This window comes from Rana temporaria, chromosome 1 (genome assembly GCF_905171775.1).
Source record: "Rana temporaria chromosome 1, aRanTem1.1, whole genome shotgun sequence".
Classification (NCBI taxonomy): Eukaryota; Metazoa; Chordata; class Amphibia; order Anura; family Ranidae; genus Rana; species Rana temporaria.
In genome coordinates, this window is record NC_053489.1 from 519314645 (window position 1) to 519458823 (window position 144179).

General features: G+C 42.9%; 1 protein-coding gene across 1 annotated transcript; it reads left to right on the forward strand.

The window, feature by feature from the left end:
• Positions 1-6935: 6935 nt before the first annotated feature.
• Positions 6936-84549, forward strand: REELD1 (reeler domain containing 1). Its single transcript, XM_040331722.1, has 7 exons — positions 6936-7034; positions 35099-35318; positions 47604-47826; positions 48740-48867; positions 55785-56064; positions 80474-80537; positions 83728-84549. Exons 1-7 carry the CDS (start codon positions 7023-7025, stop codon positions 84319-84321), a joined length of 1521 nt encoding a protein of 506 aa, XP_040187656.1. The 5' UTR covers positions 6936-7022; the 3' UTR covers positions 84322-84549.
• Positions 84550-144179: the final 59630 nt, after the last annotated feature.

The following is a 144179-nucleotide window of genomic DNA, read 5'->3' on the forward strand; positions in this document are numbered from 1 at the left end:
ATATTAATTTATCCTCATGTTTATGCTCTTACACGCGCACGTGTCTAAAAATGTTTATGCCTGTAAATGCTGTTCTTGACATACAGATCTAAACACCTAGGGCCAGATTCACAGTGAGAGTACGCCGGCATATATACTGATACGCCGGCGTACTTTCAAATTTGCCGCGTCGTATCTTTATTTTGAATTCTCAAACAAAGATACGACGGCATTTGGCTAAGATCCGACAGGCGTACGGCTTCGTACGCCTTCGGATCTTAGGATGCAATACTTCGGCGCCCGCTGGGTGGAGTTTGCGTCGTTTTCCGCGTCGGGTATGCTAATTAGCTGTTTACGGCAATCCACGAAGCTACGCGCGCTCGTCGCATTCTCTTACGTCGGCTTTTCCCGTTGTAAAGTTACGCATGCTATTTCAATGGCTTATATTTAGACTAGCCATGTTAAAGTATGGCCGTCGTTCCCGCGTCGAATTTAGAATTTTTTTTCTGCGTAAGTCGTACAGGAATAGGAAAGGACGTAACGCACGTCGCCGTTCAAAAAATTACGTCGGTGCGACGTCATTTCGCGCAAAGCACGGCAGGAAATTACAAAACGGAGCATGCGCAGTACGTTCGGCGCGGGAACGCGCCTAATTTAAATGATACACGCCCCATTTGAATTAGGCGGGCTTGCGCCGGACGGATTTACGTTACACCGCCGCAAGTTTACAGGCAAGTGCTTTGTGAATCAAGCACTTGCGCTGAAAACTTGCGGCGGTGTAACGTAAATGGGATACGTTACGCCGCCGGAATTCTACGTGAATCTGGCCCCTAATGCGCATTGCCACGTAGACTAATATAGAGCTGCGTTTACTGGCAAAAAAAAAAAAACCCACTGAAAAAACACTTGTAAAAGCAGTGTCTTTTAAGCCTGTGTGCCTGAGCCCTAACAATTGCTGTCATGTAATTAATATATAAAATAAAAATTATTATACAAAACCAAAACTATGTGAAAAAATATTACCAAAAATGTTAACCTGGTTTAGACTGTAGATTAACCAAATTTGCTATAAATAAATACATGTTTATTAAACTTTGTAATCTTTGTAAGCCTATATATTGTTTCTAGAAGGGAACAAGAATTATATCATTATATTTGGATTAAAAACTAAACAAAAGATATCAGGACTAATTTAACATCATTAAGGTATTTATAGTGGATTTTTCAGTAGCTTTACAAGTCTTCATGAAGAGATGCCTAACTCTTCACCGTATTTTTCTGAAAAGCTCTACCTTATCATTAAAAAGCAGTATTTGGTTTGCACTTAATTGACTTTGCCTGCTCGGATGATGATGTCACCAGTCTGCTGCAGGCAGGAGGAAGCCATGGCCCATTCTCCTCTCCCTCAGTGATTAAACAGCAACAATATAACTTTGTAGCAAGTCTATGGAAACTATGGAAAATTGGCTATTTGGTGGGTTGGTTTCTTGGCCTATGATGTCACCTTGGTATCCCTTCATTTCCACACACAATTCAAAAAGCATTACAATAATACTAATTAAAAAGTTAAGTAAGGAAAATATGGGGAAAGGCTGTAAACCAGTGTCAGACATATGTGAACACAGCTAAGAACTGTACAGGCACCAGGATTTACATTATGCCATCTCTCGGCCAAGAAGTAGATGCTGGATCCGGATGATGCCTGAAAAAAGATGGCTGTGTTCATCTATAGAAAAAACAGATACAAGTGTAAGAACTGTTACAGTGATAGCTGTGTTAGCTGTTAAATTTTTTTTAACTAATAAAAACTTCTATTTGTCATGAATCAGTATTTATCTCCACATTTTTATTTTATCTCCACAGTGGCTGCTTTAGCTTGGGGCAATGGAATTGCCGTACATTTTCAGAGTAACAAGTGGTAAATATATTTTTTCAAGGTAATCTGAAGCCAAAACTTCTGGTAATGTTAATCTCCTGGGTACCCGCAGCACTTATTGGTTCCTCCTGCTGACCTCTGCTTCTTGCAGGATACAATAGTGACATGGAGGTCAGCACGAGGAACCAATGAGCACTGTAGGGAACCCAGGAGATCATCACTTCTGGAAGTGTAAGAAAAATTTCAGATGGGGATTACTTGCATTGGATTGGTGTTCAACAAATCGGGCAGAAGGAGAAGTAAGTATTCCTTTGCTTCCCTGCGGTTATTGCATTTTTACACATGCTTTTAGTAAGCAACAGAGTCACTTTAACCACTTAAGGACCGAGCCTCTTTCTGAGATTTGTTGTTTACAAGTTAAAAACATTTTTTTTGCTAGAAAATTACTTAGAACCCCCAAACATTATACATTATTTTCTAACACCCTAGAGCAGGGGTCTCAAACTGGCGGTGCTCCAGCTGGTGCGAAACTACAAGTCCCATCATGCCTATGCCTGTGGGAGTCATGCTTGTAAGGCCTCGTACACACGGACGGACTGTCCGATGAAAACGGTCCGCCGGACCGTTTTCATCGGACATGTCCGCTGCCGGATTTTGGTCTGATGGTTGTACACACCATCAAACCAAAATCCCCGCGTACAGGATACGCGGTGACGTGGCCGCGCCGTCGCGGCGACGTGCGCGACCCTGGAAGGTCAATGCTTCCACGCATGCGTCGAATCACTTTGACGCATGCGAGGGCTTTCGGCCGAGCGGACATGTCCGGTAAGTCGTACAGAAGACCGAACATGTCCGACGGACAGGCTTCCAGCGGACATGTTTCTTAGCATGCTAAGAAACATTTGTCCGCTGGAAACCTATCCGATCCGCCGGAAAATTGTCTGGTCGGACGTACAGACGACCGAACATGTCCGCTGAAACTGGTCTGCGGACCAGTTTCAGCAGACATGTTCGGTCATGTGTACGAGGCATAACTGTCAGCCTTGCAATGCATCATGGGACTTGTAGTTTCGCAACAGCTGGAGGGCAGCCAGTTTGAGACCCCAGCGCCAGGAGAATAAAATGTCTGTCATTTCAATACTTTCTGTCACACCATATTTGCGCAGCGGTCTTACAAGCGCACTTTTTGTGGAAAAAATACACTTCTTCGAATATAAAAATAAGAAAATTTAGCCTAATTAATTTTTTTATATTGCGAAAGATAATGTTACACCAAGTAAATTTATACCCAACATATCACGCTTCAAAATCGTGCCCGCTCGTGGAATAACGACAAACTTTTACCCTTAAAAATCTCCATTGGCAACATTTAAAAATTTCTACAGGTTACATGTTTTGAGTTACAGAGCAGGTCTAGGGCTAGAATTATTGCTCTTGCTCTACCGATCGCAGTGATACCTCACATGTGTGGTTTGAACACCATTTTCAAATGCGGGTGCTGCTCACATATGCGTTCACTTCTGCATGTACTGTACTAAATCTCCAGTACATTTTAGTAGACTAAAATGTACTGGAGATTTAGGGCCAGATCCACAGAGCAAGTACGCCGGCGTATCTACTGATACGCCAGCGTACTTTCAAATTTCCCGCGTCGTATCTTTAGTTTGAATCCTCAAACCAAGATACGACGGCATTTGGGTAAGATCCGACAGGTGTACGTCTTCGTACACCTTCGGATCTTAGATGCAATACTTCGGTGCCCGCTGGGTGGATTTCGCGTAGTTTTCCGCTTCGGGTATGCAAATTAGCGATTTACGACGATCCACGAACGTACGCGCGGCCGTCGCATTTTCTAACGTCGTCTGTAGTCGGCTTTTTCCGGCGTATAGTTAAAGCTGGTATTTTGCGGCGTATAGATAGACTTGCCATGTTAAGTATGGCCGTCGTTCCTGCGTCGAAATTTGAAATTTTTTATTTTTTTGCGTAAGTCGTCCATGAATAGGGATAGACGTAACTCACGTCTAAGTTCAAAAAATGACGTTGTTGCGACGTCATTTCACGCAAAGCACGGCGGGAAATTTCTGGACGACGCATGCGCAGTTCATTCGGCGCGGGGACGCGCTTCATTTAAATGAAACCCGCCCCCTGATCGCCGATTTGAATTCCGCCGCCAGAAATACACTACGCCGCCGTAACTTACGGCGCAAAATCGTTGAGGATTCGAAATTCCGCCAGGTAAGGTACGGCGGCGTAGCGTATCTCTGATACGCTGCGCGGATCCAATTCTCTCTGGATCTGGCCCTTAGTCGACTAAATATGACTAAAACTAAAACAATCGCAGAAGACTATAATGGGACTAAAACTAAAATGCAATTTTAGTCCTAAGACTAAAACTAAATCGAAATTTGATGCCAAAATGAACACTGCACTGCATATAGATTTAGCATATAGCTCTCACTTCTCTTGGTGTGTTGTCTTTAGTCATGTCCAATAAATGATATATACATCTATAGTAGTTGCATGTGTTCATTAAGGACAATGCAGTTGACAAATTTGAAAGTTTGCCTTCAGCGTTCAAAGAGATGTACTAAAGCATTAATGTGCTCACCCAAAACCTGGAATTCAACATAGCTTTTAAAGGATAAGTTCATATTTTCAGAAAAATTATAATGCACATTTTTTTGTAGGTAAAAAAATATTTTTTGTTACAGGAGCCTGTAAAGGATTGCATCAGTGATTAGCAGATCGCCGATGCAATGCAGGTCTCCTGAAGATCTGTCAGTGTATCGGCTTGCTTGTACCTCGTACGAGCAAGCCGATACATTCTGACAGAAAGAATGAATGAACTAGCACAATTATCACAGCGCTGTGGTAGTTCATTGAAAACAGACCGACAGCCGCAAAGGCTGCGGGACCTTGGAGTTTTATATTCACAGGGCTCTGTAAATAAGTGAGGTGACCAGGTGGGCAGAGGTACTTGTGACAATGTTTAAAAAAAAAAGTTGGAAAATCACATTCATTCAAAAGTTGGAACCCCCTCTAGCTGGCACAGCAGGCATTGGGGAGGTGCAGGGAGGTGAGGGGGCCGGTGCATTCATAACATGTCACATGTTACACCCGAAAATGTAACATGTTATGAAAGGTGAACTTATCCTTTAAAGCTCCCCTGTTGTATTTTCTAATTAAAATAACGCAGCTCCGTTAAGAAGAGGGTAAATCTTATCTGTTCAGAGAACACAGTGTTGTCACCCCATAACAGGAAATACCTAAACAAGGACGTTCATGGCAGGATTACAAATGGCCATTGTAATAAAAATTTCAAGATTAAGGAGTAAACCTGAGCAAAAATGTAATATATAGCAGCTTATCAATTCTAATGCCGCATACACACCATCACTTTATGTGATGAAAAAAAACGTCATTTTCTGTGAAGTAAAAAATGACGTTTTTGAAACTTCAATTTTCAAAGACGAAGTTGCCTACACACCATCGTTTTCTCACAATGTTCTAGCAAAGCGAGGTAACGTTCTCAACACTTTTTGCATTGAAGCTTGCTTCATAATTAGCTTCTGGACATGCGCGGGTGAAAAACGTCGTTTTAAACGACGTTTTTTACTACACACGGTCAATTTCTGTGAAGTAAAAGTTGACGTTTTGAAAAACGACATATAAAATTGAAGCATGCTTCAATTTTTTTTGGTTGTTTTTTAGAAGACATAAAACTACGTTTTCCCCCACACACGGTCAATTAAAGTGACGTTTTTAAAAACGTCATTTTTTTTCATCACATAAAGTGATGGTGTGTACGCGGCATTAGATTTGGTGACTGCACTGGTTTTAATTTAAAAAAAATGTCCCCTTTATTTTTAGCTGGTTATCCAGCAAGTAAGTCTGCTTTTTTTTAACTTCCTATGAACAGCAAGGGTAGCAGTAGAGGGTTAAGACAAACCATTTACCATTGATAGCTTACTATACCATAACTGATTAACAAGTGTTAGCTGGGGGTTAGAGTTTAATTTGTATGTTGCTTATGTAAAGTCTATCTAAATCTACTAATTCATCTAACACTACCCTCTCCCCAGAGCGCTGCTGTCCAAGGGTGTCTCCATTGCTCCTCAGTAGATAGAGGAGGCACCCAAAGACAGGAAGTGAGCTATTGGTTAGATCGCCAGGTGAAAATAAAGCCTAAAAACAAAAAACAAATGTAGCAATCAAAATTGAGGCTGGGTTCACATATGCTGCGGCCGCGACTCACAGTCGGGGATCCGGTGCATCTCTGTCCACCTTTTTGCCTGAATTCATACCTGAATTGGAACCAAAGATGCACAGGACCCTTTCCAAATGCGCACCGTGGCCACCCTGAAGCTGTGTTAACTGGTTCCATTGAGAGCAGGCACACTCTCCTGTCATGCAAATTGGATGTGGAGAAACCCTCATCCAATTTGCATATGTGTGAACCAAGCCTCAAGGTTGGTAAACTGCAATAAATTACATTTTTGTTTCTGGCTTTAGCTATGTTTTAAGATTGTTAAATATTGTAAGATATGTTAGTGAATGGGGTTACATTTAGTTATAGAGACATATATGTTTCCCAGCAAAAAAATGTCAGCATTATGCAATAGATATATGATGTACAGTATCTCTACCATATACCATATCACTGTTAGTAACTTTGGAAAATGTTCTCTGCAATGTGGAGCAGAAGTCATTTAACCGAAAAGAGTTGTGATACCCTTCACTGGTGTAAGGAGGATGTTTGTATGTCCCTTCTGGGATGCCAAGCATTGTGGTGTCTTGAGTCCTTTTGTTCCAACTAAATCCTATCCCACTGGGCTGGAAGGATGCACAATAAGGTCTCCTTCTGGGAGTTAAAGGATGTGCAGGCTGACCTCTGCAACACAGATATTAGTTTTTGTCTTCCTTGTTGTGTTTCTGTCACTCTGAAAGAGACTTCCAAGCCAAGAATAAGGGAAGAAAGTAATCAAATTAGGGCTGGTTAGCAACACCAGAGGGGCAAGGACTTCCCAGGCAGAGCATTAGCAGTGACAGCTGTTGCGCACACTATTAGAGATTCCCTAGTCTCTAGCATTCTCTAAAGGATGTCTCTCAGTGGGTCCAAGGCACATATTACTGTGTGTGTGATTTGGGAACAGCGTCCTGATTAAACATGCTTCTCGTGGTAAGTGGAGTGACTGCGCCATTACTAGCATTTTACACTTAATTGGATGGGATGTCTTGAGAGCTTTCAGTTGACTTTGAGACACTAAATTGATCTTAATAGTAGTTATTGATCAGCGTCAAGGACCTGTATTTGCCTAGTGCTAAAGCTTGTCATTACCATTGACATTGAGATGTCATTTAAATGCCTTGTTGTTCTTGTAATTTAGTTTCAATGAGCATTGATTGTGACTGATGATGATGATTAGGTAACTGTGATCTGTAGAACAGAAAATATTAATTACTTAAATATTCACATTCCAGCACTTCACATATGTTTCCCCCTCTGTCCTTCATATCATGTTATGATGTACTTTAAGGTTATGATCCATTACAAGCTATTATATTGCTCTTAGGGAATCTGTTGTTAAGAAAAAAAAGCAGATAGACCTACAGCATGTCAGGAATTAAAATAACCTGTTTTCTTAGAACAATCCAATGTCTTAATGGTAAAATGAAACATACTCAATGGCATTGGTTTATTAAAGACAATTAAGCTGTTCATTCTGCAAGTGAGGTTGCATTTTGCAAGTGAATTTTTCCCAGAGCTTAGTAAATGTGGTGAATGTCACTTTGCAAAGAATACCAAATCGTGTGCAAGAAAAAAGTTTTTTTTGCACATGATTAGATGATGGAAGTCAGTAAAGTCGCACCTCATTCACTAAGCTCTGGTGATAATTCCCTTGCAAAGTGAACAGTCTATTTGCCTTTGGTAAATCAACCACATTGCATAAGTGATCACTTTGAAAAATGATTTGCAGTGTTAAGGCACATATCGGTGTTGATAGGTCCTAAATTCTGCACAACTCCCACCTTTATATGTATTGTCTTTGTCTGCCTTGCGCCTCTGAGACAGTTATTGTATTATGATTTTTTTGTGTAGGTTGTCCAGTAAGATGATAAAAAACATCTAACATTTATTTTCAAAGCAAAAGTGTTTATATTCTGATATATGTAAAGATACTCCCTCAAATAGCTCTATTTTCAATCCAAAGGGCAAACAATAACCGTAGGTGTATTTTCCTGGTGCACATGCTTTAAATTACAGTGACCGGTTCTTTCTGCCTTAAATGACTGGTGAATGTCACATTTATTGTTCTATTTTGCGATTCCTCATTTATTGATGGGGAACCTTTGTATATTTCCTGACATGTCAGACTGCCTTTCCATGGGCATGTGTTGTCTATGCTCATGACAGGTAAAGGGAGAATTGTATGAGGCCCTAAGTGTTAACTTGTAAATGTACAGTATGTATGGTAAGTTACTCTTAGGAGCTCAAGACCTGGACATTTAGGTGTGGATCCTCCAGGGTTGAGAACAAACAGTTTCAAAAATTGCAGCCAGGCCCTAAAATTATCTATAACACTTGAGCACTTCATCTATTTCTCCTTCTAAACTTAACACCCAACCTACTGCTTACAATTGAACTTGCACCTACAAAAAAGTGGCTTGATTAGGACATATCACCAAGACAGATGGTGAAAGCTCACCTGCTGTGCCAACCTGTTCTGTTTACTTGCTTCATTCTGAGGCTCATCTTTCCCCAGGTCCCTGATGCTATGGACTGAATATGGGCACCATTGGACAGTTTACCTCTGCCTATTTAAGACTCCTAGGACCCAACTCCTCTACTCTGCAGCAGTGTCAGGGTCCCAAAACGTGATTATAGAGGAAGTACTTTATCACCAAGCATACAATTTGGTCCTCCTTTTGCACCACCTTGGTCCTCTTGGTGATCTTTGAGTTTTCCATCCTTCTGGTTCTCCCAGTGCCCACTTCATAGTATCCATCTTAGTTTATCATCTAATGCAGTGGTTCTGAACCTTCTAGTGCCGTGACCCCTTGATAAAACTTCCCAAGTTGTGGGGACCCCTAACAGTAAAATTATTTTCATAGCGTGGGTTGTCAGCACCCAAGGCAAGACAAGTAATTTGCTCCCCTAACCCACAGATATTTAGCGCTCCCTGAGTCCTTTTAATGGCAACTATAATAACAGGTAGTGTCACTCACTGTGCCTCCGGCATCACTGTGTTTCTGACTTTGTGGTGTCTCGTAGCATTAACACCTATGCTGAAATCAGGAGATAGAGTCTCCTCCAGCCCCTCCCACTTCACATTCCTCACCAGTCAGCTGACCTCTAGTCTTTGCCCCCCAGCCATGCCGTGAACTGAATGGGCGCCTGCAAAGAGGCTGAGTGGGTGGCTGCGGGTTCCAGGAACAGCCCAGCTAAGTAGCCACAGGCTCCAGGGATAGCAAAAAGGCTGGGAGAGTGATGCAGGCTTTCAGGAACAGACCAGGATTCGGTGACCCCTGGCAAATCCTCATTCGACCCCCTAAGGGGGGTTAAGAACCACTGATATAATGCAATCTAGTAAGAGTTTTCCAGCACCTGTTTCTCTGGATGATTTGGGTTGGTGATATAACCTGAACAATTCGCTTTATTGTACGTCTAGTTTGAACCTTTTTTTGTTGTTGTTTATAAGTTGTTTTATCTGCACTTTCCAGTGCACCAGTGTTTCTACTTCTATTTTTGCATGTATATGTAGTCTTTAGATATACACAGAGCTTGCGGGGATATTCAGAGCTGCCTTGGTACCAGTGAAGTGCAGTACATTTGAAGATACGACTTTTAGGGCCTGTGCCAATGCGCTTTGGGCATGTGTTGATGGCATCAATTTGAGACGTTTCTGAGATCTTTAAAACTTTATAATAGGTGCAACTGACCTCCTTCTACATGTAGGTGGGCAGCTACAAGTTGGTATTGCATTCCCAAAGACTTGTATTGGAATGCAAAACCTGTCTGACACAAAACTCGCTGACACATGCCTTAACCTCCCTAGCAGTATGATTATTTCAGATTTTAGGTGCTGAAAGCGGTACCATTATTTGCAAGGAAATTTGGCGTTTTATACTGTAGGCCTGTAATTTTTAGGAATAACTCACTTAAATCTGACCAAACAAGAGTCTAGTAGGCATCCCGGGTATGAATTTTTTTTAAAAACAAAATTATAAATTATAATATAATAAATAATTATAAATAATTATAACAAATAATAATATAATTATAATAAAAATTATTCAATAATGTAATCAACTCAAAATCACTGAAATTTGCTCAAATGCAGAATTGTCGCTGTCATTACTTTTTTTTTTATGACGGATTTCCCCACAAATCGCTATCGCTCAATTCTGCAAGTGATTATAATTTATTATCGCTGTTTTCTAGCTGCTCTAAAACCATTTTTGACATAAAGGGACACTTTTGGTTGCTATGGACAATCTACAGTTTCCAGGCAGAAATAACAGTTTTTATTATATAAAAGTACATGTAGGGCACTGGGCAGACCACTAGGGACAAGGGGGGTATGTTTTTTTACATACAGTACTGTAATCTATAAGATTACAGTATACTGTATGTAATGTGTTTGTTTACCTTTTTGAATTTGGTGCTGTTCTCCACCCCGTGCGTCGTAACGTCGCAAGGAACGGAGATCGGCGGCACACAGAGGCACTGTGTGAAACGAGCGTGCCCCCGCTCGCTCACACAGCGCGGTGGCATCGCTGGATCCAGGGACAAGGTAAGTAAACCATGCCTGTGGATTCAGCGAGGCGAGCCCGACTCTGATTTGGGGTTACCGATCGCAGCACGAAAATGTAACCCCGAGTCAGACTCGGGAATACTGCCAGGGGGGTTAAAGGGGTTGTAAAGGTAAACGTTTTTACACCTTAATGCATCCTATGCATTAAGGTAAAAAAACATCTGACGGTAACGGCCCCCCCCCCGAACCCCCGTTTTACTTACCTCACCCCTCGAAAGTCCCGCGAGCATCCCTGTGATCCTCTTCGGTTCCCAGCCTGGCCGTTGATTGGCTAGGCTGGACGGATTGATAGCAGCGCAGCCATTGGCTGGCGCTGCTGTCAGTCACATCCGATGACGCGGCGCGCCGGGGAGCGGGGCCAAGTCATACAGTCAGCGGCCATGCCCGCCACTGTATCACGGGAGTGCGCCCGCAAAAGCTTTCCACCATGCGGGCTCGCATGAAGTTGGAAAGCTCTTGTGAGGAGGAGCCGAGACAGCCACAGAGGGACCCCAGAAGACAGGGTTCGGGGAAACTCTGTGCAAAACGAGCTGCACAGTGGAGGTAAGTATAACATGTTTGTTATTTTACAAAAAATGTTTTAGTGTTCCTTTAATTCCTTCTTCCATTTATAATGTACTTCAAACTCTTATAAAACATGTCAATGATTAAGAAATAAGGGGTATTGTTTGTTATTTTTCACTACTGTTTTTGTCTAGATCAGTGGTTCTCAACTCATGTCCTTAGGACCCACTAACAGGCCAGGTTTGCAAGATAACTGAAATACATCACATGTGATATGATTTGTTGCTCAGTGATTGCAGTATTCTAGTCTGCATCTCCCCAAGGTAATACTTAAAATCTGGCTTGTTAGTGGGTCCTGAGGACAGGAGTTGAGAACCAATGGTCTAGATGCTCTGGCCATTTTTGGGGAAAATGACAACCCACAGCATGGCTGGATTACTATGCTGCTCTTATTGATGCAATATTTGAAGATATAATTCTTGTGCATTCTTTGTATCTTTTATAATTTTTCAAAATAAAATATTTATAGTTTAAAAAAAAAGAAATTGAAAAAAAAATACAAATTACGTTTGTTGCAATTTCTCCAAGAAAATGGGTAAACTCTGATCAAATGTCTAATGCCGCGTACACACGACAGTTTTTCGGGTTGTAAAAAATTATGTTTTTAATGGTCTAGAAAAAACAATGTTTTTTTCAACCCGATCATTAAAACGGCCTTGCCTACACACCATCGTGAAAAAAAAATGCTCTAGCAAAGCGCGGTGACGTACAACACGTATGACAGCACTATAAAGGGGAAGTTCCATGCGGATGGCGCCACCCTTGCGGCTGCTTTTGATGATTTTGTGTTAGTAAAAGTTTGGTGAGAGACGATTCACGCTTTTCAGTCTGTTACAGAGTGATGAATGTGCTATTTCCATTACGAACGCTAGTTTTACCAGAACGAGCGCTCCCGTCTCATAACTTGCTTCTGAGCATACGCATTTTTTTTTACGTCGTTAAAGCCCACACACAACCATTTTTTACGACGTTAAAAACGTAGTGAAAAATTAGAGCATGTTCGAATTATATAATGGCCATGTTTTACATTGTTAAAAATGCTCTGGAGCCCACACACGATCATTTTTATTGACATAAAAAAAAACTTAATTTTTTACAACCCGAAAAACAGTCGTGTGTATGCGGCATAAGCATTTAAGAAGCGATTTCATTTCTCCTCATACAAGGTTTGTATAAGGTATAATTTAGTATTCTAGGTAGCTCCGCAGTTCTTTGGTCCTAGTTCCACTAACCAGATGAGACGCCGCATGCAGTGACTGAACACAATGGTACACCTGTGCATCTCAGAGGTTAGCATCCTGCAGAGCCAAGGGGGACATCCTTTACTGCTTTCTTGCTGCCCTCTCATACTGACTTAGTAAAGGAGATCAGAGATGTGGAATCTTTGGAAGGTAGACAGTGAAAACTTTATACTTCAACAAGTGCCAAGGTTTTTATAGAGAGAGGTTGGAGAGCAGGCTTAGAATTGTAGAAAATTCATGCTGGCGAGAGAAAAAAAAACTAACCTTGAGAACTACTTGGCACTCCATGAGTTCAATCAGGTATCTTACTGATGTATTCTGGGGAACAAATCACCTCTTTGATTTGTGCCTGAACCCAGGAAGAAAAAGCATACGTAATAGACTCTAGTGCAGCATATAGTTATGTGTTGACTTCCAGTCAATATGATATGAATGTGAACTACGTTACAGATAGAGATGAGTTTGTGATAAACGTGGACAGTCAGCAGTTCATCAGAAAGTCATCAGAATATTTTATTTAAGCATTCCTTTATTTGATTTGTAGCATAAATTACATTTTAATTCAACTCCAAATGTTTCCAAATAAACCTAAGGGAAACATAAAACAATTACTTTTTTTTTTTAGGAAAAAGTTTGTTGATGAATGTCAAATGTCTTAATTGAGAAATAAAATGTCTGATGTTTTGTGCATGCAAATCCACTGAAAGGATGATCGTGCTCAGAGACATACACTATATTACCAAAGATATTGGGATGCCTGCTTTTACACGCACATACATTTTAATGGCATCCCAGTCTTAGTCTGTAGGGTTCAATATTGAGTTGGCCCACCCTTTGCAGCTAACAGCTTCACAGAAGAGTTTAGGAGTGTGTCTATGGGAATGTTTGACCATTCTTCCAGAAGCATATTTGTGAGGTCAGGCACTGACGTGGATGAGAAGGCCTCGCTGGCAGTCTCCGCTCGAATTCATCCCATAGGTGTCCATGTCTTTATGGACTTTTCTTTGTGCACTGGTCTAAATCATTTAATGGTTGGGGGATTATGGTGTGGGGTTGTTTTACACGGGTTGGGCTTGACCCCTCAGTTCCAGTGAAGGAAACTCTTAAGGCGTCAGCATACAAAGACATTTTGAAAATGTCATGCTCCCAACTTTGTGGGAACAGTTTGGGGATGACCTCTTCCTGTTCCAATATGACTGCACACCAGTGCACATAGCAAGGTCCATAAAGACATGGATGAGCAAGTTTGGGGTGGAGGAACTTGACTGGCCTGCACAAAGTCCTGACCTCAATCCGATTGAACACTTTGTGCCAGAAGGTTTGAGGCTTATCTCTGTGCTGTTTGGCATATTGTAAGCGTGATACTTTGTGGCATTTGCATAGTAATGGCTTTCTTCTGGTGACTCGACCAAGCAGCCTATCTTTCTTCAAGTGCCTCCTTATTGTGCATCTTGAAAAAGCCACACTACATGTTTTCAGGGAGTCCTGTATTTCACCTGAAGTTATTTGTGGGTTTTTCTTTGCATCTCAAACAATTTTCCTGGCAGTTGTGGCTGAAACTTTAGTTGGTCTACCTGACTGTGGTTTGGTTCATTTTCCACTTCTTGATTAGAGTTTGAAGACTGCTAATTGGCATTCTCAAATCCTTGGATATATTTGTATATCCCTTTCCTGTTTTATACAGTTCAACTACCTTCTCCTGAAGATCCTTTGACACTTATTTTGATTTCCCCATGACTCAGAATCCAGAAATGTCAGAGCAGCACTGGATGAAAGATGTAAGGGTTTGTCAGGAGTCCAGAAACGCATTGATCTTTTATACACACTCACTAATTACAAGCAAAAAGATCACAGGTGAGAATGGTTACCTTTAATAGTCATTCAAACCCCTTTGTGTCAACTTGTGTGCATGTTATCAAGCCAAAATCACCAAGGTATATAATCTTTTGATCAGGGTCATTTGGGTAGTTTCTGCTGTTATTATGATTTAAAAAGAGTAAACACAGTTGATTGATAATAAATGGCTTCAGCCAAACACTATAAGTTTTTGTGTTATCATTCATATTCTCTGAAAAATGGCCAAGACAGTATAAATTCAGCCAGGGTATGTAAATTTATGAGGACAATTGTATATACATATATGACAATTGATCAGTCCTGATGAACTGACAGCCTATCTAATTTCTTGAGGCCCAAAAATTAGAAGCATAGAGATCCAGTGATGACTTCACTGCATCTAAAGTTATTGGTTGAACTAGATGGACTTGTGTCTTTCTTTAACCAGACTAACTATGTAACTATGTAAAATAAAGTATATAATGAAAAAATAAAGTTTTATTACAGTAGAAATATTATTAACATCTTGAAAATGAAGGGAGCGATGTACCAAAGAAAGTAAAATATAAGCAGATGAAATAGAAACTACCTGAATTGTCCATAGCACTGGAACATGACTATCCATTTGCTATGGCGTGGTCCATTATACATGAAGCACTCTTTAATGCTCAGTGACAGGTCTTCCTTAAATGATAAAATACATCTTCAGTATGGTTTTGCTTAAAAGCATTTTTAATGTATAAAATAAAATAAAACATTTTGAGAAGAAAGGTTTCTGAGACATTGCATTCTAAAACAACCTGCCTGATAATACATGTGCTGTGTAATTTAACATTATTATCTGTGCCTTCTATGGCCTTTGCAATGCAAACAAACAAATTCAAAGTGCCTGTAATGATTTCTTTCACAGAGCCCCTTGGTCAGTGTGACCTGGTGTATGGGCGAATTGCATTTTGACATAGCCACATCCTGTGCGTATGAAACATTCTTTCTTATTAGAAAAATATGGGGGGGGGGGTTAAGTTTTGAATGGCTGTATGAGTAGATGCTGTTAAAAAAAGACCCTGCTTTTGACCATTATTTGAGGCTAATATTTTTGTTCATCCTCTGGAATGTACACTTTGCCTGACAGCCTTAAAGGGGTTGTAAAGGTAAAAAAAATGTTTCCGTAATAGCTTCCCTTACCTTAGTGCAGTCCTCCTTCACTTACCTCATCCTTTGATTTTGCTTTTAAATGTCCTTATTTCTTCTGAGAAATCCTCACTTCCTGTTCTTCTGTCTGTAACTCCACGCAGTAATGCAGGGCTTTCTCCCTGGTGTGGAGTGTCATGCTCAACCCCTCTCCTGGAATACAGGAGAGTCAGGACGCTCACTAACACACAGCTCTTTTCTCTATCTGTAACATAGAGAGCGTTCTGACTCTCCTGTATTACAGGGGAGGGGTCGAGCACGACACTCCACACCAGGGAGAAAGCCTTGTATTACTGTGTGGAGTTACAGACAGAAGAACAGGAAGTGAGGATTTCTCAGAAGAAATAAGGACGTTTAAAAGCAAAATCAAAGGATGAGGTAAGTGAAGGAGGACTGCACTAAGGTAAAGGAAGCTATTTAGGATTTTTTTTTACCTTTACAACCCCTTTAAAGCCCAGTACACACTAATTAAAACCAGCTGACATTCGGCCCCTTGTGTATGCCAGCTGGTCCAACATTCGTTTTGGTTAAACGATTAAAAACTCATAGTGTGTACCAGGCTTAAGTTTAGTTAAAACATTTATAAAATCAGCACAAGGGACAGGAATTATATTCAATGCAAAGTATGCCTTGTGCTGGTGGCTGCTATCCTAATTGAACTCTTCTATCCTCTGGGCAGAAAAGGTGGGCATAGTTAGCAGTAGCACTCTTGACAAGTGCTTTTTACAGGTCCAAGGGCCGTATTAAGCCCAACAGCACTGGAAGATTTCTGCTGCAAGAAAATGAGGGGAAGGAAGAGGATGGAAGATCTTAAGATAGCAGCCAGCAGCACAAGAGACACAAAGGATTTAATCAGTTAACAGTTAAATATGACAAAACAAAAAATAACAAAAGACTGCAGGAGAGCTAGAGAAATGTACTACCTTGACCTTCATGGAAGTACTGGCAAGACACAACTTGTGTAAAGCACAGAAAATTATGCCTGTAACTATTATACTCTTAACACCCCCCTGCTCAGCTTGCTATACAACAATCTAAGCATCATCAGGCTAAGAGTGATCATCACTAATACTAATTCACATAGAACCATTCTAAACTGGTGGATTATGACTATTTCTGATGTGCTTCTGTCGACAGAATAAACCACGGTAAAAGTTTATTTCTGTTTTTAACCCATTTTATTCCCCACCATCAGAACACACTGATTAGCACTGCTGATTCATCCAACAGGGTGGTTGTACAGAAGCAGGTTGGTAGATTGACTTCCGTACGACCACAGTGCCCATACATGGATCGAAATTCAGCTGATTCCTACTGAACAGACTGAAACACGTATGGCTTTAGTAGCTTCTTCACAGAGTCCAAGTTCTTTCATTTATAGTTAGGCATTCAGGGATTGGATTTTGTGATATTTATCTATTGTTTTAATAAATAAAAAAACGGTGCAAAGAATATTTACAGAAAATATATTTCAAAATAGACATAAGCAACAGTACAATACTGTAAATGGGATTTTAAAGTAAAATATGCCTAATTGGAGTCTGCCTGGTCTTTGGTACAGTGCCGAGTTTGGATCACTTGAAAAGTTCAGTCTGATGTTTGCAAGCGTCACTCGTCCTTAGATTCTCATTATCCTGAGTTTAATTCGTGAAACAAGAGTCCACAGCTTGTGATGAAGCCATTGTTTCTTGTCTCTGTAGAGGATGTCTCAGATCTGAGGTGTGTGTTGTAGGTGTGCTATGTCTTTTATTATGCTCACTGGACCCCTAATGCCAACTATTCTGGGAAGTTTTTACAACCCAACAACCAGCATATTTTTTAGCAAAATCAAAAGATGATGTTTTAGGTGTTTGCTATTTAACTGTGTGGTATACATTAGTGTTGCCACTTTTTTGGAAGGTAACACCATTACTGTAGGAGTTAATGAATGTAAAATAATGTTAAGGGTTTGATACATACACAAGTTCAGTTCTAGTTCAACATACCAAGACTCAAAGATGTGTATTTTGTTCTCTAAACTGTGTATGACTTAACCATTACTAAAGGGCCAAAAGCCCATCGAAGAGCCTGCCTAAGTAAGGTTGCATTCCTTCAAAGTTGGATTCTCATTTTTCAAATGTGTCATCTTCCCTACCATAGTCCTGAGATTTCAATCTGACCATATTTTTTACTGATTTGTGTTTTTAGGGGGAAATGAGGGTGTCACATTGTTTAGGACTACTTAGCTTATCCATTGTCTTTACACAGTCTGGGTTTTATCAGACTTCGCTATCATCACATTACCTCTCTTTAGAAGTTAGCGTGGAAAGCATTTCAAGTTCCTTTTCCAACACAACTGGCTTCTGTTGGCTCTACTTTCTAGGACAGTCCATATATATTGCCATGGCTACCTCCTTTTTTGCGTTGGATGGTGAAATTACATTGAAGGAGAATCTCCCTGGTGGATTATGATTAGTGATTGCTAGCTGCAGCCTCACAGGTAGTGTTGCAGTTTCTGCAGCGCCCACATGATTATAAAGTACTCCTCAATGGTGTAATACCTTCCTCAGGAGTAGCTTCAATAGGTGGCCACTAAATGTGTCAGGTACAGTGAGCTACCTTTTAATAATTTCTGCCTCACTGCCTTCAATGGGCTGCTTAACCACTTGCCGACCATATAAGACAGATATATGGCGGCAAGGCTCTTCATTGTTGCATTGCATACTAGGTATGTGCCGCCGGCGACCTGGCTCTACTGCAACACCCGCCAGTCATCTGGAAGACAAACAGGGCAGAGTTCTGTGCTGTCAGTGGGGAAACAACGGATTTTGTTTCTCTGCAAAGCAGGGAAAAAAATCCATTGTTTCCCTTAGTAAAAGCGGCAAACTGTTTACACCAAAACATTAGTTTTCATATTGCACACTGCCCTCACTGTGTACACGACACTAATAATGTTTTCATTACATGTTTGCATTCTTTCGAGACCTGATTAGAATTAGTTTGCATATGTTACGCCCCTTGTTACTATAAACGTACAATTGTAATATTAATGTGATACCTATGTAATCATGTGTATAAAAACCTTTAATTGCGTCCTAATAAAGCAGAACAGTTATTTGGAAAGATGCAGAGTGTATCTTTTGTGTCTCTTCCCTACTGCAGTAGTTATTATTAATTTGGAACCACTAATCAATATGAGGCTAGTAGTTGCCTATCTATAAATTTCCATGTCAATAGCAAAAAGTAAAAAATATTGTTTTTATTTTTAAATTGTCAGTCTTTCTTTGTTTATAGCGCAAAATCCAAAAAAAGCAGTGGTGATCAAATGCCACCAAAAGAAAGCTCTATTTTTGGGAAAAAATTACACATGTTTTAATTTGAAACAGTGTTGCATGACCACGCAATTGTCAGTTAAAGTAAGGAAGTGTTGTATCACAAAAAATGGCCTAGTCATGAAGGGGAGTAAATCTTACGGAGGTCAAGTGGTTAAGCAGCTTTCCCCTGTACGAGTAAATCTTTTGTTTGACTCCCTCTGAAGCTATGCTTTTGAGCTGCTCCAGACTGGTCAGTCTGCAGTGCTTGCTTAAAGGTGGAACTTTAAGTCCCAGTCAACTGTCTCATGGCGAATGAGTCCCTTGGGTCAGAGCAAAGAAAAGGTTTATGGGTACGATCAATGTGGAAATCTCATCTAAAACATGTTTCTTTAACTCCCCGCCCCCACCAATACATGAAAATCTATTGTTCACATGAGTTACATATAGTTACATACAGTTGTGCTCATAAGTTTACATACCCTGGCAGAATATATGATTTCTTGGCCATATGAATTATAACACAAAAACTTTTATTTCATTCATGGTTAGTGTTTGGCTGAAGCAGATTATTATCAATCAACTGTGTTTATTTTTTTCAAATAATAATGACAACAGAAACTTTCCAAATGACCCTGATCAAAAGTTTACATACCTTGGTGATTTTGGCCCGATAACATGCACACAAGTTGACGCAAAGGGGTTTGAATTATTTAATGGCTGAGGTACATTGATGGTCTGAGGGGGGGGGGGGGGCACTAATAAACAACTGTCCACGTTTATGGAAGAACTTAAAGGGGTTGTAAAGAATTTTTAATTAATTTTTTAAATAACAAACATGTTATCCACTGTGCAGCTCGTTTTGCACAGAGTGGCCCCGATCCACGTTTTCTGGGGTCCCTCGGTGGATGTCTCTGGTCCTCCCCGCAAGAACTCCACACATTCATGCGAGCTTGCATTGTGTGGAGTCCTTGCGGGCGCGCTCCTGTGATACAGCGAGTGCCTAAACCTGCTCACTGTATCACTCGGCCGCGCCCTCCGTGCGCCGCTTCATTGGATGTGATTGACAGCAGCGCCAGCCAATGGCTGCGCTGCTTTCAATCCATTAGCTCTAGCAAATCAACGGCCAGGCTGAGCGGCAAAAGAGTATGTCGGGCCGAGCGCGGGACTTTCGAGGGGTCAGGTAAGCATAACGGGGGGGGCGGTATTGTCTGATGCATTAAGGTGGAAAAACTTTTACCTTTACAACCCCTTTAACTCCAACGATAGGAACATTAGATTGACCCACTCCTTTCACCACCAACAGTTACCCTTCCTGGACTTGACAATAGAGGCAGTTGGAGGTAGAATCTCTACCAAAACCTACCACAAAGACACCGCAGCTAACATCTTGCTGCAGGCTACTAGCCATTATTCTCAATCCCTAATTTGTGGAATACCTGTGGGATACCACATGTAATTTGTGGAATACCAGTTCCTTAGAATTTAGCGAAACTGCTCAGCAGAAAAAGATTTTCAAGTTGAAGTAGAGGACATGTATCATATATTCAGAGAAAGGGGTTATACTCGTAGTTGCATTAGGAGGGCTAAAAAAAAAAGATGTGGATATATTGTTTAGATACTTTATATCCAAAAGGGTTAAATACTGAGTGTAATCTATCAGCATTCCTAGAATAATTATAATAATAATAATAATAATAATAATAATAATAATGATCTAGTGTTTATAATTTCAGGATTTTTTCTGTTATCTATATCTCAAAAACTCTGTTTGTATTTTGATACATTTAAATAATGAGATATAATGTAGAGAACTCTCTGTAAATTTCTTATGACATTCTGACCGTGATGTCCTTTCCCTGTTTTGCTTCACCTTCTCCTATTATATTTCTTTCTCCCTCTTTTATTTTTGTATTTTCCTAGATATTTAGATTTGACATTTTGTTTTTCTTTTTACTATGCAGCATTCAAAGTTTTTTATTAAGTGATTAAAGTCTGTTGAGACTTTTGTCATGTACCTGGGTGTCTTTGTACCAAGATGTTCTTGGTTTCACAGCTGCAGTCTTACTTGTTGTGCCACGGAGGAGCTCTGGAGTTATTGCAATGTTTTTCCAGCTTGATGCATTGCCTTGGACTCACTAGCCCCACCTGCTGCCAGCTGCGGACAATGTACAATTAAGCAGTCCATAAATAGCAACACTTCCTGTTACTCGGTGCCTGTTTGTTTGGACTTGCTCCCTGGGTGTATTGATAGCTCTGTGATTTTGACTGCCGTGTATTGAACCTCTGCCTGAATTCTTGACCATTCTCCAGCCTGCTGATTGGTACTTCACCGCCAGCGCGTGTATGACCTCAGCCTGCCTGACCATTCCCTGGATTTAGATTTTGTACTGATTTGCCTGATCTGTCGAAGACTTAAGCTGCCAGACTATGTTTTTGTCTGAATCCTCAGCATACAAGCTCCACTTCGGACACTACCTACTACAGGTACCTTACATTACAAACAGGCCACAATGGCAGTGGACCCTGCTGTCATGGACAATTGATTGGAGCTCATGAACAGCATCTTTCTTCACTGTACGCCAGGTTAGGTGAACTTTTTGCTAGGCTTAAATCTTGGTTGCCTGGTCCCTCTGCATCAGTCCAGACTCCAGCTCCTACTCCTGCACCAATCCAACCCGCCAAACTTCCCGTGCCTGAAAAATTTGGTGGTGATACTGAGGACTGCCGAGGTTTTATAAATGTTTGCTGTTTGCATTTCTGCAACAACCCTGGGACTTTTAGCACTTTGTTTGCCAAAGTGACTTTTGTAATTTCATTGTTAAAGGGAAAGGCCCTGGCCTGGGTCTCTCCTTACCTGGAGCACAATGACCCTGTGCTGCAAGACACTGGCAAATCTCTGGCTTCTCTCCAGAGTGTATTTGGCAAGCCAGATAGAAATTCTGCATCTGAGTACTCACTTTTGGACATACAGCAATGAGGTACCAGGTCTGTGGCACAGTATGCTATTGAGTTCCATACCCTGGCTGCTGAGACTAATTGGGACTCAAGGACATTACGTCCAGCCTTCCAAAAAGGTCTTACAGATCGCGTCAAGGATGATTTAGTCTTTAAGGATTCCCCAGAAGACCTTGAAAAATTCATAGAGCTGTGTGTTCGTCTGGATATCCGGTATCATGAAAGGTGCCAAGAGAGACTTGGCCACTTTTCCATTTGGCCCCTAACTTCCAGGTACCACCTCAGCCAGAATCTGAAAATTCAGTTGAATCCCAGGCACTTGTGGAACCCATGGAAGTCAGCCGTCTCCACCTAACAGAGTCAGAGAAACAAAGGAGGCGTGAATTGGGCCTATGCTTGTACTGCAGACTTAAAGGACATTTGTTATCTGTCTGCCCTTCCCGTCCAGTAAAAGGCAGGGTCTAAAAAGTGTTGGAGGAGCTGGGTTAGACCTTACATGGAGCCATTATCTTCTCTAAGCTGGACCTTCGAGGGGCTTATAACCTGATTTGAATTAGAGAGGGAGATGAGTGGAAGACAGCATTGAACACCCGCAATGGACATTTTGAGTATCTGGTTATGCCATTTTGGCCTTTGTAAAATCCCTGCTGTCTTCCAACATTTCATGAAATAAAATTTTTCATGATTTCAGCAACAGTTTTGTGATCATCTACTTGGACGATATTTTAATATTTTCCAAGACTCATCTAGAACACGTCTCACATGTAAAGCAGGTATTACAATGACTGAGAGAAAACCACCTTTACACGAAGATTGAGAAATGCAGTTTTCATTAAAAATGGTATACCTTTCCTTGGTGTTAACAGTTTTCAAATGGACCCTCAAAAACGTTCTGCTGTCTTGCAGTGGCCCTAACCGACCACAGAGGGTGCCAAAGTTTTCTAGGGTTTGCAAATTACTACAGGTGCTTCATCAAAGGTTTTGCCTCTATTGCTGCCCCCTTACTGTTATGACTAAGAAAGGTATAAATTTGCAAGGTGTGGCCCACAGAAGCGGAATTAGCTTTCCAGCAATTTAAAGACATGTTCAGCAAGGCTCCAGTTCTTCAACATCCAAATCTCAATCTCCAGTACATTGTTGAGGTTGATGCCCTTGAAGTAGGAGCAGGTGCCGTGCTGTCCCAGAGACAGAATAAGTCCGGTAGAATCCATCCAGTGGCGTTTTTTTCTTGAAAGTTTTCTCCAGCAGTGATGAATTATGATATTGGGAGATGAGAACTACTGGCCATCAAATTGGCATTGTATGAATGGCAACATCTTCTGGAAAGGGGCTCCCAAGCCTTTTTATATCCAGACTGACCATAAAAACCTTCTGGGCCATATTCCCGTCGTTTTTGGGCGGGCGTCGCGTAAGCCATTTACACTCCGCCGCCCCAACCTACAGGAGCAAGTGCTGTATTCCCCAAACACTTGCTCCGTAGTTTGGGGCGGCGTGGTGTAAATGGCCCGGCGTATGGCCGCGTAAATCCAAGGGGGCGGCTTGTATTTAAATTAAGCGCGCCCCCGATTCTAACGAACTGCGCATGCGCCAGGCTTAAAATAGCCCAGTGCGCATGCTCCAGTTCTCGGTGTAAAACGTCAATGACGCTGACGTGTGCGTCATTGACGTAAAGTCGTATTCGCGGACGACTTAGTAAAACGACGTACCCGACGGGAAAACACAACGCGGACCTGACGCCATACTTAACATGGCCTACGTGGGACTGGCGTAAGGTTACCCCTCATATAGCGACGGTTACGCGACGCGATTTTGCATAAACAAATGAGACCTGAACGTAAACGCCACCTAGTGGCCGGCGGAGTAATTACATTTAGGATCCGACAGTGTAAGTGTCTTACACTAGTCGGATCCTAGCCTAAATCCGGTGTATATTGTTTTGTGAATACAAAACAATGATACGCCGGCGGGAATTTCGAATTACGCCGGTGTATCAGTAGATACACCGGCGTAACTTGTTTAGGAATATGGCCCTCTGTATCCTCAGACTGCTAAACGTTTGAATTCACGTCAAACTCGATGGGTTCTGTTTTTCTCCCTCTTAATTTTGTTCTTTCTTATGTCCCTGGGCATAGGAATAAGAAAGCCGATGCTTTTTCCAGACAGTTTGTTACTTTTGAAGAAGATCGACCTACCGAGCAGTAGATAATGCCACCTTACAAAATTGTCACACAGATCTCCACGGCTCTTTCTCAACAGCTACAAGAAACCCAGAATCATGTTGCTCAATAGCGATGAGCTTTGTGTTCGAGTCGAACTCACGTTCGACTCGAACATCGTATGTTCGACCGTTCATCGAAATACGAACGTTACGGGTCGTCCGCGCCAAATTCGAGTGGAGTGTCATGGCCCATAATTCACTGCGGCATCACAGTGCATTGCTGGCTGATGATGATTGGCCAAGCATGCACTATGACCCGCATGCTTGGCCAATCACAGCTTGCAAAAAACGGAGAGCCATAATTGGCCAAAGCCAGGGTGGCTTTTGCCAATTATGGCTCAGGGGGTTTAGTACACGCCCCACACTATAAAAGGCTGCCTGCAGGTCAGCCTTGTGTAGTGTGTTGCGGAGGTTAAGAGAGAGAAGACACAGAGAGAGAGAGAGAGAGAGAGAGTGTCATTTTTTCTAGGTAGATAGATCAGGCAGGCTAGTCAGTTAAAGTTACAGTGTGTAGAGGATATATATGCATCCCAGGTGTTGTGTATATATATTTATACACTGTATAGTTTAGCTAGATCCGCTCTTCTTAATTTACTGGCAGGCAGGTGATTGTGCTAGCTGCAGTATTCTCACGTGGTGTACTGCCTGTGTCCTCTGCAGTGTGCACCTAAAGCTACGTGGTGTGTACTGCTCGTGTCCTCTGCAGTGTGCACCTAAAGCTACGTGGTGTGTACTGCCCGTGTCCTCTGCAGTGTGCACCTAAAGCTACGTTCGAGTCCCATAGACGTCAATGGGGTTCTAAATATTCGCGCGAACGTTTGGTCCGTTCGAAGGTTCTGGTGCGAACCAAACAGGGGGGGTGTTCGGCTCATCCCTATTCCTCAAGGTTTGATACCACCAGGTCGCCTGTTCATAGTCCAAGGCCTCCACAAACCTGTACTCCTCTGGGCACATGATGGTGTGTTATCTGGTCATCCTGGTGTCACCATCACTCTTAAGACCTTGCAGCATCATGTCTGGTGGCCTCATATGAAGAAAGATGTCACTGAGTGTGTGGCTGCCTGTCCAACTCGTGCTGCTAATAAAGTACCCGGCACATTGCCTACTGGACTGTTACAACCACTTCCTGCACCCACCAGCCTTGGACCCATTTGACTATGGACTTCATTACAGAATTACCCAAGTCCGAGGGCATGACTGCTATATGGGTTATAGTGGATCGCTTTTCCAAAACGTCAAATTTTGTACCGTTCCCTGGATTACCTACAGCAGACTCTTCCCCTACTTCAACCTTCTTCTGGTATACCAGCAGCAGATCAGCAGGTGAAAAATATTCTGCTACACTGAAAAAAGATTTGCTTATTACTATGGAAGTCAGCAGGCAATTATGCGCTTTTCTCCAACAAACGTAGACGCCATTTACCTCCATATGTGGTGGGGGGACAGAGTTTGGCTATCAACCAAATACGTGAGACTGAAACAACCTTCTACCAAAATTGGGCACTCGATTCATCGGTCCTTACAGAAATATTGCTTGAGTCGGGCCAGTCTCCTATTGATTAAAATTGCCCTCCTCTCTCTGAATACATCCTGTATTCCACATGGGGCACTGCCATGGGAGTACACATTACACATTACAAATGACATTTTATGTTTACAAACAGTTGCCGGGTATCTGACATTTTGCAGTGGTAGCAGTACTTCTCCTAACTGACAGATCCTCACTGGCTGTTTAAAAAGGTTGGGGAGCCTGGGTAACGTCATTGAACAAAGATGGTCATGCCCATCTTTGGTCAATGATATCATCCAAGATACCTGGCCCCATTGTTTACATTCCAATGGCACTGAGTAACAGCGGGACAGTATCATCTTGTGGGCAGGTCATCAGGTCTACAGGTCAGTATAGTTGGCCATCAACATTGCTGGATGATGTGATTGAAGCCAGAAAAAGCTTGCTGCTCCCCAATTGCTGACAAGAGAAAAAAAAACAGCATGGGTTACCTCTAAAAATCCACAAAAGACTCTTATCCAGCCATGCAATATGCCTTGTGAGGGGGAAGATGATCAAGCCCTTGCAAGGCACGTTATCCCCACATCCTGTCCCCCAGAATCTGAAAATCCTTTTAGAATAAAGGGTCTCCAGATAACCACCCCCTCATGTGAACAAATGTGGAGTACATAGTACCCCTGGTTATTCATTCACAAAAAAATGAAAATAGTAAAAATAAAAAACCACACAATAGAAAAAGACCTTCATGTATTGTGCTCTCGCCTGCCTCACATATAAATTAGCATTGCAGAGGAGGATCTTCTTCTATGATGCCGCATATATGCGCACCTGTGTTTGTGTTGGAAGTGCACTCCATAGCACCCAGCACAGAGACTGAGCTGTCATCAACAGTATCGACTAAGTAGTTGCAAAGATATGTACATTTTTACAAACACATACCAAAGTTGAAAAACTGGGCTCAGGCATTAAAGTGGTTCAAAGCCGAAACATTTTTTACCTTAATGCATTCCTTGCATTAAGATAAAAATCATTTAGGTAGCAGTACTGTCCCCCCCCCCCCATTTAGGCTTCATTCACATGGCTGTACAATTTTTTACTGATGCTATTACGCATGTATTTTCGTTTAACCACTTCAATACCGTGCACTTTCCCCCTCTTCCTGCATAGGACAATTTTCAGCTATCAGTGCTGTCTCACTTTGAATGACAATTGTGTGGCCATGTAACACTGTACACAAACTACATTTTTATCATTTTCTTCCCACAAATAGAGCTTTCTTTTGGTGGTATTTGATCACCTCTGGGTTTTTTTTTTGTTTGCTAAACAAACGAAAATAGACCGAAATGTTTTAAAAAAAAAAGCTTTTCTTTGTTTATGTTATAAAATTGTGTTTTCTCCTTCACTGACGGGCACTAATGAGCACTGATGGAGTGGCACTGATGGGCACTGACAGGCGGCACTGATGGTAACTGACAGGCGGCACTGATGGACACTAATAGATGGCACTGCTGATGAGGTACTGACAGGTGTTATTGATAGGCACTGATTGGTACTGTGATAGGCACTGATTGGTACTGTGATAGGCACTGATTGGCACTGTTGTGGGCAATATATGGCAGTTTGATTGTCACTGACTAGCGTTTCTGATAGGGCACTGACTGGCAGCTCATGGGCACTGATTGGCATGGTTTCTGATGGGGCTGTGCTGATAATCAATGTGCTGATTATCAGCACAGAACCCCCCCCCCCCCCCCCGATGGCTTTCCTCGGTTTGCACTGACAGGGAGAGCCGTTTGGCAGCTTTCCCTGTCAGCGCGAACCGAGGAAAGACGTTTTACCGGCACTTCCTGGTTCATGCTGTGATCATCTGTAATTGGTCACTGCTGATCACGTGGTAAGGAGCCTCCACCAGAGGCTCCTTACTACGATCGGAGATGCAGTGTCAGAGTGACACACAGCACCACTGATCGCCGCGCTGCGTGCCCCTGCGGACGCGCGCTGGCATGTTATCCTGCTGGACATCATATGAAACCCAGTCAGGATGACTGAACCACCGCCCAGCCGTCATTCTGATATAGGCTGGGTGGTAAGTGGTTAAATTTTTTTAAAGAAGAGTATGTGTAGATAATTTGTTTTTGTCCTACATTATACTCCCCCCTTGTTTAGACTTAACTTGTGTGCTTACAACCCGCATACATGTGTTTATACGTATAAGCACATAAAGCAGATGTTCTTAAATGCCGATTTTTGGATTCTGTGTTACGGATCTGAAAGCACTGTGTGAATGGCTCCATTGAAAACTGTTAAGCTGCATTCAGATCTTTAATTAAAAAAAAGCTTGTATATGCCTTTTTTTTTTTTTTTACGCCCATGTGAATGAGGCCCTACCCTCACTTGATCAGGCCTTATACAGTTCTTTTGACATTCAGAGGCAGTAGGAGGATGCACTGGTCAAATATAGATAGTTTATTCAATGAACTGCTAAACTTATGTTCAATCCAAATTCAAAACCTATCCCTATATGGCACCCACAGGTGAGTTTACAGAGTGGACTACTTGAAGGGAAATTGATGACCTGCAGCAAATACCCACTAACATGAATTGTCTGCTGCCCTCTTTTGGGGGAGGGGGGTTACTAGAAATGGCCCTGCCCAAAAAGACTATTGTGCTTAACCTGTAGGTAGTTAGGAGAACTAGAACCTTTGTTAAGTGGTTTGATAAAAAAAGGTGGCAGTGTCTTGACCCAGGACAGGGCCGCTGTGAAAAGTGTCTGCCGGCACCCGCTGATCATTAGGCAGAGAGCCAGAACGACAATCAGATCGCCGTTCTGTCATTAGGGAAAGCATGGTCTTGTGTTCCTGCAACACAGGCACTCTGATTCCCTAAGGCCCCATACTCACGAGCAAACATGTCTGCTGAAACTGGCCCGCAGGCCAGTTTCAGCAGACATGTTTGGTCGTGTGTGGGCGCGAGCGGGCCGAATTCCAGCAAACATTTGCCCGCCGGGCCTTTTCCCAGCAGACAAATATTCCTGGACTTGTTTTAAAACAGCCCGCTGGAATTCAGCCCGCTCGGACATGTACGGTCGTCAGTACAGACCTACCGTACATGTCCAGGCGCCCGCCGTCCCTCGCATGCGTCGAATGACTTCGACGCATGCGTGGAAGCATTTTAAAGGCGGGCCGCCCACGTCGCCGCGTCATTGTCGCGGCGACACCGCGTCATCGACGCGGCGACACCGCGGACACGCCCCGCGTATTGTTTACGCGCGGACTTCTGTACGATGGTGTGTACAACCATCGTACAGAAGCCCTCTGGCAGACATGTATGGTGAAAACGGTCCGACGGACCGCTTTCACCATACATGTTTGTCCGTGTGTACCCGGCCTAAGATGCTTTTTTTTTTCCTAGCCAATCATGTTACTGACCTGTTGCCAAATAACCTAATTAATTAGTTACTAAAAGTTCTTCTAGCTCTTCCTTGTTATTATACCATACTTTGAGAACTTTCCGTTGCCCTGTCTCACTTTTTTGAGATGTGAGACTTGCAAATCATTGCATTTTGTTTTTGTGTTGTCGCCAGCCCAACTGTTTTTGGAATTGAGGTTGTTCATTCAGCAGCTGCAGTTAAAGGGGTTGTAAAGGTTTGGTTTTTTTTTCTAAATAGGTTCCTTAAAGCTAGTGCATTGTTGGTTCACTTACCTTTTCCTTCAATTTCCCTTCTTTTTTTTTTATCAGATAATTTTTTTATTGAAATTCAAACATACAAAATACATACAGACTTTTCTGTCTCTTTTTTTTTTTTTTTGTTTAAAATACAATTCAAAATATGATACTACTCCGATTTTACATGTCTTCAAGCACACATACAAATCAGTACAACACAGTTATATTTTCCTACACTCCCTTTGATAGGTCCCTTATTTCTAGGGGCATTAAGTATGCACTTCGTATGTTTTCCTATCCTACTCAATGGCAGAGGTAGCTCCCACCCTTCTCACCTCATTCTCCCAGCATTCAATTTCCCTTCTAAATGTTTTTTTTCTTTGTTTTCTTTGTCTGAATTTCTCACTTCCTGTTTCTCCTCAGTAAGGTGTTCAGTAAGCTGTTCTAAATGACTTTCCACCACTCGGATGATGGTGGAAAGCTTACTGAGGAGAAACAGGAAGTGAGAAATTCAAACAAAGAAAAAAAAATAGAAGGGAAATCGAAAGAAAAGGTTAGTGAACCAACAATGCACTAGCTTAAAGGAACCTATTTAGAAATTAAAAGACGAACCTTTACAACCCCTTTAAACTGTTAGGTCATAGTAATACTTGCATAATTGTCCCTTCTGTCTTAGGGTTTAACACCATGAACAGGATATGTGGCTGAGACTTTCTCCCCCTCTCCACTTTATACTTCCAGGGTTTCAAGCCAACAATCCAGTATCATGAAATGCATACATAATATATTTACATGCATTTACAACTTCATACAGCAGAGGGTAGCAGATCCCAGCACTTCCAATTTCAATGTGAATCCCAAAAAGCAGACCCAAAATAGAGAGAACACTGACTCCTCTTCCAGTAAGATCAAGGTTTGCCAACAACAGTATGTAAATGTTATCCTCCCTGATCCACAAACACTTCAGTAATATGCTGGGTCCCCACTGTAAAATGCACTTGGTTGGCAGTGAAAACTGTAGCTTTAGGAAAGGGAATCTATGTTGAAAATAATAAATTCCTATTTTTTTTTTGTTAAAGTTTTTTTTGTTTTTTTTCTTAATGGTGATCCAAAAAAATGAAAGTGATGTAGTATTCAATTTATGAAATGTACAAGAATGTGTAAGTATTTCCACAAAGTCTGCTGCTTTGGTGTTTTTAGATCTTTTGTTACTAATGTATACTGAAGTATAATTACAAGCATTTCATAAGTGTCAAAGGCTTTTATTGACAATTACATTAAGTTTATGCAGAGTCAATATTTGCAGTGTTGACCTTTCTTTTTCAAGACCTCTGCAAGTCGCTCCTGGCATGCTGTCAATCAACTTCTGAGCCACATCCTGACTGATGGCAGCCTATTCTTACATAATCAATGCTTGGAGTTTGTCAGAATTTGTGGTGGGTTTTTTGTTCATCTTTTGCCTTATGGCAAGGTGCTCCATCATGCTGGAAAAGGCATTGTTCCTCACCAAACTGTTCTTGGATGGTTGGGAGAAGTTGCTCTTGGAAGATGTTTTTGTTCCATTCTTTATGGCTGAGAAGCAACCCCACACATGAATGGTCTCAGAATGCTTTACTGTTGGCATGATGGTAGCTCTCACCTTTTCTTCTCTGGACAAGGTTTTTTCATGTTGTCCCAAACAATCGGAAAGGGGATTCATCAGTGAAAATTACTTCACCCCAGTCCTCAGAAGTCAAATCCCTGTACCTTTTGCAGAATATCAGTCTGTCTCTGATGTTTTTCCTGGAGAGAAGTGGCTTCTTGGCTGCCCTTGACACCAGACCATCCTCCAAAAGTCTTCCCCTCCCTGTGCATGCAGATGCCCTCACACCTGCCCGCTGCCATTCCTTTGCAAGCTCTTCGCTGGTGGTGCCCCGATCCCGCAGCTGGATCAACTTTAGGAGACGGTCCTGGCGCTTGCTGGACTTTTTTGTGCGCCCTGAAGCCTTCTTCACAAATGCGGTGGAAATGTTTTTTTTATGGGATTAAGTTAATTTTCATGGCAAAGAGTGACTTTGCAAATAATTGCAATTCATCTGATAACTCTTCATAACATTCTGGAGTATGTGCAAATTGTCATCATAAAAACTGAGGCAGCAGACTTTGTAAAAGTTAATATTTGTGTCATTCTCAAAACTTTTGGCCATGGCTGTACTGTAGCTCTTCACACTTGTAAGTAAGAAATATTATATCATATAAATACTCTTATTTGCCAATAGTTATAAGCAGGCAGAATACTTTATAATACATAGTTCCTTATGCAATCCCAAATCCTCTATCCCCCCAAAAAATGGCTAACAGGCCAGCATAAGGATTATTAAAAAAAAGTGACAGTTATTTTCAATTGAGTACAATGAAATTTGAAAATTACAGTCACATGGCTTAAAATAAAGCCCCTTATCAATGTTTAAAGCTTTGTGAATTTAACTAATGTCTGCAGTGCAGATTTTAGTTTACTCTAATCGGATGATTTCTATTTCTTCCCGCACTTTGCATATCATTACTATCTGCACGGCTTTAATAAATCAGCATGCATGTATAAAATGAGGGGTTAACGTTTTCCTGTGAAAGAACTGCAGTGCTGCACTCCATACTTTGTAATTGCCTCTCAACATGCCAAGATTAGCAGAGTGATCCCAGCTCAGTTTCTGGCACAAACCCTAACAAGGCATAGCCCCGTGCCAGGCTGATGTACACTTGGCTCTTTGCTGTTTCCATCACTGCATGGTGACAGGTAAATGCGTAAAAGCCATGATTGATTAACAGGCTGCAGACTTTTGGCCCTGCAAAACACACAGACTTGGAACAAAAATGTTTTGCTGTTATTATTTTTTTTGGCAGTTTACTTATGATTAATGGACATTTTTATATGGACGGGTTCTGGCTAACTGCATTTTGGATGGTGGCAGCATTTACCACATTACTGTAGAAAATTAATTAGAGGAAATATAACTTGCTGTTCATTAAAACATTATCTAAATCTTAAAGGTGTGTCTGTTTTCAAGAAAGTGCTACACTTAGAAAACAGAAATTATTGTCAGTGTCAGAAGTATTGGTTTCTGCAAGGAAGCAGAAAAGTCACAATTTGAGGTGTGTATTTTCATACTGCACCCTGGCCAGGAAGACTCTGTCATCTTGTGCTTTTTTTGGAGCTCATCAGTGCAAAGACAGAATTCCAGACAAAAATTATGTAAAAATATTTATTTTTGCCAATGAAAGTAAAAAAAAAAAGCAGACATTGCTTTAATACTCACCTTCACACTTCGATCAAGCTGTCTCCTGCAGTACTTCTTTTTTGCCTCAGGATGTCTTAAAGTGGAGTTCCACCCATAAATATAACATTACATCAGTAGTTTTAAAAAATGTCATTAGTCCTTTAAGAACTTTTTTTTTTTTAGATGCCTTCAAAGTGTTGTTGCTAGGCAGAATAGTTAATCTTCCCTCTTCCTGCACCTAGGTGCTTAAGCTTCCTAACCTACACCGCACAGACTCCTGGGAATGTAGTGGGTGTAACTTTCCAGGAGTCTGTGCACTCCCCAGTCTCGAAGAATCATGTGACTTGGACAGTACAGGTGCTGAAACCTGATCTGAAACCTATTACACTGCTTGTGCAGCACTGAGCATGTGCGAGATCTGCAAGGCTGAAATCCAGGAAGTCATACAGTCTGGCTTCATGATGCCCACACTTAAGATGGCCCCAGTCAATTTCTATTTTATAAAGTGTCTAAATGCTGTAACAACCTAACAAAACGGACCTTAGTTTACAGACTAACTTTACTAGAATACATTAAGCTTGTGTATTACAGGGGTATTTAAAATGTGAAATGTTTTGAAATGTGCTACGCACAGAGTGCAGTGTTCAGGAGTGTGTTACATACAGAGTGCAGAGTGCAGAAGTGTCTTAGGAACAGAGTGCAGAGTTCAGAAGTGCCTTAGGCACAGAGGCCCAGATTCACAGCCGAGATACGACGGAGTATCTCAGATACTCCGTCGTATCTCTCAGAGTATCTATGTGACTGATTCATAGAATCAGTTACGCATAGATAGCCCTTAGATCCGACAGGTGTAATTGTTTTACACTGTCGGATCTTAGGATGCAATACCGCGGCCGCCGCTGGGGGGAGTATGCAAATTAGTAGTTCCGGCGATCCACAATGGTTTTTCGCGTTCGCTACGTCGCTGCTAGTCTAGTTTGTGCTGTATAAAGTATGGACGTCGTTCCCGCGTCGAAATTTGAAAATTTTTCCTTCTTGCGTAAGACGTCCAGGAATACGGAAGTACGCTACGCACGTCGCCGTTTCGAAAAAATTACGTCACTTCGCGCAAAGCACGGCGGGAAATTCAAAAGGGAGCATGCGCAGTAGGTCCGGCGCGGGAGCGCCCCTAATTTAAATGGCACACACCCCTTTGAATTACGCGGGCTTACGCCGGAGGCCGCCGGCGGAAGTTTTCTCGCTTTGTGAATCAGGCACTTTGTGAATCAGGCACTTTGTGAATCAGGCACTTGCGATGAAAACTTGCGGCGGTGTAACGTATCTACGATACGTTACGCCGCCACGATTCTATGTGAATCTGGGCCAGAGTGCAGTGTTCAGGAGTGTGTTACGTACAGAGTGCAGAGCTCAGAATTAAGCTACATGCAGAGTTCAGAAGCGCGTAAGGCACAGAGTGCAGTGTTCAGGAGTGCGTTACGTACACAGTGCAGCACTCAGGAGTGCGCTACCTACAAAGTGCAGATTCAGGGGTGCACTACGTGCAGAGTTCAGGGGGTGCACTACGTACAGAGTGCAAAGTTCAGGGGTGCACTTTTTATAGAGTGCAGGGTTGAGGAGTACCTGAGGGATCTGTGTGCCACCCAGGTGGACAGTGGGGAGCAGGGAATGGAGGGTGAGAGCTGGAGGTTCCGCGTTCCAACTGAAAAACTGGGTGTGAGGGCCACATGACATGACCTGGGGGTCCAGATTCGGTCCACGAGCCTTGTGGTTGACATATGTGTCTTAAAGTATAACTAAAGCCAAAACTTTTTTATTTTATTTTGGATAGAGTGGAGAGGGATTAGAACACCTGCCAGTTTTTATTGCAGTTTGTGCCCCTGTTAAGGAGATTTATCCTCTCTATTGGTCCTGTTTACCATTATCACACAAAAGTGTTAGAGGGAAAATCTTCCATTGGGTACACTGTAGCCACCCGGGGACAGAAAGTGTGTTACTGGCTGGATCACCAGGTGGAAAAAGGGGAAAAAAGCTCAAAGAAAAGGAATACAGCTACCGCATCTAAAGACTGGTAAGCTGCAATATATTACATTTTGTTTTTGGGTTTAGATATGCAGTAAAGCTGCAACTGCTCATGTTTTTTTTGCATTGTCTAAATAAATAAGTTTGACAGTGGAACTAATTTATAAAACCTTGAGCAAAAGTGGAGCAGGTAGGAATCCTAAGTTAATTATAAGTTGAAACCTCATAAATGGCCAAGTGCAACTGCTTCAGTATTCCACTTTTTTTCCATTGACCAGCATGTATACAATCTACACAAAATTCATAGCATTGTTTTTAGAACTATATACAAATGATTCTGCTATGTGCTGCCACCTAATGATCACATGCGGTATTGAAGTGAACAGATGCTTTATTTTTCATTCAGGTTTCATATTAAATTTCAATATTAATCATAATTTAAAATATTAACTGGAATTTTCTTGAACTTTAATCAAAACAAATAATAAAAAGATTAACTTAATTTGCATAACTTAGAAAATCATAGACTAGAAGCCAAAATAACATACAGAATAGAGACATATTTCCAACAGAGTTTAAATCAAATTGTCAGGTCAAAGCACATTTTGTAGTTCTTACTCTGATTGTGCAGCCAATTTAATGTTATCGGTAAACAGAAATGTATCCTTTTTCCAAATAAGGTAGAAGATAAGACACGGTCTTGGTGGCAGAGCTTGATATGGATGTGCATCTCCACTGGTTTGGTATCTTTCGCTGCTGCTTATTCTCATGGTGGAAGTCTTGCTGCTTGCTCTGACATGAGGCCCAAGCACATCCGAGCTCAGTCCCAGAACCCCAGGAAGAACTACATTACCATCCATACCAACCACTCCTTCTATCTACCTGGAGACAGTGTTCCTGGTAAGTAGCCTATATCTGAATTCAAATAATAGTTGTTAATTATATCAATGATACATGGTGTACACACACACACACACAGTTGAAGTGCCTACATTATATTCCAGGTAAAATTTGTATTGTATTTTTACCTAGAATATCATGTAGGCACAGAGAAAAGGGAAAAAAATAAAAAAATAGGGGGCTGAAATATTTTTCTTCTGCGATATCAAATTTGTTATCAGGCTTGTTCTTTTTGATGTACAATGTCTTAGTACTACTTGGAAATTAAACTTTTTATATTGGTGTTTCCCATGACTTTGACAATGTTTGTCATTGTGTTGCCTCTGGCTGTCACGGATTTCTATTTTTATTTTTTTTCTTGGATTCTGTTTTGTGCAGACTTTTTGGGTCTCAATTAACATATTTATGGAAAAAAGAAAAGCGTGTGTAAAAAAAGCTAGGAGTACAGGTTCAGGTATTAAAAATCACTTAAAAACCGGGCACTTTTACTCCTTTCCTGCCCAGGCCAATTTTCAGCTTTCAGCGCTGTCCCTCTTTGAATGTCATGCAACACTGTACACAAACTAAATTTTTACCATTTTGTTCACACAAATAGAGCCTTCTTTTGGTGGCATTTAATCACTACTGTTTATTTTTTATTTTTGCTTAATTGTTTCTGTTAGACTTGGTTCACACTGGGGCGAAACGCCAAACGGCTCAGCCGCCTGACGAGTCGCGTCCCATTAAATGCAATGGAACCGTTCTAATAGGAGCAACGTAAGTCGCTCCGACTTAGAAAAAGGTTCCTATACGACTTCGGGGGCGGCTCGGGGCGACCTGCATTGACTTCTATACAGAATTTGTTTTGCAAATCGCCTCTGAAGTCGTCCTCAGGACGACTTGCAGAGTCGCCCCCGAAGTCGTGCAGCTGCAGTGTGAACCGACTCTTAGATTACTTATTTAAAAAAAATGTATTTCTTCATGAACTTAGGCCAAACATGTATTCTGCTGCATTTCTTTGGTGAAAATAACCCAAATCAGTGTATTTAGTCTGTAGGAAAGTTATACAGTCCACAAACTATGGTATACATCTGAAAATTGATCAGTCCTCATATACTGTTGGCCTATCTCATTTCTTGAGGCCCAAAGATGTCAGGACTGTACATATATCCCCTAAATTATCTATTTTTGGAATGTACACAGTCCAATGTATTTAGTAAGAGGCATGGCATTTTTTTTTTTTTAAGCTGTCATTTTTTATTATAATTTTTGGGAAAATTACAATTAATTTTTTTCTTAACATACTGTCACCAGTACAGTACAGTGTCATAATATAACATGTGTGGCGGTGATCAAGGACACTAACTGGTGAAAGTACAAAAAAATTAAAATTTAAAACACACTTTGACCAGAGCAATATAATGTTACCATATTAACAATGTACTACTCTGGGAAGAGATCAGGGTTTATTTTTTTACACACTATGGGGCAGATCCACAAAGGTATTACGCCGGCGTATCTCTTGATACGCCGCGTAATTTAAAATTTTGCGCGTCGTATCTTTGTTTTGTATCTTCAAAACAAGATACGACAGCATCTCGGCTAGATCCGACAGGCGTACGTCTTAGGCTCCGTACACACGTCCGAGGAACTCAACGGGCAAAACACATCGTTTTGCTCGTCGAGTTCCTTGTGAAGCCGCCAAGGATCTCGGCGAGCCGAAATTTCCCATTGAACAACGAGGAAATAGAGAACATGTTCTCTATTTGGCCCGACGAGGTCCTCGTCGGTTTCCTCGGCGAAAAGTGTACACACGACCGGGTTTCTCGGCAGAATACGGCTCCCATCGAGTTTCTGGCTGAATTCTGCCGAGAAACTCGGTCGTGTGTACGGGGCCTCAGTACGCTGTCGGATCTAAGCTGTAATTTTTCGGCGGCCGCTAGGTGGCGTTTCCGTCGAATTCCGCGTCGAGTATGCAAATTAGCTAGTTACGGCGATCCACGAACGTACGTCCATCCGGCGCATTGTTTTTACGTTGTTTGCGTTCGGCTTTTTCCGGCGTATAGTTAAAGCTACTGTTATGAGGCGTACTCAATGTTAAGTATGGCCGTCGTTCCCGCCTCGCATTTTGAATTTTTTACGTCGTTTGCGTAAGTCGTTCGCGAATAGGAATTTGCGTAGAATGACGTCACCGTCATAAGCATTGGCTTGTTCCGGTTAAATTTCAAGCATGCACACTGGGATCCCCCCAGGGACTGCGCATGCGCAGTTAAAAAAAACGCAGTTCACGTCGGGTCACGACGTATTTACATAAAACACGCCCCCATTACATCCGTTTGAATCCCGCGCCCTTACGCCGCCAAAGATACACTACGCCGCCATAACTTACGGCGCAAATTCTTTGAGGATTCGAAATAAAATAAAAAAGTTACGGCGGTAACTTAGATACGATGCGCCCGGCGTACAGATGCGCCCTGTACGTGGATCTGCCCCTATGTTTGTATATAGCAATGGATTTCATTGCTATATGCAAGCACTTTACTGAATGAAATGGATTCGTTCTAGTTGTTTTGTTGTAATTACCTGCAATTGGTCACAGCGGATCACATGGCACAGATGAACCGTGATTAGCCCAGTCTGTACCATGGGATCACTGTGACCCAGCCAGTGACAGATTGCGCCACTGCGCGATGTGATCCGGAAGGACTTCATATGATGTCCACTCAGATCGAGGAGAGGTTTCTGCAGGCGTCATCCGCCCATAATGTGCTGTTGGTAAAGCCTCAGAGTCTTAGATTAGAACAGCTTGGACAAAGGTGACTAGTCTCTATTCCATCGTCTACATGAATGTAAGAAATTAGATGATAGCCATCATTCTCAGACCAGCACTAGTAAAATATTAATGGAGTTTGACTGATTGTTGGGGCAAACAACAGTTTTAGTTTTCTATTTTCTTTGTTTATTTTTTTTTTTTTTTTTTTTTTACATTAACCTTAATAAAACATCAAATCAAATCAAATCAACCATTTTTTTTTCTGTTGGAATGCAACAGTGATTTCTATATGGCAGTAACTCATATGATCACTAATCTGCAAAAGTATGCTGTATATTTTACTTTTGATAGAATAATAGAATTAAGGCATTTCATGAATATTCAGAAACAAGATGACCTCCTTTCACCCACACTTATACATAATGAGAATAAACATTGGTCAAGATGTAGCTTAGTACATTGCTGAATTAACTTGTGCAGCTGGCATCCTATATAATGATAGACGAATGAGTTCACCTCCTCACTCAGCAATGCTGCCAACTGCTAATTAACATCTGACAGCATTTGCTCTGTAGGTGTTGGCAAAAAATAATGTTTGCTGTTTGTTCTGCTAAATATATAGATGACACATCATTGTTCAGGACATCCCAAATCAATAACCATCTTTGCTTTAGGAACAGGTAGTGATCTCTGACAGTAAAGTACAGCAGGCAGCTACCCCCCACAGTTACTGCCAATGGCACACTGTGTCATTAGGGACAGCTTTACTTAGGAATCTGCAGCCATTACAGTAAAGATGGTCTAAGAATTTGTAAAAGACAGGCCATTGTGTTAACTGTGAGAACTTCTCCCACCCAACAGGTCTGATTTACTAAACTGAAAAGAAAGAGCACAGATAAACCATTAGGGTACTCATGTATGTGGACTTGAATGAGCATACGGAGCATGGCTGCTGATCCTATCTAACTGATCATACACTAATGTTCAAGGCACAAGTTGGTCTAATGCCGCCCTGGTCCAAGTTTGATCTTCACATTGAACACCTTGATACCATTATATGTATTTTGTTCTTATAAAATGCACTAAAACAGGCACACATAAAAAAAAAATTACGCAATTGTCTCACAAAGCAACAAAATGGGCACATGCCAAGTTAAGCAGCATGTCAGAAAACCCCACACACTATGCTGACACTGGGAAAAGGCAGTGTATATAGTGTATATAGAGGTGTTTACCACTGAAATCTATGTATCTATGTAAAATTGCTAACAGTGGTTAGATAAATTTAAAAACAGTAGAGGCATGCCACAGTTGGCATACATATGGGCACTGGAGCATACATTACATAGAAAAACACCCTTGTTAGTATATTCTGTGTACATATGATGTAGTCTATGCATGTATGTTTGTGCAAATTGTGGATTCATAGTATATTTCATGTGAGCATTGATGAGCAAGTGCATGCATGTAATATCTATCCAAAAAGTTACATTTGGATGTCAGATGTTCAAATTTATGTACCAAATCCTAATATTCAATTTACAAAACTTGGTTCCATTAGACTTTACCTGCTTGTCGACCAGCCACCGTCATTATACTGCGGCAGGTTGGCACAGCTGCGCGAATTGGCGTAGGTGTACATCGGGCGATTATAGAGCTATAGGGGGCGCACGTGGCCAAGCCGATGCACGTGGCCGGCGGCGGCGAGGTTTGCTGGCGACCCGTGATCGCTCCTTAGAGAACCAGAATGGAGATCTGTCAATGTAAACAGACAGATCCCTGTTCTGTCAGGAAGGTAGAGAGAGAGCTGCTGTTCCTAGTGATCAGGAACACCGATCTCTCTGTACTCCCAGTCAGTCCACTCCCCCCACAGTTAGAAACACCTCCCTAGGGAACATTTAAGCCCTCGATCGCTGCCTAGTGTTAACCCTTTCCCTGCCAGTGACATTTATACAGTAATCAATGGATATTTTTAGCTCTGGTCACTGTACAGATGTCAATAGTCCCAAAAAAGTGTCAAAAGTGTCCGATATGTCAGCCGCAATGTCGCAGTCGCGCTAAAAATTGCTGATCACCACCATTACTAGTTTAAAAAGAATTATATTAAAAATGCAAAAATATATCCCCTATTTATTAGACGCTATAAATTTTGCGCAAACCAATCAATATACATTTATTGTTTTTTTTTACCAAAAATATGTAGAAGAATACATATTAGCCTAAACTGATGAAGACATTTTTTTTTTTATTCTTTTTTTGGATATTTATTATAGCAAAAAGTTCAAAATATTTTAGTTTTTTTCAAAATTGTCATAGTTTTTTTGTTTATAGCTCAAAAAATAAAAAAATAAAACGCAGAGGGGATCAAATACTACCAAAAGAAAGCTCTATTTGTGGGGAAAAAATAACATAAATTTTGTTTGTGTACAACGTTGTATGACCGCACAATTGTCACAAAAAAATGACCTGGTCATTAAGGGGTAAATACTTCCGGGGCTGAAGTGGTTAACCGCTTGCTGACCGCTGCACGACTATTTACGTTGGCAGAATGACATGGCTGTGCATATGGACTTACTTGTACGTCCCCTTTATATCTTGTCATGAGCTCCGTGAGTGTGACCGTGGGTCCCGCGGACTCCATGTCCGCCGGGTGCCCGCAATCGCGTCACGGAGAGGCCGAACACAGAACCTGTGTAAACAAAGCATTTCCCTGTTCTGCCTTGTGACAGGACAGTGATCTACTGCTCGTGTCACTGGTAGCCCAGCCCCCCCGCAGTTAGAATCACTCCCTAGGACACACTTAACCCCCTTCCTAGCCCCCTAGTGGTTAACCCCTTCCCTGTCAGTGTCATTTACACAGTAATCAGTGCATTTTTATAGCACTGATCGCTGTATAAATGGCAATGGTCCCAAAATAGCATCAAAAGTGTCCAATGTGTCCGCCATAATGTCGCAGTCACGATAAAAATTGCAGATCGCCACCAATACTAATAAAATAAAAATATAAAAAAAATGCTATAATTCTATCTCCTATTTTGTAGATGCTATAACCTTTGCGCAAACCAATCAATATACGCTTATTGCATTTTTTTTAACCAAAAATATGTAGAAGAATACATATCGGCCTAAACTGTGTACATTTTTATATATATATATATATATATATATTTCTCTTTCGTTCATGGATGGAAACAGCCTTAATCTTGACATAGTGGGATAGCCTATCTTTAGGAGTGACTAGGCAGGAAGTGTTAACAACTTCAAAGCTGAACTGCCCCGCCCAGGGTGCGGTCCCACTGACTATATCCTCTCAGCCTGCACCAAGCAGTTCAGTTTTTTTCTGCCTAGTCTAGGAGAAGACATGGCTCTCTTCAGGCCTATGGCTTGGAGGCTTTTAGTTTGGATTCATTTTTTGGATTTTTTATTTATTTAAGTTTTTCCTGCGATCTTCGATCAACTGCTGACTAGGCGACAGGCTGGATCCCAGATCCTTGTATTCTTCCCAGTTTCGGCCATCGAGCGTGTGCCGACCTTAGCTGCACGCTGGGTCGTCCACGACATGCCCGTCGCTCTAAGGGTGGCCGGTGAGCTATACGCTCCAGGGCTTGCATAAGAACCGGTCTGCAGGGCCGAGTCACAGTAGCCTGGCCGACAGTCACCTCCATTATCATGCGGTAGATGCACTGTCCAGGATGCTTCCAGCATAAACCCACAGGAAGGGTAACCATAAGTCACTAAATCAGTGTATAAAGCTGCATACGAGGTTCTGTTTACCTGTGTGTCCTGCTCCATGCTGTCGGCGGCCATGTTTGGTGTATCCATGCTGTATTTATTTACTTGCACAATGTATAAAGCCGCATAAGAGATTCTGTCTTTCTGTGTGTCTTGCTCCATGCTGTCGGCGGCCATGTTTGGTGTGTCCATGCTGTATTTCTTTACTTGCACAATGTATAAAGCCGCATAAGAGATTCTGCTTTCCTGTGTGTCTTGCTCCATGCTGTCGACGCCCAGGTTGGTGTCCATGCTGTATTTCTTTTCTCACTGGCGACCATCTTCTTGTAGCTGCATTTTTCTGGCGATTTCTGCTGAGGTGTACTGACTGCTGCATTACTCTGCTGCGCCGTGGTTTTCTGTCCTGTTGGCCTCTAGTGTCAGATCAGCGGCCATTGGACCATGGATCAGACCATTTTAAAAATGGCAGATAAACAGATACATGCTGCGACTGAGCAGTCTGAAAGACTGACAAAAATCGCAGCCCCACAAACAGCCTTCGATCCCAGCTTTGGAGAGCACAGATTGACAGACACACTCTGCAGGCAGCAGCTCTGCTAGCTAAACCATCTATTTTGGTTCCTGGGTGGTGAGACCTCTGGGGGGGGAACCCCTTGTTTCTGCTGCAGCCAGGAGTGGTGGGTTACTTGGGGGTCCCTGTGTCAGGTGTGTGGACAGCATAGCGTCAGAAGCAGACGCTTTTTCCCCCGAGACACCTGAGCTGGCAATATATGCCCCTGCACCCGATTTATCGGTGGACCCTCCTGTGTCCAGATTAAACATGCTCCACCATACCAGTGGAGGGGACTCCCGCCTTCAAAGACCCTACGGACGAGAAAGCTGAGGCGATCACCCGCAACCTGTACACGGTAGTGTGTTGACGGTATTCCCAACCATAGTTGGGGCCCTGGTGTCTCAGACACTCACGGAAGGGGCAAAGATGCTGCTCAATGGTTTACAAGCGTCAGGCTTCCTCGAACAAGGTAGCCCTAGCTGACCTACTAGTACAAGGCCTAAAATTCATTTGTGAATCTGCCTTGGTCACTATTCCTCTGCTGGCCAGAGCTTCAGGTCAGGCGGTGGCGTTACGCCAACCAATCTTCCAAGAAAGCCCTGATGGACATGCCCTTTAAGGGCGACAGACTTTTGGACCTCCCCTGGATGACATAATTAAAGATGCTACAGGAGGTAGAGCACACTGCTCCCACAGTCCAAAAAGGGGGAAAGAGCCACGCGTAGGCAAGGGCCCTTCTTTACCGCACACAAGCGTTTTTTTCGTCTGCCCAGTACAGCGGGTAAAAGACCACAGGCCGATACAGCGCCTACTCAGGGACTGAGACGTCCCTGGTTTTGCAAACTCAACAAACCTGCAGACAAAGCTACGTCCGCATGAAGGTTTGCCCCCACCCATCTCTCAGGTGGGGGGACGTCTTCGCGAATTTGCGACCCGGTGAACATCTCAGGTCCCCGACCGGTGGGTTTGCAAAGTAGTGTGTTCAGGGTACAAGATAGAACTTCTATCTTGCCCACCAAACAGATTTTTTTCCCTCCAACCGCCAGCTACAACCGACTCATCAGGAAGCCCTATTTGGGGCAGTTCAAGACCTGCTGAAACGCGGGGTGGTTAATCCTGTCCCAGTACAGGATCGGTTTCAGGGGTTTTACTCCAATCTGTTCATAGTACCAAAGAAAGAGGGCGTTCGCCCAATTCTGGACCTCAGGGCCCTCAATTGCTTCATTGAAGGTACAAGATTCCGGATGGAATCGGTTTGCTCTGTCGTCACTGCCCTCCAGCCGGGGGACTTTCTGGCATCTTTGGACATCAGGGATGCCTATTTACATGTCCCCATATGCGCAAAGCATCAGAGACTTCTGCGCTTTGCGGTCGGGAAAGACCACTATTAATTTGTGGCTCTCCCCTTTGGCCTGGCATCGGCACCAAGGGTGTTCACCAAGGTGCTTGCCCCAATTCTTGCCCTACTAAGACAACGTGGCATCGCTGTTGTGGGCTACTTGGACGACCTGCTTCTGAGGGCCGCTTCAGCCTCAGAATTAGAGGTGAGCGTGTCTATAACATCAGACCCTCAGACACTTTGGTGGCTACTGAACATTCAGAAGTCAGTAATGGTACCGACTCAACGCCTAGTATATCTGGGATTGATTCTGGACTCCTCAGAGGCAAAGGTTTTCTTCCCTGTGGAAAAGTTGCAGACCCTTCGGGCTGCGGTGCGGTAGTTGACATCCCAGAAGGGTCATCACTCCGCTTTTGCATGCGAGTCCCGTGCCTCATGGTGGCGTCCTTCGAGGCGGTACCATAGGCGCAATCTCACACGCGAGTGCTACAGAAGGAAATTCTGTCCAGATGGGACAAGCGCCCATCATCCCTGGATTATCTAATCAGGGTAAGCCACTTGGTCAGGGCCTCCCTTGTTGGTGGCTGACCTCACCGGCACTTCTGTCAGGGAAGTCGTTCCTTCCTTTCACTGTATAGTCATCACGACGGACGCCAGCCTTACCGGTGGGGGAGTCTGGAGGGTTCAGTCGACCCAGGGTCGCTGGTCTCCAGAGGATTCCCATTTGCCGATCAAGGTCCTGAAACTTTGGGCTGTGCCTCTCCACATGGTCTCAGAGGCTACGAGGGCGTCCAGTCAGGATCCAGTCGGACAACGCCACGGCGGTGGCATATGTCAAGGAGGAACAAGTAGCTTGGCTTCGCAGAGTGGAGGCAGAGGGGATTCCTATGATCCTAATTGCTCTGGATTGGCCTCGGCGTCCTTGGTACGCCGATCTAGTGCGGCTAGTAGTAGACGTCCCTTGGCGTCTACCGCTGAGAGAGGACCTGCTGTCACAAGGTCCCATACTGCATCCTGCTTTACAGTCGCTGGCTTTAACGGCATGGCTATTGAAAGCCAGGTACTAAGAGACCGGGGCCTGTCGGATTCTGTGATTTCTACCATGAGGAAGGCTAGGAAGTTATCCTCTAGGAGGATTTATTATCGCACTTGGAGAGCTTACTTAGCCCTTTGCGAGGAAATTAAGTGGCTTATGCCATAAAGGGTCGGGCGCCTCCCTATCACGATGCATTCGACTAGGACAATGGTGCCTCTTGGGTTTTCTGACATCTAGTGTCTGTTTCCCAGGCGTGTAAGGCGGCGACCTGGTCGCCCGGCCACACTTTCACTAAACTTTACAAGTTAATGTGAGTGCATCTTCGGATGCTTCTTCGACCGCAAAGTTTTTGCAAGCGGCTGTTTAGAGTTACAAATCCTCAGTTGAGGAGCTCTGTTTTGTTTTGGGGTTAAGTTTAATTTTAGGCTTCCCACCCCTCATTTTGACACTGCTTTGGGACATCCAACTATGTCAAGATTAAGGCTGTGTCCATCCATGCTTCCTCAGGATCCATGCTACTTGATACTACATTGAACGGTTATCTATAAGATAATTAATTACTAGGGATGAGCCCAATTTTTGAGTTGAATGTAGACAATAGACCGGAAATGGTATTGTATTGCCGGAAACTTAAATGTAATTTCATTCTATTTTTTCCTTTAGAAATTACATTTTTGCTGCAGCATGTTCTTTACATGCTACACATGGTTTGCATACATACTTTTTAATTGCCGGCATGTTTTTTTTACATTCAGCTGTCATCAGGGAACCCACTGAAAGCTGATGAGTCATCCATTGTTAATGACGTGGCAGCCTGCTTCCTGACCGGCTGTCATGGAGATGCAATAATGTCTGGCAGCTTACCTTCTCTTCCATGTGTCCATTAGAGGCCTGACTCTCTTTCTGGCTGCCTTTTATCACCTCTCCTCCCTGTATGGCTCCACCCCAGGCCATCCCAGGAAGTCTATATTAACTAGTGCACTGCAGGTCTGCTTTGCTGTTCAACTTTGTCAGCTTGTGTTCCTGTCTGCCGTGTGCTATGTTAACCTTTCTGTGTACCGATTTTGGCTCGTTTCTGACTACTCCTGTTTGCCTGTGACCCTGACCTTTGGCCTGTCCCTTGGATACCCTCGTCTGCCTGTTGCCCCGACCTTGGCTTACCCATCACTATCCCTTGTGTCCTCAGTGGCTGCTTACCCTCTCTCCCTACGGAGCGTGACCTGGGGGACCCCAGGTTCCGCGACCTGGGTTCAGTTGCAGAGAAGGCCATCATCACCACTAGAGGCTCTGGTGAACCCCTACTGGACCTTAGACTCCGCGCCCTGGGGAATCTTGGGCTCACGTTTCCTGTCCATCCGCAGCAGTCTGCTACTGGGTTCACTACCTTGCGGTGCACCCCTGTCTCCGACGGGGTGCATTTGTCACCTGGCCACAGGTGACCTGACACCGGCTCCTTGGCAACCAGCTCAATGCGATAAATTACTGCATTAAACTGATTTACCACAAGCATTTTTTTGGCAGTTATTTAATGCTCAGCTAATTGACCCCTATGCCCCTTAAATTTTTTTACTGCACCCCCAGATCAGGTAGGCTAGATCTGACCCAGATATATACACAAAGAGAAAGGAAGACACCACATGAGTGTAAACCATTCATTTTTCTGGTTACTTCATAGGGTATACGCCATAGCCGCAGACATGCTCCCATACCTGTTTATCTCGCTGATTAAAGTACACTTCTAGACAGCAAGCTTCCCCTTTCAAATTGGCACCATAGCATTTATGATCCCTTATAAAGGACTGCCCATCATTGGTTTCCCGCCCCCCCCCCCACAGCTTCGCCTCTTATTCATGCAATGCATGGGCATAGTGATAGGCCGCACTCTCCGAAAGTGCCACTGACAATTTCGGGAACAAAAAATGGACATAACATCATTGTCAATGTCCCACCACACACTCCCCTGAATCTGACCGGCGGCCCAGCCGCTAAACTCGGCCCTGCACACCGCCGGAGTCAAATGGGGGAGATAAAGGAAGAAGGGATGAGATCAAGGGAGAGAACAGCAACAGTCCAACACAAGAAAGACATCCACAACATGAACCCAAACAAAACACCACATGCTGTAACAACACATTACCATATGTCTGGTGATGTTTTTTGTCTTTCTTTTCTCCTTTCCCAACCCCCCAGTTTGCCATTACGCAACCAGATATTTGTTTCATGTTTATATATTTATATAAAAAATTGTGTTTTACAAATATTGTTACCACTCTCTTTGGTGGCACACTTAGGCCCTTTTCACACTGAGGCGTATTTCAGGCATTTTAGAGCTAAAATAGCGCATAAATAATGCCTGAAATAATCCTGCCCCAGTATTCTCAATGTAAAAGCCAGAGAGCTTTCACACTGAGGCGATGCGCTGGCAGGAGGAAAAAAAATCTCCTGCAAGCAGCATCTTTGGAGCGGTATAGGAGCGGGGTGTTCACCGCTCCTATACCGCTCCTTCCCATTGAAATCAGTGGGAAACCTCTGCAGAGGCGCATTGCCGGCGGCATTAACCCTTTTTCGACCGCTAGCGGGGGTAATATCGCGGTAAATACGACGGTATAGCGGTGCTAAAAATCTTGCCGCTATACCGCCACCGCATTTCACATGCCCAGTGTGAAAGGGGCCTTAAAGTCCAATTGTATTCCGTTCTCTCCTCCCAACATTCTTGTGGAGTTGTGGGTGGGAGTTTTTCATTTAATATTAGATTTGAACACTGGTAAAATAGATAGGTGTGTTTGTGTTAATGTATACAGTATATATGTGTAGTATGTGTATCTGTGTGCATGTTTAAATGTATATTTACTTTTTTCCTTTTCCTTTGGCAGTAACAGTAAGAAGCACCAGGGATTTTATGGGCTTTTTCCTTCAAGCTCGTAGAGTATTGAATGACCAAGTTGCTGGATCCTTTGTGTTTATTCCACCTGGCTCTAAGCTATTGCGCTGCTTTGAAGATGGAGACACAGTGACCCATTCAGACAAGTCCTTGAAAAGAAATCTGTCTTTTGTGTGGAAGTCACCCGATCAGCCGGTTGGAGACATTAAATTCTTGTGAGCGTTCCTAAAACACTCTCCGTTTAAGAAATTCTTTCCTGTAGTTTATAGGCATCTAAAAATAATTTAGTCCCCAATGAAGAAACTATTTGTTCTTTTTTTCCCCTCAAAAGTCTGCTTGTAAAACATTATAATGATGTGCTTACCTTATATCATTTTGTTCTAAAAGTGATGATTTTTTTATTTTGTGTGCAGGAATATGTTAGATGTTTTTTCAAATCACACGTTTGCAGTGAACCTGCTTTACATATTTAAACTATTTAAAAGAATTAATGTACAACAAACTACATTTTATCTAGAACAAAAATATTACTAGCAAGATTATCTACAGTGAAAAGAGAGGACATTAGCTGGGCTGACTGTGGGCCAATGTCTATGGCAGTAGGCCAAGGGGACACCAGAAAACCACAACACTTACAAATTGTTATTTCTTTTTCCGTATTTTACTTCCCACTTGTGGGCAAATAAGGCTACAGAACTGTAAGGGAAAGGGGATAATTTCCTTCCTTTGTTTGGTGGTCTCTGGTCTCTCTGTGTGTGCATGACTTGGGGGCAGCATCCAAACCAGCTGTGATGTTTAGGTGGTAAAAGGTCTGGCCTAGGTGAGAAAAAAATTGTCCCTCTAAGGGCACCTTTAATCATACATGAAATACTATTGTTTAGCAGGTGAGACATATCCCATGCTTATATTTCATGTGTGTATTTGGCTGTTGGCTAAATGTAAGCATTTTTATTTTACCTAGATCTAAATATCAGAAGGTAGGCATAATATTTGTATCATAGGCACGAAATACACATTCACCACCCAGGGATACAATTTTTTCTTTTATAAAGTTCTTTTTATGTCACACAGGTCAGTTGTCTGCAAAAGAACTGAGAGAATTACAATTGTTGTTCCTCTCCTTAACAGTGTATCAGTAGTTCAGTCATACTTTGTTTACTGGGCACGAATTGAGTCTGCCATTGTGTCTGGTCACATGCTGAGGACGACTTCAGAGATCTCAGAAATCTCAGATATGGAAACAACTTCAGTTCTTGGTAAGTTAATTCACCAAGTCAGTAAACATAACTATATCATTATATTAGAATAACTTCTGACAATATATCTTTGTATTGTATGATACTAAATTATTTTCTATTCTGATCATGAATTAGTATACTTTTGCTAATATAATGCAGACGCTACTTTAACTTAGATTTATAATGCAAAAAGTTACAGCAATAGTTTTTGTAAGAGCAGCTCTGGCATATAAAACACATGAGCACAAATCTGTCTGTGACCATAGATTATAAAACCTACTGATGAAATAAAGTGGATCTCCACCCTGCCCTTCTTCCTGCACATTTAAGGTACTCGTCCACCCAGAGGATCCAGTATTGTCCTGCTGAGTTCTGCTTCTAAACCTGCCCCATCAACCCCCTCGGCTCGATCGCGTGCCACCATCCTCTTGGGTAATGTCATTGGGTAGCTGCCAGCTCTTCTCCTTTCTTAATGAAGGACTATGCCTCCTGGGATATGTGACGTACATAGCCCAGGAGGCACAGTGAGCAAAGTGCACGTCATTTGCCTAGGCCCAATTGGTACAGCGGAGAGGAGGAGGGGTGGAGGGGAGGCAACATCCTATTGAGGGTGAAGATATCCTTTAATGTATATGTGAATTTGATCACTAAAATCCCATATAAACTTTAATTTGGTTCAATGTTTTAATATTTAAAGGATTATTTTAACTTTATCAAATACATCTCATGTATTGCAGTACGTTAACATGCAGTGCATCATTTTTGTAGAAAAATGCTTACTTTTAATGCTGCTTAGTTCCTTGCCCTCCCCTTGCCGTCCTGCAAATGGCAGAAGGTATTGAGCGTTGGATATGCAACCCAGTACCTTCTGCAATTGCAAGACGTGGGCAATGGAATAAGCAGTTTAAAAAGTTATTTTACAAAAAGACTGTACTCACATACATGTGTCAAATACTATAGTATAGTAATGTAGTTTGCTGATGACATCACTTTAGTTGGACTTATACAAGATAATGACAAGACAGCTTATAGGCAGAAAATTCAACATTTGGTGGAGTGGTGTAGAGAAAATTATTTAAAGTAGCATTCCATTTAAATCCTAACTGTATCTAAATCTACCCCCTCCCCCATTCTAAGCCCATTATAACTACCTTGTAAAAGGAAAGCTGTATATACTTACCTACAGTGAGGGAAAAGGTATTTGATCCCCTGTTGATTTACAACAAAAATATCCAGAAAAATGCATTTCAACAAAGTTATAAACTGATTGAGTGAAATAAGTATTTGACCCCTTCTCAAAACATGACTTATTACTTGGTGGCAAACCCCTTGTTGACAATCACAGAGGTCAGACGTTTCTTGCAGTGGTTCACCAGGTTTGCACACACCAGGATTTTGTTCCACTCCTCTTTGCAGATCCTCTCCAAGTCATTAAGGTTTCGAGACTGACGTTTGGTAACTCGAACCCTCAGCTCCCTCCACAAATTTTCTATGGGATTAAAGTCTGGAGACTGGCTAGGCCCCTCCAGGACTTTAATGTGCTTGTTCTTGAGCCAATTATTTGTTGCCTTGGCCGTGTGTTTTGGGTCATTGTCATGCTGGAATACCCATCCACAACTCATCTTCAATGCCCTGGCTGAAGGAAGGATGTTCTCACCCAAGATTTGATGGTACATGGCCCCGTCCATTGTCCCTTTGATGCAGTGAAGTTGTCCTGTCCCCTTAGCAGAAAAACACCTCCAAAACATAATGTTTTCACCTCTACGGTGGGGATAGTGTTCTTGGGGTCATAGGCGGCAGTCCTCCTCCTCCAAATTGAGTTGATGACCATGGGCTTGATTTTAGTCTCATCTGACCACAACACTTTTACCCAGTTCTCCTCTGATTTATTCTAATGTTCATTAGCAAACTTCAGATGAGCCTGTGCATGTGCTTTCTTGAGCAGGGGGACCTTGTGGGCGCTGCAGGATTTCAGTTCAGCATTGCCTAGTGTGTTACCAATTATGGTCTTGGCTGCCTTGAGATCATTGACAAGATTCTCCCATGTAGTTCTGGGCTTATTCCTCACTGTTCTCGTGATCATTGAAACTCCATGAGGTGACAGCTATTTTGTGTTTTTTCGATTTGCTAATAATTGCACCAACTGTGTCATCTTCTCACCAAGATGCTTGGCTATAGTCTTGTAGCCCATTACAGCCTTATGTAGGTCTACAATCTTGTCTCTGACATCCTTGGACAGCTCTTTGGTCATGGCCTTGGTGGACAGATTGGAATCTGATTGATTGCTTCTGTGGACAGGTGTCTTTTACATAGGTAACAAACTGAGATTAGGAGCACTGTCTTTAAGAGAGTGTTACTAATCTCAGCTCTTTGCCTGTATGGAAGACACCTGGGAGCCAGATATCTTGCTGACTGATGAAATACGTATTATTTTACTCATGAAAATGCAAATCAATTTAGAACTTTTTTTAATGCTTTTTTTCTGGATATTTTTGTTGTTAATCTGTATCTTACTATTAAAATAAACCATTCAAATCATTCAAATTATAGACCGATCATTTCTTTGTTAGTGGGCAAAGGTACAAAATCAGCAGGGAATCAAATACTTTTTTCCCTCACTGTATGCTGAAGGCACCGCAGTCCAGTCACATGATCAGTTCCCAGTCACGTCAGTGTAGAGGGACACCTGAAACAGATACCCCATAGTAAGCCTATGGGTGACATACTCGCCCAGGCTCTGCAGCCATTGTCAGGAATCTCTCCTATTCACTGAAGCTGATCTTGTGACCAGACCGGAGCGCCTTCAGAATAGAAAAGTACAGAGATCTTTCTTTTACAGGGTAGTTCGAATAAGCTTAGAACGGTGGGCACAGGTTTAGGTATAGTTAGGATTCGACTGGAATGCTACTTTAATACTAAATATTGCAAAAAATAAAGAAAGAATTGGAGATTATTGGATTATTATATCAAGAAAGATCAATCATTCACTGGTATACTGTACTGTGTAAACGTTTTAGGCAGGTGTGAAAAAATGCTGTAAAATAAGAATGCTTTCAGAAATAGAAGCGTTAATAGTTTATTTTTATCACTAAACAAAATGGAAAGTAAATGAACAGAAGAGAAATCCAAAACAAATCAATATTTGATGTGACCACCCTTTACCTTAAAAACAGCATCAATTCTTCAGTTCTTCTAGGTACACTTTCACACAGTTTGTTAAGGAACTCGGCAGGTAGATTGTTCCAAACCTCTTGGAGAACTACCCACAGTTCTTCTGTGGATGTAGGCATCCTCAAATCCTCCTGTCTCTTCATTTAATCCCAAACAGACACTATATTGAGATCAAGGCTCTGTGGGGGCCAGACCATCACTTCTAGGACTACTTTATCTTCTTTACACTAAAGATAGTTCTTAATGACATTGGCTCTATGTTTAGGGTCAGTGTCCTACTGTAGAATACATTTGGAGCCTATCACTCACCTCCCTGATGGTATGGAATGATGGTTAAGTATCTGCCTGTATTTCTCAGCATTGAGTTCCTTCAAAAACTGTGTGCAATTACACCTAGAAGAATTGATGCTGGTTTGAAGCCAAAGGGTGGTCACACCAAATAATAATTTGATTTATATTTTTCTTTTTTTGTTTCTTTTTTATTCTTTATTTTCCTTTTTCTTTCCCTTTTAAAAAAAACAAACAAACAGGGTATATAAATATTACATTACAATTTTGAAGTTGGCTAATATCTCATATACTATTCAAATTATATATTTTTTACACATATAATACATCAAAAAAGAAAAAAAAAATACATCAAAAAGGCCTTTTTGAATTCCAATTTAGAGGGCAATTAATAACATATATACTATTCCTTCTTTAAATTATATCTATTTTACCCCTATGATTACACCCAAAGGCCTTAATTAATCCATATATTTTGCTCATTTTAATCTCTTATTTTAGCCACTTCTTCCTTTAACTCATTTTTTTCTCCAACCCTGTTTCCCTTCCTCCGTTCCCTAGCCCCTTATCCCATCCTCAAGACCCCAGTCTCCCCCACTCCCCACTTCCACTATACATGGAAAAAATGGGAAGAACGGGAGAAGAAGAAAAAAAAAAGTACTGTTGTGACCTCTGGTGCATTATGTCCAAAATACCTTCCTTTTACTCTCTCCCTACCGGGCTAATTATTATCCTTACTCCATTAATAGCTATTTACCTTCTTCTGATTGTACAAATATCTCTCATGGTGCCCATATTATTTTAATTTGTTCTTTTCTATCTATCGTCATTGGCAGAAGTTTCTGCATTATTCCTACTCTTCTAACTTTATTGAGCCACATTGAGATTGAAGGTGCTTTTGGATCCTTCCAATTTATTGCGATGCAGCTTTTTGCCACATTTATCAAATGGCACAAGACTGAATTCATATATCTTTTGGATGGGATTTGTGTATAGTGTAACAGGAAAAAGCTGGGTCCTCTGAAATCTGATACTCAGTAAATGTTTGAGTAATACTCTGCACTGTCTGCCAGAATTAATCTTTACTTTTACTAAAGCCCTGGGTCCCGCATACACTCCCGCTATCCACTGTACCATCCGCTCACCCAGACCTATTTGTTTTAGGACCCCTAACATAAATTTCCAGTTTACTCTGATTTATATTTTTCTTCTGTTCACTCACTGCATTTTGTAAATTGATAAAAATAAACCAATAAAAAATATATTTTTGAAAGAATTCTTATGTTACATTTCTTCGCACCTGCCTAAAACTTTTGCACAGTACTGTATATAGGTGGTGAGGAGGTGGAAAAAGGGTGGACACTATTGCATTTTTGGGGTTATACTGCAAATGAGTTGTCATGGTCTCAAAATGCTTGTTTACTAGGGGAAAAAGGGTAGCAGAGGTTGGTTTTCCTTATTAATTTGAAACAAGCTGAATTGTCCTTAAGGCTTCTGGCTAATTTATATAATTGCAAAACTGAGTGCATTCTTCTCCACTGTGATGTAGTCTGATATGCCAGTTGCAGGGTGGAGGATAAGAAGTGTCTTGCTCATGTGGTGAAAAAAGGACAGCATATCATAGGTACAGATCTACTGAATTTAAATACAGCATATCAGCTGATTAAAAAAAAAGAGCAAAATCTATTAGTAGTGATCCAACCCATCTAGGTTACAGTGTGTTTGCTGCATTGCCGGTGTTCTGACGAAAAATGCTTCTTGTCGAATAATGCCCACCCTGTACTGCATAAGCTCAGCAAATGCATAGTACGGAGCCGCCGAAAGCTGCGTTCCTGATGCTCAAGCAAGTCTGCAAGGGGCGGACTTGTTCATGATGGGCGGATGGCAACAGAAGGGGGCGTATTTTGTAAAGATGGGCAGTGCTGTTAAGATGGAGGTGGCATTTATCACAAAACTCTAACACATCACCTAAACAAATATATCTCTGCTATTCCTCCTACACAAGTTAAGGGCAACATGCGTAGGAAGAATAGCAGAGATATATTTGTTTAGGAGATGTGTTTGAGTTTCGTGACAAAATCAGCCCCCATCTTAACAGCACTACCCATCATTACAAAACATGCCCCGTTCTGTTGCCATCCGCCCCTCACACGCTCCCATCATGAATACATGATGCAGAGTTGCACGAGCATCGGGAGCGTGCAGGAACGTGTGGCACAATGTCATCTTTTAGGCGCAGGAGCCGTGTACAGTTTATTCTAAATTACGATGTTTGGACATTTTCGTCAGCTATGTAATGCGCATGTGCTGCGCCTGCGCAGTACTGGGCGGGCATTATTCGATGGGGGGAATTTCTCGCCACAACACAAGCAGTGAAAATCAAAGGCGCAGCTTGAAGTTTGTGGACCCGATGCAAAAGTTGTCCTGGGGCCTGCCCCTTCCACTGCGCGTCAAGATACTCCCATTACGCGCCAAGATACTCCAAGTGGCTAAATAGTTATTTCAGAAATGTATGTACATATTGAGAGGGTAGTTCAAAATATTTTGTAGAAACCATCCTAGTAATCACATGACCTTGTAATTTCCCCCCATACTAGTAATGACATGACTTCACCCCCATTCTAGTAATGACATGAACTTTCCCCCCATCCTAGTAATGACATGACCTTGTCTTCCCCCCCCCCCCTATCCTATTAATGACATGACCTCACCTCCCCCGCCATCCTAGTATTGACTTGACGCCCCCCTATCTTAGTAATGACATGTCCCCAGCCAATGAGAGCAGAGGAAGGGTGTGGACTGGGGAGAAGGCCAACAACTGGAAGCTCATTACTGGATTATAGGACTTGACTGGGGTCTTAGGGGACACAAGGTAACTGGAGCTGGACTCCAGCTCTGGGATTGTGTGGAGGAAATCAAATGTAACATGACAGCAAGGAGCAGAGCTGTGGGCCCCCTGGAGCTAGAGACAGGTTCACAATTGCGACCCCTGATGCTACGCCCATGGTAAAAACACATAGGACACTTAAAATTCAAACTAATTGCGTAATTAGTGTAATTTTTTTGTGTATTTTTTTCCCTAGAGCTGTACTGTTTATAAAACCACCAGGCACACAGATTTAGGACTTCTGTGTGAATTAATGGTATTTAAACGCTTACTAACTTCAGTGGGGTTGAGATTTGGCATTCAAACTTTAGTAAAATTTGACAAACCCATCTCCAACCGAACCCAGGTATGTTCCACCAATCCCTATTTCTGGCCTGTTATATAATATAATAAGTTAATTATATTGTTGTTTTTGTCATTGTTTTACTATATGTTGTAAATACTAATTTTAACAAAAAAGGAAAACGAGTTGCATTTGAGTTAAAGAGAACTAAGCAAAGGAAGTAGGCTAAAGTAAAAAATGTATATTGTAATCATAATTTATTTTGCCAAAAGATATTTAATGATATTATTACCATTCTTCCAACAGAATCAAGAAGTTCTAGCCCATTGCCTTATACAGGGGTGCCATTTTTAATCAGTTCTTCTAAAACCAAGCCACCAGAAACTCTGCTCTACACTATATCAGGAAAAGGCAAACATACTCCGTCTGATGTCCTCTCTAGTAGTAGTGCATCAACATCTGTTGTGGCGTCCACCAAAAAGGTTCCTGCATCTAGAATGGACTCATCCTTTAAGTTTCCTGTGTCAACAGCTCCTCAGACTTTATCATCACAGAAAAGGACATTAAATCACAGCACTGAAAGCAGGTGGGGGAGTATACTAACCTGCAAAGAGTTATATTAATCTACATCACTTTCACCAAGCTAGGCATCGAATGTTTTAGTTACATGTCTTATGCTTATTAATGAATAATCACCCAAACATTATGTATTTAATTCTGTATTTATATATATTTATTTTAGTTTTGGATGTACTGAGGCAGAGCTTTATACCCCATCAGATCTGAATTTTTCTCCATGAACTTGCCAGGGATTTCTCTCCCCCTACCACTAATAAGTAGCCAGTCAGTTCCCGGCATACAACCACTTCCCTTCTATGCCATCGTCTCAAAAATAGGGATGAGCTTTGAGTTCGAGTCGAACTCATGTTCGACTCGAACATTGCCTGTTCGCCTGTTCGGCGAACAACGAACAATTAGGGGTGTTCGCGGCAAATTCGAAAAGCCGCGGAACACCCTGTAAGTCTATGGGAGAAATCTAAAGTGCTAATTTTAAAGGCTAATATGCAAGTTATTGTCCTAAAAAGTGTTTGGGGACCTGGGTCCTGTCCCAGGGGACATGTATCAATGCAAAAAAAAGTTTTAAAAACGGACGTTTTTTTTCGGGAGCAGTGAATTTAATAATGCTAAAAGTGAAACAATAAAAGTGAAATATTCCTTTAAATTTCGTACCTGGGGGGGGGGAGGGGGGTGTAAAGTTAGCATGTGAAATAGCGCATGTTTCCAGTATTTAGGACTGTCCCTGAGCAAAGTGTCATTTCTGGAAGGAAAAAAAGTATTTTAAAACCGGCTTTGCGGCTATAATGAATTGTCGGCTCTGGCAATTCAGAGCAAATTCATTCATAAAAAAATAAATAAATAGCGTGGGGGACCCCCCACATTTCATTACAAGGCCCTTCAGGTCTGGAATGGATATTAAGGGGAACCCCGCTGTCAATTTAAAAAAAAATGATGTGGGGTTCCCCCCAAATATCCATTCCAGACCCTTCAGGTCTGGTGTGGATTTTAAGGTGGGAACTCCACCCCAAATTTAAAAAAAATGGCGTGGAGTTCCCCCAAAAATTCACACCAGACCCCTTATCCGAGCACGTTAACCTGGCCGGCCGCAGAAAAGAGGGGGGGACAGAGTGTGGCCCCCCCTCTCCTGAACCGTACCAGGCCACATGCCCTCCACATGGGGAGGATGTCCCCATGTTGATGGGGACAAGGGCCTCATCCCCACAACCCTTGCCCGGGGGTTGTGGAGGGCTTATCAGAATCTGGAAGACCCCTTTAACAAAGGGGACCCCCAGATCCTGCCCCTCCCTATGTGAATTGGTAATGGGGTACATTGTACCCCTACCATTTCACGAAGCAATTGTAAATAGTTTAAAAAAAACACACACACACACACACCGTAGAAAAAAGTCCTTTATTAATAAAAAAAAAAGAAAAAAAAATCCAGCGGTGACACTTGTTCCCGGCTTCCTGCTCCAACGTTGTCTGTATCCAGCGACGGGTGTGGGTGATCTACAGTCCAGCGATGAGAAGATCCATCCATGCAGGGCGCAACATTGCCGACCTCCTCTCACCGCTGGACACAGCCCAGTGAATGAGCAGCTGAAGCTGTGACATTTCTTTTATAAGGGAGGCGGGGCCACCCGTCACGTGACCTGCACCCTCTGACGCACCCTCTGCTATGTCACTGGGGAAGCCCAGTCTTCCCCCTTGCTGGGCTTCCCCAGTGATGTAGCAGAGGGTGCGTCAGAGGGTGCGGGGTCACGTCCCCTATATAAGAAATGTCACAGCTTTTTTTATTTTTTTTATTAATAAAGGACTTTTTTCTACGGTGTGTGTGTGTGTGTTTTTTTAACTATTTACACTTGCTTCGTGAAATGGTAGGGGTACAGTGTACCCATTACCAATTCACATAGGGGGGGGCCAGGATCTGGGGGTCCCCTTTGTTAAAGGGGTCTTCCAGATTCTGATAAGCCCCCCGCCCGCAGACCCCCACAACCACCGGGCAAGGGTTGTGGGGATGAGGCCCTTGTCCCCATCAACATGGGGACATCCTCCCCATGTTGAGGGCATGTGGCCTGGTACAGTTCAGGAGAGGGGGGGCCGCACTCTGTCCCCCCCTCTTTTCTGTGGCCGGCCAGGTTAACGTGCTCGGATAAGGGGTCTGGTGTGAATTTTTGGGGGAACTCCACGCCATTTTTTTTTAAATTTGGGGTGGAGTTCCCCTTAAAATCCACACCAGACCTGAAGGGTCTGGAGTGGATATTTGGGGGGACCCCCCACGCAATTTTTTTTTTTTTTATGAATAAATTCGCTCTGAATTGCCAGAGCCGACAATTCATTATAGCCACAAAGCCGGTTTTAAAATACTTTTTTTCCCTTTCAGAAATGACACTTTGTGCAGGGACAGTTCTATGTACGGGAAACATGCGCTATTTCACATGCTAACTTTACACCCCCCCTAGGTACGAAATAAGTAATATTTCACTTGTATTGTTTCACTTTTAGCATTATTAAATTCACTGCTCCCGAAAAAACAGCCGTTTTTAAAACTTTTTTTGCATTGATACATGTCCCCTCGGACAGGACCCAGGTCCCCAAACACTTTTTAGGACAATAACTTGCATATTAGCCTTTAAAATTAGCACTTTAGATTTCAAATGTTCGAGTCCCATAGACTTTAATAGGGTTCTAAAGTTCACACAAACATTTGGTGTGTTCGCAAGTTCTGGTGCGAACCGAACAGGGGGGTGTTCGGCTCATCCCTACTCAAAAACTATGTGAAGGCAGAGAGTCCTCCCATCGCCCCAAAAAAAGTCACCATATTAGGGACAGGTGTAGCTTGCTGTTTAGAAGGCCAGCTGACTTTTCTAGGATTGGGCTGTAGGTTTACCAAGTGTTGTATGGTACTTTGTATTGAGGAAATAATGTCAGCTACAGTGCTACTGGAAATTATTCACAGAGCTTCCTTTTCCCACATTTTGTTATATTAAAGCCTTATATCAAAATGGATTACATTCATTATTTCCTAAAAACTCTACAAATAATACCCCATAATGACAACGTGAAAGAAGTTTGTTTGAAATCTTTGCAAATTTATTAATAATAAAAATAAAAAAAAATCACATGTACATAAGTGTGACGGTATCGGTATGATATCCCCGTCAACGTTCCCTTCTTCCCATAACGAAAATCACCCCAATATTCCACGAGGAGGGATATCCCTGGAATCGCCCAGAAAGCCACACATGAGACCAGCTTACTGCTTGAACAACACAGACTTTAATGTTATAACACACAGCTTATATGTCATTTCCAAAACTGTTACAATGACAAATCTCCGCCCCCCTCACACTGGGGCTTCCATACAGATTATAGGTAGACACGACGGGGCCGATGCTGAAACACATTTTCTTTAGACAATGACATCAATGACGCTGAGCACTAGCTGTACTGAATACATCAACCAGACCGCTCGACCCCGCATATAGAGACATAATTACCACAATGAAGCAATCAGAATAATTAACACAAGCCACTTAAACCCATCTCTCCTTCACACAACACAATAGATCAATTAACCTTTAGAAATAGTGAGGGGACATTAGCACATCAATAACCTGGCTAGCAGGGAGCAGTAAACTGAGACATATAGGCAAATGTATCACAATGGCCCCCCTTTTGCTCCCTGCTCCGGCAAACCCGGTTGGACCTTCCCTGGTCCAGTAGGGTTGACGGGTTCAGAGCTATTAGTCAGAGGTTAACTCCGTTTGGCATGACTGACCTCCCTTGGCAACTGCTTCAGACTCAGGTATGTCACCGGGTCGTCAGATCACACGCCGGTCAGTCCCCAAGTCTTTGTGCGATCTGCAAAGTCACCAGAAGTCAGTGTGAAGACAGCGAATGGGTCTGTGCGCCGCCGTCTAGGTGTCCCGCTATGGGAGGGGGCAGGTTATGGCTCTGAAGTGACAATCCCAGGAGATTCATAAAAAGAAAAAGTTATATTTGTTGAAATGCTGTAGCACTGGTGCTCAGAGTCCGGGGGGGGGGGGAGGGGAATCAGAGCCCCATAAGGTCAGCCACCCCCTGCTCCCTCCGCAGCCGCCGGTTCTCCTCTTGGAGCTTCTCCAGCTCCATCTCCAGTTCATGCTGCTGTGACCTCAGGTGGTTGTTCTCCTCCTCCCTGCGGCTTATGCACTCCTCCAGCTCTATGTACTCACGGATCAGCTCCTGCTTGCTCATGTCCTGCAGGCTCTCCACGTGGTCCTTCATCATCAGGAACTGGGTGGTGGTGTAAGGGGCCACCGGTGGGCCCTTGGCGAACATCTCGGCACGCATCTGGGACGCCCGCTGCGACTCCCTCTCCTCCAGTCGCTTCTTCTCCTCCCAGGTCAGCTTGTTATACGGCTTCCAGGACCTCTTCTTCTTGAAGGGTGGCCGGCGGTGCCTCTTTCTGCCCAGCTCCCTCCAGGGCCCCTCCGGCTCAGGGCTGTCGCCCATGACCAGCTGACAATGGTGTTCCCTGTTGTCCGTAATAACAGATTGTACCATGAGGGCTTCGTAAGGGGTGCCCAATGGTTCTTCCTGACCCAGCTCCTTTGGATCCCAAGCCGAGTCTACACAATGGGCTGCTGCTGGTGGGCGGTACCCAGGTTGAGACCAATTTGACCTGGTGTTGTCATTCATGGGGCAATTCTGCTTGAAGTGACCCAGCTGTTTGCACCGGAAGCAGCGTTGTTCGTTGCCCTCCTGGCGATGATAGCGAGGGCTAGATGTCACCGGTCTGTTAGGAGGTTGGTATCTAGCGGTTGGTGGGTGTGAGGGCACCGTTTGTGGTGGAGGTTGTTCCTGTGGTGTGACCTGGTTCGTCTTGCGAGTATCTGCATATTCATCCGCCAACTTCGCGGCCTCTGGTAGAGTCATGGGCCTGCGATCTCTCACCCAATCCTTGACGTCCGTCTGGATGTGATTGTAAAATTGCTCCAGGAGCATTAGTTGCAAAATGTCCTCTGCGGTGGTGGCCTGGCTGCTGTTAGCCCAGTTAGAGGCCGACCGGGACAATTGGCATGCCCATTCCGCATAAGAGTCTTTCGTGGTTTTGCGTGAGTCCCTGAACTTCTGTCGGTGGGACTCTGGGGTTACTGCATAACGAGCCAGGAGCACTTCTTTAACCCGGGCGTAGCTATGGATATCCTGATCTGGCACGGTCCGGAAAGCATCAGAAGCTTTGCCTGACAGTTTGCCTGACAATATTGAAACCCAGTCTCCTCTAGCTATTCGGTGCAGGTTACATTGTCGCTCAAAATCCGCCAGGAAGTTATCAATCTCACAGTCCTTTTCATCAAAAGCTTTAAAAGCGCTAAACGGAATCTTCCTTGCGTCTGCTGTGCTGTACTCACTGTTCGTAGAAGGTGCGGCTGCTTGTTGGACTGCTGCCAGTTTTAACTGTAGCTCTGCGTCCCTTATTTGTTTATCCTTCTGTAGTTCTGCGTCCCTTATTTGTTTATCCTCCTGTAGCTCTGCGTCTCTTATTTGTTTAGCCTTCTGTAGCTCTGCGTTTACTAACATGTCCATCACTTTCAGTACCACATCTGGCGTTGGGTTCGGGCCGAACCACGCTAGCTTCTCTCTCATTAGCTTGTTGGCTGGCGATTCCTCCTCCTGAATCACTGGTGTCTCCATCTCTTGTACTGCTGGCGTTGCTGCAATCCCGTCCTCCTGGTCTAGCTCCATTGATTCTGCTATGATGACCCGCTTGGTTTTGTTGCTAGCAATCCTTCCACGAACTTCCAGTAGTTCTTCCAGTGTCTGCTTGGAATCCGGGTGTGAAGGGGAATAGAAGGGAAAAATCCCACTGCTGCCACCAATTGTGACGGTATCGGTATGATATCCCCGTCAACGTTCCCTTCTTCCCATAACGAAAATCACCCCAATATTCCACGAGGAGGGATATCCCTGGAATCGCCCAGAAAGCCACACATGAGACCAGCTTACTGCTTGAACAACACAGACTTTAATGTTATAACACACAGCTTATATGTCATTTCCAAAACTGTTACAATGACAAATCTCCGCCCCCCTCACACTGGGGCTTCCATACAGATTATAGGTAGACACGACGGGGCCGATGCTGAAACACATTTTATTTAGACAATGACATCAATGACGCTGAGCACTAGCTGTACTGAATACATCAACCAGACCGCTCGACCCCGCATATAGAGACATAATTACCACAATGAAGCAATCAGAATAATTAACACAAGCCACTTAAACCCAGCTCTCCTTCACACAACACAATAGATCAATTAACCTTTAGAAATAGTGAGGGGACATTAGCACATCAATAACCTGGCTAGCAGGGAGCAGTAAACTGAGACATATAGGCAAATGTATCACAATAAGTATTTACAGCCTTTGCAATGACGCTCAAAATTGAGCTCAGGTGCATCCGGTTTCCACTAATCATCCTTGAGATGTTTCTACAACTTGATCCAGGCAAAAAGGAATTGCAAATAGGGAACCCTGTAGGACAGCCCCCTTGAATAGCTCCTATTTTTCTGTTCTGATACCAAAGTAACTGGACACTTGTTTGATAAATGAAGATATCCGCATAAGTGCCCACACAGGTAGAACCTCTCCTAGTGTGATGGTGTCATTTCCAAAAGGATGTTATCTTGGGCACCCACTGGCAGGGTACTTGGATTCTGGCAGAAACTGATGCACTGTTATGGCAGCCCATGGCGTTTTCCCGTCTTTGTTTTTAGTTTCTTTTTCCCTCTCTTTTCCCCCTAGACCACTAGTTTGAGTCTCATAGAGAGTGTTTCTAATAACAATAATAATATCATACAATCCCATATACCTAATTCTATACCCACAGTTGATCCAGAGGAAGGCGAAAAAACCCCAGCAGAGCATGATCCAATTTGCTAAAGCAGGGGAAAAAAATCCTTCCTGATCCCTCGAGAGGCAATCGGATAATCCCCGGATGGACTTTACCTATAACTGTTAGTACCCAGTTATTTTATGTACATCTATGAAAGTATCCAGGCCTTTCTTAAAGCAATCTACTGAGCTGGCCAGAACCACCTCTGCAGGGAGTCTATTTCACATTTTCACAGCTCTTACTGTGAAAAAAATTCTGTATTTGGAGGTTAAATCTTTTTTTCTCTAGACGTAAAGAGTGCCCCCTTGTCCTTTGTGTTGACCGAAAAGTGAATAACTCAACACCAAGTTCACTATATGGACCCCTTATATATTTGTACATGTTGATCATATCCCCCCTTATTCTCCTCTTCTCAAGAGTGAATAAATTCAGTTCCTCTAATATTTCCTCATAGCTGAGCATCTCCATGTCTCTTATCAGTTTGGTTGCCCTTCTCTGCACTTTCTCCAGTTCCCCAATATCCTTTTTGAGAACTGGGGCCCAAAATTGAACTGCATATTCCAGATGAGGTCTTACTAATGATTTGAACAGGGGCAAAATAATATCTCTCTCTCTGGAGTCCATACCTCTCTTAATTCAAGAAAGGACTTTGCTCGATTTGGAAACCACAGCTTAGCATTGCATGCCATTATTGAGCTTATGATCTACCAAAACCCCCAGATCCTTCTCCACTACAGATTCCCCCAGTTATGTCACTTCTACATTCCAAAGGCACTTCCTCCCTTCCTTTTGTTCAGAAAGTTTGGGAGAGTGTAGGTGGAAGAGGGACAGAAGAATACGAAGAGCTCTGGGGGCATTTGTGGCCTATTTAAATCCGGCGGATTTGCTGTGCTGTACAGTGCCCACCATGTAATGAAGAGTGGTGGGTCCTCTGTGTAATGTGCTGTGCCCACAATGCAATATGGAGTGGTGTGCCATCTGTGTAATGTGCTGTGCCCACCATGTAATGTGGAGTGGTGTGACCACCATGTCATGTGCTGTACAGTGCCCACTGTGTAATGCGCTGTGTCCACCATGTAATGCGGAGTGGTGTGCCTTCTGTATAATGTGCTGTCCCCACCATGTCATGTGCCGTTCCCACATGTCATGTTCTGTATAGTGTCCATCGTGTAATGTGCTGTACCCACTATTTAATGCCTAGTGGTGTGCCCACCATGTCATGTGCTGTGCCCACAATGTAATGTGCTGTGCCCACCATTTAATGTGTAGTGGTGTGCCTACTGTGTAATGTGCTGTGCCCACCATGTAATGTGGAGTGGTGTGCCCACCGTGTAATGTGCTGTGCCCACCATGTAACCAACATCTGTGACACGTACTGGGTTGGGGCAAGGAAATAACACATGTATATGTACACAAAAAAAATCTAAAACAGAATTGATCTACTGGTGTTCTCTTCCCTGTGAGTTGAAACCTAATAATCCAACGTAAGATTAGAGTGATCTTTTGTAAGAAGCAGCCTGAAACGGTGATCTCTGACCATCTCTTTACACTCTCTGATCTTCTCTTTTGTCATGCCCACAGTCTCTGACCATCTCCTTTATCATTCGAGCAGTCTCTGCCCATCTCTTGTTTTATGCCCGCAGTCTCTGACCATCTCCTGTTGTATGTTTGCAGTCTCTAACCATCTCTTCTATCATGTCTGTAGTCTCTGACCATCTCCTGTACCATGTTTGCAGTCTGACCATCTCTTGTATCATGCTCGCAGTCTCTGACCATCTCCTGTACTATGTCCGCGGTCTCTGACGATCTCATGTAGTATGTCTGCAGTCTCTGACCAAATCCTGTAGTATGTCTGCAGTCTCTGAACCTCTCCTGTAGTATGTCTACAGTCTTTGACCCTCTCCTGTAGTATGTCTGCAGTCTCTGACCATCTCCTGTACTATGTATTATGTTTGAAATCTCTTACTTAAACACACTGCTAATAGTATTAGCTATCTGTTTATGCTAAAAGTAGGACTGTGCAGGGGAGGCAGAGTAAAAGGGGGAACTGTGATTATAGAGATGGGGCGGGGAGAGGACAGACTGCAAGGCACACTGATAGGGTGGGGGAGGACTGTGAAATATGTGCAATAAATATTCTTGGAAACATTACAGATTTTTGTGGGTGTTTTTTTTTTTTTTTAACAGAGAAATTTGTGGGTGTTTTTACATTTTAAAGTTAAGGGTGTGCCAGATATAGGAATCCGCCCAGGTGCCAAATGCTCTAGGTATGTCCCTGCTGATCAATCACAGCCCAGCTCCCACAGCCAGGTCCCACCTTTCTTGCCTGTTACTAACTAATCACAGCCCGCACACACAGCCAGTGTCCTGCCTCTCATGCTTGCTATACAATCAGAGTCTGCAGCAAGGTTCTCAATTAATGCACACCAGGATCTATCGCAGGGATGTGTGTAAGTGCAAACTGGGTGGAAGGTAGGCACCAGATAGGTGCAATCTATTCAACCCCATTGTAGTCTCTAATGGAGCCTGGTACAGTAGGTGATCCTTCTAACAGACTCTCTAACAGAGGTCCTCTCTGTGTCCATTACAGAGATCCCCCTCCAGGTTCCATTAGAGTACCATGCTTCTCTTCCTGTATTTTGTTTATTGTTAAGAGATTGTGGGAGGATCCCAGGGCAACTTAGACTCATCAGGGGAGCATCTCTGTGTTTGAGTCATTGTCATAGAAACATTTGTAAAGGTAGGAGTTAGTAAGAGGACCACGCCCAAGTGGGGACGCCAGAAATATTTCTGCACCCAGGCGTATTTTACCCTAGGATTGGCCCTGATAGTAGGTAATGTTGAATAAAGACAATAGTTCATCCAGTTCAACCTGTGTTGGTGTACGTGTGTCAGAGTCGATAATCTTTTCCCATATCCCTGTATATTGTGTTCACTAAGATGCACATCCATCAGCCATTGCAAGCTGAATAAGGCAGCAGAACCCCATAGTGATTTTGGAGCTAAAGTCTTGTCTATTGCCATTGCTTATTTTAAGTAAAGCATTTTTCTTCAACAGAACCCATCCATGTTGTTTTGTATTTTTGCTATGTAGGTCTCATTATTGGTCAAATGGTGAGGCACATGAGAAATTCCTATTAAATACTTACCAAAATGTTCCTTTCCCGGCGCCTCACCATGTCAGCTCTGTTACCCACCCTTGGGCTATCTTATCAGAGGGTTGGCTGTACATAAGCATAAGAGCTTCATAGTTATTTAAGGGGGCTCTCCTAAGAGTTAATAATAAAAAAGTGGACTGTGCCACTTTTAAAGGAAAATTCTAATTGGTTACTATGGTAAACATAGTGAGAAAGAAAAATACTTATTGGTTGCTATAGGCAACATATAGGCCACAAATAGTGAAAAAAAGAAAAGCGCTCTATGCCACATTATGCCACTCGACCTGTCAAACCTGCAGCTCGAAGTCATCACTTCACAGTTCAAACGGAGACTTGCTTACTTTGATCAGTGTTAAGCTGTGCTTTAAGTTATTGTCCTGAGAGCTGCCAGTCATGCAAGCTGATGACCAGTGTTGCTCATCTTCCTTTAAAAAAGTAATTAGTTACAGTTACAAATTACTTGTCCGAAAAAGTAATTGAGTTAGTGACTCAGTTACTACATTGGCAAATTAATTAGTTACTCAGCAAAGTAACTGCAACTTTTTTTTTATATTCTATAATGCAGATTCATCACACTCCACCTCCACATGCCCAGCAATACTGTACACTATCATCACACTCCACCTCCACATGCCCAGCAATACTGTACACTATCATCATCACACTCCACCTCCACATGCCCAGGCTGGGCACATGGAGGTGGAGTGTGATGATATTGTACAGTATTGCTGGGCATGTTGTGGAGGTGGAGTGTGATGACATTGTACAGTATTGCTGGGCATGTTGTGGAGGTGGAGTGTGAAGATGACGTTGTACAGTATTGCTGGGCATGTTGTGGAGGTGGAGTGTGATGATATTGTACAGTATTGCTGGGCATGTTGTGGAGGTGGAGTGTGATGATAACATTGTACAGTATTGCTGGGCATGTTGTGGAGGTGGAGTGTGATGATATTGTACAGTATTGCTGGGCATGTTGTGGAGGTGGAGTGTGATGATGACATTGTACAGTATTGCTGGGCATGTTGTGGAGGTGAAGTATGATGATGACATTGTACAGTATTGCTGGGCATGTTGTGGAGGTGGAGTGTGATGATGACATTGTACAGTATTGCTGGGCATGTTGTGGAGGTGGAGTGTGATGATATTGTACAGTATTGCTGGGCATGTTGTGGAGGTGGAGTGTGATGATGACATTGTACAGTATTGCTGGGCATGTTGTGGAGGTGGAGTGTGATGACATTGTACAGTATTGCTGGGCATGTTGTGGAGGTGGAGTGTGATGATGACATTGTACAGTATTGCTGGGCATGTTGTGGAGGTGGAGTGTGATGATGACATTGTACAGTATTGCTGGTGGGCAGCCCAGCAATACTGTACAATATCATTCATCACACTCCACCTCCACAACATGCCCAGCAATACTGTACAATATCATTCATCACACTCCACCTCCACAACATGCCCAGCAATACTGTACAATGTCAATATCAGATTCATCACTCAAACTCCACCTCCACAACATGCCCAGCCCGGCCCCAGCCCTAGACTAGGCCGCTCTCCCCCTGCTGCTCTTACTGTGTGGAGTCTGGACTGTGTCTCTCTCTGCGCAGGGCCACGGTCATCGGTCGGTGCACTGCTGACTCGGCTTGCTGGCAGCTGGCTGGCTTTGATATCCGGAGCGTAGCCTCAGCGGGGGAGATGTCGGCGGCTCGTGACAGGTGACACTGCGGGCGGGAGACTCCAGGCACGTGCATGCGCCAGCGCCACCCGCGTTCACAGAGACGGGCCAGCTCTGTGATCACCTGACCCGGCCGCCGACGCAGTAACCAATCACAGGCCACTGCCAGCTCCACATGACATGACCCCCTCTGCCCCCCCGCATGCGGTAAATGTAATTACGGTAACACCACCCAAGTAATGGGAACGGCGTTGCCGAGAGGGGAATAGTAATCTGGTAGATTAATAGTTACCCTCAAAAGGGGCTGCGTTAGGTAACGGCGTTTATTTAAACGCCGTTACTTACAACACTGCTGTTGACTCTCTGAAATTTGTCTTCTGATTCTGTCCACTTTGGGTCCAGTTTCCAAGTGCTTTTTGATGGTGTGAGAAACTATACTCACTGACACCTTGGCTTTCTTTGTAATTTCTCTAAAGGAAAGACCTACACTTTTAAAAGTAATAATGGTCTGTCTGTCTGCCTTTGTTAATTGCCTTTTTATCGCCATTTTGAGATCAATATACTAATTCCTGCATGTAACAAATGTGGAAAATATAAGGCTGTTATTAGATTATAAATATTAATCTAATAACCGTGAGAAACAACATAATGTATAAAATCAAAAGACTGCATACACTTGAGCAGATTAGCTCTTAATTGCTGCAGCACAATATACTAAAAATGCAGGTATACTGGGCAATCACGCAAATATCTATTGAATATTTATGTAGCAAGGTCCCAGGCCTCCTTCGTTCTAATTAGAATCTCCAGGCCCAGAGATAGCTGACATCCTTCTTTATATGGTGGGTTGTGAGGCATAGGTGCAGGTGGTTAAAGTTATTGGGCACCAGAGACTTCTTGAATGCAAAAGAGATTTTTATTTCTCTTAACAAACTTTTAGGGGAGAGAGGGTTAGGGCCAGGACACCCTTAGGTAGTTGCAAGTTCAATTGGCAGACTCAGACTTCAATAGCAGGACAGCCATGCAGGGAAAGGCATCCAGCCAGACACCACATCTGCATGTGCAGGAATGCTGTCTCCTAATGCAACAGTCTTTAACAGTTCCTAACACAAAGTGTAACAGTGCCTTTCACTTCCGCTACAATCACTCCTGGTAGTTCTTCAGCCCAGTGAGCTTCCGGTCTCTCACTAGACACCCTGATTCACTGACACTGAATCCATTGAACTCCTCCAATCTTCCTCAAGTGTCACCCCCACTTCTCTGCTGGGTCCCTAGCTTGGCACTCAAGATACTTCTCAAGCTTCACCCCACTGGCCTGCTCAGTCCCTGGCTTGACACACAAAGCTGCTCTGCAAGCGCCACCCACTAACGTTTCCCGATTCTTCACTTCCCCCCGATTGGTGAGAATGCTACTCTGGTACATGCTTCAGTTACTCACTGTGGTCCCTGCTAATAAGGTGGATGGTCCTTTAGTGGCGTCAGCTTCCCTTCTACCATCGATCACGACAGGTTCTCAGGCTGGCAGAACCATCACTTCTGCTTGGACTGCAAGCCGCAATCCCAACCCTGCGCTGCTCTCTTGCTTCTGGATAGGCTTTCAGACAGTCTAGCAGCCAGATAAGCCCTGGATAGGCCCAAACTCTGGCCTAGCAGCCCGGGCAATACAACACACATCCACCCAGAGCACAGATCACCTGACCTCTCCCAGCAGGCCAAGGGATCCAAGAAAACCTCTGCCCATTGACCAAGACACCCCACATACTCATAACCTAACCTTGTGTTGCCCTTCTCATGTCTAGTACCACCAAGTACCGGGCACCTAGTAGTAGAAGAGAAAAGTGCAACAAGGCCACTACCTTGCTAAATAAGCTGAGGGTGAAGGTGATGGCCAAACTCCAGGGTGCTACATTTAAAATGAACAGACACACCAATAGCAGTTTTGATAAAAAGCACAAAAAAAAACTTTACTGGACATCTAAATACATAAAGTTTCTTACACATAAAAATGACCACAGACATTAAACTAATTAACAAGACTTAAACATACACTCCTATTGCCAATATACACAAAATCAAATAATACTTCTTCCTGGTAGTTGACTGTCAACAGCTTACACTGGATAAACAGGAACAGGACAAAGAAGAGTCCTGACTGCATGCTTGATCTTTCCACAGCTCCAAAAATACTTCCTTCCCCTATGGTAGGTACTCTATATTTATAGTCCTGTATACCAGAGACCACCCACAGAATGTACCGTATTTTCCGGCGTATAAGACGACTCGGCGTCTAAGACGACCCCCTCATTTTCCAGGAAAAATGTTGGTTTTGGGATATACTCACTGTATAAGACTACCCCCTTTTTTTCCAAGCCCCACTGTGCCATTACATGCCCCCACTGTGCCATTACATGCCCCCACTGTGCCATTACATGCCCCCACAGTGCCATTACATGCCCCCACAGTGCCATCACATTACATGCCCCCACAGTGCCATCACATTACATGCCCCCACAGTGCCATCACATTACATGCCCCCACAGTGCCATCACATTAAATGCCCCCACAGTGCCATCACATTAAATGCCCCCACAGTGCCATCACATTACTTTCCCCCACAGTGCCATCACATTGCATGCCCCCACAGTGCCATCACATTACATGCCCCCACTTTCCCCCCCACTGTGCCATCACTCACGTTTTGCAGGCCGGTGACAGTCTCCGTCTGCTGCGAGCGTCCATGATTTCAAAGCCGCGCGCCGTCTTCTCAGCGCGTCCTGTGATTGGCAGAACACAAATTTTCCCAGTAGCGCCTCTGTTCTATGTTCCGCCAATCACGGATGCCTTCTCATCTCGTCCGAGGATGAGAAGGCATCCGTGATAGGCGGAAAACAGAACAGAGGCGCTGTTGGGAAGATTTCTGTTCCGCCTATCGCAGGACAGCGAGGACGCGCTGAGAAGACGGCGCGCAGCTTTGAAATGATGACGATCGCAGCTGCACGGAGACCGTACCGGGCGTATAAGACGACCCCCGACTTTGGATGCATTTTTTTGCATCCAAAAAGTCGTCTTATACGCCGGAAAATATGGTAACCATTCCTCATGACCTCTCACAGGTCGTTTTTGTAAGTGATGTCAGCAAGCCATGCTTGCCCCCCCCCCCAAAACCACATGGTCAATTGAATATGCAGCAGCCATCTTTAAACACACAACGTCAGCTTGCTTAATAAACAACCTGTGAGCGAGATATATTATTACATATGTATGGGAACATTTGCTATAAATCAGTTAAAAATATCCACAACTGATACAATCCAACTGTTGGTCCCGTACATACATGTAATTACAATCCATACATTTCCACTTATCGTAGGTTCCTAGCTTTCCTTATTTTTTTTCCCCTATACACATCACACACATAACATAAAAGTACAAACTATGCCTACAATATACACAAGCTGGATATCTTACTAGCAACTAAGCATGTCTTTGCTCAGAGTTCAACTGAAAACATCTCCACAGTCCTCCAGCTTCCAGCACATATGTCTTGCTTCTCTGTCTTTTAGAACAACTCTCCTCTTTGCCTCCTATGCTTGTTCAAAAGTCTGAAGTCTTCATACTGAAGCAGAGCATGATCCCCTCCCTTTGGAGACTGGGCCGCAGGGCAGTATTCCAACATGAGAACAACCCCATACTCCCCTCCAAGACGACTACTGCCTTGCTAAAGAAGCTGAGGGTGAAGGTGATGGACTGGCCAAGCATGTCTCCAGACCTAAACCCTATTGAGCATCTGTGGGGCATCCTCAAATGGAAGGTGGAGGAGTGCAAGGTCTCTAACATCCACCAGATCCATGATGTAGTCATGGAAGAGGACTCCAGTGGCAACCTGTGAAGTTTAGTGTTGCTCACGAATATTCGCATTGCGAATATTCGACTCGAATATAGCATATTCGAGAAATCGCGCTATATTTCGAATTTCGCGGTGAATATTCGCAATTCCGAATATTCGCATTTTTTCAATTTGATTTTTAAAACAGATCACATCCTATCGACGTCTAAAAGCATTGCTGGTATGATTAGAGACCCTGGGCCGAGTAGCTAAGCTGAGGCGATCCTATTATGTTGCCAAATTGAAAAAAAAAATTGCGATTTTTCGCTATTGCGAATGCGAAAATGATTGCGAATTTTCGATAACTGTGGTAGGAGAACTCTGATTGTCTCTGATGCAAAAGGGGGGGGCTTTGTGTATGTGTATGTGTATGTTATGAATATTTGTATGTTTGATATTATTATTTTTTGTAAGAAGGAAAAAATTGCGCATACCTTAAAAAAGGGGAGAATACAGCAGCAACTCAAAAATGTTATACAACATAAATTAATACAAGACAGAAAATGGAGTCGCTCTACAAGAATAAAAAATATGTCTAGTGACAAGACATGTGGGCAAATTATAAAATAAGCAAGCGCAAATAACTTGTGAAATACACAGTGAAACAAATATATAAAGAAATATAGTCCCAATAATAGAAAAATAATCTTTCATAAAAATGTCTTTGATATGTGAAGTGAAAAAAAGTCCAAAGCATGCAGCATGAACGTGTTCAATCTTCAAGGTGTTTGATTGACAAACGGCTGTGACAGATGGATAGAGTAAAGAATCACCACCAATGCAAAACACTTTTTATTTTCTATTGTAAAATATCAAGAATATTCTGAGCCAATCAGAGTGCTCCTTCCGCATTTGCCGAATATTCGCAATTATTTTGTATTGTAAAATATCAAGAATATTCTGAGCCAATCAGAGTGCTCCTTCTGCATTTGCCGAATATTCGCAATTATTTTGTATTGTAAAATATCAAGAATATTCTGAGCCAATCAGAGTGCTCCTTCTGCATTTGCCGAATATTCGCAATTATTTTGTATTGTAAAATATCAAGAATATTCTGAGCCAATCAGAGTGCTCCTTCCGCATTTGCCGAATATTCGCAATTATTTTGTATTGTAAAATATCACGAATATTCTGAGCCAATCAGAGTGCTCCTACAGCATTTCTCGAAATTGCGCAATAAATATCGCATTCGCATGTTGCGATATTTCGATAAAATATCACGAATATTCTGAGCCAATCAGAGCGCTCCTCCAGCATTTCTCGAAATTGCGCAATAAATATCGCATTCGCATGTTGCGATATTTCGATAAAATATCACGAATATTCTGAGCCAATCAGAGTGCTCCTACCGCAGTTATCAAAAAATCGCAATTATTTTCGCATTCGCAATAGCGAAAAATCGCAATCATTTACTTTCGATAAAATATCACGAATATTCGAATTTAGCGAATATATCTCGAATATTCGAATATATATTCGAGATATATCGCGAAATCGAATATGGCATATTCTGCTCAACACTAGTGAAGTTCTGCTGAACTCCGTGCCCAAGAGGGTTAAGGTAGTGCTGGAAAATAATAGTGGCCACACAAAATATTGACACTTTGAGCCCAATTTGGACATTTTCACTTAGAGGTGTACACTGTACTCACTTTTGTTGTTAGCAGTTTAGACATTAATGGCTGTATGTTAAGTTATTTTTAGGGGACAGCAAAATCTACACTGTTATACAAGCTGTACACTCACTACTTTACATTGTAGTGAAGTGTAATTTCTTCAGTGTTGTCACATGCAAATATATATTACAATTATGTGCGGGCTGTACTCACTTTTGTGAGATACTGTGTATATACTAATAAAAATACTGTATATATTAATACGTTTTAGGCAGGTGTGAAAAAATGGTTTCATAAATAATAGTTTATCAATTAACAAAATGTAAAGTAAATGAACAGAAGAGAAATTCAAATCATGTCAATATTTGGTTTGAACAATCTTTGCTTTCAAAACAGCGTCAATTGTTCTAGGTACACTGGCACACAGTTTATGAAGGGATTTGGCAGGTAGGTTGTTCCAAATGTCTTGGAGAACTAACCACAGATCTTATGTGGATGTAGGCTGCCTCAAATCATTCTGTGTCTTCATGTAATCTCACGTTGAGATCAGGGCTCTGTGGGGGCCAAACCATTTCTTCCAGGACTCCTTGTTTTTCTTTACACTGAGGATAGTTTTTAATGACATTAACTGTATGTTTGGGGTCGTTGTCCTGCTACAGAATGAATTTGGGACCAATCGGATGCATCCCTGATGGTATAGCATGTTGGATAAGTATCTGCCTGTATTTCTCAGCATTAAGGTCAATGGTGTATTGATCCTGACCAAATCTCTAACTCCATTTGCAGAAATACAGCCCCAAACTTGCAAGGAACCTCCACTATGCTTTACTGTTGCCTGCAGACACTCATTATTGTACCGCTCTCCAGCCCTTCTGCAAACTGCCTCCAGCTACAGACAAATATTTCAAATTTTGACTCATCAGTCCAGAGCACCTGCTGCCATTTTTTTGTGCATAGTTGAGATGCTTAGCCTTGTTTTCATATGAGAGGTATGGCTTTTTGCCCACAATTCTTCCATGAAGACCACTTCTGGCCAGACTTCTCTGGACAGTAGATGGGTATACATGCGTCCTACTGGTTTCCACCATTTCTATGCTGATGGCACTGCTGGACATCCTTTGATGTTGAAAATAAGTCAGCATGTGTCTTCTGTTGACTGACCACTGCACCCATGGTCCTCAATGTTGTACTTCAAAAGAGCTACAAATATGGAAACCCCAGTGTGCTTTCAAATCTTTGCTTGGGAGAGACATTGCTGATGTAATATAACTACTTTGCATCTTGTTGCTGTGCTCAGTCTTGCCATGGTGTGTGACCTGTGACATTAAACTGTCTTCGACAATCTCACTTTTGTAGCAGGGTTTGGCTGTTTTTCACCCGGTTGTAAGCCTCCTACACAGCTGTTTCTGTTAATGACTTTATGTCAACCTACATATGAAATCAACGATCATTAGCACCTATTTGGTATAACTGGTTAATCATACACCTGATTCTAATCCTACAAAATCCCTGACTATTAGAAAAATGTGAGGGGTGAACTCCCTTTTGTGAGATACTGTGTGTGTGTGTGTGTATCAGTGGCGGCTGGTGACATTTTAGGATGGGGGGGCGCAAGACCCCGCCCCTCCACATTTGGTCCCTCCCACTTCTCATAAGCCACACCCCCTATAGAATACACCCACTCCGTCCCCTGTATTCCACTTGCTTCCACTCATAGTGTCAGGAGTATACAGCTCAGCATCACAGCACAGAGTATATAGCCCCAGCATCACAAATCATGGTATATAGCGCAGGCTAACAGATTGGCGCAAACAAACTAAAAAATTACACTGTTAGTTATGAAGGACTCTAAATGGGCATGAGATTATCAGAGACTGCGGACATACTGCACGAGATTACCAGAGACTGCGGACATACTGCACGAGATTACCAGAGACTGCGGACATACTGCAAGAGATTACCAGAGACTGCGGACATACTGCACGAGATTATCAGAGACTGCGGACATACTGCACGAGATGACCAGAGACTGCGGACATACTGCACAAGATTATCAGAGACTGCGGACATACTGCACGAGATGACCAGAGACTGTGGACATACTGCACGAGATGACCAGAGACTGCACACATACTGCACGAAATTATCAGAGACTGTGGACATACTGCACAAGATTACCAGAGACTGAAGACATACTGCATTACTTGTCCTGCGACTTGGGAATTCAACGTTGCATGACAAGTCGTACCCCATATCTGTGCCACTTCAAGTCACAGCGACTTCAAAGTAGTCCCTGCATTACTTTGGTCGCACTTTGATGCAACTTGAGGTCCATAGACCTCCAGAATACACAGGCATTGCTTTAAGTCGCATCAAACTTTCAGACTGTTTTAGCCTGAAAGTCGCAAGATTCTGCCACAATTTTTTGCTGCGATTTTGCAGCGACTTGAAGCAATGCCTGTGTGTTCTGGAGGTCTACGGACCTCAAGTCACATCAAAGTGGGACAAAAGTAATGCAGGGACTACTTCGAAGTCGCTGTGACTTGAAGTTGCACAGATATGAACGGTTCTGATCAGGTCCAACTTATCCTGCAACTTTCCAGTCCCAAGTCGCTATTTCCACCAATTAAATATAAAAACCAATTGAATACGCGGGGGGGGGGGGGGGAGTATGGGTTCCCTTCCTGCCGCTATTTCCACCAATTAAATAAATAAAAAAAATAACATTTTAACAAGCCCGGAGGGGAGGGGGGATTGGATAAGGTCCAAAAAGAAATGAATGAATAAGCGGGGGGGGGGGGATGGTTTGGCTATTTCCACCAATTAAATAAAAAAAAACAATGTTAAATACTTTTTTTTTTAACAAGCCGGGGGATTGGATGGGGTCCAAATAAAAAAATGAATAAGTGGGGGGGGGAGGGGGGGGGGGTTGGGTGCCGTCACAGCTGCTATTTCCACCAGTTAAATTAAATAAAAACAATGTTAAATACTTTTTTTTTTTTAACAAGCCTGGTTTGGGTGGTGCCGTTAATGCTGCTCTTTCCACCTATTGACAAAAAAACATCTGAATCATCTGAATAAGCGGGGGGGGGGGGGGGGGGGGGGGGGGGGGGGTTGGTCGGCCGATACGGTCGGTATTTTTGCCCAAAGTTTTTTTTTTTTTATAGGTCGGGTGCGGGAAGGGGTCCGTTTGCTGGCTCTTGCATACATCAAACACACTTTAATTAGGCAGGGAGGGGGTTCATACCTGTTACTGCAGGCATGCTGGCAGATAGCTTCGAGGCGCACTCAGCTCCTGAGTCCCGACGTCACTTCCGGTTCTTCCTGAGACGTCGGGACTAGCACAGAGACGTGCGGGTGCACACAGAAAGTGTGCACCCAAGCCATAGAAAGACAGTCCATCGCGCCTGAAGCAAGTGGCGCGATGGAGAACGCCACAAAGGCATTTTTTTCATAAGCCACACCCCCTATAGAATACACCCACTCCGTCCCCTGTATTCCACTTGCTTCCACTCATAGTGTCAGGAGTATACAGCTCAGCATCACAGCACAGAGTATATAGCCCCAGCATCACAAATCATGGTATATAGCGCAGGCTAACAGATTGGCGCAAACAAACTAAAAAATTACACTGTTAGTTATGAAGGACTCTAAATGGGCATGATGGAAAAAAAATTTCCTTAAAGGGACATGTTTAAATAAACATTTTTTTTTTTTTTTTTTTTTTTTTTTAGATTTTTTTTTTTTTTTTACTGATTGGGGGAGGGGGGCGGCGCCCGGGCGCCCTCTATGGACGGGCCGCCACTGGTGTGTATATATATATATATATATATATATATATATATATATATATATATATATAATTTATCAGGCTCAGACAGTCTCTGGCAATCAACATGCACATGCACATTACATGGGCAGGATCAAAAAAAAATACATGACTGTATCTGCCTGTCATGTGATTATCCTACCAACTTTCTTTTGTACCCTGCAAGATCTGGAATTTGAGCAGGAGTGCAGAATGGCTGGAGCATTTGCATCTGATTATATACAGTATGTATATAATATACAGTATAAATATGACAACATCTAATAAAGATGAGTCTGCACATAACTTGAGGTAAATTACAGGTAGCATTTTCCAAAAAATATCAGAGGAATTTGGTTTACTATACTCGGGTTTCCATTTTTTGGAAGATACTTGCACATCTAAAGGGATGCTTTGGGTGCTCATTTTGAAATTGTAATATATTATTTGGCCATAGCAAAGACAAGACTGTCTGCTGGTTACAAATTTTTAAAGATTTTTGCAGGGTCATTAGATTGCTTTATGCCGTTATCTCCAGAGCAGAAGTTGACAAGAGACCAAGTTGACTAAAACCCAGGGGTGTATTTAGGTTTTGTGCTGCCCTAGGCCTGACTAAACTCGTGACCCCCTAATTTAAATATGACCCACCCCTTCCTGTCAAGGCCACACCCCTTGCGGTTTAAGACCCACCCTGAAATTTTCTAGTTGGGACACTAGTTCTGATGGAGTGGGGGGGGGGCAATGGATTCCCTTAATTTGCATATATTTCCTCTCACTTCCTGTTTGGCTATGGGACAGGAAGTGAAGGGAAATCTCTGCAATGGGACAGGGATGGTAAAAATTTAGAAGCGACGCACACCCCGACCCCACAGTTGCAGAATGCCAACTGCCCACATACTGGAAGCAGTGTGGTTGATTTATGGGGGCGCTAAACTAATTTGCCTAACAGTGTAGCTCAAGCCAGTGGGGACACTGTCAGTGCTGCCCCCCTGCAAAGTGCTGCCCTAGGCCTGGGCCTTGTTGGCTTAGGCCAGGATATAGCATTGCTAAAACCTTTGCCATGTATATTTTACCTAGTGGAATCACTGTGAGGCCCCGTACACACGAGAGGATTTATCCGCGGATACGGTCCACCGGACCGTTTCCGCGGATAAATCCTCTCGAGGATTTGCGAGGATTTTGATCCGATGGAGTGTACTCACCATCGGATCGAAATCCGCACCGAAATCCCATCGCGATGACGTGTCGCGCCATCGCCGCGATGATGACGCGGCGACGTGCGCGACGCTGTCATATAAGGAATTCCACGCATGCGTCGAATCATTAAGACGCATGCAGGGGATTCATTCGGACGGATTGATCCGGTGAGTCTGTACAGACCAGCGGATCAATCCGTTGGGATGGATTCAAGCGGATAGATTTGAAAGCATGTCTTAAAATTTTCATCCGCTTGAAATCCATCCCAGGGGATAAAAATCCGCGGAAACAGATCCGCTGGATTGTACACACCAGGGGATCTATCCGCTGGAGCCGGTCCGCGGATCATTTCCAGCGGATGGATCCTCTCGTGTGTACGGGGCCTGAGTTTCACTTTGTGGGTATAGGGACTGTGGGTATAACAGGGGTCAAGTCTTGGGGAAAAAAGTGTGGGAACTCCCACCCAAGATCCACTCCCCCACCAAAAAAAAAATAAATGATACGCTCATATGCATAATTACTAAACCTATTTTTTCCCGATCCACTGTACCTTAGAAATCCTTTATGTTACTGCCCGTTCTTTCTAAATCAAGTTCTAAGCAAGTTCATTCTAAATCCCACGATAACTCGCTGCAGACCTCCGTAATGTCTCCTGGGAACAATGACAAAAGCTCCCAGGAGACATTGCGGCATCGAGGAAGTGACGGAATACCCGCACACTACCCGATGAATCCATATACAGGAAGCGGCCAGTAACATAAAGGATTACTAAGGTTTGCCTGCCCCTGACAGTGACTCGAGCTGGGCATCGCCGCTTGGTGAAGGATTGGCTCGGGCGGCTCGGCTGCTCTAGTCCTGCAAAGTGAACTGAGTTCCTGCTGTAAAAAAAGTGCAGGAACTCCGTTCCCGCAGGACTTGAGCCCTGGGGTATAAGGTTCTGTTCATGGAAGGTTTCTGTTTCATAGTTGTTTTGTTTTTTCAATCGGTTAAACCAGATAGACTTGTGTATTTCTTCAATCTGCCTAACTCTGTAACTACAGTATGACGCTTGCCCCATAAAATTGTATGGGGTTCTACTGCAAACTTGTGGACAATGAAGCTAGCAGGAAATATGTAAACATTGTGGCAGGTCTTACTGCCAAGATCTTGGCAAGAGGTTTAGTGGGGAAGGTGGGCTACATTACCTCAGAAAGGTGGGGACAAGAAAGTAAGGAAACGTTGGAAGTTTCCTTATCCTTTAAGTCAGGCATGTCCAAAGTCCAACCCGCGGGCCAATTGCCGCCCGCATTCCAGTTTAATACAGCCCCCCTGGTGATTTGGATATATATATATTTTGTGGCCCCCAGGGTGGAGGGGACAGGGAGGGGGCCGGACGAGCGCATGGTAAGGCAGCATTCATGGCAATAGTGAGGCTGCAGATGGGCACTGATTAGGTTGCATTGATGGGCACTGGCCCTTATTTTGCTTCACAGTTCTTTATTTAAAATGTTATTTTTTTCCTGAAGCTTCCCTCTTAAAGTGAAGGTGCGTGTTATACGCCTATGCGTATTATACGACGTTAAATACGGTATATCCAAATAACACGCCCAAGCTCATTCTTAAGCCTGAGCGGTGCTTGGGGATTCGTTGGGGCCACAAAAGATATATATATATATATATATCCAAATAACATGCCTGAGCTCATCTCTTCACCACACACAGCCACAAAGGCAAGAGAATTCTTGTTGGGCAGTGTATTAGTAGCTTGGATGAACACACAATTAATTTTAATGGTTTAAAGAATGTCAGGCAAAATGTTCGGCCCTTGCACATGTTCCCTTCATCAAATCTGGCCCTCTTTGAAAAAAGTTTGGACACCCCTGCTTTAAGTAAAATGTAATTTGTATCATGAAAGGCCTTCTTGGAATACTTGTAATTACTTGAAACTATTCAGCACATCTCAGTATACACCTTAATTTATATTACCAGCCTCAGAGAAACATACCGTACGAGGAAAATTATAAAATGTTATCTTTGCATTTGCATGTGGCAACTGGGCTACTATCTGAGCATACCTGAGTAAAATAACTGAATATTTTGTGATTTATAAAGGACCTTAGCCATTTGCAGTCTTCAGTATGACATAATTACCTTTGTAATATTGTTTGTATATAGAAAACTTCTCTTTGGTTGCTTCAGAGTCATGTTACAGTTTTGTGATTGTTGCCTTAGGAACCAGTATGATCTTCAAGGACCTTCACCAACCTTGTGTTCTTCTTGTCAACATAAAAGTGAGGTAAGATCACAGCAACTAGCAAAACCATACATCTCTTGTATGTGACAAAACCAGACAAAGCTATTTGGACTGATATTTGCTATTTTATACATCATGGGGGAATTAGCAAGGACTGTCCAACATGGAAAGTGCTTCAGTTTCTAAAATGAATCCTCTAGAAAGGTTGCCAAATGAATAAATCAAATGCAAGTAGATTGTTAATTTTGCACATGCAGAACTACTGTATATACATGCAGAATAAAGATTTAGAAGAAATGTTTTGGTGCACAAAGTAGTAATAATAAATAAATTACTATCATGCAACCAACTGTGTTTTTGTCAAACAGGAATTGACATGAGAATAGCATTTATTTTTTCATAAGATGATTTCAAAATCCATGTTATTTCTGGAAAAAAATATAAAGAAACGACTAAATGTTGCATGCATTTGTCATATGTGTCACAAGTTTACACTATTGATCACGTAAACGTTGGACTTATAAATGTACCCAATATTTTATAGGAATTAGGGATGAGTCAGTGGTTTGAGTCAAATGTAAGTTCAACTCGAACATCGGGTGTTCGTTTGTTCTAAAATGAACCGAACACATGGGGCGTTCGTTGGCCAATCATAGCTCAGGGGGACTAAGTCCACATTATATAAGGCTGCTTACATTGCGACCGTGTGTAGTGTTGTTGGCGTGGACAGAGAGATAGCGTGAGTTAGATTAAGCAGGCAGGTTATTCAGTTAGTGGCAGTGTATTTGATATATATATATATATATATATATATATATATATATATATTTACACACACAGTAAAACCCTGGTTTGAGAGCGTTTTGCAAGACAAGCAACGTGTTTTAATACATTTTGCCTTGATATACAAGCAATGTCTTGATATAAGAGTAGCGTCTTGTCACAACTGAGTATAAAAAAGAAGAGAGGAGCCTCTAAGTGTAGCAATATGGTTACATTTAATGAAGGTACAACATTTAGCAACTTATTGCTACACTTAGAGGTGCTTCTTCTCTTTTATACCCTGTAAAAAAAATGCTTTGATATACAAGTGCTTTGCATTACAAGCATGTTTCTGGAACGAATTATGCTTGCAAACCAAGGGCCAGATTCATGTAGAAATCCGGCGGCGCAACGTACCCCATTTACGTTACACCGCCGCAAGTTTTCAGCATAAGTGCTTGATTCACAAAGCACTTGCCTGTAAACTTGCGGCGGCGTAGCGTAAAGCCGTCCGGCGCAAGCCCGCCTAATTCAAATGGGGCGTGTATCATTTAAATTAGGCGCGTTCCCGCACCGAACGTACTGCGCATGCTCCGTTTTGAAATTTCCCACCGTGCTTTGCGCGAAATGACGTCGCCCCGATGTAATGTTTTGAACGGCGACGTGCGTTACGTACTTTCGTATTCCCGGACGACTTACGCAAAAAAAAAAAATTTGAAATTCGACGCGGGAACGATGGCCATACTTTAACATGGGCTGTCTAATTTTACACCACCTAAATAGCAATCGCAACTTTACGACGGGAAAAGCCGACTAGCGACGACGTAAGAGAATGCGACAAATGCGCGTACCTTCGTGGATCGCCGTAAACAGCTAATTAGCATACCCGACGCGGAAAACGACGCAAACTCCACCCAGCGGGCGCCGAAGTATTGCATCCTAAGATCCGAAGGCGTACGAAGCCGTACGCCTGTCGGATCTTAGCCAAATGCCGTTGTATCTTTGTTTGAGAATTCCAAATAAAGATACGACGTGGCAAATTTGAAAGTACGCCGAAGTATCAGCAGATACTCCGGCATACTTTTTCTGTGAATCTGGCCCCAAGGTTTTACTGTGTGTGTGTGTTTATATATATATATATATATATATATATATATATACACACACACACTAGACTGACTATATATATATATATATATATATATATATATATATATATATATATATATATATCAAATACACTGCCACTAATTGAATATATATATATATATATATATATATATATATATATATATATATATATATATATATATATATACCTGTATATATAGACTCTGCATTTAGCATAGACGTTATATTCAGTGTTTACTCTATATTTAGTGCAGGCAGTGTATTTATATATATATATATTCTGAATACAGTGCATTCGGTGGTGTATAGCTTCTAATACACTTCGGGCGGTGTACACAGTATATAATACAGTGTGGTGTGGTGTTGCAAAAAAAAAATACATCATGTCCGGAAGGCCACCAAGGAGAGGCAGATGCTCACAGGCCACTAAAAGAGGGCAAGCAGTCACTGTGTCTACAGTCAACAGTGGTAGTCGTGGACATGGTGAATACTCTGCAGGTGGCCGTGGGGCACGCTTCTCCTTTTTTTTCTGATGCTGTCCATGTTAATGAGCCACAACATGCAGAAGAGTTGGTGGAGTGGATAACAAAGCCGTTCCTTATCCTCCGTTACCCAGACTCAGAGTAGTTTGCCTTCCAACGCAGCTGCCAAAGCGGCCTATAACACCGGCTCCTTGTCCACAGTCACTCCTTGGGGCTACCCACTATTATAACATTACAGCCTGACAGGACTTTAAACATGCTGAGGCTGTAATGCTCTGCATTGAGGTCATGGCATTTTTAACCTGGGCTTCAGAGTTTGACAAGAGGCATTGCCTGGCAAACTTGAGCCCACTTAGATCAACCGGGCCGTACCGCAACCATGAGCCAAGCACTTGGCTCGCAATTGCAGACTGGTCCCGCAATGTACAATTACTGTTCAGTAATTAGAAAAAAACTGTACACCTTTACAAACATTGCATGTGCATTATGAAATTAAACTCCTAACTTCTCATTTTCATACATCAATTTCCATCTGGTGTACTTTTTAGGAGTTTTTTTCTACTACAAAAAAGACTGACATGACTTTTGTTAATTTGGAGCAAAAGATGCAACGCTATTAGAAATTGGCACACTATTCAAACTACTTAATTTGGCACACTAGGTGCACCCATTCGCTCAGATATGATTGGTTTATTAATTTGGTGTACACCATTCCATCCTAGTTTCTGCACATAAATTCGGGTGCATGTATGAATGTTTATTCCCTCCCAAAATGTATCCATGTCCAAAAACAGAAAAAGCAAAAAATGTACTGTGCAGAAAATGTCTAAAACTAATTTGTTTAAATTATTTTTCAGATGGTGTCTTCTTATATTAGACTGTCTTCACCAACATCATCTTTGCCTCCTGATTTACTTTCTGTGTTCCCAATATCACCTTCACCAACCCAAGATATACAGGTGAATCCCACTGAGTTCACTTTACAAGAGTCACAAAGCCAGTTTTTGCCTCCATTAACAACAGGAGAGGAAAGACACAAACCCACCAATGAGGTGGCAGCAAATTTTTTGCAGCAACCAGAATCTGCATCATCTGGCAAAAATATTGAGGTTGAGGAAAGTACATCTCCACTGGTGACAAAGACTGTTCATGAAACTGGCAAAGGGGGAGAAAAGGGCAGAGGGATGCATCTTGCCATGACACAGCTGGGCATCCTTCTGGGTTGCTCTGTAGTACTTGGGATGTCCTTAGCTGCTGGCCTGCGCTGCATCCATGCCCAATACTGCCATAAACGGACGGAAGTGTCCTTCAGCGAACCAGATGACAATGTCATTACATTGAGGGAAAGTGGAGAAATGATGCATTTCAAAAAGATCAGAGAAAACAGCTTTGTGCTGGTTCAAGCAGAGTACAACTGGATTACTCCGGCACTAAGTGCAAAAACACAGTAGTCCTCTATTCTAAATGAGTAATTGATAAATAGATATTTTAGGTTTCTATTGTGTTTTAGAAGACTAAACTGTGGTTTTATGTCTACTTTATGCCATGCCACTTCAGTTATTTTATTAGAGTACAATATGTGTACTCCTCTTAGTGTTTTATCTATGGAGATAACGGAGTTGGCAGTTCTCAGTTGTGATGTGTTTGTCTGAACAAGTAAAATGAAGTGATTCCTTGTGCTACATAGTTTTCTTTTGTATTTGGTGGAAAGGGGCTACATAGTCATGGAAATGAAGAGAAGAGAATATATTTGAAGTTCAGCCTAGGTGACAACTACAAGTACTGATACTTTTTTTCAAGTACTCGCCGATACCGAATACCGATACTTTTTTTTTAATCTCATGTGACAGCGGCACATTTATCTTTAACAATTTTTTTTTTAGTTTTTAAAAAAAATATATATTTATAATGCTTTCTTTTTTTTAAGGGGGGGGGGGGGGTGGACCGTGTCAGTGTGTTTTTTCTTTTATTTTTTTATTATTTTCTACAATATTTTTTTTTCAGCCCTGTTGGGGGCTTTGGTGAGATATCAGGGGTCTTAACAGACCTGACATCTCCCCTTTGAGACAGAGAAAGGGACTAGGGACACAGATTCCCCAGTCTCTTTCTCAGCAGCCTCAGCTGCGCTGAAAATGAAAGGAGTGAAGACAGCGTCTTCTCCTCATTCATAAACTGAATCACAGTTTACAATGTTTCAGTTACGTGAATAGACAGAGTCAGTGATCACTGACTCTGTCCATTCGAAACAGTAAAAAGCCTGATTTACCGGCTCCTACCTCCGCTCTCCATCCTGACAGTTCCAGGGGGTGGAGGAGGAGCACGGAAGGAGAGAGAAACACGGCGGGATACACGGAGGAATACATTGATTCCCCATTATGGAGCATGAAACAAGGGTAGCTGCACTGTCGAGATGGTGCTGATCAGATGTCCGATAAACAGCATGTAGTGCTGGATCCCTTCTTGGTCTTGTAGGAATGCTGTGGACCATGTGGTAGGCCGTGATCTCACTCTCCCCACGTGGAGAGGTCCTTCACACATGAGGCAATGGAGGAAGAGAGCGCAAGGCAGGTCTCTGGTTTCTTTTATAGTTTTTCCGAGCAATCTCCCTGGTGGTAGCAAAGATCCCTGGGATATGTAGTCCGAATGCATAGTCCTGCAGGGGAACAGCCATCTGTTGAAACTACCAATCCCACAATCCCTTTAGATTGGCTCACAAATATGATGTCAGTTTGATACACTAGAGCACAGGTGTCAAACACAAGGCCCATGGGCCGAATCTGGCCCTCCAAGCCATTTCATGTAGCCCTTGCACCTCTCCTGCAGGAGAGCTCCAGCTCTCCTCTGGTCCTCCTCTAGACCCTGTACTTTCTGCTTTCAAGCAATGCATCCATCTTCATCCCAGCAGCAGCAAAAGATAAGGGGGGTGCACTGTGATGTAAGGGAGGGTGGGGAACTCAACTTATAACAGTGGGGTGGCTCTTGACATCTAATGTAAGGAGAGTGGAAGTGCTGGACATCTAATCTTACAGATAAAACCGGCCCTTTTGAGGGCAATCACAATGCTGATGCGGCCCAAAATTAAAATGAGTTTGACACCCCTGCACTAGAGGGACAACATGGTATAAAAATAGGGCAGGGGATAGCTGTTCGTTGCAACTATGGTTTATTTTGCTACATCCTCCCCCACTTGAAAGTCCTTGGTCCTCAAAGACAGAACATAACCTGTAGGATCCACTCACTTTATATAAGAAACGTATGGTTAATCATATGACAAACTAGAAGTTGCAACAGCCAATAGCTGATCCAAAGAGGGATCTTTTAACAAAATCTTATGTACATAATCTGGCAGATACATATCAAGTTTATGACAGGCCAGTAGCAAGTTAGTGGCCTACCCAGTAGTGTCAGGGGCCCGTTAATGCCTTCTTTTACTAAAGGTTTAATAAAGGAGGCAAGTGCTTGACATGGGGGCACTCAGCGGTAGAAATAGGTTCATCAGAATTTTCCCCACGGGTATCATAGATCAGTCTTTTCAGGGGGCATATTCTCTGTCTCAATTTGTAGTAGATATTTTCCAGCGGTTCTGAGTCAGGTTCTGATTCACGGTCTGGTTCAAACACTAGTTCATGTTCCGTTTCAAGCTCTGTTGCATGTTCTGATTCCAGCTCTGGTTCATGTCCCAGTTCAAGTTCTGGCTCAAGAACATTTTCTCTCTCTGTTTCGTTGATGAGGGGACTGGAGGCCTCTGGCATATCAATTACTTCAATAGGTTCCATCTTGACGTTCTCGTTTCCTCTCATCGGGTGGAAATCCAACAATTCAACCTCTGGTGGTAGAGGACGTGTCCCCTGAGTGTCAGGATTGTCTTCAAGAGGGAAAATCTATAACCAATCAAGAGCTAGTTCCCCCTCATCACTCTCTTCTTCAGGGTTGGCAGGCTTTTCCAGCCCTAGGTCTCAGTATAGGGGTCTGGTAAGTCTCTAGACAAGGAGATGGAGGTACTCGAGCAGCCTTGGATATAGGTAACAGATAATTTCGGTGCCAGGTCTTCAGGGGACCAGTCTTACCCTCAGGCTGAATTTTGTACACAGGGAGCCACTCCTAGATTGCGTAGCAATACTCGATCTCCTGGTTGTAAGTCCTAAACCTTTACTCTGAGATCAAAGTTTTTCTTGTTCCTCTTTTCTCTGCTGGTGGAGGCTTCCTTGGCTTTCTCATATGCCATCTTTAGGTTCTTCTGAAGCCTGTTGACTTACCCCCGATAGGAGGCCTGGGAGGTGTGATCTAACGATATTCCAAAAGCCAGGTCTACTAGTAAACGAGAAACGAGTGAATCTTCCCCCCGTTGTGCCACCGCCACCTATTTCCAAAATGCACACTCACCAGACCAAACTATAGTAATCGCCTATAGGGACAACCAGCACGCTGTTTCCAGGTTATAGTGGACTTTTCCTCTCTTTGCAGCTCTCTCACTGCACTCCTTTTCCCATGGGATGAAATGTTTCTCTTAAAACAGAAGGACACGATATAGTGTAGTATGCTTAAATGATGTTGCTTTATTAAAAACGTTAAGATACACTCACATTGTATTGTGCCTGTCCGACCGGCACCAGTCTTTCCAGCATTACCAAACTCCACTAACGTTCTGTGTTATTCGCCAGCGTGCGCTCCACGCCTCGGTTCCTAAGCGGTTCAGCGTCAGGAGGTTGCACGTGACGTAGTTCCGCCTAAACAGTTTACCCAGAAGCCTCTACGCTTTTCGCAAGCGTTGTTGTGTCATCAGGAATCTGTGGGTGCCATGTTTGTTTTGGTACTTATACCCTTACTTCACTTATCCTAACCAATGATGTTGTTACAGTTGCTGGAAGTTCCTATACCGCAATTTTTACTATGGGCCGCTCTTCCCTGTGCTATATGCAATGTGCTCATAGCCTCCTACCATGATCGTTTGTGGGTGGTAACGCTGGAGTGACCTCACAGTATAATAAAATAAATAAAATTTAATAAAAATTATTACAACAAGGTAATTCCCCAAAAAATTTATAGATCAATATGCACCTACACATATAGAATTACATTTGTAATTATTTAGTTTTTTAAGAAAGTGAATTATTGTTTTTTATCCAGGGAAACCTTTACCTGTGCCATCAAGTATTAACCAAATACAAAAAAGGAAAATGTTGAAAAAAAATAATAAATGAAAATGAAAAAAAAAAAATATATATATATAATAAAAATAAAAATAAAATTTAAATTAAAAATAAAAATAAAGAAAAAATAATAATACATTTTGGCAAACTCAAATAAGGTTTCCATTACCTCAGTAGTTTTCCAAAAAACAATTTATATCCAGTTCTATGTTCATTCCGTTAAGTGTGTCTAAGTGTGTCTAATTTAAAAATCCAATAGGTTTCTTTCCTTGAAATCTCTCTTTTTAAATTCATATTTCTCCAATTTTGCTCAACTTTATCGATAGCATAAAATTTAAATTTTGTTGGATCTCTATTATGCATCTGTCTAAAATGTAGTGAGACACTGTGGTATTTGAATCCCTTCTTTATATTCCTGATATGTTCCCCCACCCTAACCGAGAGCTTTCTGGTGGTTCTACCCACGTATTGCAGACCGCACTTTATCTATTTTATGTTCCTCTTTATTTATATTAGATTGAAATTGGGTGACCTTTCTTTGTCCACTCATTGTGTGACAAGGGTTTACACCTTCCGCACCTGAACAAAAACTTTTTGGTCTAGAAAGGAAACCATTCTTTTGGGGGGATCGGGGACATTTTTAACAATACTATCTCGGATTCTCCTTGCTCTCCTATATAAAAATGTAGGTTTGGGAGGCAAAATTGTATTTAATTGGGGATCTTCAAGAATAATGGGCCAATACTTCTTTATGATGCCCTCAAACATTTTATATTCCGTATTGAATCCCGTTACAAAGGTTAAACCATTACTTTTGGCCTTGTTGCCTACTTTTTCTTTTAGTATGCGGTCACGATTCATCATTCCAACTAATAGCCAGATTCAGATAGACTGGCTTAATTTTGAGGCGGCGTAGCGTATCGCATATACGCTACCCCGCCGTAAGTCAGAGAGGCAAGTGCTGTATTCACAAAGCACTTGCCTCCTAAGTTACGGCGGCGTAGAGTAAATGGGCCGGTGTAAGCGCGCCTAATTCAAATGATGAACAGGGGGGCGTGTTTTATGTTAATGACTAGTGACCCGACACGATTGACGTTTTTAACGAACGGTGCATGCGCCGTTCGTGGACATATCCCAATGTACATTGCTCCAAAGTACACTGCAAGGACGTATTGGTTTCGACGTGAACGTAAATTACGTCCAGCCCCATTCACGGACGACTTACGCAAACGACGTAAAAATTTCAAAATTCAACGCAGGAACGACATCCATACTTAACATTGGCTAGGCCAGCTATTTGTTCGACTAACTTTACGCCGGAAAAAGCCTTATGTAAACGACGTAAAAAAATGCGCCGGGCGCACGTACGTTTCTGAATCGGCGTATCTAGCTAATTTGCATATTCTACGCCAAAATCAACGGAAGCGCCACCTAGTGGCCAGCGTAAATATGCACCCTAAGATACGACAGCGTAGGAGACTTACGCCGCTCGTATCTTAGCCTAATTTAAGCGTATCTGGTTTCCAGAATACGCTTAAATTTACGACGGCATAGATTCAGAGTTACGACGGTGTATCTACTGATACGCCGGCGTAACTGTCTCTGAATCTAGCTAATAGTCTCTAGTTTTTTCCAGGTGTCATCCGGTCTTCTCTACCCCCAAAGGTCCACATTTGTGACTCCTTGTAAGCATTTTCTGTCTGGCTCCCGCCCGGAGGAACGGGGGGTCTGTCTGTGAGGGTCTCTGGATCATTCTATACCTTTTAGCAACCATCTCTGGTCATATACCATCCCAATAATCTTTGAGTGGTAAATATATTTCCAACACTATCCTTTTAACGCATGTTTACATTTTGGTTAGAGGGATATAACTTTAATATTTTTTCCAATATATTTCATCAGAGTACAATTCCCCTGAAGAAGACCGTGACAGTATAGGTCGAAATGCGTTGGGGTACTCATATGAAAGTTAATTGAACTACGGCTTATCATGCATTGTATTGTTGTTAATTTTTTGCCACTGTTATTTCTTCAACTATGTATAACCAGAGTGTACTATGTTTACTATTATTTTTTTTAAATGCTCCAACCATGTTGTATTTTTACTGTATTATATAAACCAAGTAAAGATTGAATTTCAATATTCCTAAACCAATTTCTTATATTCAGTACATCATGCCGCTTAAAAACCCCAGCGGGGGACCTTTCTATTTTGTTTTTGCACTTTCGGGGTGTGCGGCCCATGGACTCCACATATGCGTTTTTTTCCCTGTTACATCTTCCGAAGATTTCCTCCATCTCCCATTTGTTCAAGAATATGTTGGCCACACTCGGGGCATACTTGTTGCCCATGCCTACTCCTTTGGTTTGGCTATGGTATTTGTGGTTGTGCCAGAAGAAATTATTCCCCATGGCCATTCTTAGGCCTTCCAGGATAAACCTCCTCTGCTTCAACCTTAATTCTGTTTGGTGTTTTAAAGCCCATGCCACTGCTGAAAGTTTATCTGGTTGCTTTATGTTAGTATATAGAGATTCCATGTCAATGGTGACTAACAACGTAGAATCATCTACCTTCATCTGCAATAATGAGTTTATGACATCTTTGCTGTCTTTAATAAATGATTTCCCTTTTGCTGCTAAAGGTCGGAGGAATACATCCAAATACTCCCCCAACCTGGAATGTATAGAATCAATGCCACTTATGATTGGCCTACCAGGTGGTTTTGTTTTATTCTTGTGCACTTTTGGGACTTGGTAAATTACTGAGATCCTCTGTGCTTTAGGCAGTAGATATCTCCCCTCTCTTTTATTTATTATATGGAACTCTCTCAATTTCGTTTTTAACTCTTTATTACCGTAGGATTCTTTTTCAGGGGTTTGTACGTAGTAATGTCTTCGACTAACCTATTTAATTCCTCTGCATAATCTTTTTTGGTTAAAATAACCAAACCTCCCCCCTTATCCGCTGGTCTCACCACTATGTTTTTTCGTTTTTCAAGTTGTTTTATACCTTGCAATACTCTATCATGTTTTTTATTCTTCTGTGGTTGTATCGTTTTTAATTACTTCTTCACAATTTTTTTGAAAACTTCTATGTAATGGTGGGAATTGGATTTCGGATTAAAAGTGGAATGATTTCTTAGTTGACTATGTGTATATTCTGAGGTAATTGCACTCTTCCCTCTCTCCAAAGTGCTTTTTCAAGTTCAACTTTCTTATAAATTTCTGAAAATCTATAAAAGTTTCGAATGTATTAAAAGACTTGGGTGAAAATGTAATACCTTTGTCTAGTACTGTTAATTCTTCCTGAGAAAAAACAGTATTTGTTGAATTAAAAATTCCTTCCTCTAACCCACCCTTTTTCTTTTTGCTTCCCTCTCTGCACCCTCTCCTTCTTGGGGGTTGTGGTTCCATCCCCCTCTTGTTTGAAAAATCGGCATAGGGGGCCTGAAGGGTTCCCTCCAATCCCTCCACTCCCCCTGCCATTGTGGGGGTCCATAGTTTTGACCATAATAACCTCTTCCTCTGCCCCTTGGGCCTTCCCTCCATGGTCTGGATAATTGGCCAGTTGGTGGTTTATAGGGGTAGGGGTGGGGTGCTAGCCCCTGGTCAGGTTTTTCTGGAGTTGGTTTAGTTTGAGAACCCCCCACAGGTATAGGTTCTGACACTTTCTTTTTTGTAGTGGGTGCCCCAGAGGGTTTCTCCTGCGTTGGGCCATCCACTTTTACATCTTTCATCTCTGCTTTGTCATTTAGTGAAGTATTATTAGAATTAGTCACTTTCTCTACCTCCTGCCAGTTGTAAATCTTCCCTGCTATATAGTCCTTTTTATCTCTTTGGTATTTTCTTACCTTTTTATTTTTCACCTCACCTTACGAGTGGACAAAGAAAGGTCACCCAATTTCAATCTAATATAAATAAAGAGGAACATAAAATAGATAAATTAATTACGTGTAGCAGTACGCACGTCACGTATGTATTGGAATGTGACTGCAGCCTGCAATACGTGGGTAGAACCACCAGAAAGCTCTCAGTTAGGGTGGGGGAACATATCAGGAATATAAAGAAGGGATTCAAATACCACAGCGTCTCACTACATTTTAGGCCCGGTACACACGAGCAAACATGTACGATGAAACCGGTCCGTCGGACCGTTTTCACCGTACATGCCTGCCAGAGGGCTTCTGTACGATGGTTGTACTAACCATCGTACAGAAGTCCGCGCGTAAACAATACGCGGGGCGTGTCCGCGTCGTCGCAAATGTTTGCTGGAATTCGGCCCGCTCGCGCCTACACACGACCGAACATGTCTGCTGAAACTGGCCCGCGGACCAGTTTCAGCATACATGTTTGGTCGTGTGTACGGGGCCTTAGACAGATGCATAATAGAGATCCAACAAAATTAAAATTTTATGCTATTGATAAACTTGAGCAAAATTGGAGAAATATGAATTTAAAAAGAGAGATTTCAAGGAGTGAAACCTATTGGATTTTAAAATTAGACACACTTAGACCTAACGGAATGAACATAGAACTGGATATAAATTGTTTCTTGGAAAATGACCGAGGTAATGGAAACCTTATTTGAGTTTGCCATAATTTATTATTTTTTTCTTTATTTTTATTTTAAATTTAAATTTTATTTTTATTATATATTTTATTATTTTTATTTTTTTTTATTTTCATTTTCATTTTCATTTTTTTAACATTTTCATTTTTGTATTAGATTAATACTTGATGGCACAGGTAAAGGTTTCCCTGGATAAAAAACAATAATTCACTTTCTTAAAAAATTAAAAATTAAATTCTATATGTATATGTGGATTTGCCATTACACTTATACGTTTTAAAATAAAGGTGCATATTAATCTATGATTTTTTTGGGGAAATACCTTGTTGTGATAATTTGTATTAAATGTTACAGTATTTATTTTATTATACTGTGAGGTCACTCCAGCATTACCACCCACAAACGATCATGGTAGGAGGCTATGAGCACATTGCATATAGCACAGGGAAGGGCAGCCCATAGTAACAATGGCGGTATAGGAACTTCCGGCAACTGTAACAACATCATTGGTTAGGATAAATAAATTAAGGGTATAAGTACCAAAACAAACATGGCGCCCACAGCTTCCTGATGACGCAACAACGCTTGCGAAACGCATAGAGGCTTCTGGGTAAACTGTTTAGGCGGAACTACGTCACGTGCAACCTCCTGACGCTGAACCGCTTAGGAACCGAGGTGTGAAGCGCACGCTGGCGAATAACACAGAACGTTAGTGGAGCTCGGTAACGCTGGAAAGACTGGTGCCCGTCGGACAGGCACAATACAATGTGGGCCAGATTCTTGTAGAATGGGGAAAAACTCCGGCGGCGTAACGTATCTTGTTTACGTTACGCGGCCGCAAGTTTTACAGGCAAGTGCTTGATTCACAAAGCACTTGCCTGTAAAGTTGCGGCGGCGTACGGTAAATTCTCCGGAGCAAGCCCGCCTAATTCAAATGATCCAGGTAGGGGGCGTGGATCATTTAAATTAGGCGCGTTCCCGCGCCGATCGTACTGCGCATGCGCCGTCCCTAAAATTTCCCGACGTGCATTGCGCTAAATGACGTCGCAAGGACGTCATTGGTTTCGACGTTAACGTAAATGGTGTCCAGCGCCATTCACGGACGACTTACGCAAACGACGTACATTTTTAAATTTCGATGCGGGAACGACGGCCATACTTAACATTGGTTGCCCCTCATATAGCAGGGGCAACTTTATGCGTTGCAAATGCTACGGAAACGTCGTAAATTCACTGCGTCGACCGCGCGTACGTTCGGGAATCTCGCGTAAATAGGTAATTTGCATAGACGACGGGGAAAACGACGTCGGCGACACCTAGCGGCGGGAAAAAAAATTGCATCTAAGATCTGACAGCGTAAGAGCTTTACGCCTGTCAGATCTAAGGGATATCTATGCGTAACTGATTCTAAGAATCAGTCGCATAGATACGCCGGGCCAGATTAGGACTTACGATGGTGCAAATGGCGTTGCGCCGTCGTAAGCCTTTTGAGAATCTGGCCCTGTGAGTGTATCTTAACGTTTTTAATAAAGCAACATCATTTAAGCATACTACACTATATCGAGTCCTTCTGTTTTAAGAGAAACATTTCATCCCATGGGAAAAGGAGTGCAGTGAGAGAGCTGCAAAGAGAGGAAAAGTCCACTATAACCTGAGGAGCATTGGACTTTTCTACATTTTTACTTACTGACTTTTGTACTTATTTTGAGTCTATATTTCATTTATTGATTTCATTTTGGGCACTTGTTTCTTGGTGTACAAGTCTATATATTTTTTTTTGGTGTATTGATTTTGATTTGCATGATTTTCATATACATCCAAGGGTTATTTTGTGTAAATTTATTTAAGCTGTTGGTGTATTCATTTTTACATAAATTTATAGGATCAGCGCAGCAATATATACAGGTCCTTCTAAAAAAATTAGCATATTGTGATAAAGTTCATTATTTTCTGTAATGTACTGATAAACATTAGACTTTCATATAGTTTAGATTCATTACACACAACTGAAGTAGTTCAAGCCTTTTATTGTTTTAATATTGATGATTTTGGCATACAGCTCATGAAAACCCCAAATTCCTATCTCAAAAAAATAGCATATCATGAAAAGTTTCTCTAAACAAGCTCTTAACCTAATCATCTGAATCAACTAATTAACTCTTCCTGAGGCTTTTAAAAACTCCCAGCCTGGTTCATTACTCCAAACCGCAATCATGGGTAAGACTGCCGACCTGACTGCTGTCCAGAAGTCCATCATTGACACCCTCAAGCAAGAGGGTAAGACACAGAAAGAAATTTCTGAACGAATAGGCTGTTCCCAGAGTGCTGTATCAAGGCACCTCAGTGGGAAGTCTGTGGGAAGGAAAAAGTGTGGCAGAAAACGCCGCACAACGAGAAGAGGTGACCGGACCCTGAGGAAGATTGTGGAGAAGGACCGATTCCAGACCTTGGGGGACCTGCGGAAGCAGTGGACTGAGTCTGGAGTAGAAACATCCAGAGCCACCGTGTACAGGTGTGTGCAGGAAATGGGCTACAAATGCCGCATTCCCCAGGTCAAGCCACTTTTGAACCAGAAACAGCGGCAGAAGCGCCTGACCTGGGCTACAGAGAAGCAACACTGGACTGTTGCTCAGTGGTCCAAAGTACTTTTTTCGGATGAAAGCAAATTTTGCAGGTCATTCGGTAATCAAGGTGCCAGAGTCTGGAGGAAGACTGGGGAGAGGGAAATGCCAAAATGCCTGAAGTCCAGTGTCAAGTACCCACAGTCAGTGATGGTCTGGGGTGCCATGTCAGCTGCTGGTGTTGGTCCACTGTGTTTTATCAAGGGCAGGGTGAATGCAGCTAGCTATCAGTAGATATTGGAGCACTTCATGCTTCCATCTGCTGAAAAGCTTTATGGAGATGAAGATTTCATTTTTCAGCACGACCTGGCACCTGCTCACAGTGCCAAAACCACTGGTAAATGGTTTACTGACCATGGTATTACTGTGCTCAATTGGCCTGTCAACTCTCCTGACCTGAACCCCATAGAGAATATGTGGGATATTGGGAAGAGAAAGTTGAGAGACGCAAGACCCAACACTCTGGATGAGCTTAAGGCCGCTACCGAAGCATCCTGGGCCTCCATAACACCTCAGCAGTGCCACAGGCTCATTGCCTCCATGCCACGCCGCATTGAAGCTGTCATTTCTGCAAAAGGACTCCCGACCAAGTTTTGAGTGCATAACTGAACATAATTATTTGAAGGTTGACTTTTTTTTATTAAAAACACTTTTCTTTTATTGATCGGATGAAATATGCTAATTTTTTGAGATAGGAATTTTGGGTTTTCATGAGCTGTATGCCAAAATCATCAATATTAAAACAATAAAAGTCTTGAACTACTTCAGTTGTGTGTAATGAATCTAAAATATATGAAAGTCTAATGTTTATCAGTACATTACAGAAAATAATGAACTTTATCACAATATGCTAATTTTTTGAGAAGGACCTGTATGTATTTATATATACATACATACCGTATTTAATTTTTTCACAATTCTTATACACTTTTGAGGTGTTCATTATACTGCAGCAGATCATTTGAATATAAGTGTATGGAAAAACACTAAACACATTCACAATATTGATGAGTGCCGGTGACACAAACACACATATCTACTAGTAAACAAGCCTCTCTTTCGAACATTAATCTGCAAGGGGAGTTCCCAGTAGAGTCATTGGAGGTGCTATTAAAAGCATGAACTACTGCAGCTATATAGTCTCCCCAATGCTGTTTCTTCTCCGAGGGGAGGCTTCCCAACATATTCAGCAGGGTACAGTTGAAACGTTCGGGTTGTGGTTCCCTTTGAGGGTGATAAGTAGTGGTTCGGGATTTTTTTTCCCCAATAGTTTTATTAAGCAAATAAATTGTCATAACGAAGTGAGTTGAGCATTTATTACATACTTATAGGGCAACACACATTACAGCTAATTTGGTCTATGTTTGATTGAGGTTCAAATGATAATACTCTTACTTTTTCTCTTTGTGTATACAACACTTATTACCACTTGTTACAATCGTTGATTAAACTATTAAAACTGTGAATATTTTTAATGATAACCCCTTATATTATGCGGAGCATTATAATTCAATATCAAGGATTACATTTTTTTAAATGTCTTAAAAATTAGAACATATAAAATAAAAAATAAAAATATATATTAATTAAATTTAAAAAACATAAAATAAAAGAAAATAGAATAAAATAAAATAACAGGGAGAAAAGAAGGGGAGGGGGGAAGAGGTGGAGGAAGAATAAAAAAGAAAAGGGGAGGGGGGTGAAGGGTTTTGGGTTATTTGCTTCTATTGTGTATAGATGATTTCTATCTTAGTCAGACTGGTTCAGGAGTGATCTACAAAAATCCCTGGAAGGGAGTTTGAATTAAAAGTATCAGAGTAATGTTCCTATCTTGTGTATTCAGCCATTTTGCATCCTAGCAAAAGCATCTGAATACTTGAAAATGAACCATGATTTCCACAACTTGTGGCCATTTCAGGATTTCTTTATACTTAAGAGTTCACACAATCTTCTCATTAACTTGCTCTCAAAGTCCCGACCTTGGTCTGAGTGTAAGTGTTGGAGTAGTCCATAGTGAATAAAAAAAACTTTTCCACCAGAGTTTTTGCTACAGTACTGGCTTGCTGATCCCTAGTGGGGAAAGCTTGAGCATAGCAGGTGAAATGGTCTGTCACAATCAGGACATTACTTTGTCCACATCGTCAGACTCCAGACACAAGAAATCGATGTAAACCAACTTCATTGGCCCTTGACTCTGGAGATGGCCCATTGAGGCTGCCCTGTTGGGTAAAGTCTTTCTTTGTATGCACCTGATGCAAGAGCAGCAATAGCTTTCCACCTCGGCTCTCGTGGATGGCCAATAGAATCGGACCCTGACTAACTTGAAGGTTCTGTCGGGCCTAAATTACCATGATCATCATAAAGAGCGGTCAATACTTTTAGCTGGTGTTTCTTTGGGAGGAACAATTGACGAATACCCTCTGGCTCTTAAGAAGTGGTTCTCAGGTATGTGACTCCATCTTCTAATCGCATTCGTTCCCACTATCTATGGACTATTTTTGCTCCCTCAATGGAATCTTTCAGCAGCATCTGAGGGTCTCGAATGGATAAGGACTTCTTCAGAAGCGTTCCCAACAGATCTTCCAGTTAATCCCGCCTCATATCTTCTCTTGTCAGTTGAGGCAATTCTTGACTGTGCACTTGTGTCAAATCACAATAATATTTGGGCACTCCAGCAGGAATGACTCCTACAGCTTCAGCTTCTTCCACTCTTCTGTGCTTATGCTTGACTCTTTGGCTTCGTACAGACGGACGAACTGTCCGCTGAAAACGGTCCGCCGGACCGTTTTCAGTGGACATGTCCGCCCGGAGATTTCTGTCTGATGGTTGTACACACCATCAGACAGAAATCCACGCGTACACGATACGCGGTGACGTGGCCGCCCTGTCATCGCGACGATGACGCGGTGACGTGTGCGGCCCTGGAAGTTCAATGCTTCCACGCATGCGTCGAATCACTTTGACGCATGCGAGGGATGGCGGCCGATCGGACATGTACGGTGAGTCTGTACAGATGACCGAACATGTCTGACGCACAGGCTTCCAGCGGACATGTTTCTTAGCATGCTAAGAAACATTTGTCCGCCGGAAAACGGTCGGCTGGACAAATGTCCGCTGGAAACCTGTCCGGTCGGCCGTACACACGACCGAACATGTCTGCTGAAACTGGTCCGTGGACCAGTTTCAGCAGACATGCTCGGTCGTGTGTACGGGGCCTTAGACATACAGCCAATACTCCTTCCAGAGGTAAATGGACCCAACTCTTTTGGCCAGCTGTCAGGAAAGAATCCACTCGCTGATGATACCATCTGATATTTGGCGTGCAGTACTGATGTCCACCAGCAGGTGTCTCCTGACAGTTTGGAACTGTCAGGAGAGCCTTTCCCTGCTGGTGTAATGTGATCTTTGGGCTGCAGTACCGGCGTCCACCAGCAGGTGGATCCTGGCAGGATGGAGCAGATATCTCCTCCTTCAATTAGGAATCACCTGAACCCGATAGCAGGTAATGGTATAAAAACCCTCCAGGTTCATCATACCTTGCCTTGGCTTCGTCTTGTGCCCCGATTTGAACCTTGTTCCTGAACCTGTTATCTGAACCTGTTATCTGAACCTGATCCTGATCCCAAACCTATTTTTACCTGTTCCTGTCAGTCCTGAATCCCTGGATCCCTGCCCTGCCATCCGATCCTCTCCACCCTCTCCCTGTCCATTGCTCCTTGTCCCCCATTTGCTGGCCTCCCGTTATGACCCTGGCTTAGCTAGACTACGATTCCGGTATTCCCATTTGGCTATATTTATTCGTTCTGATTATTGTTATTTTGGGGTCTTGTCTAATATTGGTTTGTTGTGCACTGTGTATTATTGGAGGTGGTTGTGTTACATATTATTCACATTTCATTGTTAAATTATTACTTTCTTCACCTATATACGTCTGGTTCACTTGTGCAGTCCACACAGTTCTGATCGCATCTGATTCATGACACCAGCATTTGTGGTATGAGGTCTTCGGGAAAGGGCTTCAGCATCCCGATTTCCCACTCAGATAGTCACATAGCTTATCTACCACTGCCCACTTGAGGGACAAGAACTTCAATTTGTGTACAGGATAGTTCTTCTCGGGGGGTGAGGCTGCAACTCACATAAGCTACCAGACGGAGTCTTCCCTCCGACTCTTGATATAGCGCTCCCACAAGGCCATATCTGCTGGAATCCATGTGCAACTCATAGGGCTTGGATTGGTCCGCATAGGCCAGCACTGGTGCTTCCACAAGGCTCCTCTTCAGTCGATTAAAAGCCCTTTCACACTTCACCGTCCATTTTTTCTGGATGGATTCCCATGGCCTCCTGGGGCCTTCCTTCTGGGTTTTCTGCAGGTCCCCTTCCGTCTGTTTCTGTAAGAGTTCATTCAATGGTCAAGCAATCTGTCAGAAGCTCTTCACGAATCTCCTGTAATAGGAGTGATGGTGACGGTGCTTGGACGAGGCCAAGAAGTTACAGGTTCCAACTTCTGAGGGTCCGTAGCCATCCCCTCTGCTGAAACTACATGCCCAAGATACGTAACTGAGATCTGGTAGAACTGGCATTTTTCTAGCGACAGCTTCAGTTCCTCTTTGTGTAACCGTTCTCCAACCAAGCTTAATGCTCCTCCAACGTTCTGCCAAACATGATTATGTCATCAAGGTACACTAGCACTTCTACCAAGTTCATATCTCCCACAGTGTTCTCCATCAGTCTCTGGAAAGTGGCTGGGGCCCCAGCTAATTCTTATGGCATTCAGTCGAATTAGAAAAATCCTAGAGGGCTGATGAAAGCTGTTTTTTCTCGGTCATCCGGATGCATCGGTATCTGGTAGTATCTGCTCTTTAGATCCAGCACACTGAACCACTTGGCCCTGGATAGACATTGCAGGGCCTCTTCTATGCAGGGGGTTTTGTACTGGTCTGGGATAGTCCTTCGGTTCAAGGTTTGGTAGTCAATACACATCTGGAGGGACCCATTCTTCTTTCTCACTACCACGATTGCAGATGAATAAGGGCTCTTGGATTCCTTAATGACCCCAGACTTCTTCAGCCAGCTGTTCTCTAAGGTCCTCCAAATCACACAAAGGAATTTGCCTGGCCCTTTCACAAAGAGGCTTTTCTTCAGTTAGCCGAATTCGATGTTGGGCACTCCTGGCGCAGTCCACTTCAAAGTCATCTTTGGAGAACATCTTCTCCCATCGGGCTAAGTGGGTTTCTATCTTCTCCTCCCAACCTGAGGGTAAATTTGAGTAATGTACAGTGGTCTGTCTTCAATCTCCCTTCTGAACTAGATCATCCCTCGTCACTGGGGTGGCAGCACTCACTTTCTCAATCACCATTCGAGGCCTCAGACTAATCGTGTGACCGGTGATATGTCTCACACTGACTGGGATTTTCCCCCCACTCCTCTGTAAGGCTTTAGTGGTTATGATCTCCGGGAACAATTCAATCCCAACATCCTCTTCTGCTGAATCAGCTTCCACCACAACATAAGGACCCAGCTGGTCCCATGATCGCTTGACAGTGGCCTTCAAGCAGGCCCTCTAGCCCTGCTGCATCACCTTTTAGTGGGCATTCAATCGCCACAGCCTTCCTAATCCTTCTACGGGGGCCTTCTTCTCCTGCAACACTCACTGAAAGGCCTGTCGCAGCTGAGGGTGGATCTTCCCTACTGGAGCACCCTCCAGGGCGAGTGAAATGAGTAGCCTCCTCACAAGATTGGTTTTGGTGTCTATCAACAAAGAATTTCGACCTGCCCCAGGAGGTCGGGGGCAGACAACAGCCAACGTGTCAAAAGTCTCTGGCTTTCCATCCAGGGGAGTGTCAAGGGTTATCTTGATGGGTATGTACCTGTCATATGGGCATTTCTGGGTTCCTATGCCCCAAATCTCTAACTCTTCAAGTTATGCCTCAGGTACTTGTAATAAAAATCTTGGTACAGCAACGTCACCAGCAACTCTACCTGTATTAAAACTATGGGGAAAGGCTCCATTAGGTTCTTTGGTATATTTCCAGCGGGTGACTCTATAGTTTGGGCCCTAATCAGCCTCTTTGAAGGTAGCCGAGTTGGTCTAACTATTTGCTTATTAAAGTCAGGGCCGTCTTTAAGGCAGGGCAAAAGGGGCAGCTGCCCTGGGACCTGTCATTGTTGTGGGGCCCAAAGCAGCTGCCTCATACTTGCCAACTATCCCAGTTTAAATTCCCTTGTCCCTTAAAGTTTTAGCCCTGTGCTTTGTCCTAATATCTTAGTGTGAAGTGCTGCTACTAATTTTGCCCAGCTCTGCCTTATTGTTGTGTACAGATGACTCACCTTCAGACCCTGTGTTTACATGTAAATAAACATCATTCATATGCAAATAATGAGAGCATTCATATGTAAATAGCTGGGGTCGGCGGCATTCATATATAAATAAAGGCGGCATTCATATGTAAATAAAGGCGGCATTCATATGTATATCATGCCCCTCTGCAGTGAAGAGATGATGTGCTGTAACCTCGAGCAACCAATGAGTGAGCAGTATTACTGTACATTAATCTCTAGCAACCAATCAACAAGAAGATATCATGTGCTGTAACCTCTAGCAACTAATCACTGAGCCGTAATGTGTGCTGTAGCCTTTAGCAACCAGTCAGTAAGTGGTAATGATATACTGTAACCTCTGTCAACCAATCGCAATCACTGCCTGATCTGATACAGTAAACTGATTTTAAGTCTAGCTGATATTTATTGTATGTCTCAGAGAAGGTTAACGACTTGCCGACTGCCGCACGCCTATTTACGTCGACAGAATGGTACAGGCAGGCAGATTGGCGTACAGGTACGTCCCTTTATATCTGCCCGCCGCGTGGCTCGCAATTGCGGTCAGCAAGAGCAGAACAGGGGAATGCCTTTGAAACTCATCTCCGCATTAACAGCTTGGGCAATCACTTTTTCTCTGTTTCTGGAAATAGAACCCACTTCCCTGGTTCTCTGGCTTTTCTCTTTTAATAGAGCCTTTTCCTCTCGTACCTCTCATCAATTCAGGGTAGGTAGGCACTACTCTGGTTGTCTTTAATAACATCTTTAATAGATTGGGTGGTTTGGCCTAGCTCGTTGCAGAACCTGATCTAGACGAGCTTGGTCAGCATCTTTGGGATCAATACCCTTCTTGAGGATGATTTGATGCAGCATTCTATCTATTCGAGATATGTACTCAGACAGACTCTCCCCTCTCTGCTGGTGGGTGTGATTGAATTTGTACTGCGATAGTCTCCATTCTTCCAAATACAGCATACAGGGCATCTATGTAGTCCATAGCAACACAAATTTTCTTTCCTATCTTCCGCAGTTGTCATTTCACAGCCTCTGGAAAACTCCATTCTTCCATGGCCTGTAAAGCTTGACTCATCCAGGTTTCAAACTCATCTTCCCCTACAGGGGTTGGTAACTGCTCCGAGAAGAACCTGAGTCTCTGATAGCTCTGGTTGGAATTTCCAGTGCCATTCTTCACCAAACTGTCAACTAGCCGGCTCATATCACTAACCTTTTCCTTCGATTTCCCTTCTAAATGTTTTTTTCTTTGTCTGAATTTCTCACTTTCCGTTTCTCCTCAGTAAGCTTGCCCCCATCATCTGAGCCGTTATGGCTGGGGGTTAGTCAGCCAGAACAGCTTACTGAGGAGGAACAAGAAGTGAGAAATTCAGACAAAGAAAAAAAACATTTAGAAGGGAAATCGAATGAAAAGGTAAGTGAACCAACAATGCACTAGCTTAAAGGAACCTATTTAGAAAATAAAAAACAAACCTTTAGAACCCCTTTGTGACATTGAGCAAGTTTTGTTTTGATGCGTTCAGATGGGTTTCGAAAACCAGAAAAGGAAAATTACCAATGGGTAAGTATAACATTTTCCATTTCGTTACTTTGTAGCACTTTCAGTTGGCAGCTGAATGTGACAATATATGACAGATGCAGTAAGTGACATAAAATTATTGATTGCAATAATCATAAAGTCCCTAAAAAGTCACATTCTGTAACAATGTGGTACAAAGAAAAAGAAGAAGCAAACAAGTCTCCACTTATGGAAGAAAGCAGGGCTGTTCATCAGGTGTAAATGGATAGAGATTCCTCCCTTCCATTCGCACCTGTTTAGAAGACATGTTTAATTCTGACAGCAAGACAATGCTGCAGTTTTACCTCAGGCCGGCTCGATGCTTTTAATGTCACAACTTTCACATGTTTCCTCAAAGAGCCTGAGAGAACAATAAAATATTGTATTTGTCTATTCGCAGAGTCTTTTAAGCACCAAATAAAAGCAAAATATGTATTTCACCTTCTGCGCAGCAATTGATGCAATCTGTGAAAACGAAACTTCCCTATGGACTCTTTCAATTGACTGCCAATTTATTATAATTGCTGCATAGGATTTACTTGTAACAGAAATATTTACTAGGCGGAATAAATGGAGCCGTGTCTCAGCAATCATAGCCAGCCTCACGTGTAATGGAAAGCTTGAACAGGCTTTCATCAGGGTAAATAGAGACCGCAGCATTTATCTAGCATATAAGAGAAGCTTTTGACTATGTGATTAACCTATCAAAGTAGAACTAAAAGAAAAACTTTTTTTTTCCCATTAAAAAGTGTAAGGGAGGGTTATAATCCCTGATAGTTTTTTTTGCACTCATATGTGTCCTATTGGGGAGATGTCTCTTTACTTTCTGTTCCACAGCCAAAGCAGGAAGTGAGAGGAAATGACTCTGAAGTGGAGAAATCCTTAGTTTTCACTAGACTCACCAGAAGGAGAAGAGGTCCCCTTTATTCCTGTTCTGGAGACAACTCAAAATCAATGGGGACACAGACAGTATTTAAAATCTGATAGGTGTTCTAATTGTTCCAATCCCTCTCTACTCATTACAAAACGTAAAAAAAACTTTTTGTGGGTTATATTTGAATGCTAATAGCTAGATTCAGGTAGGGACGCGCAACTTTAAGGCGGCGTAGCGTATCGTATTTACGCTACGCCGCCTTAAGTCAGAGAGGCAATTACTGTATTCTCAAAGTACTTGCCTCCTAACTTACGGCGGCGTATCGTAAATGCGGCGGGCGCAAGCGCGCCTAAATCAAAATAGGCGGAGGGGGCGTGTTTTATGATCATTTTGTTTGACCTGACGTGATTGACGGTTTTTTGGAACGGCGCATGCGCCGTCCACCTACTTTTCCCAGTGTGCATTGCGGCAACGTACGCCGCACGGGCCTATTGATTTAGACGTGGACGTAAATGACGTAAATCCCTATTCACGGACGACTTACGCAAACAACGTAAAATTTTCGAATTTCGAAGCGGGAACGGCGGCCATACTTTAACATTACTATTCCAACTATTTGATGGAATAACTTTAGGCCTGATAAAGCGTTACGTAAACGGCGTATCTGTACTGCGTCGGCCGGGTGTACGTTCGTGAATAGGCGTATCTAGTGATTTACATATTCTACGCCGACCGCAATGGAAGCGGCACCTAGCGGCCAGCCTAAATATTGCACCCTAAGATAGGACGGCGCAAGCCGTCGTATCTTAGATAGGTTTAAGTGTATCTCTGTTTGAGAATACACTTAAACATAGGTCGGCGCAGATTCCGAGTTAGGTCGGCGTATCTACTGATACACCGACCTAACTCTATGTGAATCTAGTCTAAAGTCCCTTAGTTTAATTTAGTTTGTCTCAGGTGCAGTGTGGTAGACCAGACTGGATTTGTTTCAATTTGTGCTGCTATTGCAGAGTGATCACCAGTACAAAATTGGTGGTTTGGGCAATTTATAAAACGGAGTTCCACCCAAAAATGGAACTTCTGCTTTTCCGCTCCCCCCCCCCCTTTGGTGTCACATTTTGCACCTTTCAGGGAGGAGCAGATACCTGTCTAATACAGATTCAGATAATGCAGATTCCGCGGCAATCTACGCCATGTCCGACCCCTCCTTCATCCCCTTGCGGTCTTCTGGGAGACACACAGGTCCCAGAAGACAGCAGGGACCAGTGAGGACATGCAGCGCGACTCACGAATGCGCAGTAGGGAATCGGGCTGTGAAGCTGCAAAGGCTACACTTCCTGATTCCCTTACTGAAGATGTTGGCGCCTGTATCAGGAGCTGAAGGACAGATCGGCTTCGGGTGAGAACATTGCGGGCGCCCTGGGCAGGTAAGTGGCCCAATATTAAAAGTCAACAGCTGCAGTATTTGTAGCTGCTGACTTTTTTTTTTTCCAGCGGAACTCTGCTTTAGCCCTGGTTCACACTGGGTACGATTTGGAACGATTTGAGATGCGATTTGACATGTCAAATCGCATCTCAAATCGGCGGCAATTGTCGGCAATGGCACTGTCCTAATCAGTGCGACGCCGCATCTGCGATTTCAAAAAGTAGTTCCTGTACTACTTTTCGCGATTTACATTAAATTGCGGCCGAAATCGCGGCAAAATCGCGGCCGCGAAATCGCGGTAAAATCGCGCATTTTACCGCGATTTTGAATTCGCAGCAGTGTGAACCTAGGCTGAAGGCTAGGTTCTCACATCTATGCAGTTTTTAGGTACATGTTTTTTGGAATACGTTTTTTTCTCCTATTTCTTAAATAAACTGTGTATAGCGGGTCGGGAAGTTGACTGCTGCGTCCTTAGCAACGGATGACTCATCAGCTCTCAGCAGGGTTCTTTGCTGACAGCTAAATGTAAAAAAATGGCATGGGGTCCCCCCTAAATCCATACCCCTATTTGAGCATGCAGCCTGGCAGATCAGGAAAGGGAGGGGAAGAGCAAGCGCCCCCCTTCTGAACCATACCAGGCCACATACCCTCAACATGGGGGGACACATGTTGATGGGGACAAAGGCCTCTTCCCCACAACCCTGGCCTGTTGTTGTGGGGGTCTGCGCCCCCCCCCATGTGAATGAGTATGGGGTACATAGTCACCTGGTGGTGGCACCGCCCCTGTGATGTCATCGACCAGTGAATGCTGGGTCGCCAACGTCACAGGGGGGAAGTGTCACAAGCGGACATCGCCGCATGACCCTGCCATTTATCTATTGAAGAAATGTCACATGGCAGACCAGGCAGACCTTGGGAGCATTCGTCTCAAGCAGAGTTTTTTTTCTTTTTTTGATTCCAGCGTTTTGGTGGGCATTGTGATTTACAGGAAGAGGCCCTTATCCCCGTCAACTAGGGGACAAGATGCCCCAAAGGACCCTTCCATGTTGAGAGCATGTGGCCCGGTATGGTTCAGAATGGGGAGGTGCTCGCTCGTCCCGTCACTTTCCTAAGGGTCTGGCAAGGATTTTGGGGGGCTCCACACCTTTTGTTGCCGTTTTCTTTTTTTTTTCTTTGCTGGCAATTCTTATTTTTATATTCAGCTGTCAGCGGGGATGGCCGCTGACAGCTGATGGATCATTGGTTGTTAAGGACGCAAAACGCAACATGCAAAATGCATGTAAAAATGAAACACGTTTTTTGCGCAGGTCCATTGAAGTCTATTACACGCAAAACGCAATCTGCGGCGGCTGAAAAATGCATAGATTTCAATTTGTACCATAGGAAACCATGTTAAATGCACTGCAGCTTGTGTCAGCAAGCTGCAAAACTCACTATAAACCCCATATGGGTTCCGCGGGTATTCGTTTTTTTTTTAAATGATTCTGCCGGTGTTACCTTGCTTAATCCTGCACTCGAGTGTCCTAATACTTGCAAAAAAAAAATTTGCGATGGATGTTTCCATCTTGCTTGTGGGCATTCTGAAGCCCACAAGCAAATGCTTCTGGGATACGGTGAATGCTGATGTCCCAGCATTCACCGCTCTATCCCGCGCATGTGCAGTGTTGACGGCGAGTGGCGCCGGCATACTGAGGTCATGCCCCGTTGTGACGACATCCACCTTTTCTATCAGCTCTAGCTCAGAACGTACACTCACTGAGCAGCTGATAGAAAAGGTGTCACGAGTCACGCGAGATATCACGGGATTACAGTACAGCGCATCTCCTGGGATTCTCATCACTCACTCCCAGGAGACATAGCACTTGTCGGGGAAAATATAATACACGCCCACTCCCACGGGGAAAGGATCACTGACACAACACTGATGGCTGCATTACAAAGGTAAAGAATCTGATTAAAAAAAAACAAAAAAAAACAACGGATTGTGCATAGACGATGGGTAGTGGTTTGATTTACATAAAGTTGAATTTTAGGGTGAACCTCCACTTTAAAGTGGAACAAAACTCCCTCAATCAATATTAACTAATAAGACCTTGTGCTGCTAGCCTTAGTAAATTGATAGAGTAGTATATTATCTGTATTTGTGTGTTTTAAACTTTTTCTTTTACATTTCTTCAGTTACTTCCTGGCTTTTGGCCGACACAGCCAAGCAACTAGCATTTTTGAATAGGCAGAATACAGTTTTATTTTTAACCATTTTTTCTTGTCTGTAATACATTTCAAGTGGGTGAGAAAATAGTGTTTGGAGGCATAAAACAGGGACAACATGGATAACAAATAAAAAATGATGTATCCTATCTACCATCTATTCATATAATGTTAGCCTAAAATCCATATTGGATTAATCCACGTTCTGTGAATGCAGGACACTCAGACAAGCCAGAGGACACCTGTGTGACAGGAAATCTGGGAACCTTCCAGGACTCTTGTGTGGTCTCTAATAAATATCATCCTGACTTTAGGCACTCTCATCTAAACGGCTGCAGTATGGAAGAGTATGAGATCTCCACTACAAACTATTCTACAACTGCTGAGAAAGAATAATCATTCAAAGAGTAATGAATTATAGTAGTGTTCCCCTATAGACAGCTTGATAGATTGCTTACAAGTCACTGTAATGTCCTAATACACTGATGAAGCAGACAGGACTCTTACTGCTGTGCGGAAACAAATGAGGATGTCAAGCATGATTCATTATAACATCTTAAGGTGATGCTCTTCTAATCACGGGGCTGGCAAAAAAGCGACCCCAGATTGTTCTGCGGGGCGAAGAGGTCACAAGTGCCTGGGTGCTGCTGTAAATTGTGTGGCCCAGAACAGGTTACACTTCCAATTTTTAATGCGCAATTACTTATACAGCAAATAAACATTGCCCTGTCAAAAATCTCCATCCCTTAAACATGTCATTGGATAAAAGCAGTGTATGTAGTTCAGGATCAAACCACTTTATATTTTAAATAAGAGACAGAGCACCATGAAGAATTGTATATGGCCAGACATTGTCATAGCATTTTCACAGCCACAGTATGAAATAAACTGTTATATGCTGTCTCATATTTTAGTTTGCCGGATACTACGACCCCAATTCCAAGTTGGGACAGTGTGTAAAATCTGATGATATCCCGGATCCACAGCACTGCCCCCTTTAACCTCTTGACCACTGGGCACTTAAACCCCCTTCCTAACCAGACCAATTTTCAGCTTTCGGTGCTCTCACAATTTGAATGACAATAACTCAGTCATACAACATTGTGCCCATCTGAAATTTTTGTCCTTTTTTTCCCCACAAATAGAGCTTTCTTTTGGTGGTATTTGATCACCTCTGGGTTTTTTATTTTTTTGCGCTATAAAAGAAAAAACACAGAAAATTCTGTAAAAAATAAAAAATAAAAAATCTAGAGTCTGTCATATTAGCAGGTATTGCGGAGTATTGGGGGTATTGCAGAGTATTGGGGGTATTGCAGAGTATGGGGGGTATTGCAGAGTATGGGGGGTATTGCAGAGTATGGGGGGTATTGCAGAGTATGGAGGGTATTGCAGAGTATGGAGGGTATTGCAGAGTATGGGGGGTATTGCAGAGTATGGGGGGTATTGCAGAGTATTGGTGTTATTGCACAGGGAGGGATGGCTGGATCTGTGACTGCATTTGTCACAGATCCAGCCCACATCAGCTGCTGCTGCTTCCGCTCTCCCCCCTCTCCTCTCACACTGTACCGATCGGTACAGAGAGGAGAGGGAGGAACCGGCGTCCAAACACGCCGGTTTGTTTACAAGTGATCGCTCCGTCATTTGACGGAGCGATCACGTGGTAAACGGCCGCTATCAGCGGCAATTTACCGCGATCTGTGATGCGCCGGGTCTTCTAGACCCGGCGCTCACAGATGATTCCGGGAGCGCGCCCTAGGGGGCGCGCGAGTAAAGGATTCTGGGAGGACAACTCAGGGACGTCCTCCCAGAATAACTCCACCGCGCTGTAGACGTCTTTTGTCTATGGCGCGGTGGGGAAGTGGTTAAATCCACCACTAATATTATTATATCAGCATCAAATCCCCCAATAAACTTATATTGTGCATAAAAACAAGTGAAAAAAATTGCCAAATAAATGTCCAATATTGCCCCTGCCCATAAATTGGTGTGGTCTCTTGTGCCAGTGAACAACTTTATTTTTTAGTGCAAGCAATGACAGTGCCATGCTCACCTCTGTGGTTCCCACACTTACCAGACAGTGTGGACGCAATGCCATATGTCAAAATGTTTGGATTGCAGGTATTTCCAGGCTCATAAAAGCTCAAAAGGACTCTCCTCTGCTCCTTCTCTCCTACCACAGATCCTCCAGAAAAGTATCAAGCTTGGTGCCTCTAACATGTAAAGGAGGATGCCCCCATAGTGTAACTCCTCTTTTATAAAAAAACAATGTATACAATAGGTTGCATTTACATTTAAACAGGATGACACTAGCATTTACTGAACCCAGAAGTGCCACAGCAGTGTGCGCTCCACAGGCTGGAAGTGATGTCATCGGTTGACCACGCCTTACACGTTTCAGCCCTCCCACAGGGCGTCTTAAGCTTCTGGAGACACACTGTTGGAGAGGCAAAAGAGGGGGTTAACCGGTGACCTAACTTCCAGCCAGTGGACAGCACACCGCTGCGGCACTTTTGGGTTCAGGACATGCTATTATCATACTGTTTAAATGTAACTACAACCTATCATATACATTGTTTTTTAATATCCCTTTATGTGTGAGAGGCTGGATCTGTGAAAGGAGGAGAGGGGAAGGGGAGATTCCTTATGAGCTTTTATGAGCCTGGGAATACCTGCAATCCAAGCATTTTTGATTCTGATGCCATATGCCATAGAGTCCACAATGTCTGGTGAGTGTGATAACCATGGAGGGGAGCATGACACTGTCATTGCTTGCACTAAATAGGAAGTATTTCACTGGCACAATAGACTGCACCAGTTTATGGGCATGGGCAAAATATTGCAGGGGCAATATTGGACATTTATTTGGCAGTCACGTTTGTGTTTTTGCACAATATAAGTATATTAGATGATTTGATGCTGATAAAATAATATTGGTGGTGGGGCAGCGCTGTGAATCCTGGATATCATCTATTGAGGTTATTAGCCTTTGTAACCACAGCATTCCCATTTGTTGTAGACCATTTATGTAAATAATTTATTCACATTTTTGCACAATTTTATTCACATCTTTTACGATTTTCCACATAGATTTTTATTTACTTAATACGTAATTGAGGGGCATTTTACCATCCTACCGTGGGCAAATGAAGATGGATTTTAGTGTGTAAAATCTACCTAAAACAGAATGCAATGATTTGCAAATCTCATAAATCCATATTTTATTCACAATAGGAAATATAAAACATATAACACATGTTTAAGCTGAGAAAAGGAAGAGCTGAAAACACATTTTGCAAATAAGTAGATTAATTGGCAGCAGGTTAGTAAGATGATTGGGCATAAAAAGAGCATTTCAGAGAGTCAAAGGGGTCGATCTACTAAAGGAAAATAGACTGTGCACTTTGCAAAGGCAGTTGCTCCAGAGCTCATTAAATGAGGCAAAAAATACCCACTCACGTGCATAGAAAATTAAAAAAATATATATTTTTTGCTTGCATATGATTGGATGATGGAAGTCAGCAGAGCTTTTACTCATTTACTAAGCAACTGCTCTTTCAATTTGCCTTTAGTAAATCAAACCCAAAGTGTCTCAGAAGTGCAGATGGGCAGAAGTTCACCAATCTATAAAAAGCTGCATCTAAAGATTGTCCAAAATTTCAGAATAATGTTCCTAAACGTTAAATTGCAAAGGCAAATTTGACAGTATAGATGAAAACAAAGCCTTATATGATGCCAAAGAAAAAACAAACAACCATAGGCGGCTCTTTAATTAGGCAAATTAGGTGGTCGCCTAAGGCCTCACACTTACAGGGGCCTCACGGCCGCCTAACTTGCCCAATACATTACCCCAGTTTTGAGGGACAGGGGATCTTAACGCTGCTGTGCTCAGGTAGTGTTATGAGTCCTGACTAAGGAGCGGGGCCGCCAGCATGCCTAACAACCAGTGAATATCTATGACACCACCCCTTGTGATGTAAGCATGCCCTCAGTCAGTGTCGTCACAAGGGGTGAGATCACCGGGTGGCCACGCCCCTTAGTTATTAAAGTGCAGGATCTGGGGGGCACCTTGTTAAAGGGGGCTTCCAGATTCAGATAAGCCCCCTGCCCACAAACCCCCACAACCACTGGCCAGGGTTGTGGAGAAGAGGCTCTTGTCCTTGAATTATTTTTCCCATCATGGGGGCGCGAGTGGGGCCTCATGTCAAGTTTTGCCTAAGGCCTCACAAAGTCTAGAGCTGCCTCTGCCAACAACAATGACTAAAAATAGTAGGTGTAAACAAATGAATAGAGCTCTGTACAGGTAGGATCCACATGGATGGCAGGGTCAAATCTGGATGAGCAAACTTCCGAACAATAGTGAAGTATGGCATATGCACATAAAAATGGGAAAGGGGGGCAGGAACCCCGCAGGAAAAAGAAGAGGAAGATAAGACAAGACAAGGGGGACATGGATTCTGGATCTTCAGGGGTGTCGGTCACAGGTACTCAACACCAGCTGAGGAAGTGAAGGGAAAGTATACGTAAGTCAAGTTCCCAAATTTTAAGAAAATTGGCATAAGAGTCTTTGAGGATACTGCACATGTGTTCATTAAGCATCAAAGCAGTCATGCGGTCTCTCATGATCTGGAGAGAAACCATTGGCCAGATTTACAGAAAAAGTACGCCGGAGGATCTGCTGATACTCCGGCGTACTTTCAAATTTGCCGCGTCGTATCTTTATTTGTAATTCACAAACAAAGATACGACGGCTTTTGGCTAAGATCCGACAAGCGTACTGCTTCGGATCTTAGGATGCAATACTTCAGCGACCGCTGGGTGGAGTTTGCATCGTTTTCCGCGTCGGGTATGCAAATTAGCCGTTTACGGCGATCCACGAAGGTACGCGCGTTCATTGCATTCTCTTACGTCATCGCTAGTCGGTTTTTCCCGTCGCAAACTTAAGCCTGCTATTTCATGGCTTAGATTTAGACCAGCCATGTTAAAGTATGGCCGTCGTTCCCGCGTCGAATTTCAATTTTTTTTTTGCGTAAGACGTCCGGTAATACAAAAGGACGCAACGCACGTCGCGGTTCAAAAAACACGTCGGGGCGCCGTCATTTCGCGCAAAGCACGGCGGGAAATTTCCTAACGGAGCATGCACAGAACGTTCGGCGCGGGAACGCGCCTAATTTAAATGGTACACGCCCCATTTGAATTAGGCGGGCTTGCGCCGGACGGCTTTACGCTACGCCGCCACAAGTTTACACGCAAGTGCTTTGTGAATCAAGCACTTACGATGAAAACTTGCGGCGGAGTAACGTAAAGGGGATACGTTACGCCACCATAATTGTTTGTGAATCTGGCCCCATGTTTTTTTTCCAGGCTTGAGTAATTGTTCTCTTAGCTGACAGAAATAGGTAGGATACTAACTTTTCTTGATGGGCATATAGGCCGGGAATGGGGCAATGCAGTAAAGCAAATTTGACCTGTCCCAACTTTTTTGGGACGTTGTGCTGCCATCAAATTAAAAATGAACTTATTTTGATCTTAAAATGGTCCATTTTCTCATTTTAAACATTAAATATGTTTTCTATTTTCTATTGTGAAAAAAATATGAGTTCATGGGATTTGTTGCAAAATCATCATTGCTTTTTTTTTTATGTCCCAAAGTTTTTGGTATTGTTATTTTGTGGTCAAATTGTAAAAAAAATATTTTTTAGTTCAAGTATATATATATATATATATATATATATATATATATATATATATATATATATATATATATATATATATATATATATATATATATATAACTATCCTTTAATATAAAAGTTATAAAATATTGTGTGTTGCTGAAATTTTCCAGCAGTGCCCAATATGGTGTTTAATTCCTTAATCTCTATAAAGTACAATAGACCAGAAAATCTAAACAGATCTGTGGTCATCTAATTCCATTCTATATTGCAGCATTGATATGTTATATATAAAATACATTCCTGTTTTACTTTGAAAAGATTTATAATTATGTTGAGCTAGTTTTATGATTTACATATATTGGCCACAGTGCAATATAATTTACATTTACATTTATTTTAATTATGTATCTAGCAGTATGGTTACAATTCTGTTTTAAGCCCCAGAGAGTCCCATTTCTAAGTTGCTCAGTTTAAGTTTAACAAGAGTTAAGGCACATTTTAAAATAGGTAAATTTGTATTATGTAATACATTATTCATTTTATTGGTATTACTGATATTTACCATCACCAGCAATATTGTCATTTTTCTTTTATTCAGGTTTTTGATTTTCATTTTTGGATCTGCATCCCTATCTTCTCAAAAAAAAAAAAAGTAGTAAAGCCAGATGAAACGTTATCAGTAAATTCCAGCACTTTGCCACAAGGGGGCAACATTGTTAAACGTATGTGCTCTGTTGGATAATAATTCCTTTTGGTCCTTGTATAGAGATATATTTATGGTCACAGACACACAGGTATATTAATTATATATATATATATATATATATATATATATAAATAAAATGTAGGTTTTATCATATGTAGAGTTTTTCAAAAAATAATCAAAACAAACAATGGACATTTATTTTTATTTTTTTACTAATGTATAGGTGCTGTTCATACCATTAACAGGTATTCAGGAACACTGGGCTGAGGACACATTAATCACCTCTGACATTAGGTCAAGATCTTTGTTACACTTCACCTGTCTGAATAAGCTACAGTAGGTGTTTGTGATATTGTGCTTTTAGCAGGACAGCGTCACGCTGATACTCGGCGACAGGGTGCCGAGATCTCGCCGACATCTCACACTCACTGGAATAGTGACAGCACATCCCAGCAAGCGCGTCATAGAAGCGACGGGAGATCCGACTTGGATTCCCGCCAATTCTACACGCGTGCGGCGTTTGTTATGAATCCTGAGGGGGAAGTCCCCGCCGGATTTCAAATAAAAATCCGGCATGGGTCCCCCCCTCAGGAGCATACCGGGCCCTTAGGTCTGTTATGGGTTGTAAGGAGAGCCCCCCTACGCCGAAAAAAACGGCGTAGGGGGTCCCCCTACAATCCATACCAGACCCGTATCCAAAGCACGCTACCCGGCCAGCCAGGAAGGGAGTGGGGACGAGCGAGCGCCCCCCCCCCCTCCTGAGCCGTACCAGGCTGCATGCCCTCAACATGGGGGGGGTTGGGTGCTCTGGGGCAGGGGGGCGCACTGCGGCCCCCCACCTCAGAGCACCCTGTCCCCATGTTGATGAGGACAGGGCCCCTTCCCGACAACCCTGGCCGTTGGTTGTCGGGGTATGCGGGCGGGAGGCTTATCGGAATCTGGGAGCCCCCTTTAATAAGGGGGCCCCCAGATACCGGCCCCCCCACCCTAAGTGAATGAGTATGGGGTACCCATTCACCTGCAAGAAAAGTGGTAAAAACACAAATAAACCACACAGTGTATTAAAATATTTTATTTTTCTGCTCCGGAGGCCGCCCCCTGTCTTCTTTATTAGCTCTTTTACCAGGGGGGGCTTCTTCTTTGACGTCTTCGGGTGGGTGGGGGCCGCCGTCTGGTTCTCTTCCACCGCCGGGGGGGGGGTGGCTTTTAAAAAAGCCCCCACCCCCCCGGCGGGTTTCCTCCGGCGTCTTCGGCGGGGCTCTCCACGTGGTAGGTATCACATGGGTAGGTACAGAGCATGATGGGACTGTGAGGCCTATATAGGTCCGATGCAAGGCGCGCATCCGTCATTTCAGCGAGGAGGACCGGCGAGTCAACATCGGGAGAAGAAGAGAAGTGAAGAACATGACGTCACAGCGCGGAAGAAGACGTACAGCACGGAAGAAGGGACCGGACTGCGAGACGAAGAACCGGGGTGCGACGAGTCAACAGCGGAGAGCGGCGAGACCCCCCGGATAGCGGAGAAGACCCGTCGGGATAGCGGAAGAAGAAGAGCCCCGCCGAAGACGCCGGAGGAAACCCGCCGGGGGGGTGGGGGCTTTTTTAAAAGCCACCCCCCCCCGGCGGTGGAAGAGAACCAGACGGCGGCCCCCACCCACCCGAAGACGTCAAAGAAGAAGCCCCCCCTGGTAAAAGAGCTAATAAAGAAGACAGGGGGCGGCCTCCGGAGCAGAAAAATAAAATATTTTAATACACTGTGTGGTTTATTTGTGTTTTTACCACTTTTCTTGCAGGTGAATGGGTAGGGGTACGATGTACCCCATACTCATTCACTTAGGGTGGGGGGGCCGGTATCTGGGGGCCCCCTTATTAAAGGGGGCTCCCAGATTCCGATAAGCCTCCCGCCCGCATACCCCGACAACCAACGGCCAGGGTTGTCGGGAAGGGGCCCTGTCCTCATCAACATGGGGACAGGGTGCTCTGAGGTGGGGGGCCGCAGTGCGCCCCCCTGCCCCAGAGCACCCAACCCCCCCCATGTTGAGGGCATGCAGCCTGGTACGGCTCAGGAGGGGGGGGGGGCGCTCGCTCGTCCCCACTCCCTTCCTGGCTGGCCGGGTAGCGTGCTTTGGATACGGGTCTGGTATGGATTGTAGGGGGACCCCCTACGCCGTTTTTTTCGGCGTAGGGGGGCTCTCCTTACAACCCATAACAGACCTAAGGGCCCGGTATGCTCCTGAGGGGGGGACCCATGCCGGATTTTTATTTGAAATCCGGCGGGGACTTCCCCCTCAGGATTCATAACAAACGCCGCACGCGTGTAGAATTGGCGGGAATCCAAGTCGGATCTCCCGTCGCTTCTATGACGCGCTTGCTGGGATGTGCTGTCACTATTCCAGTGAGTGTGAGATGTTGGCGAGATCTCGGCACCCTGTCGCCGAGTATCAGCGCGACGCTGTCCTGCTAAAAGCACAATATCACAAACACCTACTGTACACGTATGCCGTGCCATTTTGTCGACGTATATCGTCGTACGGTGGTCCTCAAGTGGTTAAAGTGCTTTATCTGGGCGCATGTTCAACCTTTAGGCCTCATGCACACTGGACGTTTTTGGACAGCTGCTGTTTTTGGCTTCAGATATTTTTTTCTACAGTCAATAAACTCCCCATCATGTTATCCTATGTATCCATGCACACATAGGCTGTTTTTGGCTGGGGCGTTTTTTGGCTGTAAAAAACAAACAAAAAACGAGTGTGTTCTGAGAGGAGTTTTTCAGCTGTTTTCAGCTGTAAAAATGCTCTAACGTCAAAAAACGTTGATAAACGCAGATAAACGGTCAAAAAAGCCAGCATTTTTTTAAATGTTTTTGATCAATTGAAAAAAAAATGCAAAAAAAAACAGCTAACGTGGAAAAACACACATCTACAATACAGAAGTACTGAAGGACTGTTTTTGTATTACTATAAAATGTGTTTTCTATCTTAAATTGATGCAGTGTTTCTTTTTTTTTGTTTTGCAATACCTGGTACATGAACCAGATAAGAATCACAGTTTTGTGAAATAATTTAATTGGAAATGTTAAATGTATCACCAATATATGAAAGAGGGGATATCTCCACCATGGATCCTCAGACCGCAACAATAACCTGAATGAAGATTTAACCCTTCTCCACTCTATTTAGTATAAAATAAAAAGTTTTGATTTGGAGCTGCATTTTATAAATCATTTTATAATGAAAGTTATTTTATAGACTGAATTTGTTACTTTTTGTGTCCTGGTAGGAAGTACCATAATTCCTGACTTTCTAATAAAAACTCTCTTACATTATGTGGTAATTATTCAGCACAGCTCTGGACATCTATGATTAGAAAATTGAAAATTTACTTTAGCATATAAATACTGCAAACATAAACTCTTATCAAATAAACTACAATTTAAAGCATGGATAGTGACACCTCAATTTTGTATAAACCTAGACTTTATCGTAAGTCAAACATAGTAGTAATAAATAACTATATAAATAACTTGATAATAGGTGTCCATTTCTATATCATCATTAAAGTATCACAAAAGTAGTTTATATCTAGCTATAATATAGGTCTCTCCAAACCATCTTGTTTGCAGAGATACATTCTATTATTCTAGAAAATGGATAAAAAAAATGACTGACGCATAAAGGCATGTTTAAATTAACCACTTGACAACTGGGCACTTAAACACCCTTAATAACCAGACCAATTTTCAGCTTTCGGTGCTCTCACATTTTGAATGACAATAACTCAGTCATACAACACTGTAACCAAATGAAATTTTTGTCCTTTTTTCCCCACAAATAGAGCTTTCTTTTGGTGGTATTTGATCACCTCTGCGGTTTTTATTTTTTCCGCTAATAATGAAAAAAGAACGAAAATTTTGTAAAAAAATGAATTTTTTTTTCATTTCTATTATAACATTTTGCAAAAAATGAATTTTTCTTCATAAATTTGGCCTAAAATGTATACTGCTACATATCTTTGGTTAAAAAAAAAAATTGGGTTATTATTTAGTCTGGGTGAAAGTTATAGGGTCTACAAGCTATGGTACCAATTACTGAAAATTTATCAATTTGATCACATCTGAAGTACTGACGGCCTTTCTCATTTCTTGAGACCCTAACATGCCAGAAAAGTACAAATACCCCCTAAATGACCCCTTTTTGGAAAGAAGACATTCCAAGGTATTTAGAAAGAGGCATGGTGAGTTTTTTGAAGTTGTAATTTTTTCCCACAATTCTTTGCAAAATCAAGGTTTTTTTTATTTTTATTTTTTTTCCACAAAAGTTTCATATTAGCAGGTTATTTCTCGCACACAGCATATTCATACCACAAAATACACCCCAAAACACATTCTGCTATTCCTCCCGAGTATGGCGATACCACATGTGTGAGACTTTTACACAGCGTGGCCACATACAGAGGCCCAACATGCAGGGAGCACCATCAGGCGTTCTGGAGCACCCAGACCAGTTCTGACATTTCTCTCCTACATGTAAAAATCATCATTTATTTGCTAGAAAATTACATAGAACCCCAAAACATTATATATGCTTTTTTAGCAAAGACCCTAGAGAATACAATGGCGGTCGTTGCAACTTTTTATCGCGCATGGTATTTGCACAGCAATTTTTCGAACGCATTTTTTTGGGAAATAAAACAGTTTTGTGCTTTTTAAAAAAAAAAACATTAAAGTTAGCCCAATGTTTTTGCATAATATGAAAGATGAAGTTACGCCGAGTAAATAGATACCCAACATGTCACCCTTCAATATTGCACACGCTTGTGGAATGGCGCCAAACTTCGCTACTTAAAAATCCCCATAGGCGATGTTTTAAATGTTTTTACTGGTTACATGTTTTTAGTTACAGAGGAGGTCTAGGGCCAAAATGATTGCTCTCGCTCTAACGTTCGCAGCGATACCCCACATGTGTGGTTTGAACACCGTTTTCATATGTGGGCGGGACTTACGTACACATTCGCTTCTGTATACGCACGCGGGAACAGGGGCGCTTTAAATATTTATTTTTTATTTTTATTGTTCATTTTACTTTATTTATTTTAGTTTGACACGTTTTTCCCCAAAAATAAATGTTTTGATCACTTTTATTCCAATTACAAGGAATGTAAACATCCCTTGTAATAGGAATATAGCATGACAGGTCCTCTTTACAGTGAGATATGGGGTCAATAAGACCCCACATCTCACCTCTAGGCTGGGAAGCCTGAAAAAAAAAAAAAAAAAAACGATCCTGGCTTCGATCGCAGCGGTGAGTCAGAAGAAGCACCGGAGGGCGAAGGGAGTGGGGACGTCCACTTTTGCCTCCCGTAAGAACGATCAAGAGGCGGAACAGCCGCCATGATCGTTCTTATGGTGTAGGGAATCGCTGGCTGAAAAAAAAGATATCTGAATGATGCCTGTAGCTGCAGGCATCATTTAGATATCCCTGCACAAAGTCAAGGATCTCATATGACGTGGGCGGGAAGTGGTTAAAACACATTTTTTTTCCCCAGAGTATTTTCTGGGTATTGCAGAGTATTGGCCGGGGTATTGCAAATTATTGGTGTTGGGGTATTGCAGAGTATTGGTGTTGGGGTATTGCAAAGTATTGGTGCGGGGGTATTGCAAAGTATTGGTGCGGGGGTATTGCAGAGTATTGGTGTTGGGGTATTGCAGAGTATTGGTGTTGGGGTATTGCAAAGTATTGGTGCGGGGGTATTGCAAAGTATTGGTGCGGGGGTATTGCAAAGTATTGGCCGGGGTATTGCAAAGTATTGGCCGGGGTATTGCAAAGTATTGGCCAGGGTATTGCAAAGTATTGGTGCGGGGGTATTGCAGAGTATGGTGCGGGGGTATTGCAGAGTATTGTGTGGGGGGTATTGCAGAGTATTGTGTGGGGGGTATTGTAGAGTATTGTGTGGGGGGTATTGCAGAGTATTGTGTGGAGGGTATTGCAGAGTATTGTGTGGGGGGTATTGCAGAGTATTGTGTGGGGGTATTGCAGAGTATTGTGCGGGGGGTATTGCAGAGTATTGTGCGGGGGGTATTGCAAAGTATTGGTGCGGGGGTATTGCAGAGTATGGTGCGGGGGTATTGCAGAGTATTGTGTGGGGGGTATTGCAGAGTATTGCGCGGGGGGTATTGCAGAGTATTGCGCGGGGGGTATTGCAGAGTATTGCGCGGGGGGTATTGCAGAGTATTGCGCGGGGGGTATTGCAGAGTATTGCGCGGGGGGGTATTGCAGAGTATTGCGCGGGGGGTATTTCAGAGTATTGTGCGGGGGTACTGCAGAGTATTGCGCAAGGGGTACTGCAGAGTACTGGCAGGGGGTACTGCAGAGTATTGCGCGGGGGTATTGCAGAGTATTGCGCGGGGGTACTGCAGAGTATTGCGTGGGGGTATTGCAGAGTATTGCGCGGGGGTATTGCAGAGTATTGCGCGGGGGTATTGCAGAGTATTGCGCGGGGGTATTGCAGAGTATTGCGCGGGGGTATTGCAGAGTATTGCGCGGGGGTACTGCAGAGTATCGCGCAAGGGGTACTGCAGAGTATTGCGCGGGGGTACTGCAGAGTATTGCGCGGGGGTTTTGCAGAGTATTGCGCGGGGGTTTTGCAGAGTATTGCGCGGGGGTTTTGCAGAGTATTGCGCGGGGGGTATTGCAGAGTATTGCGCGGGGGGTATTGCAGAGTATTGTGCGGGGGGTATTGCAGGGTATTGCAGATTATTGCGCGGGGGGTATTGCAGATTATTGCGCAGGGGGTATTGCAGAGTAATTGCGCAGGGAAGGCAGAGCATTGCAGAGTATTGCGCAGGGAAGGCAGAGTATTGCAGGGGTTAATGCAGAGTATTGCACAGGGAAGGAAGAGTATTGCAGGGGGTTAATGCAGAGTATTGCACAGGGAAGGAAGAGTATCTCAGGGGTTAATGCAGAGTATTGCACAGGGAAGGAAGAGTATTGCAGGGGGTTAATGCAGAGTATTGCACAGGGAAGGCAGAGTATTGCAGGGGTTAATGCAGGGATGGCTGAGCAGGGATGGATGGATCTGTGACTGCAATAGTCACAGATCCATCCCACACTGCTGCTGCCATCCGCGCTCTCCTCTCACACTGTACCGATCGGTACAGCGAGAGGAGGGAGGAACCGGCGTCATCAAATGACGCCGGTTTGTTTACCTGTGATCGCGCCGTCATTGGACGGCGCGATCACATGGTAAAAGACCGCGGTTGTCGGTCAGTTACCGAGATCTGTGTAGCGCCGGGTCTCATAGACCCGGCGCGCACAGAATTTTCAGTGTGCGCGCCCGGCGCGCATTACTGCTTCTGGTGTGCGCCGTTAAATAACGGCGACCCCCAGTTAAGCAACCACCTTGCCGCCGTTATATGACGGCGGCTGGTGGTTAAGTGGTTAAACAAATAATTAAATTGAATAGATTAGTAAAACTGTTTAATCCCTGAAAATGTGATTATTTTTTTTATTATTATTATTTAAGCAAAGGGGCATACAAAAAATCAAATATTTTTATTTAATTGATTGTTATTTTAAATAAATCAAGTGTTTACAAACCTATCATACTTACCTGCTCTATGCTCTGGTTTTGCAAAGAACAGCCCGATCCTCCTCTTCGCGGGTCACCCGCTGATGCACCTGGTTGTTCAACCCCCCCCCTCCCAACGAGTGCCCACCATAGCAAGCCACTTGCTATGGAGGCACTCATACCAGCTTGCTCCCAAGCTGACTCTGTTGGTCCATTGACACACAGAGCGTGGCTGCCCCCCCCCCATCTCTTCTTACTGGCTCTGAATGGCTCCCACTGCTGTCTCTGAGCCAATGAGGAGTCAGAGAGCTGAGAGAGCTACTGCTTCTTATAAGTATAAGGGGGGCTGAGGGGGAGGCCTGCATGCAGGAGGTCTTTACCCCAATGCAGAAAATGCATTAGGGCAGGGGGGTGTCCAACCTACGGCTCACGGGCCACATGCAGTCCACAGGCCATATAAAGCCCTAGACAGCTATGAATGCGTCCCAAAATTGTAAACTTTCTTAAAAATTATGATTTTTTTAGGAATCTTTTGAAAAAGTGCTTTTACATTTAGCAAACACATGCAGCCAAAGAAAAAATTGACAGTGTCTCTTTACTGGACCTTTAAAGGTTTTATCTTCCCGAAGAAAAATATCCCACTCTTCAAAATCACACTTTATTCATGTCATCAGTTTTCGGAAATTAGTACTAAAATATCCGATGAGCACCTTGAGAATTCTTTGAGAATTAGATAGAAGTTCTCGTCCCCTAATTAGAATTACATCCATCAAACCAGATATTGATGTGTTAGTTTATCAAAAACAATGTCAGATATCACACTAGTATTATGTTGCCCTCTTGTACTACTTTTATTACTCAGATAGATATGATATAGTCATTATCTATATCAGTGATCGTTAAATTGTCTTTTGCGGCACAAGGCAATTTCTCTTCTTCGAATGTGGCCCATAAAGGTCAAAAGGTTGGACACCCTGCATTAAGGTAAAAAAAACTTTTTTATAACCACTTTAACCACCTGCCGACCTCGCAATAGCTAAATAATAGCTACAGCGTTCTGGGAGGGCGTCATATGACATCCTCCCCTGACCACTCTTCTCGTGCACCCAATGGGACTGCAGCGGAAAGTGTCTGCGATTGCTGTGGCCCCCTAGACACAGCGCATAACGGATCAGGGTAAAAGGCCAATCACAGCAGCCCTTTACCACGTGATCGCTCTGTCCAATGACGAGCGATAACTTTGTAAACAAAGCAGGGTCATGCCCGGTTCAGCTCTCTGATTTCCTCACACAAATACCGAGCGTGAGGAAAAGAGAGATCGGATGCTGCATAGTGTGCCTTAGTGTGATCTGTATTGCTCATCCGTGCCCTACAATGCCATCAGTGAGTGCTCTACAGTGCCCTACAGTGCCATCAGTGAATGCTTATCAGCGCTCATCAGTGCCCTAGTGTGCCATCAGTGAGTGCTTATCTGTGCCATCGGTGCACTACAGTACACATCAGTGCCATTGGTGCCCTACTGTGCTCCATCAGTGCTGCCTCATCACTGCAGCTTATCAGTGCACATCAATGCCCTATAGTGTCCATCATTGCCACCTCATCCCTGCGGCCCATCAGTGCCATTTATCACTGCATATTTGGTGCCACCCTATAGGTGGATCCTCATCAGCGCCGGTCAGTCCTGCCTCATCAGTGCACATCAGTACCAGCTTATCAGTGCAGTGCATTAGTGCACATCAGTACAATCTCATCAGTGCCTATTAGTGCAGCCTGATCAGTGCCCATCACCACACATCGGAGCAACCTCATCAGCACCCATCGGTGCACCCTCATCAGCACTCATCTGTTCACCCTCATAGTGCACCTCTTAGTGCAGCCCCATCAGCACCCACCCAGCAGTTCAGCCACATCTGTCCCAGTGTTCAGATCCCAGCAGTGTGTCACCACAGCCCTCAGTCAACAGTATGTCTAAACAAAAAACATTTTTCAGTGAGGAGGCATACAAAGAGGCATACAAAGTCCCAATTGTGGACCAGTGCAAATTCTATGCCCAACAATTTATAGCCAACAGCCTAGCTTCAAGTTATGCCTGTCTCTATGAGTGGAAGCAGTGAACAGTGGAATTTAGAATCTTTTTGGGCCTCACATTTAACCACTTAAGCCCCGGACCAATATGCTGGCTAAAGACCCAAGTGGTTTTTACAGTTCGGGACTGCGTCGCTTTAACAGACAATTGCGCGGTCGTGCGACGTGGCTCCCAAACAAAATTGGTGTCCTTTTTTCCCCACAAATAGAGCTTTCTTTTGGTGGTATTTGATCACCTCTGCGGTTTTTATTTTTTGCGCTATAAACAAAAATAGAGCGACAATTTTGAAAAAAATGCAATATTTTTTACTTTTTGCTGTAATAAATATCCCCCAAAAACATATATAATTTTTTTTTCCTCAGTTTAGGCCGATACGTATTCTTCTACCTATTTTTGGTAAAAAAAATCGCAATAATCGTTTATCGGTTGGTTTGCGCAAAATTTATAGCGTTTACAAAATAGGGGATAGTTTTTTTTTATTTTAATTTTTTTTACTAGTAATGGCAGCGATCAGCGATTTTTTTCGTGACTGCGACATTATGGCGGACACTTCGGACAATTTTGACACATTTTTGGGACCATTGTAATTTTCACAGCAAAAAATGCATTTAAATTGCATTGTTTATTGTGAAAATGACAGTTGCAGTTTGGGAGTTAAACACAGGGGGCGCTGTAACATTTAGGGATCACTGTGTATGTGTTTACTAGTGTAGGGGGGTGTGGCTGTAGGAATGACGTCATCGATCGAGTCTCCCCTATAAAAGGGATCACTCGATCGATGCGCCGCCACAGTAAAGCACGGGGAAGCCGTGTTTACACACGGCTCTCCCCGTTCTTCAGCTCCGGGGAGCGATCGTGACGGAGCGGCTATAAACAAATAGCCGCGCCGTCGTCCCGGATCGCTCCCCGAGCGGACCCGACCTCCGCATGTACCGGGGGGGGGCCTATGTGAAGTTCAATGCTTCCAAGCATGCGTCGACTTGATTCTGAGCACGCCCCAGTTTGGAACCGATGCTTTTGCGTACTAACCATTGCTTTTGACCTATCGGTCAGGCGTCCATCGGTCCAATTTTAAAGCAAGTTCTCTGTTTTGGGACTGAAGGACTACAGACCAATGGGGCATACACACGGTCAGTTTGGACCGATGAAACTGAACTTCAGTCCATTTTCATCGGTTTGGACTGATCGTGTGTACGAGGCCATATGCTCCGCTAAATCCAGACGGATGGAAACCCTATTTTCCATCCGTCTGGCGGATTGGATGAAAACAGACGTGCGGTTCCGTTTTCCCCATTGAGTAGAGCGGGGCTCCGACAGGCTCGTCTCTGCACAGTGAACAGGGACAGACTTGTCATTCATCGGCTCAGCAGGGATCAATGGAGTGATCCCTGCTGAGCAAGTGAAAACAGACACGCATTTGTGAAAGAGCCAACAGCCTGATAGTTCTGCCTGCTGCCAACTCACTTCCATCATGCGTCTGCCTGCCACATGAACTGATCATACCTCTGCCTGCTACCTGTATTATAGGGACCATGTTCCTGCCTACTACCAGGACCAATATTTTGGCTGTACTGACCATGTCTCTGCCTGCATAATTCCTTTGGCTGTTGCTGACCACATCTCTGCCTACTGCCTGTACCAATGCTTTGGCTGTGCTGACAATATCTCTGCCTACTGCCTATGGACAATATTCCTGCCTTCTGCCTGAACAATTCCTTTTGCTGTCGCTGACTATGTTCTTGCCTGCTGCCTGGACCAATGCTCTTGTCAGCAAAGAGTTCACCTGCTGGTGGCACTGGCTCCCAGATCTATAGGCTGCAGTTCTGGTGTTCACAGCAGGTGTTCCTCAGCAGCCAGAAGCTCATATTGTCTCATGTAATCAGTCATCACCTGATGCTGGTTGCAGGAAGTGTATTTAAACCCTACCTATGCTCTAAATACCTGCCCTGGTGTTTGTCTCTATGTGTCCCTGACCTGCCTTCCTGTGTTCCTGCATTCCCGCATCCTGATCCTTATACTGGACCCTGACTCCAACCCTGCAGCCTGATCCCTTCCTACCTGCTCGCTCCGTCTCCTGTTACCCTCTCCCTGTCCTGTCTTGTTCCCAGCTCCCTCTGCTTGATCTCCCATGTATGACCCTGGCTTTGGTACAACTAAATTTCACTTATCCTGTTTGCTGTATATACTATGTTTGGGCATTTGTTCATTGTGTGTCACTATTTGTTTGGTTATCTGGTTTGATTTACACAGTTTTGGTACACTGGAGGTGCGTTTACATTTATTTTATTTACTTATTTTTAAATAAATTATATTATTCTACACTTTACTTGTGCCTGGTCTTCTCTTTGGCAGACCACACATTTATGGTTACACCTGTCCCTGACAGCTCTTTTCTGAGGACAACTGCACTAAAACCACAGGTAATCTTTTATTTACCCTTTGCTTAGCAAAATGTATTTTGGGGTGTAATTCTTGGTATGTATATGCTATGTGTTAAAAACATGAAGGGCCTTCAAAAATGTGATAGGTTGTCAGGAAATTAGATTATGTCCCTAGAATACCTGAAGGTGCACCTTGGATGTTGGGACTCTGTATGTAGCCAGGCTGTGAAATGGTCTCACACATGTGGTATCATCATACTCAGAAGGAGCAGTAGAATGTATTTTGGGGTGTTATTTTTGCTATGTGTTAGAAATATCTTAAAAATAGACAACTTGGTGTAACTTGGTGTTTCATTTCCTTTCCACATTTTCCAAAAACTTGTGGGAAAAAAGTTATGTTTTCAAAAGACTCATTATGCCTCATAGAATATACAACAGAGTGTTTGCTTCTCAAAATGGGGTAATTTTGTGGGTGTTTCCATTTTCCTGGTGTTCCAGGGCCTTCAAAAGTGTAATAGTGTAAGACATACTTACAACTACACCCCAAAACACACTCTGCTACTCCTCCCGAGTATGGCGATACCACATGTGTTAGACTTTTTTACAGCCTGGCCACATAGAGAGGCCCAACATGCAGGGAGCACCATCAGGCATTCTAGGGACCTATGTAGTCAAGAAATTAGATGTGTAATTTCTGTCCCTAGAATGCCTGATGCTGCTCCCTGCCTGTTGGGCCTCTCTATGTGGCCAGGTTGTAAAAAAGTCTCTTTTTGTGTGACTTGATTATCCTTTCACGTGTGGACTGATTATAATTTGTTTCACTATCACACCCAGTTGGGTGTATACTGTTTAGTGTTTTTCCACATTCCACTTTACTACATGTAGCGCTGCATATTTACCTGCTATCAGGTCAATACATTGTAACAAAAATATGTAGTGTGAGCTATTGCATAAACACAACGCATTGGACCCTCGGAAACCCTAAAAAATTTCAAAAATCTCAAGGGTTTCCATAAATGTGGGAGGTGCCTACCCTGCCGGGTCAGTAAGAAAACCAATAAGAAGAAAACTGAGTTTACTTCTACATCAAATGGATCAACACACCAGATCAAACAATTGATAACGTGCAGCAGCACACATGTGACTTATGTCATCGAATGTCCATGCAAAAAACAATATGTAGGAAGAACTAATAGGGAATTACAAGTAAGAATTTGAGAACATATAGCCAACATAAAAAAGGGGTTCAACACACACAGTGTGTCGAGACACTTCAGGGATTATCATAATAAAGACCCTGGATGTATGACCTTTTATGCCATCGACAAGATAAAAGAACATTGGAGAGGCCAAAATAAAACAATAAAAGTCTCACAAAATGAAACACGTTGGATTTTTGACCTTGATACCCTCCAACTTATGGGTATGAATATAAACCTTGACCTAAACTGTTTTCTAACCAATTTTTAAATATTATATTTTTAAATGAACATTTTAAATTAGCATTTCTAATATATTGTCCCTTTAAAAATACTGTATAATAATATTTTTGACACACAGCCCTAAGCTAGAATAATATATAGATTGATTTCCAGCACGTAGGGCAGTTTTTTCATATGATGTCCACACTTATATCCATGTGCACAAATTTACCACCATTATTAGGAACATTCTGGCATATATGTCTAATACTTTCATATTAAATAATTAGGCAAAGGGATAGTAGGCTTAAGTGATTAATATGTGTAATATGTCTAACATGTACTTATATATTTTCATATTTTTCATATATATTATATTTTTTATACATTTTTTTATATATATTTTTTGTTTAAACTTCGGATTTTTAATATAATATTATATACAATACAATAACAATTTATTATAGTTACGTAGTAGGATTTAAGGGGTAAATACCTCCAACATATCAGCCGCCAGCTAATACTTTGCTGTTAACTGGCGATGATCTCCAACATATATATTCTCTTTCCATAACCAATAGTTAATGAATCCTGTATAAACCTGTAATGTGCAAATATTTTCTGCGAGTGTGTAAATTAGGATGTATATATATTTTTTTTCACATTGCGGTAAGAGCAGACACTAAGGAACACAATTGGCTATATTATATACAGGCTACGGTCTGCAAAAACTCCACAAACATGGCGCTGGACAATAGGCATACCAGAGGATGGGACTATGTCTTGAGCTCCGGCAATATGGCGGATGCTAACATGCAATATGAAAACACATAAATAGGGAAGTGGGAGTAACAGCCTGCACGCTCCAGACGAAGTCATTACGACGAAACCAGTCGAGCAGACGCACGCTGTTACAACACTTCCACGGATATATACAAACGCCTGATTTGTTTGAATCAAATGTGAGTACCCAGTGATTTTATTTAATAAACATCGTTTTTTTAAACGGTTTCACACTATTTGGGCATCCTTTCTTCCTTCTTTTGAGTGGCTTCTGGATAAAAAGGCCATATACAGGGGAACAAGCAAACATTTGCCAGAGCGCAGCACAGGGCGTACACTGTGGATGCCTGCTACCCCAGGAGGGGACTTTAATCTGGTGAGTGCGGGAAACACTTGAGCACAGAGGAAGGGTGGACAGAGTGAATCACCTGAACTTCTATTAAGAGTGGCATGCAGCACCTTTTGCATGGATTAATCAGCACTTTATAATAGAGCAATATATCTTTAGAAAATTAATTATTCAGCACGTTAATCACTTTATGGACTTATGCAATATCATATGGACTTTATGCATGTATTGAGCATTACCAGATCTATATGTGACACATGTATTAACTAATATATATATTTCATATTTTTATTTTCATTTGTATATATTTTTTCACTTAATGTAATCCAAGAAGTATTTACATATTTCACTTTATATTTCACTTTATTAGCATCAGCACAATTATGGTATAATCTACACAGCAGGCGCCACCACTTACCAACCCCCTTTTTCTCATATTGCATAAACAATCCATCTATATGAAATCCAATAGCATCCCCTTATACTACATAGTTGTAGGCACATTTGTTCATATGATTGTACGTGACCAACATAAGGTACACTTGATGTGTAAAAGTTATTAGCACAAGAACACCTTGTCCTAGTGGCAGTGATCTCAGCCTGTCTTAGCTTAAAGAAACTGAAGCCCAGTGACAGCCCGTCCATTAAAGGCACACGGCCACTGCCCCCTCTATCACGCCACCCCCATATTTGTATCATGGATAGATTCATGCATAGATCCATGGCCACCACAGCCACCCCCTATTTAGGCGTCCACCCCCTTTTAGGAAGCCGGGTGCCTGACTAATAGTGTCAGGAGGTGTTTTTTTGAAGCACCCGATTAGAGCCATAGACTCTAATAGTCGGAGTACAGAGCGGAGCCCACCCAGGTGTGTTAGAAAAGCAAATGAATATTCAATTTTCCAACACTCTGCCAATCAGGAAGCTGGGGTCTAATATCCATCACCTGATTGGCTAAAAGGACAGGCGCTCCTATTGGATGCCTAGCATGAAGAAAGAAGAGATGCATGGAGGACACAGCTCACTGCCGCCACCTGCTGCCTGACCCGCCACAAAGATGGGGTAAGTGCAGGTCAGGCAGTGAGCGGGCGGGAGGGAATCACAGTGGCTGCATTTGATGGGCACAATGGCTACAATTGATTACACAGTGGCTGCAATTGATTGCACAGTGGCTGCATTTGATGGGCAAGGTGGCTGCAATTTATGGAACAGTGGCTGCATTTGATGGGTACAGTGGCTGCAATTGATGGGCACAGTGGCTGAAATTGATGGCACAGTGGCAGGATTTTTTTTTTTTTTTTTTTTTTTTTTCCACCTCAGCTTTTACCAAATTCTAGAGACCAGCTCATGATTTGATGCTTCTTACGTCTCGGTTTGTGGTTTGCATCATGTGTGGTATAATTTCTGTGCTCCCCTTTTTTTTTTTTTTTTTTTTTTTTTTTTGTTTTGTACTCTTTAAATTGTTCATAAACATAACCATTTCTATAACGGCCACCCACTGGGACAATGAGGTCATGACCCCCCTTCCTTCCCCCCTCCTCCCAGCTTGAGTGGTCGAGCCGATTGCCATATGGCCAGTTTTCGATTTTTTTTTTTTTTTTTTACCCCCCCTTTTTTAAATAACACCCCCCCTCCCCCTCATGGCTCCCAGGAATCTCCTAACTTTTCCCCAAATTGAGGGAAAAACTCAAACGTTCATCCTGACTCTCTCAGCATAACTCCATGTTTTTTTGTATTCCTTCCATTTTTCCCGTTTTTCCTTATATTCGCCTGTTGTCTCTAGATGACCATCCTTTAACTCTTCAAGCCTATACGTTTCCTCCACTTCGTCTATCCAATTCCAGACGTGTGGGCTTTCCGTCTCCTGCCACTTTTTGGGTATGAGTCTCTTAGCTGCACTTAGAAGATGTGGGAGTAGAGACTGCTTATATTTTTTTACCCCCTGTTGGCTGCAATGAAAGAGCACGACCCAGGGGTCCTTCTTTAACTCTTCGCCCGTAATAGCTTTAATTTGACTCAGAATTATGTCCCAATAGGTTTGAATTTTTGGGCATAACCACCAAAGATGGGCCATTGTGCCTCTTTCTAAGCAGCCCCGCCAACACTCTGCGGTCTGGTCTGCTTTAAATTTGTTAGCTTTATCCGGGGTGATGTACCACCCTGAAATACACTTATAATTTGTTTCGGCAGTTCGTGTGTCGATTGCAGATGAATGTGTTAGGTGCATGATCCTTTTATAAGTATTTGTCCCTCTTGTGATTCCTAACTCTCTTTCCCATTTCTCTATGAAGGGTGCTTCGCTCCGAGAGCCTATCTTTACCAATATCCCGTATAATTTAGTGATAGTGCCCTTTGAGTTCTGTGTTTTGCAAATCTTTTCAAGTGGGGTTAGCTCCGCCTCCGTCCGTAATGGGCGGGGGAGGTGCCGAACAAAGTGGTGCAGCTGGGCATAATGCCACCTATCCAGATTCCAATAATCCGTTTTGGATCTCAGATCTTCATAGGTCCTTATCTCTCCATCTTTAATAATATCTCCTAAGTGAACAGTGTCATCCTTAATCCAATTCCCTCCAATTTTATTTTCCCCTGGTGCAAAATAAGAATTTTCTTTTAAATTCATTAGTGGGGAATTAAATTTCCCTTCTAATTGTGTCTGGGTCCTATCCCACATTTTTAAAGTGTCCCGTGTTAAATCGTGTATTTTGTGATCTAGTGCTCTATGTTGTGCGGGAATCCAAATAATATTTTTCAAATGTTTGCTTGTTAGTGCTTTCTCAATTTGCACCCACCTTTTGTCAGTCCTATCCCGTGCCCATTCAACTGCCCGCGATAGTACCGCCGCCTTATAATAGCTTTTGATATCCGGAACTGCCAGGCCGCCAAATGACTTACCCTGCTTTAGGGTGGAAAGAGATATTCTATGCTTCTTATTTTTCCAAACATAGTTTAATAACAAGGCATTAAGGATTCTCAAAAATTGCTGGGGGAGGGCTATAGGAACTAATGAAAATTTATAAAGAATTTTTGGGACTACCACCATCTTCAGCATATTGATGCGTCCGATCCATGATATAGGTTTATTAACCGTTCTTTTTAATTCGCTCTTGATCTCATTTAATAGGGGGACATAATTTATTTTATACATCTTCTGCTCTGTGTTAGCCAATTTGATACCTAGGTACTTTAGTTCTTTGGTCCATGGGAACGCGCAGATTTCCTTAACACGGCATACCTCCTTTTTATTTAAATTAATATTCAAAATTTCTGATTTGGTTACGTTGATTTTAAAGTTTGAAATGGCGCCATATTGTTGCAAAACTCTAGTGAGCTTGGGGATCGACTTGACCGGGTTGGTTAAATAGAACAAAATATCGTCGGCAAAAGCCGATAATTTATGTTCCTCCCCTTCCACTCTCACTCCATTTATGTCAGGGTCGTTACGAATAGTGGCCAATAGAGGCTCTAAAGACAAAATGAAGAGGAGGGGAGACAAGGGGCACCCTTGTCTTGTCCCATTTTTCATCTCGAAGGGCTCAGATAGCGTAGCATTAATTTTAATTTTTGCAGTGGGATGATAGTAGAGTGTTTTAATCCACCGGGCCATCCTGTTTCCTAATCCCATGGCATTAAGCGTCTCCATCATGAGCCCCCAGTCTACCCTGTCAAAAGCTTTTTCAGCATCAACTGACAGGAATAGCCCTGGGGGCTCATTCTGCCTTACGGTCTGTAGCAGAAGGATTGCCCTAAGACTATTATCTTTGCCCTCTCTGTTGGGCACAAAACCTACCTGATCGGGGTGTACCAAGGAGTGCATGACCCCTTTTAGGCGCCCCGCAAGAATTTTCGCAAAAAGCTTAATGTCTGTATTTAACAGAGAGATAGGTCTGTATCCCGAACAGAGAGAGCTATCTTTGCCTTCTTTCAAGATTATTGTAACCACCGCCGCTATAGCTTCCCTGCTAGTTTCAAATTCAGACCCCAGCCCATTAAAGTATTTGCACAGCCTCGGTATCAAAATGTTGCTATATCTCTTGTAGTACAGGTTGGAGAACCCGTCCGGCCCCGGGCTCTTTCCGCCCGGGGTGTTCTTTAGGGCTGTTTTTATTTCTTCCTCAGTTATAGGGCGGTCCATGTTCAAACTTTCTATCTCTTCTAATCTAGGGAGTCCTGCCCTGTCAAGGAAATCTCGGATCTTTCCCTCCCTTTCCCCTACCTGCCCCCCTGGGTGTTTTAATGTGTATAATTCCTCGTAATATTTTTTAAATGTATCCGCAATTTCCCTGGTTGCGTAAACCATGTTCCCATCTTTCCTTTTAATTTTATCAATATAGTTCCTAGCTTTCTTTTTTTGGGCCATCTTAGCTAGGAGCTTGCTTGGTTTGTTACCCCATAGGTATCTCTCTTTGGAAATACAGTTTAGTTTGTATCTCGCTTCCTGTTCCATAATCTCCTTGAGAGCATCTCTTTTTATAATTAAATTGTGGAGAGTCTCTTTTAATCTCTGCGCTTTATGTTGGCGTTCTAGGGACTCTATCTCCTTAATCAGGGTGTTTGCTTTATTTTTCCTCTCTTTTATTTTTTTAACTCCCTCTGCGATTAAGATTCCTCTAATATAAGCTTTGTGCGTCTCCCAAAGGGTAGCGCTGGTAATCCCTTCTGTATCGTTGATCAGAAAAAATTGTTTTAATTCCGCCTCCACCCTATTTGCCCCTCCTTCGTCACGAATCAGGCCATCGTCTAGGCGCCACAACGGCCGCTGTCTCTTTTGTGTGGATAATTTGATTTTCATAGAGATTGGAGCATGATCTGACACAGTCATGATTCCTATAACCGTCTCCGTTATAGAGTCCAGCAGCCTATGGTCCGCCAGGATGTAGTCAATTCTAGAGTATGTTCCGTGGGGAGGAGAAAAAAACGTGTAATCGTGTTCATTTGGGTGAAAAATCCGCCAAACATCCACTAGTTGGTGGTCATGGATCTTTTGTTTAATTCTCTGTAAGTGCCCATTTTTGGTCTCCTTCCCACGGAACGTACTATCTTCTTTCGGATCTAAGACAAAGTTTAAATCACCCATCAGGATTATATATCCCTCCGCAAAATTATTCAGTTTTCCCAGGATTTTACCTAAATATTGAGTTTGGTGTACATTTGGGGCATAGATATTTGCTAAGGTATAGACGATATTATCAATCCTTACCCTAAGAAATATAAATCTCCCTTCTGGGTCTGTCATCCTTGCCTCGAGGGTAAACCCAAACCCCCTTGTGAACCCAATTGCCACACCCCTAGCGCGTTTTGAGATGGAATCCCCATAAAACCAAGTGGGGTATGCAGGGGAGTAAAGCTTGATATTTGCGTCTAAGGTTAAGTGGGATTCCTGGATGTATACAACATCCGCTCTAAGTTGTTCAATCTCTGCGAGAACCTTGAGTCTTTTAACGGCTGAATTTAATCCCTTTACATTATAAGATAAAAATTTTACTTCTGTCATTTTCCGTAGCTAGGTCATTTCCTACTGAGTTTTCCAAGAGATTCCTTGGGAGCCATAATCCCTTTTCCCTCCCTATTTTGAAGGAGGAGATTCCCTCTCCCCTTCCAAACCCACCCCCCCTCCACCTCGCCTCCCCCCTCCCCCTCCCACCCCCTTGCCCAGGCCTATGCATCGCCTCTGAACCGTAGGGATCCTTGGTACCCCCTACCCGTCGGTTCTTATGGATGAGGTGAAGCACCACTGCGCCCCTCCCACCCCTTTTCCCCAGGTAATTATCGGGGACTAGATCTTATATGGGTGGGGTAACGGATCCAACCTCCCCATTCCCCTCCCTAGTCCTCCCCTCCCCCTCCCCCCCTCATCCCCCCACAACACCCAATTGCGTTACTCCGGACCACCCCGAGGGCCAGGCAATCTTCCGCGAGCTATTCAACCCATCCGGGTAAGTCCACAACTGGCATATCCAATCTGCGGCAGAACCCTGCCAGGTCTTCAGGAAATATTAATTTTGCTGACACCCCTTCTTTGTGGCCTATCAGACAGGCCGGGAACCCCCACTTATAATTTATATTATGTAATCGCATCTGTTCCAGTAAGGGTTTTTGGAGTCTTCTTCTGGCCAGGGTTTCCCATGCCAGATCCATGAAGATCTGGATCTCCATCCCGGCATAGGATAAGGGAGGCTTTCTTCTCAATTTTAGCCAGATCTCCTCTTTATGTTCGAAATGTCTGAACCTAGCAATAATGTCCCTGTGCCAATTGCCTCCTCCCTCCCTGATCTTCCCCACACGGTGTACTCGTTCCAATTTGAGGGGACCTTCCGCGCCCTTGTCGAGAAGGGGCAGGAACAAATCATTAAGAATTTTTCTCAAGTCTTCTCCCTTCTCCTCCTTAACAGATCGTATTCTTAAATTTTGCCTTCTATTACGGTTCTCTTGATCTTCTAATCGGTATTGCAACCGCCTCTGATTTTGTTTCATAGTCAAATGTTGATTTTTTAATTCAATAAGGTCGAGGTCCTGCTTTTCTAGTTTTTTCTCTGCTTCCTCTACTCGTTCTAACATGTGAAATAGGTCCGTTCTTAATGTGCTGATTTCCTCCCTTATTACATTCTCCACCCTCTTTAACATTGCGTCCATTTCCCCCGTGGTGGGGATATGAGAGTCCAGGCTAGGGTCATCCATTTGGTTAGATACATGCTCAGATTCTGTTGAAATATCAGCAATAAGGGTTGCCGTCCCCCCCACACTCTTCTTATTTGTCCCAGTTTTTTCCACTTTTTTTATCAGCCCTGGGCTCTTAGAACTCCCGTCCGGGGTCATATAGTGTCTGATCGTACTCGTGGAAGAGGTCTCTTTGGGTATTTTCGGGGCAGCCCCCCTTGTTGACCTATTCATATTATATTTCTTTGTCGTTCTAATTCGTTTCCCCAGTTTGAGCAGAAATGGGCAGGTCTCCACCTCCCCCCCCCTTTTTTTTTTATAGTTTTTTTTTTTTTTTTTTTAAAGCTCACTGGGGGGCTAGTTGAGAATCCTAGGGGGGGTGTTGGTTCCTTCCGAAAACCAAAAAGATGTCTGACCCCCGGTATTTCCAGGGATCTTTAAAGGTTTCGGTGAACTGCCCAGTACGTTAAGGTGTATGCGTAAAAGGAGGATTTCGTACCCTCTAATTTAGAGGGGGGTCCACATCCAAAAACACTCGGGACCGTCTTTGGAATTTTTCCCCTGTAAAGAACCTAAGAGTCTTTAGGGGGCGAACAACCGGGGGGGGGCTGTATTTCCGCGTCCTCTTTATATATACATATATATATATACACATATACATATATATATATTTTTTTTTTTTTTTTTTTTCCCCCGCCCTTTCCCCTTGGGGTACGCAAAACCTTTAGATAGAATGGGGCTGCTACACGCTATGCCCTACATTGTCCTCTGGTCACCCAGCAGAAAATCTAGGAAAATCTAGGTTAGGCCTGGTGAGGTGGCGACATCTCTGGTATTGCCACTAATGCTCCAGTCCAGTCCCCCAGTAATTTAGCAAAAACCTGTGGAGGTAGGTATAGTGTCTCTTATATGGCTGGTTCTTTTCCCCCTGTGCCACTGGGGTTTTTTCAGCCGCGTGTATGGTCCAAAAAGTTATGTTCCATGTAAGTTTAAGCTCCTGATATGACACCGTTACACTTTTCCCCCTTTTTATTTGATTATTATTTATTTTTAACCAATAGCCGGTCTGGGTAGATTAGGCATATTGTGAGTAGGCGTCTAATGTTTGCCACCTATACTCCAGAGCAGAGACCCCCTCAATGATTTCTCTATAGTTAACAAAGGTAAGAACGGTGGTACGGGGGTATCTAATGCTTTTCCACCAATCCCCAACAGACGGTATAAGTGTAAGTATCCACCTCAAACAAGTGTAAGATCATGTAGACCATAAATGCTTGTCCAAGTTAGGTCAATGTGAGGAGTAGAGAGAAATAAAACTTTTACATGTCCACTTATAACACATAGAGTATTGCATATAAAGAGGTAATGCTCCGCTTCCTTACCCTGTCTTCACTGTTAGAGCCAGATCCCAGGTCGACACATTGCTACAATACCGTCTTGTAACAGAGAGAAAAAGGGTTAATATTACCTCTTTGCCGAGTTTTCTTATTGGACATATCTTTACAGTGGCAGGATTTAATGGCAGTGGCTGCATTTTATGGACACAGTGAGATTGCAATTGATGTTTTTTCCCCCCAGTATTTTATTTATGTTTGTTTGCGCCCGCCCAAATATTTTGAGCACCAGCAGCTAATGCTGAAGCCACTTGCTCTCTTGTTTGATGCATAGTTGGTTACAAAGGAGCTCTTTGTGAGAGTTTTAAATATGTAGCCTATTGAATAGGGTAACATAATTTATACATGTTTACTTCCCCATATTTCAAGGTTAGGAATAGGCACTGGTTCTGTTTTGTTCTTGGGACAGAGCCCTTTCTTTCAAGAATAAGTATTACCCACAATTTAAAAAAAGTTCACAGGAAATTAAAATCTATGCACATACATGTTCTCATGACAGTGCCAGATACTTTTGACTTTTTAAAACAATATCCTGCAAAGTAGCCTTGGTCAAGGGCAGAAAAAAACAGCTAGTGCTGCTTGCTATAAATTTTAATGGAGTTCAACTAAGCGCAAGATTTGCAGAGTTCCCACTGGGTTTGGTAAAACTGGACCTTGCTAGGTTTTCTCCTGAGAACACCTCTGTTTAGGTTCTCCCCTAATTTATACTACTTCAAACAGGCTTGGGCTCATTCTAAGAGCGACACAGGGCAGTGCAGGGATTTCTGATGACCATTTTAAGCCAGTATAGCCAGCTATACTGTGGAATGGAGTGGAATGTGTCCACTTTGTTTCTGTGATACAAGATGAAAGCTTTGATTGCTGACTGCAATGAGAATGTTCAAATATGTATAATATACTCAAACAGCATTGGACAACTCTGAACAAAATCTGGGATCTGGTTGCCATGGTGATCAATATTTCTCTGTGTTCTTTAACCAATAGATGTGTACACATTTACAACTACTTATTAAAATGTTTGTGTAAATATTTTAAAATAGACTCAGAAAAACCTTTTTGCCATTGTGTTTTTGGACATTTATACACAAATAAAATTACACATATACATACTGTGACACACGTACTACAGGTCCATACATTCTCCCCCAGACATACCATAACCGATGTACAGTGCCTTGAAAAAATATTCATAGCCCTTGAAATTTTCCACATTTTGTCATCTTACAACCAAAAACGTAAACTTATTTTATTGGGATTTTATGTGATAGACCAACACACAGTGGCGCATAATTGTGAAGTGGAAGGTAAATTAGTTTATTTTTTTACAAATAAATATCTGAAAAGTGTGGGGTGCATTTGTATTCAGCCCCCCTGAGTCAATACTTTGTAGAACAATTACAGCTGCAAGTCTTTTTGGAGATGTCTGTACCAGTTTTGCACATCTAGAGAGGGACATTTTTGCCCATTCTTCCTTGCAAAATAGCTCAAGCTCTGTCATATTAGATTGAGAGTATCTGTGAACAGCAATTTTAAAGTCTTACCACAGATTCTCAATTGGATTTAGGTCTGGACTTTGGACACACCTGGATTAAATCATATTCATGTGTTAGAATGACCTAGTCAAACTTTTTTCAAAGAGGGCCAGATTTGATGAAGTGAACTGTCTAAGTGTGTTCCTCCGAGTACTAATACAATTCCCAACAAGAATTCTCTTGCCTTTGTGGCTATGTGTGGTGAAGAGATGAGCTTGGGCATGTAATTTGGATATATATACATCTTTTGTGGCCACCAACTAATTCCCGAGCACTACTGAGGACTAAGGATGAGCTTGGGCATGTTATTTATATATACCGTATTTATCAGCATATAACACGCACCTTCATTTTAAGAGGGACGTTTCAGGGAAAAAAAAACTTACATTTTAAATAAAGAGTCACAGTCTATCAATGCAGCCTGATCAGTGCCCATCAGCAACCTCACCATTGCCCATTAATACAACCTGCACATTGCCCATCAGCAGTCTCTCCATTGCCCACCTGCAGCCTCACCATTGCAAATTAATGCAGCCTGCGCCTTGCCCATCAGCAGCCACACCATTGTAAATTAATGCAGCCTGCACATCCTTTCTCATCTGCAGCCTCATCAGTGCTGAATTACCGCAATCTCCTGTGTACCCGGCGATCAGTCACACACAATCCCGCCTGTGATAAACAGAACAGTGGTCCAATGCAGCGCCAGGAGGACTGTGAGAGACCGATTGCTGGGTTAAAAAAAGTCGGCGGCGCCCGCCAGGGCCACGTACAGCCTACCTGACAGGGCCCCCTTCAGCCCAACCCCTGACCCCGCCCCTAGTCCTTCCTTCAGCCTCACGCCTGGTCCCTCCCCAGAGCCTGCTAAAAAAACAAAAAAAGACTGAATTTTGAAAAAAAAAAAACATTTTTTACTTTCTGCTATAAAACATCAAATACAAATTTTAAAAATCTAATTACTTAATCAATTTAGGGCAATATGTATTCGGCTACATATTTTTGTTAGAAATAAATCCCAATAAGCCAGTGGCGGTGCGTCCGTAGTGGGCACAGGAGTGTCACCCTCTTACTCTTGCACTGTCACTCAACAATACATAGATTCATGCATTGCATGAATCTATGTATTGTCGCTGCTGCCACCCCCTATTCAGGTGTATTCAATAAACTTTTTTTTGTTTAGAAAGTTTCAACACCCCGGATCTAAACCATTCCATTGTAGCTCTGGCTGTATGTTTAGGGTCGTTGCCCTGCTGAAAGGTGAGCCTCTGCCCTAATCTCAAGTCTTTTACAGACTAACAGGTTTTCTTCTAAGATTGCCCTGTATTTGGCTCCATCCATCTTCCATCTTCCCATCAACTTTCTTCCCTGTCCCTGCTGAAGAAATGCACCCCCACCACATGATGCTATCATATTTCACAGTGGGAATGGTGTATTCAGGGTAATGTGCAGTGTCAGTTTTCTGCCACACATAACGTTTTTCTTTTAGGACAAAAAGTAAAATTTTGGTCTCATCTGACCAGAGCACTTTCTTCCACGTTTTCTCCGTCCCCCACATGTTTTCTCTCAAACTGCAAAAGGGGCGTCTTAAGACTTTCTTTCAACAATGGCTTTCATCTTGCCGCTCTTCCACAAAGGCCAGATTTGTGGAGTACATGACTAATAGTTGTCCTGCGGACAGATACTCCCATCTGAGCTGTGGATCTCTGCAGCTTCTCCAGAGTTACCATGGGCCTCTGGGTTGCTTCTCCGATTAATGCTCTCCTTGCCCGGCCTCTCAGTTTAGGTAAACGGCCATGTCTTGGTAGGTTTGCCAGAAAAATGTGGTGGAGTACAGCGCTCAGGGTGTCTGCACAGAACAATCAATAGAGGGCTAAAAATTAAAATACACAAATATATGAAATAAAAATAATAATAATAGTGACAAACCACTGTGGAGACATATGGTATAATGTTCATAAGTCCATAGGAGGATCAATCCCGGCAAAGTACCAAAAGAAAGCTATAATAGATAGCGATGATGAGCCAGTGTAGATGAAGACAGTAGATCAGGGCAGCTATCCAGGAGCGAAGCCAACTCAATGTATGCAAGAGAAAAAACAAAAGAGAAAAGCGCCTCGGAGCATACTGTATTTCATTGTAAATAATAAAAGTACTTACATCATAGTATATATGCTGCAGCCATGGGAGCTGGTATGCGTCTGTTGCTGACTGTCCGAAAAGCCTGCTGGACTCGGCGGCCGGAGGGAGTTCGTCAGCTGATGCGTGACGTCAGCTTGGACGGAGGCCGAGGAGGACCACAACGCGTTTAAGAGCATGCGCACGGAAACGACCAGCCCCCTGGTGTCCATTATCTGTAATACGTTGTTTTTATTTCTATATGTTAATTGTGCTTCTCCTATGTATGCACAGATACGGACCTTTAACATTACATTATGCATATTTAAATTTAGTACAAAATTCAGTTTTTTAAATGCCAATTCACTTTTTTATATACATCCCTTGTGTAAATTAGATTAAGTATTTTTGCCCTGGTTGCGTTCAATCACAGCCATGCCACCGGGCGCTATTAGCTCGCTGTCTTTGTATTTCCATTGGTCGGCACTGACCACATGATTGGTTATAATATGAGTTCTGCCTTTTCTCCCATTACACTTGAAAAAGGAGCGCGCTGGTCGTTTCCGTGCGCATGCTCTGAAACGCGTTGTGGTCCTCCTCGGCCTCCGTCCAAGCTGACGTCACGCATCAGCTGACAAACTCATTGCCTAGCAGCGGTACAACAACAAGGAAATAGCCGCTTCTCCCCGGCTCCCTCCGGCCGCCGAGTCCTTCAGGCTTTTCGGACAGTCAGCAACAGACGCATACCAGCTCCCATGGCTGCAGCATATATACTATGATGTAAGTGCTGGATACTTTTATTATTTACAATTAAATACAGTATGCTCAGAGGCGCTTTTCTCTTTTGTTTTTTCTCTTGGTAGGTTTGCAGTTGTGCCGTACTCTTTCTGCTTTCAGATATTAGATCGAACAGTGCTCTGTGAGATGTTCAAAGCTTGGGATACTTTTTCATACCCTAACTCTGCTTTAAACATCTCCACAACTTTATCCCTGACCTGTCTGGTGTGTTCCTTGGCCTTCATGATGCCGTTTGCTCACTAAGGTTATCAAACAAACCTCTGAGGGCTTCACAGAACAGCTGTATTTATACCAAGATTAAATTACACACAGGTGAACTCTATTTACTAATAAGGTGACTTCTGAAGTCAATTGGTTCCACTAGACCTTAGTTAGGGTTATCAGAATAAAGGAGGCAGAATAAAAATGCATGCCACACTTTTCAGATATTTATTTTGATTTGGTTTTAATAACTATTTATCATTTTCCTTCCACTTCACAATTATGTGCCACTTTGTGTTGGTCTATCACATAAAATCCCAATAAAATACATTTACATTTTTGGTTGTAACATGACAAAATGTGGAAAATTTCAAGGGGTATAAATACTTTTTCAAGGCACTGTATATTATCCCCTGTGTGCACACACATAACTGACGCATAGGGGTTTATTTACTAAAGACCAATCCACTTTGCACTGCAAGTGCAGTTGCTGTAGATCTGACGGGGACATGCAAGGAAAATAAAAAACAGCATTTTTGCTTGTATATGGCTGGATGATAAAATCAGTAGAGCTTCGCCTCAGATCTACAGCGACTGCACTTACAAGTGCACTTGTAGTGCAGAGTGGATTTGGCTTTAGTAAATAAACCCCATAGTGTCCCTTGCAAGCAAACACATGTAACTGATGCATAACGTCCCCTGCATGCAAATGGAAACTTCAATGACCAGGTCACCAGACAGCATTTTTCAGTTGCCATGCTGAACCTGGAAAATGGGAGTGATCTGCCCTGATCTAAAAGATAATTTTATGTCGCAATTTTTGCATATTGAGGAGATACAGTCATGCCCGAAATTGTTGGCACCCCATAATTTTTCCAGAAAATCAAGTATTTCTCACAGAAAAGTATTGCAGTAACACATGTTTTGCTATACACATGTTTATTCCCTTTGTGTGTATTGGAACAAAACAAAAAAAGGGAGGAAAATGATGTCACGCAAAACTCCAAAAATGGGCTGGTCAAAATTCTTGGCACCTTTTCAAAACAATCTCAAGGTTACAAGTCCATCTCCAGAGATCTAGATTTGCCTTTATCCACAGTGAGCAACATTATAGAGAAGTTTTCAACCCATGGCACGGTAGCTAATCTCTCTGGGCGTGGACGGAAGAGAAAAATTTATGAAAGGTTGCAACGCAGGATAGTCCGGATGGTGGATAAGCAGCCCCAAACAAGTTTCAAAGAAATTCAAGCTGTCCTGCAGGCTCAGGGAGCATCAGTGTCTGCGCGAAATATCAATCGACATTTAAATGAAATGAAATGAAACACTATGGCAGGAGACCCAGAAGGACCCCACTGCGGACACAGACATAAAAAAACAAGACTACAGTTTGCCAAAATGTACTTTAGTAAGCCAAAATCCTTCTGAGAAACGGTCTTGTGGACAGATGAGACCAAGATGGAGCTTTTTGGTAAAGCACATCATTCTACTTTTTAGTAAAAACAGAATGAGGCCTACAAAGAAAAAGCAGTTAGATTCTTTCCGGTAACTCTGTTTCCACTAGTCTTCCAAGGCAGCCCTTGAGAGATGGAGCTCCTCCTCACAATCAGGAAACACATTGCCACTAATTTTCCCCCCCTTCAAGAGGCGGTCCCTCAGGTCCCTGGTCAGTCATCCCCGAGAACCGAAGGCCGGAATCTGAAACAATATAGAATACACAACACAACCCCACAAGGTTAGACATTTTAGGGTGGGATGGCCCTGCCTTGGAAGACTACTGTAAACAGAGTTACCGGTAAGAATCTAACTCTGCTTTTTCCCCAGTCGTCTTCCAAGTCAGCCCTTGAGAGGATAATCAAGAACTCAACAGATCTAGGGTGGGACAACAGCTTGGAGGGCTTTCCTACCAAAAGCCTGGTCCTGGCTGGAAATCAGATCCAGTCTGTAATGCTGAACGAAGGTCGAGAATCTTGACCAGGTTGCAGCCCTGCATATTTGTTCTGGAGTGGCTCCTGCCTTTTCTGTCCATGATGCTGATGAAGCTCTTGTAGAATGAGCTTTAAGTTCTTGTGGTGGTGCTTTTTCCATAACATTGTAACACTCTAGAATAGCTGCCTTGATCCATCTGGCAATTGTCTGTTTGGACACTTGTTTGCCCTTCAGTTGGCCCGGCATACAAAATAAATAAAGCATCTGATGTTCTGAATTCATTGGTCACTTCTAAGTATTGAAGTAGACACCTTCTGACACCCAGGAAACGTAATTCTTGTTCTTTGCTGTTTTTTGGTAAACTACAAAATTAAGGTAAAACTATATCCTGGGATTTAGGAAAAGTTGACGTCACTTTTGGAGTAAATCCCGGATCCGTTTGAAGGACTATTCGATCATCATAGATCTTCAAAAAAGGTCCTTTAACTGACAACGCTTGTATTCCTCCTATCCTACGTGCCGTTGTGATAGCTACGAGAAAAAACGTTTTTAGAGTCAATAATTTCAGATGTCTCTTGCAGTGGCTCGAAGGGAGGTTTGATGATCCCCCCTGAGCACTACTGATAGATCCCAAGTGGGACATTTTTGTGTCTTGGGCTTTCTGTATTTTGCTAATGCCCTGCAAAAATGAGAGACCAACGGGTCCTCTTGTAATGTTATTTCTAGATACACCGACATCGCTGCAATCTGAACTTTCAGTGTACTGAGCGCTAACCCTTTATCAGCGCCTTGCTGTAAAAACTCAAGGATGGTCGATGTATCCATTTTCTGTCTTTGGTTTTCAGTGCACCAACTGTTAAATTCTTTCCAGATATTTTTGTAAATGGCTCTGGTATTTGGCTTCCTGGCGCTCAGAAGCATTGCCACTACCTTCTCTGAGAGTCCTTTTGATCTCAAGAGGTCCTCCTCAGTAACCAGGCCCCCACTT

Bases quoted from the DNA above. Each gene is read 5' to 3' on its own strand.
- REELD1 (XM_040331722.1), top strand. The intron at 35,319-47,603 runs GTAAGTAGCCTA...TTCCTTTGGCAG, and splicing joins ACCTGGAGACAGTGTTCCTG to TAACAGTAAGAAGCACCAGG. The intron at 47,827-48,739 runs GTGAGCGTTCCT...TCTCCTTAACAG, and splicing joins GTTGGAGACATTAAATTCTT to TGTATCAGTAGTTCAGTCAT.